The sequence below is a fragment of the Scomber japonicus genome, chromosome 14 (genome assembly GCF_027409825.1).
Source record: "Scomber japonicus isolate fScoJap1 chromosome 14, fScoJap1.pri, whole genome shotgun sequence".
Taxonomy (NCBI): domain Eukaryota; kingdom Metazoa; phylum Chordata; class Actinopteri; order Scombriformes; family Scombridae; genus Scomber; species Scomber japonicus.
The window spans coordinates 4,483,346-4,593,226 of NC_070591.1; the positions used below are offsets into that span (position 1 = coordinate 4,483,346).

Here is a 109,881-nt window from a genome sequence, read left to right on the forward strand (position 1 = left end):
ATTCCCTATCAAACGACATAATTACTCTGGATGGCATTACTCTGGCCTCCAGCTCCACTGTAAGGAACCTAGGAGTTATCTTTGATCAGGATCTGTCCTTTAATTCCCACATAAAACATATTTCAAGGACTGCCTTCTTTCATTTGCGTAATATTGCAAAAATTAGACACATCCTGTCTCAAAATGATGCTGAAAAACTAGTCCATGCATTTGTTACTTCTAGGCTGGACTACTGCAATTCATTATTATCAGGCTGTCCTAAAAAGTCTCTAAAGAATCTCCAGCTGGTCCAGAATGCAGCTGCTCGTGTTCTGACAAAAACTAGAAAGAGAGATCATATTACTCCCATCTTGGCTTCACTGCATTGGCTTCCCGTAAAATTCAGAATAGAATTCAAAATCCTCCTCCTCACCTTCAAAGCTCTTAATGGTCAGGCCCCATCATATCTTAAAGAACTGATAGTACCTTATGTACCTACTAGAAGACTGCGCTCCCAGCATGCAGGTCTACTTGTGGTTCCTAGTATCTCTAAAAGTAGAACAGGAGGTAGAGCCTTCAGCTATCAGGCTCCTCTTCTGTGGAACCATCTTCCTGATTTGGTCCGGGGGGCAGACACCCTCCCTACATTTAAGAGTAGGCTTAAAACTTTAGTTTTTGATAAAGCTTATAGTTAGGGCTCTTTGAGCTCTTAATTTATGCTGCTATAGGCTTAGACTGCCGGGGGACCCCCATGATGCACTGAGCTCCTCTCTCCTCCTCCCTCTCTCTCTCTCTATCCATCCATCTATATCCATTAACATTCATGTTCTATTAATGCATTCAATAACCTAAACTTCTTCCCCGGAGTTGTCTGTGCTTTCTGGTCTCACAGGTAATCTGGGCCTGTAGACGTCCGGATGACAGATTCTAGTCCCGGACCATCTGGCTCCATTGTTGATTTTCATTGTGCTTCTCTCCTCTATCCTTCCTTTCTCTCCTCTCAACCCCAACTGGTCGAGGCAGATGTTCTCCCACTCTGAGTCTGGTTCTGAGGTTTCTTCCTGTTAAAAGGGAGTTTTTTCTTGCCACTGTTGCTCATGTGGAAATGTTGGGTCTCTTTAAAGTTAAAACCTGAAGAGTTCGGTTTAGTACCTGCTCTATGTGTAAAGAGCCTTGAGATAACTTTGTTGTGATTTGGCGCTATACAAATAAAGATTGATTGATTGATTGATTGCAGAACGAGGACTGCTGTATTAAAGGCAAAGCTGCTCACAACAAATACTGATTTCATTTAAGTTTCTGCTCTTTATTGAACTAGTAGTATTTAAAGTTTGTATTAAAAATTGTTACACTTAATTTAATGCTCGCGTAAGCTCACTTGAGTCTGATATGCACCTTGCAGGCACTGAGGAGGGACTTGTCCTTTGTGTTAAAGTGTCTCACTGAAGCCCCATATGTGCCTATTGCTCATGCAGAGACAGAAAGCTTTGTCTCTACTGCAAAGACAACTTACTTTTCTTTTGTCTCTCTGCTAAGTGAGTGGGACAGTTGCTTGCTCTGTTTGTTTCTGTCAGTGGACAGTACATGAAACAGGTGTATCTGTGCGTTCTAGCCTATGCTTAATCCCCAGTCGACAAACCAGGCACTGATTCCCATTGCTCCTTGCAGAACGAGGGAGAGGAGTTATTTATGTTGGGATCTGTGTGCCTCACACTTAGCCTCTAACTGGAATCCAGATAGGAAGCAAGACAGACTTTTGGACGTCTGTTGTTGGTTTCTCACTCCAGAATCAAAACTAAAGGTGACTGTGCCTTTAAAATTGAGGCTCCTACATTATGGAACTGTCTCCTACTGGATTTAGTATCTGTGTAGTCAAATATCTACTTTACCTATTTAATTTATTGATCTTATAGTCTTTGTTATATATTACTATGTCTTTTATCTTGTATTGTGAAGCACTTTGTCATTTAAATGAACTCTGCTTACTTAATTACACTATGTTCATGTTTGCTTGTCTTTTTTTCACCTTTTTGTTGAATGTTATGTGCACGTAGATGAGCTTAATTAGTAAAACCAAAATGCATTTTCATAGAAAAACCACAGAAAGATATTGGTTAAGAAACCATGATGCAGAAAAGGAATGTCAAATACATGTCATCTGTCCACATACACCAAACACACAGCGGATATATTCTGCACACTGGTTTGATGCAGAGGACAGAAAACAGACATCAGCATACAGAAGTCATTCAGGTTGTGGTCCTGCAGCTTTCAAAGGTACATTTACTACATTTATCACTTTATTCTTTTTAACAGACAGTTCAGAGGTATTGGTACATGTAGAAACTTAATACAAGAAAATTAAGACAGTCATTAAGAGAAATATGCAGTTTCACACATTTTTTTGTATGTAAGCTTAATGTTTTGGGGACGCTGTTTTTGTACTCTACAGTCTAGTGTAGAACAGTGTAGAAAAACAATAATTTGAATTAATCAAATAATTTCTAGATTTTGCCCAACCCTCGTTACAGGTATATGTTTGTACATGTAACCTTTCCATGTCCTAGATTCATCCATCCATCCATCTTCTACCACTTATCCGGGGTCGGGTCGCGGGGGCAGCAGTTTAAGCAGGGAAGCCCAGACCTCCCTCTCCCAGGCCAGCTGAGAGCCTTCTTATATATGCTTCCTTTAGGAAACATTATCCGGAATCACTCAATAAATTTTCATTGTTACGCAGATGATACACAATTATATCTCTCAATAAAGCCAAATGAAACTAACCAATTATCTAAACTACAAACATGCATTAAGGACATAAAGGCCTGGATGGCCTGCAACTTCCTGTTATCAAACTCAGAAAAAACTGAAGTTATTGTGCTTGGCCCTAAACACCTCAGAAATTCATTATCTGATGATATAATTACTCTGGATGGCATTACTCTGGCCTCCAGCTCCACTGTAAGGAACCTAGGAGTTATCTTTGATCAGGATCTGTCCTTTAATTCCCACATAAAACATATTTCAAGGACTGCCTTCTTTCATCTGCGTAATATTGCAAAAATTAGACATATCCTGTCTCAAAATGATGCTGAAAAACTAGTCCATGCATTTGTTACTTCTAGGCTGGACTACTGCAATTCATTATTATCAGGCTGTCCTAACAAGTCTCTAAAGACTCTCCAGCTGGTCCAGAATGCAGCTGCTCGTGTTCTGACAAAAACTAGAAAGAGAGATCATATTACTCCCATCTTGGCTTCACTGCATTGGCTTCCCGTAAAATTCAGAATAGAATTCAAAATCCTCCTCCTCACCTTCAAAGCTCTTAATGGTCAGGCCCCATCATATCTTAAAGAACTGATAGTACCTTATGTACCTACTAGAAGACTGCGCTCCCAGCATGCAGGTCTACTTGTGGTTCCTAGTATCTCTAAAAGTAGAACAGGAGGTAGAGCCTTCAGCTATCAGGCTCCTCTTCTGTGGAACCATCTTCCTGATTTGGTCCGTGGGGCAGACACCCTCCCTACATTTAAGAGTAGGCTTAAAACTTTAGTTTTTGATAAAGCTTATAGTTAGGGCTCTTTGAGCTCTTAATTTATGCTGCTATAGGCTTAGACTGCCGGGGGACCCCCATGATGCACTGAGCTCCTCTCTCCTCCTCCCTCTCTCTCTCTCTATCCATCCATCTATATCCATTAACATTCATGTTCTATTAATGCATTCAATAACCTAAACTTCTTCCCCGGAGTTGTCTGTGCTTTCTGGTCTCACAGGTAATCTGGGCCTGTAGACGTCCGGATGACAGATTCTAGTCCCGGACCATCTGGCTCCATTGTTGATTTTCATTGTGCTTCTCTCCTCTATCCTTCCTTTCTCTCCTCTCAACCCCAACTGGTCGAGGCAGATGTTCTCCCACTCTGAGTCTGGTTCTGAGGTTTCTTCCTGTTAAAAGGGAGTTTTTTCTCGCCACTGTTGCTCATGTGGGAATGTTGGGTCTCTTTAAAGTTAAAACCTGAAGAGTTCGGTTTAGTACCTGCTCTATGTGTAAAGTGCCTTGAGATAACTTTGTTGTGATTTGGCGCTATACAAATAAAGATTGATTGATTGATTGATTGCAGAACGAGGACTGCTGTATTAAAGGCAAAGCTGCTCACAACAAATACTGATTTCATTTAAGTTTCTGCTCTTTATTGAACTAGTAGTATTTAAAGTTTGTATTAAAAATTGTTACACTTAATTTAATGCTCGCGTAAGCTCACTTGAGTCTGATATGCACCTTGCAGGCACTGAGGAGGGACTTGTCCTTTGTGTTAAAGTGTCTCACTGAAGCCCCATATGTGCCTATTGCTCATGCAGAGACAGAAAGCTTTGTGTCTACTGCAAAGACAACTTACTTTTCTTCTGTCTCTCTGCCAAGTGAGTAGGACAGTTGCTTGCTCTGTTTGTTTCTGTCAGTGGACAGTACATGAAACAGGTGTATCTGTGCGTTCTAGCCTATGCTTAATCCCCAGTCGACAAACCAGGCACTGATTCCCATTGCTCCTTGCACAACAAGGGAGAGGAGTTATTTATGTTGTGATCTGTGTGCCTCACACTTAGCCTCTAACTGGGAATCCAGATAGGAAGCAAGACAGACTTTTGGACGTCTGTTGTTTGTTCCTCACTCCAGAATCAAAACGAAAGGTGGTTGTGCCTTTAAAATTGAGGCTCCTACATTGTGGACCTGTCTCCTACTGGATTTAGGATCTGTGTAGTCAAATATCTACTTTACCTATTTAATTTATTGATCTTATAGTCTTTTTTATATATTACTATTTCTTTTATCTTGTATTGTGAAGCACTTTGTCATTTAAATGAACTCTGCTTACTTAATTACACTATGTTCATGTTTGCTTGTCTTTTTTTCACCTTTTTGTTAAATGTTATGTGCACGTAGATGAGCTTAAATAGTAAAACCAAAATGCATTTTCATAGAAAAACCACAGAAAGATATTGGTTAAGAAACCATGATGCAGAAAAGGCATGTCAAATACATGTCATCTGTCCACATACACCAAACACACAGCGGATATATTCTGCACACTGGTTTGATGCAGAAGACAGGAAACAGACATCAGCGTACGGAAGTCATTCAGGTTGTGGTCCTGCAGCTTTCAAAGGTACATTTACTACATTTATCACTTTATTGTTTTTAACAGACAGTTCAGAGGTATTGGTACATGTAGAAACTTAATACAAGAAAATTAAAACAGTCATTAAGAGAAATATGCAGTTTCACACATTTTTTTGTATGTAAGCTTAATGTTTTGGGGACGCTGTTTTTATACTCTACAGTCTAGTGTAGAACAGTGTAGAAAAACAATAATTTGAATTAATTAAATAATTTCTAGATTTTGCCCAACCCTCGTTACAGGTATATGTTTGTACATGTAACCTTTCCATGTCCTAGATTCATCCATCCATCCATCTTCTACCACTTATCCGGGGTCGGGTCGCGGGGGCAGCAGTTTAAGCAGGGAAGCCCAGACCTCCCTCTCCCAGGCCAGCTGAGAGCCTTCTTATATATGCTTCCTTTAGGAAACATTATCCGGAATCACTCAATAAATTTTCATTGTTACGCAGATGATACTCAATTATATCTCTCAATAAAGCCAAATGAAACTAACCAATTATCTAAACTACAAACATGCATTAAGGACATAAAGGCCTGGATGACCTGCAACTTCCTGTTATTAAACTCAGAAAAAACTGAAGTTATTGTGCTTGGCCCTAAACACCTTAGAAATTCCCTATCAAACGACATAATTACTCTGGATGGCATTACTCTGGCCTCCAGCTCCACTGTAAGGAACCTAGGAGTTATCTTTGATCAGGATTTGTCCTTTAATTCCCACATAAAACATATTTCAAGGACTGCCTTCTTTCATCTGCGTAATATTGCAAAAATTAGACACATCCTGTCTCAAAATGATGCTGAAAAACTAGTCCATGCATTTGTTACTTCTAGGCTGGACTACTGCAATTCATTATTATCAGGCTGTCCTAACAAGTCTCTAAAGACTCTCCAGCTGGTCCAGAATGCAGCTGCTCGTGTTCTGACAAACACTAGAAAGAGAGATCATATTACTCCCATCTTGGCTTCACTGCATTGGCTTCCCGTAAAATTCAGAATAGAATTCAAAATCCTCCTCCTCACCTTCAAAGCTCTTAATGGTCAGGCTCCATCATATCTTAAAGAACTGATAGTACCTTATGTACCTACTAGAAGACTGCACTCCCAGCATGTAGGCCTACTTGTGGTTCCTAGTATCTCTAAAAGTAGAACGGGAGGCAGAGCCTTCAGCTATCACCCTCCCTACATTTAAGAGTAGGCTTAAAACTTTCCTTTTTGATAAAGCTTATAGTTAGGGCTCTTTGAGCTCTTAACTTATGCTGCTATAGGCTTAGACTGCCGGGGGACCCCCATGATGCACTGAGCTCCTCTCTCCTCCTCCCTCTCTCTCTCTCTCTATCCATCCATCTATATCCATTAACATTCATTTTTCTATTAATGCATTCAATAACCTAAACTTCTTCCCCAGAGTTGTCTGTGCTTTCTGGTCTCACAGGTAATCTGGGCCTGTAGACGTCCGGATGACGGATTCCAGTCCCGGACCATCTGGCTCCATTGTTGATTTTCATTGTGCTTCTCTCCTCTATCCTTCCTTTCTCTCCTTTCAACCCCAACCGGTGGAGGCAGATGTCCGCCCACTTCTGAGTCTGGTTCTGAGGGTTCTTCCTGTTAAAAGGGAGTTTTTTTCTCGCCACTGTTGCTCATGTGGGAATGTTGGGTCTCTTTAAAGTTAAAACCTGAAGAGTTTGGTTTAGAACCTGCTCTATGTGTAAAGTGCCTTGAGATAACTTTGTTGTGATTTGGCGCTATACAAATAAAGATTGATTGATTGATTGATTGATTGCAGAACGAGGACTGCTGTATTAAAGGCAAAGCTGCTCACAACAAATACTTTCATTCAAGTTTCTGCCCTTTATTGAACTAGTAGTATTTAAAGTTTGTATTAAAAATTGTTACACTTAATTTAATGCTCGCGGAAGCTCACTTGAGTCTGATATGCACCTTGCAGGCACCAAGGAGGGACTTGTCCTTTGTGTTAAAGTGTCTCATTGAAGCCCCATATGTGCCTATTGCTCATGCAGAGACAGAAAGCTTTGTCTCTACTGCAAAGACAACTTACTTTTCTTCTGTCTCTCTGCCAAGTGAGTGGGACAGTTGCTTGCTCTGTTTGTTTCTGTCAGTGGACAGTACATGAAACAGGTGTATCTGTGCGTTCTAGCCTATGCTTAATCCCCAGTCGACAAACCAGGCACTGATTCCCATTGCTCCTTGCAGAACGAGGGAGAGGAGTTATTTATGTTGTGATCTGTGTGCCTCACACTTGCCTCTAACTGGAATCCAGATAGGAAGCAAGACAGACTTTTGGACGTCTGTTGTTTGTTCCTCACTCCAGAATCAAAACTAAAGGTGACTGTGCCTTTAAAATTGAGGCTCCTACATTATGGACCTGTCTCCTACTGGATTTAGTATCTGTGTAGTCAAATATCTACTTTACCTATTTAATTTATTGATCTTATAGTCTTTTTTATATATTACTATTTCTTTTATCTTGTATTGTGAAGCACTTTGTCATTTAAATGAACTCTGCTTACTTAATTACACTATGTTCATGTTTGCTTGTCTTTTTTTCACCTTTTTGTTAAATGTTATGTGCACGTAGATGAGCTTAATTAGTAAAACCAAAATGCATTTTCATAGAAAAACCACAGAAAGATATTGGTTAAGAAACCATGATGCAGAAAAGGCATGTCAAATACATGTCATCTGTCCACATACACACCAGCATACAGAAGTCATTCAGGTTGTGGTCCTGCAGCTTTCAAAGGTACATTTACTACATTTATCACTTTATTGTTGATTAACAGACCAGTTCAGAGGTATTGGTACATGTAGAAAATTAATACGAGAAAATTAAAACAGTCATTAAGAGCAATATGCAGTTTCACACATTTTTTTGTATGTAAGCTTAATGGTTTGGGGACGCTGTTTTTATACTCTACAGTCTTTGTGTGTGTGTGTGTATTCCTCTTTATAACCTCATAGGTCTCTGAAGAATGGAGCTACCGATTCACCAAAAGATTGTGTCTTGGATCGTCATCGTCATCTGTCTTCCTTTGCTCATACCGGCCATCTACTATCTGTATTCTCTGGTGCGTATTATACCGAATATTATATAGTGATGGATCTTAATAGATTTTGGAGTTAAAGGACTTGGTTGGCAATTTTCTATATTGTTCTTATTTTCAGCAAAATCAAGCCTGATATATCTTCCTCTGTGCTGTAGACCTCAGTTGTTACCAAAAACCATTAAGAACATGTAAATGAACAGCTGCACTGGAAGATATGTTCTTTTGTTCCTGGTTACTGTTACTTATTTAGGATCAAGATAAAACAGATTTGGATACATGCACACATGCTTGGTGGTTTGGCTCTGCACATGACATTTGTTGACAAAGAAGAAATAAGAAAAAATTACAAAAATGCTGGTCAAGTCCTTTAAAGGTAGGTGTATTTAATAAATAATTAAAATAACTGTTAGTTGCAAATGTAATTGTAAAGGTGCCCTTTAATAATCCCTCTTTTGAACATCTTGGTCTGATCAATATGAGGAATTCTCAACAACAGAACTCAAAGTAGATCATAGATGGGATCATTTTTTACTTTTTTGAAGTTTTTTATATAGGGATCAATCAGTAGACTCTATTCATGATCAGGGTTTTTCATGATGTTTTTATAGTATTTAGTATTATTATTATTTAGTATTATCGTTATGACTGATATGATTAGTTAACATCTGTGTTACTTTTGGACTTAAAAAACCTTTTTGTTCATTTGTAATAACTCAGTTTTACAATTTAGACATTATTGTTGACATTATTAATCAAATAATTTCAAGATGTTGCCCAATCCTAAAATTCCATTTACACAATATTCACAGACATGACAAAGTTCAGAGCAGCATGTTTACAATTGAAGTGATTTTTCTATTCATGTTCTCCTGCAGGTACGTCATGATCACGTTGCTCCAATCTACGTCATCAACCTTCTCATCTCTGACTTTATTCAGCTCTGTTGCATGGCCATATCGTTGGGAAACCCTGAGCTTTTTCCGGGCATCCTCATCTTAATTCACATCATTGGTGTAATGGCCAGTGTCGGCTTCATGGTCTGTATTTCCCTGGAAAGGTAACTATCTGTTTTCTTATTATGTGTGTATTGCTAGGGTTGTCACTATTTCAAAAATGTTTGAACAAAATTGTAAAGACCTGCAATTAATTTATTAATATGAATGTTGCTGACACCAGACTGAGTGTGCTGAATAATATGCAGTCAAATGAGGTCAGGGGCGTAGCCGTCATTTCAGAAAAGAGTGGGACAAATTGTTCAGAGGTCTATTGAGTGATTTATCATCTTCTTTAGAGGCTAAAGAACCACATAACCACAAACAGCACTCTCGTTGAGTTGACACAGAATGACTCTTGAGCATCTACAGAATAAGTAGCCAGATAATTAAGTGCCAAATGATAACACTGAACATGAAAAGTTCTGTAAAACACCATTCCTGTTTCAAATTATCAACATCAAAATTGAATGGAAGTGACAAGATAACAATAATGAGCCACATAATTTAATTTAATGGAAAGAAGCGACAAGCAGGCACGTGCACACATAGGGCCCTAGGGGTGCTTGAGCCCCTGTCCTTTTTGCCTCGTATTAAAAAGTGCCCTCTCTGTGTGTGTGTGTGTGTGTGTGTGTGTGTGTGTGTGTGTGTGTGTGTGTGTGTGCGTGCGTGTTTATTTGTTTGTTTTAAATAACATTGAAAAATTCCTGTTAGGGATGTAAAAAAAATAGAATACGAAGCTGCCAACTCTCACGCTTTCGGCGTGTGACACACGATTTTGCCTGTTTTCACACGCACTCACGCCATACATCCATTTTCTCACGCAAAACAAAAGACGATCGGCTTTCTATCGCTCATTTGCACGTCATGTCTTCTTTTTTATAATGTCACGTCAGCAGTTTCTACCTGCTGAGGAGATCTCAGTCTGAAGTATGAGATGAGGAGAGCAGCAGGTTAACTTCAGGTCTCTGGGGGGAGGGGGGGGGGTCTCAGGTCTCTCCCATAGACTGTATATAAGAAATGGACGTAACATCCGTGACGTCACCCATTGGTTTGTGGACTGCTGCTCGGAAGCCAATAGTATCGAATCTAGGCAGCGCCATCTTGAAAATTTCAGGTTCATTCTGGGAAAACTTGAACACGGATTCTACTTATATGGTCATGAGGCGGAGTCATGAACGGACGTATGGGCGGGACCAACGGCGGAGCGGGGAGGCTGCGATTGGTTGTGAGGGCTGGATCTCGAGGACATTGGTCAATCAACCTGTCAATCAGGACGTAGCCACGTAGCCCGCTTTATCATCAAATATAAAATCAGGGAGGCCAAAATTTCACAAATGAACATCATACTGCATTGAAGAAGGCTTTAAACTAGCGATTGAGACCATAAACACATTTTGAAAACGTTTACTGAGGTTAGAAATCAAGTGAGAAGTTGGTGAATTCTTTTTGAACACAAAACGATCGCCCCCTGGTGGCCTTTTGATAGAATGCAGCTCTATGTTACTTCCGCATTGGCTTCTTTTCAGAGGACAGGAACTCCCCGCCTGGTCTCTCCATAGACTGTATGGTCTCTACACTGAGAGCCTGAGATAGGAGGAGCAGATAATGTAGCGCATCTATGGAAGCCTAATGCTGCCAAAAGTAAAATGAGTCGCACTACAAAATTATAACACTATTTATATTTTGTTCTACTTGTGTATTTATGTGATACAGGATTTGTGCAATTTACTTTTATTTGTTTTTTTATTTATTTTATATTTTTTTATTTTATGTTATAATTTGTGATAATTGGATTCTTTATTTACTTTATATTTATATATTAGAATTGTTTCTACCCTTTAATGTACTTTTTAGTATTTGTGATTGTATCTAACTTTTGTATTAATGGTTGTTATTTCCATAAATACCAAAATGATCCATCTATAAAATATCTATATGGAGAAACCTCTTACAGTGCTGCATACTGCATATGATAATTATATATTTAGAAAGTAGAACTAAAGTGATTCATTACAAGATGATTGTTAAAACACTTCAAGTCTAGAAGGCCCTACAAGTCATGATCAGATTAACATGAATCAGAGTTAGTTCAGGTATTGCACATCTTTATTATACCACCCAAATACCACCCAAAAATCCACTTGAATGCAGGAAATCACATCTACTTTATCCAAAATGTCCTGGGGGTGGACCTCCAGCTATGTCTTTGCTTCAGAATGTAACCAATGTTGTCCATCTCCAGTATGCTGCCCTATCAATGGCTTTGGGCCCTACAGACCACCAGAATGCACAACATGGGTACAACGGCAAATTAATTCCAATTCCCTGATATTTGAGCCACCAATGTGTGTGGCTGCGTGCGGGACAAAATTTTGGTCACCCCTGACAAAATCTCACTCCAAGGTTTTTTGAGAAGTTGGCAGCTCTGAGAATAGTGAACCTAAAACCTGAAGAGTTCGGTTTAGAACCTGCTCTATGTGTAAAGTGCCTTGAGATAACTTTGTTGTGATTTGGCGCTATACAAATAAAGATTGATTGAATCCAGTCTGCTCGACCTCCCCCTCCTTAATTAAAAAGTGCCCTCTCTCTGTGTGTGTGTGTGTGTGTGCGTGTGTGTGTGTGCGTGTTTGTTTTAAATAACATTAATAAATTCCTGTTAGGGATGTAAAAAAAACAAACGGCGGTACAAAAACTGTACCCATTTCTTGTAATACGTGTAGTGTGTGTTGAGCCGCTGCTTCTTTATCCGTTGCGGCTCCGCTCTGTCAGAGAGAGAGAGAGAGAGAGAGAGAGAGAGAAGGGGGGGGGGGGGCTGAGGAGACGTGACAGTGGAGCAACTTGAACCTGTGAGTTATGGTCTAACTAGTCTCTGTCCACTTATCCAACGTGCTTAAAAATGGGTCATATTTCAGAAAAACGCTCTATTTTAGTCAATGTGTCAGCTTCTATTTTTGCTGGACGTCGGAGCACGGAGCATCAAATCAGCACAGAGCAGATAGTGCGGGACAGGAAATCGTGTACAAAATACAAAATAAAATACCGGGTTAATTTTCAAAATAAAATGCAGCGTGTTTACGGCGGATCATATTTCCCTCACTACAGGTCTGAAGTACAGGTCCGAGGTTTAGATATAAAGTTTATTGTGACTTTGCTACTAACGTGTGGGCTAACAAAATAATAATAATAATTAAAGCTGCAAGCAGCGATGATCGGGCCCAAGCTCCCCCACGCACCGCCCCGTACGCGCATGTCGGTGCGTGCTGCAGTTACACGGCAGACACAGCGGGCACGTAGACGTCTTGGCACCCGGGCTCGTATTGAACGTTGTGTGATGGGGCTAAGTCATATTGAATGTGTCCACTAGGTGGCGCTAGAGATCACCCACCAATTATATGTCATGTTGCACTGTGTGATGTGGAGAACACATCCTGTAAATTTCATGTAAATCAGACAATGTTTGTCATATGAGGCTGACTTCCTGTGTCCAGTAGGTGGCGCTGTGTATATGAAGCAGTATTGATGCATAGATGTGTTCACGGCGGGACCCTCTACATGCGTGATGAATTTGGTGTAGGTGGGACAATGTCTGTAGGAGTTATAACGACTAACTGCTTTATGGCGAAGCATCGAAATTGTTTGCACAGCCACGCCCAACAGGAAGAAGTCATAAAAAAGCTTTTGATAACTTGTCATCTCCAATGTCTCAAGATGATTGTGTGTTAATTTGAAGTGGATGGGATGGAATCTCTAGGACTAGTTTGTTCAAATATGAGGCCTGGAAATGACCAAAAAAGTCACCACAATTGAGCATTTTTCCCAAGATGGCCGACTTCCTGTTGGACTTAAGGTATGGGTCCAAATGGCGTTTTTGTGCGTCTGGAGATGATACATAAACTTACCGAGTTTCATTCTTCTATGTCAATCGGGAAGGCTGAGGTTCAATTTTGAAATATTCAAGGGGGCGCTGTTGAGCCTTTTAGCCACGCCCATCCCATTGAAGTATATAGGATGTTTAATGAACCCACTCCAGACGTGTGTGTTGAGTTTCGTTACCGTGGAGGCATCCTTTGCCTCTGAAAACTGTAATCGTATTTTCATGGCGTTGAATGTGTTGCCATGGCAACGGTATTTGATGATGGGTCATGAGTTGCAGAATGTAGCATCACCAAGGTCTTATGTCTCAGCTGAGTTAATTTCAGGTACAAATACTTAAGATTATGGGAGTAATCAGTGAACGACTGAAGCAAGTGACTTCCTGTTGCCAGTAGGTGGCGCTATGACTGTCACTAAATATGAAACTGTACATGTGTTCAGACCGGGACACTGAACAAGCATATTAAATTTGGAAAAGCTGAGACCATGTGGAGTCAAGTTATGAGGGTTTGAAATTTCATGGCGAAGGATCGAATGGTGAAGGAAATTGTTGGCGCCGCCACGGCCAAACCGGATCCCTAATCAGAAAGTTTTTGATAACTTTTCATCTCCAATGTCTCAAGATGTTTCTGAGTGAATTTGAAGTCGGTCGGATTAAATCTCTAGGAGGAGTTCGCTCAAATGCGATGCGTGGAAATCGCCGAAATCGCGGCAAAAACGCAGATTCGATACAAAATGGCCGACTTCCTGTAGGAGTGAGGGTATGGGTCCAAGAGACTTTTTTGTGCGTCTTTACACGATACATATGTGTACTGACTTTCGTTTGTCTACGACAATCTCAGGGGTGGGGCTCGCTTTTCTTAATTTTCTAGGGGGCGCTACAGAGCCATTTTGCCACGCCCATTTATGCAAACCATAAAATATCAAATTTTTCGCCGGGTCGGACATGATTGCACATTTTGGTGACTTTTGGGGCACGTTCAGGGGGGCAAAAAGGCGTTTACTTTATAGGAACGATAATAATAATTAAAACTGCAAGCAGTGATGAACAGGCCCTCGCGCCCCCATGCACCGTGCCGTACGCGCATGTCGGTGCATGCTGCAGTCACACGGCAGACACAGCGGGCACGTAGACGTCTTGGCACCCGGGCTTGTAATGAATGTTGTGTGATGGGGCTAAGTCACATTGCATGTGTCCACTAGGTGGCGCTAGAGATCACCCACCAATTATATGTCATGTTGCAGTGTGTGATGTGGAGAACACATCCTGTAAATTTCATGTAAATCGGATAATGTTTGTCATGTGAGGCTGACTTCCTGTGTCCAGTAGGTGGCGCTGTGTATTTGACACAGTATTGATGCATAGATGTGTTCAGGGCGGGACCCTCTACATTTGTGATCAATTTGGTGTAGACGGGACAATGTCTGTAGGAGTTATAAGGACTTCCTGCTTCATGGAGAAGCATCGAAATTGTCTGCACAGCCACGCCCAACAGGAAGAAGTCATAAAAAAGCTTTTGATAACTTGTCATCTCCAATGTCTCAAGCTGACTCTGTGTGAATTTGAAGTGGATGGGATGAAATCTCTAGGAGTAGTTCGTTCAAATATGAGGCGTGGAAATGACCAAAACACTCACCAAAATTGAGCATTTTTCCCAAGATGGCCGACTTCCTGTTGGACTTAGGGTATGGGTCCAAATGGCGTTTTTGTGCGTCTGGAGATGATACATAAACCTACCGAATTTCATTCTTCTATGTCAATCGGGAAGTCTGAGGTTCAATTTTGAAATATTCAAGGGGGCGCTATTGAGCCATTTAGTCACGGCCATCCCATTGAAGTATATAGGATGTTAAATGACCCCACTCCAGACGTGTGTGTTGAGTTTCGTTACCATGGAGGCATCCTTTGCCCCTGAAAAGTGTAATCGTATTTCATGGCGTTGAATGCGTTGTCATGGCAACAGTATTTGATGATGGGTCACGAGTTGCAGAATGTAGCATCACCAAGGTCTTATGTCTCAGCTGAGTCAATTTCAGGTGTAAATACTTAAGATTATGGGAGTAATTAGTGAAAGAATGAAGGAAGTGACTTCCTGTTGCCAGTAGGGGGCGCTATGACTGTCACTAAATATGAGACTGTACATTTGTTCAGACTGGGACACTGAACAAGCATATTAAATTTGGAAAAGCTCAGACCATGTGGAGTGAAGTTATGAGGGTTTGAATTTTCATGGCGAAGGATCGAAATTCGCCACGTCACCACGGCAACCAGGAATGACGAGGGAAAAAGCTTTTGATAACTTTCCATCTCCAATGTCTCAAGATGACTCTGTGTGAATTTGAAGTGGATGGGATGAAATCTCTAGGAGTAGTGCGTTCAAATATGATGCCACAATTTGCATTAAAATCAATATTTGATTCAAAATGGCCGACTTCCTGTTGGTGTTAGGGTATGTGTCCAAGAGACTTTTTGGTGCGTCTTGACAAGTTGAACATGTGTACCAAGTTTCGTTTCTCTATGTCAATCTGTCACGAGGGGCTCGCTTTTATTGATTTTGTAGGGGGCGCTAGAGAGCCATTTTGTCACGCCCATTTCTGCAAACCATAAAATATCAAAATTTTCGCCGGGTCTGGCTTGCGTGCAAACTTTGGTGACTTTTCGCGCACGTTCAGGGGGGCAAAAAGGGCGTTGTTTTGGGAGAAGAAGAAGAATAATTAAAACTGCAAGCAGTGATGAACGGGCCCTCGCGCCTCCACGCACCGCCTTGTACGCGCATGTCGGTGCGTGCTGCAGTCACATAGCAGACACAGCGGGCACGTAGACGTCTTGGCACCGGGGCTTGTAATGAACACTGTGTGATGGGGCTAAGTCACATTGCATGTGTCCACTAGGTGGTGCTAGAGATCACCCACCAATTACATGTCATGTTGCAGTGTATGATGTAGAGAACACATCCTGTAAATTTCATGTAAATCGGATAATGTTTGTCATATGAGGCTGACTTCCTGTGTCCAGTAGGTGGCGCTGTGTATATGAAGCAGTATTGATGCATAGATGTGTTCAGGGCGGGACCCTCTACATGCGTGAGCAATTTGGTGTAGGTGGGACAATGTCTGTAGGAGTTATAGGGACTTCCTGCTTCATGGCGAAGCATCGAAATTGTTTGCACAGCCACGCCCAACAGGAAGAAGTCATGAAAAAGCTTTTGATAATTTGTCATCTCCAATGTCTCAAGCTGACTCTGTGTTAATTTGAAGTGGATGGGATGAAATCTCTAGGACTAGTGCGTTCAAATATGAGGCCTGGAAATGACCACAAAACTCACCAAAATTGAGCATTTTTCCCAAGATGGCCAACTTCCTGTTGGACTTAGGGTATGGGTCCAAATGGCGTTTTTGTGCGTCTGGAGATGATACATAAACCTACCGAATTTCATTCTTCTATGTCAATCGGGAAGTCTGAGGTTCAATTATGAAATATTCAAGGGGGCGCTATTGAGCCATTTAGTCACGGCCATCCCATTGAAGTATATAGGATGTGAAATGACCCCACTCCAGACGTGTGTGTTGAGTTTCGATACCGTGGAGGCATCCTTTGCCTCTGAAAACTGTAATCGTATTTCATGGCGTTGAATGCGTTGTCATGGCAACAGAATTTGATGATGGGTCACGAGTTGCAGAATGTAGCATCACCAAGGTCTTATGTCTCAGCTGAGGCAATTTCAGGTGTAAATACTTAAGATTATGGGAGTAATTAGTGAAAGAATGAAGCAAGTGACTTCCTGTTGCCAGTAGGGGGCGCTATGACTGTCACTAAATATGAGACTGTACATGTGTTCAGAGCAGGACGCTGAACAAGCATATTAAATTTGGAAAAGCTCAGACCATGTGGAGTCAAGTTATGAGGGTTTGAATTTTCATTGCGAAGGATCGAAATTCGCCACGTCACCACGGCAACCAGGAATGACGAGGGAAAAAGCTTTTGATAACTTTTCATCTCCAATGTCTCAAGATGATCCTGTGTGAATTTGAAGTGGATGGGATGAAGATTATGGGAATAATTAATGAACAAATGACGCAAGTGACTTCCTGTTGCCAGTAGGTGGCGCTATGACTGTCACTAAATATGAGACTGTACATGTGTTCAGACCGGGACCCTGAACAGGCATCTGAAATTTGGAAAAGCTCAGACAATGTGGAGTCAAGTTATGAGGGTTTGAAATTTCATGGCGAAGCATCGAAATTAGCCGCATCACCACGGCAACCAGGAATGACGGGGGGCAAAACCTTTTGATAATTTTCATCTCCAATGTCTCAAGATGATTCTGTGTGAATTTGAAGTGGATGGGAAGAAAACTCTAGGAGTAGTGCATTCAAATATGATGCCACAATTTGCATTAAAATCAATATTTTGATTCAAAATGGCCGACTTCCTGTTGGTGTTAGGGTATGTGTCCAAGAGACTTTTTGGTGCGTCTTGACATGTTGAACATGTGTACCAAGTTTCGTTTCTCTATGTCAATCTGTCACGAGGGGCTCGCTTTTATTGATTTTGCAGGTGGCGCTAGAGAGCCATTTTGCCACGCCCATTTGTGCAAACCATAAAATATCAAAATTTTCGCCGGGTCTGGCTTGCGTGCAAACTTTGGTGAGATTCGGGGCACGTTCAGGGGGGCAAAAAGGCCGTCGTCGTGCAAGAAAAAGAAAAATAATAATAATAATAATCTTGACAGATACAATAGGGCTTCGCGCTGGTCAGCGCTCGGGCCCTAATAATCATGGCAAAAACAATAGGGCTTCGCGCTGGTCAGCGCTCGGGCCCTAATTAAAACTGCAAGCAGTGATGAACGGGCCCTCGCGCCCCCATGCACCGCCTTGTACGCGCATGCCGGTGCATGCTGCAGTCACATGCAGACACAGCGGGTACGTAGAAGTCTTGGCACCCGGGCTTGTAATGAATGTTGTGTGATGGGGCTAAGTCACATTGCATGTGTCCACTAGGTGGCGCTAGAGATCACCCACCAATTACATGTCATGTTGCAGTGTGTGATGTGGAGAACACATCCTGTAAATTTCATGTAAATCGGATAATGTTTGTCATGTGAGGCTGACTTCCTGTGTCCAGTAGGTGGCGCTGTGTATTTGACACAGTATTGATGCATAGATGTGTTTAGGGCGGGACCCTCTACATGTGTGATCAATTTGGTGTAGACGGGACAATGTCTGTAGGAGTTATAAGGACTTCCTGCTTCATGGCGAAGCATCGAAATTGTCTGCACAGCCACGCCCAACAGGAAGAAGTCATAAAAAAGCTTTTGATAACTTGTCATCTCCAATGTCTCAAGCTGACTCTGTGTGAATTTGAAGTGGATGGGATTAAATCTCTAGGAGTAGTTCGTTCAAATATGAGGCGTGGAAATGACCAAAACATTCACCAAAATTGAGCATTTTTCCCAAGATGGCCGACTTCCTGTTGGACTTAGGGTATAGGTCCAAATGGCGTTTTTGTGCGTCTGGAGATGATACATAAACCTACCGAATTTCATTCTTCTATGTCAATCGGGAAGGCTGAGGTTCAATTTTGAAATATTCAAGGGGGCGCTATTGAGCCGTTTAGTCACGCCCATCCCATTGAAGTATATAGGATGTTAAATGACCCCACTCCAGACGTGTGTGTTGAGTTTCGTTACCGTGGAGGCATCCTTTGCCCCTTAAAAGTGTAATCGTATTTTCATGGCGTTGAATGCGTTGTCATGGCAACAGTATTTGATGATGGGTCACGAGTTGCAGAATGTAGCATCACCAAGGTCTCATGTCTCAGCTGAGTCAATTTCAGGTGTAAATACTTAAGATTATGGGAGTAATTAATGAACAAATGAAGCAAGTCACTTCCTGTCGCCACTAGGTGGCGCTATGTCTGTCACTAAATATGAGACTGTGTTCAGACCAGGACACTGAACAAGCATATTAAATTTGGAAAAGCTCAGACCATGTGGAGTCAAGTTATGAGGGTTTGAATTTTCATGGCGAAGGATCGAAATTCGCCACGTCACCACGGCAACCAGGAATGACGAGGGAAAAACCTTTTGATAACTTTTCATCTCCAATGTCTCAAGATGATCCTGTGTGAATTTGAAGTGGATGGGATGAAGATTATGGGAGTAATTAGTGAAAGAATGAAGCAAGTGACTTCCTGTTGCCAGTAGGGGGCGCTATGACTGTCACTAAATATGAGACTGTACATATGTTCAGAGCAGGACCCTGAACAAGCAAAGTAAATTTGGAAAAGCTGAGACCATGTGGAGTCAAGTTATGAGGGTTTGAAATTTCATGGCGAAGCATCGAAATTCGCCGCGTCACCACGGCAACCAGGAATGACGGGGGAAAAACCTTTTGATAACTTTTCATCTCCAATGTCTCAAGATGATTCTGTGTGAATTTGAAGTGGATGGGAAGAAAACTCTAGGAGTAGTGCATTCAAATATGATGCCACAATTTGCATTAAAATCAATATTTTGATTCAAAATGGCCGACTTCCTGTTGGTGTTAGGGTATGTGTCCAAGAGACTTTTTGGTGCGTCTTGACATGTTGAACATGTGTACCAAGTTTCGTTTCTCTATGTCAATCTGTCACGAGGGGCTCGCTTTTATTGATTTTGCAGGTGGCGCTAGAGAGCCATTTTTTGTCGCCCATTTATGCAAACCATAAAATATCAAATTTTTCGCCGGGTCTGACTGGCATGCAAACTTTGGTGAGTTTCGGGGCACGTTTAGTGGGGGAAAAAGGCAGTTACTTTGTCAGAAGAAAAATAAAGAGAATAATAATCATGGCAAAAACAATAGGGCTTCGCGCTGGTCAGCGCTCGGGCCCTAATTAAAGCTGCAAGCAGCGATGATCGGGCCCAAGCCCCCCCACGTACCGCCCCGTACGCGCATGTCGGTGCGTGCTGCAGTTACACGGCAGACACAGTGGGCACGTAGACGTCTTGGCACCCGGGCTCGTATTGAACGTTGTGTGATGGGGCTAAGTCACATTGCATGTGTCCACTAGGTGGCGCTACAGATCACCCACCAATTATATGTGTTGTTGCAGTGTGTGATGTGGAGAACACATCCTGTAAATGTCATGTAAATCGGATAATGTTTGTCATATGAGGCTGACTTCCTGTGTCCAGTAGGTGGCGCTGTGTATGTGAAGCAGTATTGATGCATAGATGTGTTCAGGGCGGGACCCTCTACATGTGTGATCAATTTGGTGTAGGTGGGACAATGTCTGTAGGAGTTATGACGACTTCCTGCTTCATGGCGAAGCATCGAAATTGTTTGCACAGCCACGCCCAACAGGAAGAAGTCATAAAAAAGCTTTTGATAACTTGTCATCTCCAATGTCTCAAGATGACTCTGTGCGAATGTGAAGTGGATGGGATGGAATCTCTAGGACTAGTTTGTTCAAATATGATGCGTGGAAATGACCAAAAAACTCACCAAAATATAGCATTTTTCCCAAAATGGCCGACTTCCTGTTGGACTTAGGGTATGGGTCCAAATGGCGTTTTTGTGCGTCTGGAGATGATACATTACCCTACCGAGTTTCATTCTTCTATGTCAAACGGGAAGGCTGAAGTTCAATTTTGAAATATTCAAGGGGGCGCTATTGAGCCGTTTAGTCACGCCCATCCCATTGAAGTATATAGGATGTTAAATGAACCCACTCCAGACGTGTGTGTTGAGTTTCGTTACCGTGGAGGCATCCTTTGCCCCTGAAAACTGTAATCGTACTTTCATGGCGTTGAATGTGTTGTCATGGCAACGGTATTTGATGATGGGTCATGAGTTGCAGAATGTAGCATCACCAAGGTCTTATGTCTCAGCTGAGTTAATTTGAGGTATAAATACTTAAGATTATGGGAGTAATCAGTGAAAGACTGAAGCAAGTGACTTCCTGTTGCCAGTAGGTGGCGCTATGACTGTCACTAAATATGAGACTGTACATGTGTTCAGACCGGGACAGTGAACAAGCATATTAAATTTGGAAAAGCTCAGACCATGTGGAGTCAAGTTATGAGGGTTTGAAATTTCATGGCGAAGGATCGAATGGTGAAGGAAATTGTCGGCGCCGCCACGGCCAAACCGGATCCCTAATCAGAAAGTTTTTGATAACTTTTCATCTCCAATGTCTCAAGATGTTTCTGAGTGAATTTTAAGTCGGTCGGATTAAATCCCTAGGACAAGTTCGTTAAAGTACGAGGCGTGGAAATCGCCAAAATCGCACATATTTTTCAAAATGGCCGACTTCCTGTTGGAGTGACGTCATGGGCCCCCCAGACTTTTTTGTGCGTCTGGACATGATACACATATATACCAAATTTCGTTCATGTACGTCAATCTTTCACATTTTTATATTCAATAGGGGGCGCTATTGAGCCATTTTACGACAGCCATTTTGGCAGACCATAAAATATCAAATTTTTCGCCGGGTCTGATGTACGTTTAAATTTTGGTGACTTTTCGGGCACGTTTAGGGGGTCAAAAAGGCGTTTGTTTTGACAGAACGAGAATAATAATAATCGGTACAATTACAATAGGGCCTTCGCACTGTAGTGCTTGGGCCCTAATTAAAACTGCAAGCAGTGATGAACGGGCCCTCGCGCCCCCATGCACCGCCTCGTACGCGCATGCCGGAGCGTGCTGCAGTCACACGGCAGACACAACGGGCACGTAGACGTCTTGGCACCCGGGCTTGTAATGAATGTTGTGTGATGGGGCTAAGTCACATTGCATGTGTCCACTAGGTGGCGCTAGAGATGACCCACCAATTATATGTCATGTTGCAGTGTGTGATGTGGAGAACACATCCTGTAAATTTCATGTAAATCGGATGATGTTTGTCATATGAGGCTGACTTCCTGTGTCCCGTAGGTGGCGCTGTGTATTTGACGCAGTATTGATGCATAGATGTGTTCAGGGCGGGACCCTCTACATGTGTGATGAATTTGGTGTAGGTGGGACAATGTCTGTAGGAGTTATAAGGACTTCCTGCTTCATGGCGAAGTATCGAAATTGTTTGCACAGCCACGCCCAACAGGAAGAAGTCATAAAAAAGCTTTTGATAACTTATCATCTCCAATGCCTCAAGATGACTCTGTGTGAATTTGAAGAGGATAGGACGAAATCCCTAGGACTAGTTCGTTAAAATATGTGGCCTTGAAATCATCAAAAAATTGACCAAAATTGAGCATTTTTCCAAGATGGCCGACTTCCTGTTGGACTTAGGGTATGGGTCCAAATGGCGTTTTTGTGCGCCTGGAGATGATACATAAACCTACCGAGTTTTATTCTTCTATGTCAATCGGGAAGGCGGAGGTTCAATTTTGAAATATTCAAGGGGGCGCTATTGAGCCGTTTAGCCACGCCCATCCCATTGAAGTATATAGGATGTTAAATGAACACACTCCAGACATGTGTGTTGGGTTTTGTTACCGTGGAGGCATCCTTTGCCCCTGAAAACTGTAATCGTATTTTCATGGCGTTGAATGTGTTGTCATGGCAACGGTGTTTGATGATGGGTCACGAGTTGCAGAATGTAGCATCACCAAGGTCTTATGTCTCAGCTGAGTCAATTTCAGGTATAAATATTTAAGATTATGGGAGTAATTAGTGAATGAATGAAGCAAGTCACTTCCTGTCGCCACTAGGTGGCGCTATGACTGTCACTAAATATGAGACTGTACATGTGTTCAGACCCAGACGCTGAACAAGCATATGAAATGTGGTAAAGCTCAGACCATGTGGAGTCAAGTTATGAGGGTTTGAAATTTCATGGCGAAGCATCGAAATTCGCCGCATCACCACGGCAACCAGGAATGACGGACAAAAAAGCTTTTGATAACTTTTCATCTCCAATGTCTCAAGATGATCCTGTGTGAATTTGAAGTGGATGGGATGAAAACTGTAGGACTAGTTCGTTAAAGTACGAGGAGTGGAAAACGCCAAAATCGCACATATTTTTCAAAATGGCCGACTTCCTGTTGGAGTGACGTCATGGGCCCCACTGACTTTTTTGTGCGTCTGGACATGATACATATATATACCAAATTTCGTTCATGTACGTCAATCTCTCACATTTTTATATTCAATAGGGGGCGCTATTGAGCCATTTTGCCACGCCCATTTCTGCAAACCATAAAATATCAAAATTTTCGCCGGGTCTGGCTTGCGTGCAAACTTTGGTGACTTTTCGAGCACGTTCAGGGGGGCAAAAAGCCCGTTGTTTTGGGAGAAGAAAAATAATTAAAACTGCAAGCAGTGATGAACGGGCCCTCGCGCCCCCACGCACCGCGCCGTACGCGCATGCCGGTGCGTGCTGCAGTCACACGGCAGACACAGCGGGTACGTAGACGTCTTGTCACCCGGGCTCGTAATGAACGTAGTGTGATGGGGCTAAGTCACATTGCATGTGTCCACTAGGTGGCGCTAGAGATCACCCACCAATTACATGTCATGTTGCAGTGTGTGATGTGGAGAAGACATCCTGTAAATTTCATATAAATCGGATAATGTTTGTCATATGAGGCTGACTTCCTGTGTCCAGTAGGTGGCGCTGTGTATTTGACACAGTATTGATGCATAGATGTGTTCAGGGCGGGACCCTGTACATGCGTGATGAATTTGGTGTAGACAGGACAATGTCTGTAGGAGTTATAAGGACTTCCTGCCTCATGGCGAAGCATCGAAATTGTACGCACAGCCACGGCCAACAGGAAGAAGTCATAAAAAAGATTTTGATAACTGGCGCTATGTCTTAGCTGAGTCAATTTCAGGTGTAAATACTTAAGATTATGAGAGTAATTAGTGAAAGAATGAAGCAAGTGACTTCCTGTTACCAGTAGGTGGCGCTATGACTGTCACTAAATATGAGACTGTACATGTGTTCAGACGGGGACACTGTACAAGCATATTAAATTTGGAAAAGCTCAGACCATGTGGAGTCAAGTTATGAGGGTTTGAAATTTCATGGCGAAGCATCGAAATTCGCTGCTTCACCACGGCAACCAGGAATGGCGGGGGAAAAAGCTTTTGATAACTTTTCATCTCCAATGTCTCAAGATGATTCTGTGTGAATTTGAAGTGGATGGGATGAAATCCCTAGGACTAGTTCGTTCAAATATGAGGCCTTGAAATCATCAAAAAACTCAACACAATTGAGCATTTTTCCAAGATGGCCGACTTCCTGTTGGACTTATGGTATAGGTCCAAATGGGGTTTTTGTGCGTCTGGAGATGATACATAAACCTACCGAATTTCATTCTTCTATGTCAATCGGGAAGGCTGAGGTTCAATTTTGAAATATTCAAGGGGGCGCTATTGAGCCGTTTAGTCACGCCCATCCCATTGAAGTATATAGGATGTTAAATGACCCCACTCCAGACGTGTGTGTTGACTTTTGTTACCGTGGAGGCATCCTTTGCCCCTGAAAACTGTAATCGTATTTTCATGGCGTTGAATGCGTTGTCATGGCAACGGTATTTGATGATGGGTCACGAGTTACAGACTGTAGCATCACCAAGGTCTTATGTCTCAGCTGAGACAATTTCAGGTGGAAATACTTAAGATTATGGGAATAATTCATGAACAAATGACGCAAGTGACTTCCTGTTGCCAGTAGGTGGCGCTATGGCTGTCACTAAATATGAGACTGTACATGTGTTCAGAGCAGGACGCTGAACAAGCATATTAAATTTGGTAAAGCTCATACTATGTGGAGTCAAGTTATGAGGGTTTGAAATTTCATGGCGAAGCATCGAAATTCGCCGCGTCACCACGGCAACCAGGAATGACGGACGAAAAAGCTTTTGATAACTTTTCATCTCCAATGTCTCAAGATGAGTCTGTGTGAATTTGAAGTGGATGAGATGAAATCTCTAGGACTAGTTCGTTAAAGTACGAGGAGTGGAAAACGCCAAAATCGCACATATTTTTCAAAATGGCCGACTTCCTGTTGGAGTGACGTCATGGGCCCCAATGACTTTTTTGTGCGTCTGGACATGATACATATATATACCAAATTTCGTTCATGTACGTCAATCTCTCACATTTTTATATTCAATAGGGGGCGCTAGAGAGCCATTTTGGCACGCCCATTTCTGCAAACCATAAAATATCAAAATTTTCGCCGGGTCTGGCTTGCGTGCAAACTTTGGTGACTTTTAAGGCACGTTCAGGGGGGCAAAAAGGCCATTGTTGTGGGAGAAGAAGAAGAATTAAAACTGCAAGCAGTGATGAACGGGCCCTCGCGCCCCCATGCACCGCCTTGTACGCGCATGACGGTGCATGCTGCAGTCACATGGCAGACACAGCGGGCACGTAGACGTCTTGGCACCGGGGCTTGTAATGAATGTTGTGTGATGGGGCTAAGTCACATTGCATGTGTCCACTAGGTGGCGCTAGAGATCACCCACCAATTACATGTCATGTTGCAGTGTGTGATGTAGAGAACACATCCTCTAAATTTCATGTAAATCGGATAATGTTTGTCATATGAGGCTGACTTCCTGTGTCCAGTAGGTGGCGCTGTGTATTTGACACAGTATTGATGCATAGATGTGTTCAGGGCGGGACCCTGTACATGCGTGATGAATTTGGTGTAGACAGGACAATGTCTGTAGGAGTTATAAGGACTTCCTGCCTCATGGCGAAGCATCGAAATTGTACGCACAGCCACGGCCAACAGGAAGAAGTCATAAAAAAGATTTTGATAACTGGCGCTATGTCTTAGCTGAGTCAATTTCAGGTGTAAATACTTAAGATTATGAGAGTAATTAGTGAAAGAATGAAGCAAGTGACTTCCTGTTACCAGTAGGTGGCGCTATGACTGTCACTAAATATGAGACTGTACATGTGTTCAGACCAGGACACTGAACATGCATATTAAATTTGGAAAAGCTCAGAGCATGTGGAGTCAAGTTATGAGGGTTTGAAATTTCATGGCGAAGCATCGAAATTCGCTGCTTCACCACGGCAACCAGGAATGGCGGGGGAAAAAGCTTTTGATAACTTTTCATCTCCAATGTCTCAAGATGATTCTGTGTGAATTTGAAGTGGATGGGATGAAATCCCTAGGACTAGTTCGTTCAAATATGAGGCCTGGAAATCATCAAAAAACTCAACACAATTGAGCATTTTTCCAAGATGGCCGACTTCCTGTTGGACTTATGGTATAGGTCCAAATGGGGTTTTTGTGCGTCTGGAGATGATAAATAAACCTACCGAATTTCATTCTTCTATGTCAATCGGGAAGGCTGAGGTTAAATTTTGAAATATTCAAGGGGGCGCTATTGAGCCGTTTAGTCACGCCCATCCCATTGAAGTATATAGGATGTTAAATGACCCCACTCCAGACCTGTGTGTTGACTTTTGTTACCGTGGAGGCATCCTTTGCCCCTGAAAACTGTAATCGTATTTTCATGGCGTTGAATGCGTTGTCATGGCAACGGTATTTGATGATGGGTCACGAGTTACAGACTGTAGCATCACCAAGGTCTTATGTCTCAGCTGAGACAATTTCAGGTGGAAATACTTAAGATTATGGGAATAATTCATGAACAAATGACGCAAGTGACTTCCTGTTGCCAGTAGGTGGCGCTATGGCTGTCACTAAATATGAGACTGTACATGTGTTCAGAGCAGGACGCTGAACAAGCATATTAAATTTGGTAAAGCTCATACTATGTGGAGTCAAGTTATGAGGGTTTGAAATTTCATGGCGAAGCATCGAAATTCGCCGCGTCACCACGGCAACCAGGAATGACGGACGAAAAAGCTTTTGATAACTTGTCATCTCCAATGTCTCAAGATGAGTCTGTGTGAATTTGAAGTGGATGAGATGAAATCTCTAGGACTAGTTCGTTAAAGTACGAGGAGTGGAAAACGCCAAAATCGCACATATTTTTCAAAATGGCCCACTTCCTGTTGGAGTGACGTCATGGGCCCCAATGACTTTTTTGTGCGTCTGGACATGATACATATATATACCAAATTTCGTTCATGTACGTCAATCTCTCACATTTTTATATTCAATAGGGGGCGCTAGAGAGCCATTTTGGCACGCCCATTTCTGCAAACCATAAAATATCAAAATTTTCACCGGGTCTGGCTTGCGTGCAAACTTTGGTGACTTTTAAGGTACGTTCAGGGGGTCAAAAAGGGCGTTGTTGTGGGAGAAGAAGAAGAATAATCATGGCAAAAACAATAGGGCTTCGCGCTGGTCAGCGCTCGGGCCCTAATTAAAACTGCAAGCAGTGATGAACGGGCCCTCGCGCCCCCACGCACCGCCTTGTACGCGCATGTCGGTGCATGCTGCAGTCACATGGCAGACACAGCGGGCACGTAGACGTCTTGGCACCGGGGCTCGTAGTGAACACTGTGTGATGGGGCTAAGTCACATTGCATGTGTCCACTAGGTGGCGCTAGAGATCACCCACCAATTACATGTCATGTTGCAGTGTGTGATGTGGAGAACACATCCTGTAAATTTCATGTAAATCGGATAATGTTTGTCATATGAGGCTGACTTCCTGTGTCCAGTAGGTGGCGCTGTGTATGTGAAGCAGTATTGATGCATAGATGTGTTCAGGGCGGGACCCTCTACATGTGTGATCAATTTGGTGTAGGTGGGACAATGTCTGTAGGAGTTATAAGGACTTCCTGCTTCATGGCGAAGCATCGAAATTGTTTGCACAGCCACGCCCAACAGGAAGAAGTCATAAAAAAGCTTTTGATAACTTGTCATCTCCAATGTCTCAAGCTGACTCTGTGTGAATTTGAAGTGGATGGGATGAAATCTCTAGGACTAGTGCCTTCAAATATGAGGCCTGGAAATGACCACAAAACTCACCAAAATTGAGCATTTTTCCCAAGATGGCCGACTTCCTGTTGGACTTAGGGTATGGGTCCAAATGGCGTTTTTGTGCGTCTGGAGATGATACATAAACCTACCGAATTTCATTCTTCTATGTCAATCGGGAAGTCTGAGGTTCAATTATGAAATATTCAAGGGGGCGCTATTGAGCCGTTTAGTCACAGCCATCCCATTGAAGTATATAGGATGTGAAATGACCCCACTCCAGACGTGTGTGTTGAGTTTCGTTACCGTGGAGGCATCCTTTGCCTCTGAAAACTGTAATCGTATTTCATGGCGTTGAATGCGTTGTCATGGCAACAGTATTTGATGATGGGTCACGAGTTGCAGAATGTAGCATCACCAAGGTCTTATGTCTCAGCTGAGTCAATTTCAGGTGTAAATACTTAAAATTATGGGAGTAATTAGTGAAAGAATGAAGCAAGTGACTTCCTGTTGCCAGTAGGGGGCGCTATGACTGTCACTAAATATGAGACTGTACATGTGTTCAGTCCAGGACGCTGAACAAGCATATTAAATTTGGAAAAGCTCAGACCATGTGGAGTCAAGTTATGAGGGTTTGAATTTTCATGGCGAAGGATCGAAATTCGCCACGTCACCACGGCAACCAGGAATGACGAGGGAAAAAGCTTTTGATAAGTATTCATCTCCAATGTCTCAAGATGATCCTGTGTGAATTTGAAGAGGATGGGATGAAATCCCTAGGACTACTTAGTTCAAATATGAGACCTGGAAATGACCAAAAAATGCTCCAAAATTGAGCATTTTTCCCAAGATGGCCGACTTCCTGTTGGACTTATGGTATAGGTCCAAATGGCGTTTTTGTGCGTCTGGAGATGATACATTACCCTACCGAGTTTCATTCTTCTATGTCAAACGGGAAGGCTGAAGTTCAATTTTGAAATATTCAAGGGGGCGCTATTGAGCCGTTTAGTCACGCCCATCCCATTGAAGTATATAGGATGTTAAATGAACCCACTCCAGACGTGTGTGTTGAGTTTCGTTACCGTGGAGGCATCCTTTGCCCCTGAAAACTGTAATCGTACTTTCATGGCGTTGAATGTGTTGTCATGGCAACGGTATTTGATGATGGGTCATGAGTTGCAGAATGTAGCATCACCAAGGTCTTATGTCTCAGCTGAGTTAATTTGAGGTATAAATACTTAAGATTATGGGAGTAATCAGTGAAAGACTGAAGCAAGTGACTTCCTGTTGCCAGTAGGTGGCGCTATGACTGTCACTAAATATGAGACTGTACATGTGTTCAGACCGGGACAGTGAACAAGCATATTAAATTTGGAAAAGCTCAGACCATGTGGAGTCAAGTTATGAGGGTTTGAAATTTCATGGCGAAGGATCGAATGGTGAAGGAAATTGTCGGCGCCGCCACGGCCAAACCGGATCCCTAATCAGAAAGTTTTTGATAACTTTTCATCTCCAATGTCTCAAGATGTTTCTGAGTGAATTTTAAGTCGGTCGGATTAAATCCCTAGGACAAGTTCGTTAAAGTACGAGGCGTGGAAATCGCCAAAATCGCACATATTTTTCAAAATGGCCGACTTCCTGTTGGAGTGACGTCATGGGCCCCCCAGACTTTTTTGTGCGTCTGGACATGATACACATATATACCAAATTTCGTTCATGTACGTCAATCTTTCACATTTTTATATTCAATAGGGGGCGCTATTGAGCCATTTTACGACAGCCATTTTGGCAGACCATAAAATATCAAATTTTTCGCCGGGTCTGATGTACGTTTAAATTTTGGTGACTTTTCGGGCACGTTTAGGGGGTCAAAAAGGCGTTTGTTTTGACAGAACGAGAATAATAATTAAAACTGCAAGCAGTGATGAACGGGCCCTCGCGCCCCCACGTATGTCGGGCTGTGTCTCGGTCGGAGAATGTAGCATCACCAAGGTCTTATGTCTCAGCTGAGTTAATTTCAGGTATAAATACTTAAGATTATGGGAGTAATCAGTAAAAGACTGAAGGAAGTGACTTCTTGTTGCCAGTAGGTGGCGCTATGACTGTCACTGAACATGAGACTGTACATGTGTTCAGACCAGGACGCTGAACAAGCATCTGAAATTTGGAAAAGCTCAGACCATGTGGAGTCAAGTTATGAGGTTTTGAAATTTCATGGCGAAGCATCGAAATTCGCCGCTTCACCACGGCAACCAGGAATGGCGGGGGAAAAAGCTTTTGATAACTTTTCATCTCCAATGTCTCAAGATGATTCTGTGTGAATTTGAAGTTGATGGGATGAAATCCCTAGGACTAGTTCGTTCAAATATGAGGCCTGGAAATGACCAAAAAACTCAGCAAAATATAGCATTTTTCCCAAGATGGCGGACTTCCTGTTGGACTTAGGGTATGGGTCCAAATGGCGTTTTTGTGCGTCTGGAGATGATACATAAACCTACCGAGTTTCATTCTTCTATGTCAATCGGGAAGGCTGAGGTTCAATTTTGAAATATTCAAGGGGGCGCTATTGAGCCGTTTAGCCACGCCCATCCCATTGAAGTACATAGGATGTTAAATGAACCCACTCCAGACGTGTGTGTTGAGTTTCATTACCGTGGACGCATCCTTTGCCCCTGAAAACTGTAATCGTATTTTCATGGCGTTGAATGTGTTGTCATGGCAACGGTATTTGATGATGGGTCATGAGTTGCAGAATGTAGCATCACCAAGGTCTTATTTGTCAGTTGACTCAAATTCAGGTGTAAATACTTAAGATTATGGGAGTAATCAGTGAAAGACTGAAGCAAGTGACTTCCTGTTGCCAGTAGGTGGCGCTATGACTGTCACTAAATATGAGACTGTACATGTGTTCAGACCAGGATGCTGAATAAGCATATTAAATTTGGAAAAGCTGAGACCATGTGGAGTCAAGTTATGAGAGTTTGAAATTTCATGGCGAAGCATCGAAATTCGCCGCGTCACCACGGCAACCAGGAATGACGGGCAAAAAAGCTTTTGATAACTTTTCATCTCCAATGTCTCAAGATGACTCTCTGTGAATTTGAAGTGGATGGGATGAAAACTGTAGGACTAGTTCGTTAAAGTACGAGGAGTGGAAAACGCCAAAATCGCACATATTTTTCAAAATGGCCGACTTCCTGTTGGAGTGACGTCATGGGCCCCACTGACTTTTTTGTGCGTCTGGACATGATACATATATATACCAAATTTCGTTCATGTACGTCAATCTCTCACATTTTTATATTCAATAGGGGGCGCTATTGAGCCATTTTGCCACGCCCATTTCTGCAAACCATAAAATATCAAAATTTTCGCCGGGTCTGGCTTGCGTGCAAACTTTGGTGACTTTTCGAGCACGTTCAGGGGGGCAAAAAGCCCGTTGTTTTGGGAGAAGAAAAATAATAATCTTGACAGATACAATAGGGCTTCGCGCTGGTCAGCGCTCGGGCCCTAATAATCGGTACAATTACAATAGGGCCTTCGCACTGTAGTGCTTGGGCCCTAATTAAAACTGCAAGCAGTGATGAACGGGCCCTCGCGCCCCCATGCACCGCCTCGTACGCGCATGCCGGAGCGTGCTGCAGTCACACGGCAGACACAACGGGCACGTAGACGTCTTGGCACCCGGGCTTGTAATGAATGTTGTGTGATGGGGCTAAGTCACATTGCATGTGTCCACTAGGTGGCGCTAGAGATGACCCACCAATTATATGTCATGTTGCAGTGTGTGATGTGGAGAACACATCCTGTAAATTTCATGTAAATCGGATGATGTTTGTCATATGAGGCTGACTTCCTGTGTCCCGTAGGTGGCGCTGTGTATTTGACGCAGTATTGATGCATAGATGTGTTCAGGGCGGGACCCTCTACATGTGTGATGAATTTGGTGTAGGTGGGACAATGTCTGTAGGAGTTATAAGGACTTCCTGCTTCATGGCGAAGTATCGAAATTGTTTGCACAGCCACGCCCAACAGGAAGAAGTCATAAAAAAGCTTTTGATAACTTATCATCTCCAATGCCTCAAGATGACTCTGTGTGAATTTGAAGAGGATAGGACGAAATCCCTAGGACTAGTTCGTTAAAATATGTGGCCTTGAAATCATCAAAAAATTGACCAAAATTGAGCATTTTTCCAAGATGGCCGACTTCCTGTTGGACTTAGGGTATGGGTCCAAATGGCGTTTTTGTGCGCCTGGAGATGATACATAAACCTACCGAGTTTTATTCTTCTATGTCAATCGGGAAGGCGGAGGTTCAATTTTGAAATATTCAAGGGGGCGCTATTGAGCCGTTTAGCCACGCCCATCCCATTGAAGTATATAGGATGTTAAATGAACACACTCCAGACATGTGTGTTGGGTTTTGTTACCGTGGAGGCATCCTTTGCCCCTGAAAACTGTAATCGTATTTTCATGGCGTTGAATGTGTTGTCATGGCAACGGTGTTTGATGATGGGTCACGAGTTGCAGAATGTAGCATCACCAAGGTCTTATGTCTCAGCTGAGTCAATTTCAGGTATAAATATTTAAGATTATGGGAGTAATTAGTGAATGAATGAAGCAAGTCACTTCCTGTCGCCACTAGGTGGCGCTATGACTGTCACTAAATATGAGACTGTACATGTGTTCAGACCCAGACGCTGAACAAGCATATGAAATGTGGTAAAGCTCAGACCATGTGGAGTCAAGTTATGAGGGTTTGAAATTTCATGGCGAAGCATCGAAATTCGCCGCATCACCACGGCAACCAGGAATGACGGACAAAAAAGCTTTTGATAACTTTTCATCTCCAATGTCTCAAGATGATCCTGTGTGAATTTGAAGTGGATGGGATGAAAACTGTAGGACTAGTTCGTTAAAGTACGAGGAGTGGAAAACGCCAAAATCGCACATATTTTTCAAAATGGCCGACTTCCTGTTGGAGTGACGTCATGGGCCCCACTGACTTTTTTGTGCGTCTGGACATGATACATATATATACCAAATTTCGTTCATGTACGTCAATCTCTCACATTTTTATATTCAATAGGGGGCGCTATTGAGCCATTTTGCCACGCCCATTTCTGCAAACCATAAAATATCAAAATTTTCGCCGGGTCTGGCTTGCGTGCAAACTTTGGTGACTTTTCGAGCACGTTCAGGGGGGCAAAAAGCCCGTTGTTTTGGGAGAAGAAAAATAATTAAAACTGCAAGCAGTGATGAACGGGCCCTCGCGCCCCCACGCACCGCGCCGTACGCGCATGCCGGTGCGTGCTGCAGTCACACGGCAGACACAGCGGGTACGTAGACGTCTTGTCACCCGGGCTCGTAATGAACGTAGTGTGATGGGGCTAAGTCACATTGCATGTGTCCACTAGGTGGCGCTAGAGATCACCCACCAATTACATGTCATGTTGCAGTGTGTGATGTGGAGAAGACATCCTGTAAATTTCATATAAATCGGATAATGTTTGTCATATGAGGCTGACTTCCTGTGTCCAGTAGGTGGCGCTGTGTATTTGACACAGTATTGATGCATAGATGTGTTCAGGGCGGGACCCTGTACATGCGTGATGAATTTGGTGTAGACAGGACAATGTCTGTAGGAGTTATAAGGACTTCCTGCCTCATGGCGAAGCATCGAAATTGTACGCACAGCCACGGCCAACAGGAAGAAGTCATAAAAAAGATTTTGATAACTGGCGCTATGTCTTAGCTGAGTCAATTTCAGGTGTAAATACTTAAGATTATGAGAGTAATTAGTGAAAGAATGAAGCAAGTGACTTCCTGTTACCAGTAGGTGGCGCTATGACTGTCACTAAATATGAGACTGTACATGTGTTCAGACGGGGACACTGTACAAGCATATTAAATTTGGAAAAGCTCAGACCATGTGGAGTCAAGTTATGAGGGTTTGAAATTTCATGGCGAAGCATCGAAATTCGCTGCTTCACCACGGCAACCAGGAATGGCGGGGGAAAAAGCTTTTGATAACTTTTCATCTCCAATGTCTCAAGATGATTCTGTGTGAATTTGAAGTGGATGGGATGAAATCCCTAGGACTAGTTCGTTCAAATATGAGGCCTTGAAATCATCAAAAAACTCAACACAATTGAGCATTTTTCCAAGATGGCCGACTTCCTGTTGGACTTATGGTATAGGTCCAAATGGGGTTTTTGTGCGTCTGGAGATGATACATAAACCTACCGAATTTCATTCTTCTATGTCAATCGGGAAGGCTGAGGTTCAATTTTGAAATATTCAAGGGGGCGCTATTGAGCCGTTTAGTCACGCCCATCCCATTGAAGTATATAGGATGTTAAATGACCCCACTCCAGACGTGTGTGTTGACTTTTGTTACCGTGGAGGCATCCTTTGCCCCTGAAAACTGTAATCGTATTTTCATGGCGTTGAATGCGTTGTCATGGCAACGGTATTTGATGATGGGTCACGAGTTACAGACTGTAGCATCACCAAGGTCTTATGTCTCAGCTGAGACAATTTCAGGTGGAAATACTTAAGATTATGGGAATAATTCATGAACAAATGACGCAAGTGACTTCCTGTTGCCAGTAGGTGGCGCTATGGCTGTCACTAAATATGAGACTGTACATGTGTTCAGAGCAGGACGCTGAACAAGCATATTAAATTTGGTAAAGCTCATACTATGTGGAGTCAAGTTATGAGGGTTTGAAATTTCATGGCGAAGCATCGAAATTCGCCGCGTCACCACGGCAACCAGGAATGACGGACGAAAAAGCTTTTGATAACTTTTCATCTCCAATGTCTCAAGATGAGTCTGTGTGAATTTGAAGTGGATGAGATGAAATCTCTAGGACTAGTTCGTTAAAGTACGAGGAGTGGAAAACGCCAAAATCGCACATATTTTTCAAAATGGCCGACTTCCTGTTGGAGTGACGTCATGGGCCCCAATGACTTTTTTGTGCGTCTGGACATGATACATATATATACCAAATTTCGTTCATGTACGTCAATCTCTCACATTTTTATATTCAATAGGGGGCGCTAGAGAGCCATTTTGGCACGCCCATTTCTGCAAACCATAAAATATCAAAATTTTCGCCGGGTCTGGCTTGCGTGCAAACTTTGGTGACTTTTAAGGCACGTTCAGGGGGGCAAAAAGGCCATTGTTGTGGGAGAAGAAGAAGAATTAAAACTGCAAGCAGTGATGAACGGGCCCTCGCGCCCCCACGCACCGCCTTGTACGCGCATGTCGGTGCATGCTGCAGTCACATGGCAGACACAGCGGGCACGTAGACGTCTTGGCACCGGGGCTCGTAGTGAACACTGTGTGATGGGGCTAAGTCACATTGCATGTGTCCACTAGGTGGCGCTAGAGATCGCCCACCAATTATATGTCATGTTGCAGTGTATGATGTGGAGAACACATCCTGTAAATTTCATGTAAATCGGATAATGTTTGTCATATGAGGCTTACTTCCTGTGTCCAGTAGGTGGCGCTGTGTATTTGACACAGTATTGATGCATAGATGTGTTCAGGGCGGGACCCTCTCCATGCATGATGAATTTGGTGTAGACAGGACAATGTCTGTAGGAGTTATAAGGACTTCCTGCCTCATGGCGAAGCATCGAAATTGTCCGCACAGCCACGCCCAACAGGAAGAAGTCATAAAAAAGATTTTGATAACTGGCGTTATGTCTTAGCTGATTCAATTTCAGGTGTAAATACTTAAGATTATGGGAGTAATTAGTGAAAGAATGAAGCAAGTGACTTCCTGTTGCCAGTAGGTGGCGCTATGACTGTCACTAAATATGACACTGTACATGTGTTCAGAGCAGGACCCTGAACAAGCATATTAAATTTGGAAAAGCTCAGACCATGTGGAGTCAAGTTATGAGGGTTTGAAATTTCATGGCGAAGCATCGAAATTCGCCGCGTCACCATGGCAACCAGGAATGACGGAAGAAAAAGATTTTGATAACTTTTCATCTGCAATGTCTCAAGATGATTGTGTGTGAATTTGAAGAGGATGGGATGAAATCCCTAGGACTAGTTTGTTCAAATATGATGCCTGGAAATGACCAAAAAATGCACCAAAATTGAGCATTTTTCCCAAGATGGCTGACTTCCTGTTGGACTTTGGGTATGGGTCCAAATGGCGTTTTTGTGCGTCTGGAGATGATACATAAACCCACCGAGTTTCATTCTTCTATGTCAATCAGGAAGGCTGAGGTTCAATTTTGAAATATTCAAGGGGGCGCTATTGAGCGATTTTGCCTAGCCCATCCCTTTGAAGTATATAGGATGTTTAATGAACCCACTCCAGACGTGTGTGTTGAGTTTCGTTACCGTAAAGGCATCCTTTGCCTCTGAAAACTGTAATCGTATTTTCATGGCGGTGAATGCGTTGTCATGGCAACAGTATTTGATGATGGGTCATGAGTTGCAAAATGTAGCATCACCAAGGTCTTATGTCTTTGCTGACTCAATTTCAGGTGTAAATATTTAAGATTATGGGAGTAATTAATGAACGAATTACGCAAGTCACTTCCTGTCGCCACTAGGTGGCGCTATGACTGTCACTAAATATTAGACTGTACATGTGTTCAGACCAGGACGCTGAACAATCATATGAAATTTGGAAAAGCTGAGACCATGTGGAGTCAAGTTATGAGGGTTTGAAATTTCATGGCGAAGCATCGAAATTCGCCGCGTCACCACGGCAACCAGGAATGACGGACAAAAAAGCTTTTGATAACTTCTCATCTCCAATGTCTCAAGATGACTCTGTGTGAATTTGAAGTGGATGGGATGAAATCTCTAGGACTAGTTCGCTCAAATATGATGCCACAATCGGCATTAAAATCAATATTTTGATTCAAAATGGCCGACTTCCTGTTGGAGTGACGTCATGGGCACCTGGACGTTTTTTGTGCGTCTTGACATGATGAACATGTGTACCAAGTTTCGTTTCTCTATGTCAATCTGTGGCGAGGGGATGGAATTTTTTCATTTCTCAAGGGGGCGCTACAGAGCCATTTTGCCACGCCCATTTACAAAAACCATAAAATATCAAATTTTTCGCCAAGGCTGGCTTGCTTTGGTGAATTTGGAAAAGCTCAGACCATGTGGAGTCAAGTTATGAGGGTTTGAAATTTCATGGCGAGGCATCGAAATTCGCCGCGTCACCACGGCAACCAGGAATGACAGGCGAAAAAGCTTTTGATAACTTTTCATCTCCAATGTCTCAAGATGATTCTGTGTGAATTTGAAGTGGATGGGATGAAATCTCTAGGACTAGTTCGTTAAAATATGTTGCCTTGAAATCATCAAAAAACTCAACATAATTGAGCATTTTTCCAAGATGGCCGACTTCCTGTTGGACTTAGGGTATGGGTCCAAATGGCGTTTTTGTGCGCCTGGAGATGATACATAAACCTACCAAGTTTCATTCTTCTATGTCAATCGGGAAGGCGGGGGTTCAATTTTGAAATATTCAAGGGGGCGCTATTGAGCCGTTTAGCCACGCCCATCCCATTAAAGTATATCGGATGTTTAATGACCCCACTCCAGACGTGTGTGTTGAGTTTCGTTACCGTGGAGGCATCCTTTGCCCCTGAAAACTGTAATCGTATTTTCATGGCGTTGAATGTGTTGTCATGGCAACGGTGTTTGATGATGGGTCACCAGTTGCAGAATGTAGCATCACCAAGGTCTTATGTCTCAGCTGAGTCAATTTCAGGTGGAAATACTTAAGATTATGGGAATAATTCATGAACAAATTACGCAAGTGACTTCCTGTTGCCAGTAGGTGGCGCTATGACTGTCACTAAATATGACACTGTACATGTGTTCAGACCAGGACGCTGAACAAGCATATTAAATTTGGGAAAGCTCAGACCATGTGGAGTCAAGTTATGAGGGTTTGAAATTTCATGGCGAAACATCGAAATTCGCCGCGTCACCACGGCAACCAGGAATGATGGGCGAAAAAGCTTTTGATAACTTTTCATCTCCAATGTCTCAAGATGACTCTGTGTGAATTTGAAGTGGATGGGATGAAAACTCTAGGACTAGTTCGTTCAAATATGATGCCACAATCGGCATTAAAATCAATACTTTGATTCAAAATGGCCGACTTCCTGTTGGAGTGACGTCATGGGCCCCACTGACTTTTTTGTGCGTCTTGACATGATGAACATGTGTACCAAGTTTCGTTTCTCTATGTCAATCTGGGGCGAGGGGATCGATGTTCTTGATTCTGCAGGTGGCGCTAGAGAGCCATTTTGGCACGCCCATTTATGCAAACCATAAAATATCAAATTTTTCGCCAGGTCTGGCTTGCGTGCAAACTTTGGTGACTTTTCATGCACGTTCAGGGGGGCAAAAAGCCCGTTGTTGTGGGAGAAAAAGGTAGAAGAATAATCCGGACAGATACAATAGGGCTTCGCGCTGGTCAGCGCTCGGGCCCTAATAATCATGGCAAAAACAATAGGGCTTCGCGCTGGTCAGCGCTCGGGCCCTAATAATCTTGACAGATACAATAGGGCTTCGCGCTGGTCAGCGCTCGGGCCCTAATAATATTATCTGTTGTAGATTTCTTTTAGACCTAAGCAGAAACAATAATATAATCAAAGTAAAATAAGTTATATTGCAGGGCATGCAACAGGTTGACCTGGTGAAGTTTTAGAGCGCTCTCTGCTGGATCATAAAGAAAACTACTTCAATTAGTCTGACACAGACTGCAGCCTACATTCCAGCAGCTCATTACAGCTTGAGTATGAACTTTTCACCTCTAGAGTCTCAACTGTGGCAAAAAGGAGCCACACAGGTAACTGTGTGGTAACTGTGAAAATTAACAGGAAACAACAGATAGGTAGGGTTAGTCTGTAAAACCAGTCATCTTGGAAGTGGATGAGTGAGTGTGTGTGTGTGTGTGTGTGTGTGTGTGTGTGTGTGTGTGTGTGTGTGTGTGTGTGTGTGTGACAAGGTAAATGAACCAAGAAAGCAATGCAGGAGTGTGTTGGGGAGAGGAGAGCCTGGCACACCGGGTCCAGGGCCCTGTTCCAGGATTACCAAATAAACCAGGTTTATTTCAAGTTGTGTTTAGTGGATGCATGTCTAGGCGTTTCTCTTTTTCTGTTAATTGATTAAGGTCCAGTAACAACCTCAACCCATGCACTGTTTCTCTGTTAGTCAAGGCCTGTCCCTTGATTGAGGAGGTTGTACATGACAGAGCCCTAGTACTTACATGTGTTTGATCATTAAATCTCAATATATTTCTGAAGCATCTTTGAGATCCTGATTATACTGGAACTGATGATGTTCAGATGATCTATGTTTCTATCTTGTATTACAGGTATTTGCTCATCGCCTGGCCTCTGTGGTACCGCTTCAGAAGAACCATGAAGGTCTCAGTGGTGGTCTGTGTTGTGGTCTGGGTCTTAGCTGTGGTCTTTACTTTTTTTTTGCCCATTTTCATTGGACTCAAGTCCGTTGGAGTAATCCTTCTCCTCCCCTTCCCTGTGCTCATCTTCTCAGTAGTTGGGATCATTAAAGGCCTGTCTGCTGCCATCTCTGTGTCCTCTGAGGAAAAACGACGAATTGTTGGAGCTACGATTCTGGTGTTGCTTAATTACACTCTGCTGTTCCTGCCTTTCATAATTTTTACCATAGCACCATATCATACTATGACTGACCCTTATGCATTCCTCTTCTTCAATCCTCTTGGAGACTTGGTTCTGTATATTTTCATGAGAAAAGGGGCCATAGACAAGATTTTAGCCTCTGTGTGTTGTTGCAGGATGGAAACACAGCAGCAGCAGATCATTGCTGTAAATGATAATAACATGACGGCAGTCAGCTCTGTGTAGGCAGAGAGAAATTCAGGGAAATAGAAAGGAAAGGGGACAAGAGAGTCACTGATATACAATAAGACACCTGACGGTCAATTAAAAACAAATGTTTCTATAGAAGCTCTGTCTCTTTAAAATTAAGTACGGAGAGGAAGCTAACAGAGTAAAGAAAGGGAGCAATTCAGAGAAATAGGAAGGAAAAAGGACAAGATCGTGACTGATACACAAAAAGACACCTGACAGTCAGATAAAAAAAAACAAAAAACAGGTTTCTGTAGAAGCTCTGCCTCTTAAAAGTTAAGCTCATATACTACTCTTTTGCAACAGCAAATTTTGTTTTTATGGTTATATGTAGGCATGTTGTTTAAATGATAATTTCAGTTTATTTCAACATTGCATTATTTCCATAAATATGGTTTAAATTGCTCCTGCTCACTTTTTCCAGAATAATTATAAATATTCAGGGAAACAAGGACTCTCTCAAAGTTTAATTTCAATTGTTTGTTTCAGAGTCTGAATGAAAGTAAACACAGAAACTAGTTGTCTGTAGCAGCCATTACGGCTCATTTCTTAGGGATCTACATCCAGGACAGATTGCAGATCATTATTTTACATGTGTGAGGCTGTGGCTGCTTTTACATTTATTCAAGCTCATGGTAGAGATGTAGACAAGAGATCAGGCATGTTGTATAAAGATGCTTTTTATTCTTGTTTTTTTTTCTGTGTGTGCTTTACTCATTTGTATTGATTTTTATATTCATACGTGTAATATGTGCTTTATTAACTGAAACCTTTGTCTTTTCCCTGTGACTTTCATTACTTTACTGTATTTTATGGGTGTGCAGCACTTTGTAACTCCGTTTTTGAAAAGTGAGATTGAAATGAAATTGTTATTGCTTTCAAGTTTCCAAATTGCAGTATTCAAATGGCAACATACCAACTGTGCAGTTTAACCCAGCATGTTAGGTCTAATATGCATGTAAAAAATAAAAATGTAACTTCTGATGTACTATTCATACATCCATGCCTGTCTAGCTTTTTTCTCTCCTCCTCAGATAAGATGTAGATAATCACAAAGCTACTGGGTGTCATCACTCAACATATATATTGTAGTCTGTTTGCATGCAGAGAACACAACATCACACTTGGTGCTGCAGCTTTTAAAGGTAAAAGTGTATACCTGCTCCACATGTAAAATGCCTTGAGATTACTTTTTTGTGTTTTGGCTATATAAATAAAGATTGATTGATTTGTCGGTTGGTTTGTCGGTTGTAGTATTCAAAGCCTCCTCCTCGACTCTGAGAGAGTGAGAGTGAGAGAGAGAGAGAGAGAGAGACAGCTGTGGCAACAAATACTGATTTCATTCTGCTCTTTATTCAACTTTGTATCAAGTTAACTGATAAATATAAACCATTAATGACATTATTTTTGAAGGCATCCTCACTTTACTTTTAGTGTCTAAAACACACAAACACAGGCAAACAATATCTTTCAGGAAGCAGAGTCACATGTGTCACATTGCTAGGAAATTAGCAAATGTGATTGTGTAACACCCTAAACTTCAGATTAAAACGGAAGATAAAGTGTTGCAAGCATGAAACTCTGAAGACACGACTGACATAAAGACACACACACACATTTTTCATTCACTCATATACTTACATTTTGTTTCTAAATATGATTAAAAGATTCAACTGTTTTTATTACAGATTTTAATATGAACATCACCAGCTGCTTCAGTAAACAGGATCATTTAAAAAAGAGATGTATGCTCCAATCAATGAGGAAAGAAACAATATGAACTGAACGAATATGAACACTCACACTAGAGATTGAACATGAATTAACAACTTTCTGACTTTATTTGAAAACAATAGTTTATTAAAATGTGTGTAATGGATCTATAGGTAGTGCTGGTATTGGATGTTGGGGGGAAGCAGAGTATGTAGAAGGCTTCAGCAGTTATGAGCTCTGGAGCTGCAGTCACATCAGAGGAGGGAGGAGATGAGCCTGAAGTCTCTGATCATGTTCCCTCAGCAGCAGTCAGCTGATGAGCTAGATGCTCCTGGTACAGTACAAGTTGCTCCAAAATATGTTTAATGCAAAGAAAAGATTATACATTAGATCATTATTATTATTATTGTTTAAATAAAGGCTGGAAGACATTACAAAGGTACATTACATGTATCTTCCAGACATATATTGACCACACAACGAATACATTTTTATCCAAATATTCAAATGATCCAGTTATCTAAATATGTCCAAATATGATCTACAGAAATACAATTTAACATAACTAGAAAACTAGAAAACTAATGGTTAGCCTGAACCTATTTGAGGAATTTTGGACACACGAGTTTGATAGGCAGGTGAATTAAAATAATAAAATAAATAAAAATAAGTTAAGCCAGCCGTTATGAATTATAAATGAGGTTACAGTCCTATTGATGTTAGCTGTTAATGCTAAACGTTTCAGCTAAAAATAATAATATGGAAGAAAATGACTGTCAGGTCATTCAATCACATTCAATAAACATGAACAAACTTTTATACTGTGATAGTTTTCCATCTCCAGTTTTCTCTTCTTTGGCCGTTCAGTGCCTCTAAATGTTCAGAGCAGCTGCTGATAGACACACACTCTCCCTCCTGGACAGCAGAGGCTCTCCTCTCTTCTTCATTTGGATTTAAAAGTGTTTAAATATCACATTTATATTGTTGATGAAGTTAATTTCATGAGGCCTGTGAGTCTTAATAGTCCTTATAACATCCTTACCATAGCATTACCTACTGTGTATCTAGGTTACCATGGTAGTTACCATGGTTACATAGAGTTCGTTGCTGCGGGTGTAAAACAGTAAATAAATAGTTTGAACATCATATAACTCCCGCGAAACGACTCGTATCGCTATAAGCAGAATTTATCCATCTGTCCGGTAGCATCTGGACAGTCTGAAGAGCCCCACAACTGAATTATTTCTTCCGCGTTGAAGTTAGCGGATAGCTAACCGGAAGTTAGCTTCTCAATCGGCAGACATTCACCCTGCCAGTTCAGGAAAGAGGAAAGTTCCACAGACTGAAGATAATGTGAACTACAGATATTTAGATGATAGACGTAATCGGTATTGTATTAACTCGTTTGGGAAGGGCTTAAATGTAATAGTTTATAATTTATACTGTATGTAAAAATCCCGCATTGTAGTGTGAAGAGCTGGCAAAATATAAAGTCCCACTGATCGTGTGGCTCCCCCTAGTGGTCGTGGCCCTAAACAACCGCATAGACTGTTTATGCCACCGGCCGGCCCTGAGAACAGCTTGGTCAGCCAGTATCAGGTTGTCCACACACACACACACACACACACACACACATACACACATACACACACACACCCACACACACACACTCATCCACTTCCGAGATGACTGGTTTTACAGACTAATCCTACCCTAACCCTACCTATCTGTTGAGTTCATATTCAAGGTGTAATGAGCTGCTGGAATGTAGGCTGCAATCTGTGTCAGACCAATTGAAGTTTTCTTTATGATCCAGCAGAGGGCGCTCTAAAACTTCACCAGGTCCACCTGTTGCACATTAACACTTGTTAATTTGTCATACATCAGTCATACACATCTGTTGTTGTATGTCTGTTAGTTATAGTAGTAAACCATTTATAACTATTCATTGATTAACTTGTTGATTAGTGATTTGTTAATAAATTGTTTTAGCTTTAAACACAAGTGTTTTGTGATCATTGTGCATATGTTATTATGATAAGTGGCTAGGGTTAGTCATAGCTCGGATTCTTCTCCTCCACTTTTCCTATTTAATTCTTGATTGAGATTAATTTGACAGTTTGTTTATTGTTCCTGGTTTCTGGGTGGTGCCACAAATTAATAATTAGAATTGATTATTCTTTAATTTCCTATTAATAATTGTTCAGTCCTGCAGCTGATGGTTTGGCCTCCACAGAGCCCTGATCTCAACATCATGGAGTAAGCCTGGGATTACATGAAGAGACAGAAGCAGCTGAGATACTGAAATCTACAGATTTGCCAACTTCTCCAAGATGAAGGAACAACAACCGACCTGCCGAGTACCTGAAAAACTGTGTGCAGGTGTACCAAGGAGAACTGCTGCTGTATTAAAGGTAAAGCTATTATTTGTGAAGGCATCCTCACTTTACTTTCAGTGTTTAAAACACACAAACACAGGCAAACAGTATGAAATATAAGATGTAGATAATCACAAAGCTGCTGGGTGTCACTCAACATATATATTGTAGTCTGTTTGCATGCAGAGAACACAACATCACACTTGGTGCTGCAGCTTTTAAAGGTAAAAGTGTATACCTGCTCCACGTGTAAAATGCTTTGAGATGACTTTTTTGTGTTTTGGCTATATAAATAAAGATTGATTGATTGATTGATTTGTCGGTTGGTGTTTGTAGTATTCACAGTATTCAAAGCCTCCTCCTCGACTCTGAGAGAGAGAGAGAGAGAGAGAGAGAGAGAGTACAGTGGCAACAAATACTGATTTCATTTAAGTTTCTGCTCTTTATTCAACTTTGTATCAAGTTAAGTGATAAATATAAACCATTAATGACATTATTTTTGAAGGCATCCTCACTTTACTTTTAGTGTCTAAAACACACAAACACAGGCAAACAAGATCTTCCAGGAAGCAGAGTCACATGTGTCACATTGCTAGGAAATTAGCAAATATGATTGTGTAACACCCTAAACTTCAGATTAACATGGAAGATAAAGTGTTGCAAGCATGAAACTCTGAAGACATGCTTGATGTAAAGACACACACACACATTTTTCGTTCACTCATATACTTACATTTTGTTTCTAAATATGATTAACAGATTCAACTCTTTTTATTACAGATTTTAATATGAACATCACCAGCTGCTTCAGTAAACAGGATCATTTAAAAAAGAGATGTGTGCTCCGATCAATGAGGAAAGAAACAAAGTCTCAATACAGTAGTATTTAAACCTTTTATCAAAAAGCTGTCACACTTCATTTAATACTCAGAACACACTGTTCAGATGGTTTCTATGACTGTCACCAAGCATTTTAACCAGCAACGTCAACTTACTTTTCTTCTGTCTCTCTGCCAAGTGAGTAGGACAGTTGCTTGCTCTGTTTGTTTCTGTCAGTGGACAGTACATGAAACAGGTGTATCTGTGCGTTCTAGCCTATGCTTAATCCCCAGTCGACAAACCAGGCCCTTATTGCCATTGCTCCTTGCAGAACGAGGGAGAGGAGTTATTTATGTTGTGATCTGTATGCCTCACACTTAGCCTCTAACTGGGAATCCAGATAGGAAGCAAGACAGACTTTTGGACGTTTGTTAACAAAACCAGCCATCTTTCAGCAGGGACAGCGGCCGGTCTTCACCAAGCTGACCGACAGAATACATTTACTGAACCAAAACAGTTTTCATGTTGGATCCACAGTTTGTATTTATTGATTCATTCATTTCATTTCCCTGCTGTCTGTAACAAGTGAGAGGAATCTGCCTGTAGTGAAACAGGCTAGATCACAGGCAGACTGGGAGCCTTGATCATTCAATGTAAGGTGTACTATATCTTATTATATCTCTAAGATCCTCTTGTTGTTTGTTCCTCACTCCAGAATCAAAACTAAAGGTGACTGTGCCTTTAAAATTGAGGCTCCTACATTATGGAACTGTGTCCTACTGGATTTAGGATCTGTGTAGTCAAATATCTACTTTACCTATTTAATTTATTGATCTTATAGTCTTTTTTATATATTACTGTCTTTTATCTTGTATTGTGAAGAACTTTGTCATTTAAATGAACTCTGCTTACTTAATTACACTATGCTCATGCTTGCTTGACCTTTTTTTCCTTTTTGTTGAATGCTACATACACATAGATGAGCTTAATTAGTAAAACCAAAATGCATTTTCATAGAAAAACCACAGAAAGATATTGGTTAAGAAACCATGATGCAGAAATGCATGTCAAATACAGGTCATCTGTCCACATACACCAAACACACAGCGGATATATTCTGCACACTGGTTTGATGCAGAGGACAGTAAACAGACATCAGCATACAGAAGTCATTCAGGTTGTGGTCCTGCAGCTTTCAAAGGTACATTTACTACATTTATCACTTTATTGTTGATTAACAGATCAGTTCAGAGGATTGGTACATTTAGAAATTTAATACGAGAAAACTGAAACAGTCTTTAAGAGTAATATGCAGTTTTACACATTTTTTTGTATGTAATGCTTAATGTTTTGGGGTTGCTGTATTTATACTCTACAGTCTTTGTGTGTATGTGTGTGTGTGTGTGTGTGTGTGTGTGTGTATTCCTCTTTATAACCTCATAGGTTTCTGAAGAATGGAGGAACAGTACAGCAACAACACTTTCCAGAACAACAGCTATCATGATAGTGATATAATTGAGCCACCGATTCAGCTACGTATTGTGTGTTGGATCGTCATCATCATCTGTCTTCCTTTGATCATACTGGCCATCTACTATCTGTATTCTCTGGTGCGTACATTATACTGAATATTATATAGTGACGGATCTTAATAGATGTTGGAGTTAAAGGACTTGGCTGGCAATTTTCTATATTGTTCTTATTTTCAGCAAAATCAAGCCTGATATATCTTCCTCTGTGCTGTAGACCTCAGTTGTTACCAAAAACCATTAAGAACATGTAAATGAACAGCCGCACTGGAAGATATGTTCTTTTGTTCCTGGTTACTGTAACTTATTTAGGATCAAGATAAAACAGATTTGGATACATGCACACATGCTTGGTGGTTTGGCTCTGCACATGACATTTGTTGACAAAGAAGAAATAAGAAAAATGTACAAAAATTGCTGGTCAAGTCCTTTAAAGGCAGGTGTTAAAGGTAGGTGTATTTAATAAATAATTAAAATAACTGTTAGTTGCAAATGTAATTGTAAAGTTGCCCTTTAAGAAACCCTCTTTTGAACATCTTGGTCTGATCAATATGAGGAATTCTCAACAACAGAACTCAAAGTAGATCATAGATGGGATCATTTTTAATTTTTTGAAGTTTTTTTTTATAGTGATCAATCAGTAGTCTTTAATGATCAGGGGTTTAATGATCAGGTTTTTATAGTATTTATTATTATTATTATTATTTAGTAGTAACAACCTTTTTGTTCATTAGTAATAACTCAGTTTTACAATTTAGACATTATTAATCAAATGATTTCAAGATGTTGCCCAATCCTAAAATTCCATTTACATAATATTCAGAGACATGATTAAGTTCAGAGCAGCATGTTTACCATTGAAGTGCTTTTTCTATTCATGTTCTCCTGCAGGTACGTCATAATCACGTTGCTCCAATCTACGTCATCAACCTTCTCATCTCTGACTTTATTCAGCTCTGTTGCATGGCCATATTGTTGGGAAAACCCAAGCTTGTTCTGTTCTTCATCACCGTCTCAATTTACTCCATTGGTCTAATGGCCAGTGTCGGCTTCATGGTCTGTATTTCCCTGGAAAGGTAACTATCTGTTTTCTTATTATGTGTGTATTGCTAGGGTTGTCACTTTTTCAAAAATGTTTGAACAAAATTGTAAAGACCTGCAATTAATTTATTAATATGAATGTCGCTGACACCAGACTGAGTGTGCTGAATAATATGCAGTCAAATGAGGTTGTACATTTGGTGCTGCTCTGCTCTTCTATGTTGCCTCCACCTCCACTGGCTCAGTGGGTTGGTTAGCTAGCATGTTTTACAGAGTGGACTAATAGCCTGATCTTTGATCCTGACTTTGCCGTCCATGGTGTGGAACTCAAAATACTTCCACACACAGCTCTTCAGATGGTTTAGTGTTTAGTTACCTTTGTTTATTAGTAGGTCAGCAGGGCATGCAACAGGTTGACCTGGTGAAGTTTTAGAGCGCCCTCTGCTGGATCACAAAGTAAATTACTTCAAATGGTCTGATATGGACTGCTGCCTACATTCCAGCAGCTCATTACAGCTTGAATATGAACTTTTCACCTCTAGAGTCTTTACTGTGGCAATAAAAAGAGTCACACAGGTATTCATTAGTGCACAAGTACAATTAATCAAACATAATAGTGAAAATTAACAGGAAACAACAGATAGGTAGGGTTAGTCTGTAAAACCAGTCTTCTAGGATGTGGATGAGTGAGTGTGTGTGTGTGTGAGTGTGTGTGTGTGTGTGTGTGTGTGTGTGTGTTTGTGTGCGTGTGTGTGTGTGTGTGTGTGTGTGCGTGTGTGTATGTGTGTGTGTGTGTGTGTGTGCGTGTGTGTGAGTCAGGGTAAATGAACCAAGAAAGCAATGCAGGAGTGTGTTGGGGAGAGGAGAGCCTGGCACACCGGGTCCAGGGCCCTGTTCCAGGATTACCAAATAAACCAGGTTTATTTCATTAGTCTGGCTCATTTTCCAGCAGATTCGGTTTCATAAAGTAAACTCAGCATAGTTCAAGCTCAGTTACCACGGCAACTTATGCTGGCAAAGTAACCTGGTCCGGAGGCTAATTGTCAGGCTTAGCCTGAAATAAATATTTAAAAAAAAGTTAATATAAAGTCGACTTAATAATATAAATATATATACACATATATATATATATATATATAGTCAGGTTAATACTCATATATATACATTCATACATAACCCTATATAGTCGAGTACATAGTCAACTTAATTATATATATGTATATGTATTTGTGTCTGTGTCTATCTACAATATTGAACATTGAGGCCTGACAGAATAACAGCCTCATAAATATTGAACAACTGCAAAAATATTTGGATAAGAGATGTACTATTTAAATCCATGCTTTAACTGGTAGGAAGCACTGTTTTAAAGGTATTGGTTATTGATAGGTACATTTAAAATAATGTCTTAAAAGTAAACTAAGCCATGTTTAGTGGAGGCATGTCTAGGCGTTTCTCTTTTTCTGTTAATTGATTAAGGTCCAGTAACAACCTCAACCCATGCACTGTTTCTCTGTTAGTCAAGGCCTGTCCCTTGATTGAGGAGGTTGTACGTGACAGGTGTTCGACAATAAGCGCCGCTTTTCTGAGCTTGCTTTATGGAACGGACCCCAGGTGTCTGCAGACACAACACAGCAGCGACAAGAGCAGCAAAGCAGAGGAACTATCACAACCCCACATTCAAAATAATGTTCAAATTTCAAATAAGAAGTGACAGCCCTAGTACTTACATGTGTTTGATCATTAAATCTCAATATATTTCTGAAGCATCCTTGAGATCCTGATTATACTGGAACTGATGATATTAAGATGATCTATGTTTCTATCTTGTATTACAGGTATTTGCTCATCGCCTGGCCTCTGTGGTACCGCTTCAGAAGAACCGTGAAGGTCTCAGTGGTGGTCTGTGTTGTGGTCTGGGTCTTAGCTTTGGTCCTTACTTTTTTGACCATTTTCATTGGACCCAAGCCCATTGCGGTATTCTTTCTCCTCCCCTTCCCTGTGCTCATCTTCTCTGTGGTTGGGATCTTTAAAGGCCTGTCTGCTGCCATCTCTGTGTCCTCTGAGGAAAAACGACGAATTGTTGGAGCTACGATTCTGGTGTTGCTTAATTACACACTGATGTTCCTGCCTTTCCTAATTTGGAGCATAACACCACATGTTATTATGACTAACCCTTTTACATTCATCTTCTTCAATCCTCTTGGAGACTTGGTTCTGTATATTTTCATGAGAAAAGGGGCCATAGACAAGATTTTAGCCTCAGTGTGTTGTTGCAGGATGGAAACACAGCAGCCACAGATCATTGCTGTAAATGATAATAACATGACGGCAGTCAGCTCTGTGTAGGGAGAGAGAAATTCAGGGAAACAGAAAGGAAAGGGGACAAGAGAGTCACTGATATACAATAAGACACCTGACGGTCAATTAAAAACAAATGCTTCTGTAGAAGCTCTGTCTCTTTAAAATTAAGTACGGAGAGGAAGCTAACAGAGTAAAGAAAGGGAGCAATTCAGAGAAATAGGAAGGAAAAGGTACAAGATGGTCACTGATATACAAAAAGACACCTGACAGTCAGTTAAAAAAAACAAAAAAACGGTTTCTGTAGAAGGGATATACATCTAGGACAGATTGCAGATAATTATTTTACATGTGTGAGGCTGTGGCTGCTTTTACATTTATTCAAGCTCATGCTAGAGATGTAGACAAGAGATCAGGCATGTTGTACAAAGATGCTTTTTATTCTTAATTGTGATTTTTGTATTTCCGTTTTTATTTTGGTTTTTACTTATTCATATACTTTCTGTGAGTGTGTTTTACTCATTTGTATTGATTTTTATATTCATATGTGTAATATGTGCTTTGTTATCTGAAACCTTTGTCTTCTCGCTGTGACTTAAATTACTGTATTTTATGGGTGTGCAACACGTTTTTGAAAAGTGAGATTGAAATAAAATTGTTATTGCTTTCAAGTTTCCAAATTGCAGTATTCAAATGGCAACATGATTTGGCGCTATAGATAAATAATGATTGATTGATTGATTGATTGATTTGTTGATTTTGTTGAATGGTGTTTGTAGTATTTGCAGTATTCAAAGCCTCCTCCCCAACTCTGTGATTAAGAGAGACAGAGAGAGAGAGAGAGAAAGAGAGGTTGAGTGAGCTATAGTGTGAATAAAAAGAGTGAGCAACACTGAGGAGAACAAAACAAGACTGGAGAGACGAGGACAGATGTAACCTGGTCACTATGCTTCGAGTCCTGACCTCACATCCTATGAGCTGTTATTAGCTTGGGGCTACACACCTACTGCCCAAAGGTTGTAATATGAAAATAATAATTTACAGGCAGACGAAAGAGTCTCTGCGGATACATGAACTTAATAAGCTTTTGCTCTTTATTTCCAATCTATTTATTTAATGATATTATTTGTGAAGGCATCCTCACTTTACTTTTAGTGTTTAAAACACACAAACACAGGCAAACAGTATGCAATATATATTAATCTAGAAAAACTCAATATCTGATAACAAGTTTGTATGTGTCAAATATTGACCTTAACATTAAACTTACAGGAAGCAGAGTCACATGTGTCACATTGCTAGGGAAGTAGCAAATGTTATTATGCAACATCCTAAAATTAAGATTAAAACGGAAGATAAAGTGTTGCAAGCATGAAGCTCTGAAGACATGACTGACCCTAACCCTAACCCTAACCAGGCAGAGTGTTTTATTCTTATCGTCTTTTTATTTTTTATTGTGAAGCACTTTGTGATGTGTTAGTTACACTATATTCATGCTTGCTTACCCTTTTTCCTTTTTGTCGGATTCCTCATACACATAGATAAGCTCACTTAGTAAGTGTAAAAAAAAAGAGAGAGAGAAAAAAAAAGTAGAGAGGACATTGGTTATCAAGAAACCACCATGATATGTATCAAATACAGATGTAGATTATCTGTCCACATACACCAAACACACAGTGGATGATCTGCACACTGGCTGGATGCAGAGGACAGAAACAGACATCAGCATACAGAAGTCATTCAGGTTGTGGTCCTGCAGCTTTCAAAGGTACATTTACTACATTTATCACTTTATTGTTGATTAACAGACAGTTCAGAGGTATTGGTACATGTAGAAAATGTAGAGTCATTAAGATGAATATGCAGAAAGGTGATGTGTTCACTTACTACTGAAGAGCATTTACACAATGATGCTATCAATTTGCCAAGAAATATATTAGTATATACTGTATCTGACATTTGACTGAATCTTTGAAATTAGTTACTATGTTAACTGCAAATTTCTGTGTGTAATGTTTTGAGTTTGCTGTGTTTGTACTCTGCAGTCTTCGTGGTTATCACTGATAGTACATGTTATCTTGATGTTTCTTAGCATCCAGCGATGCTAATGAGAATTTATTAATTAATTCAACATCCCCCTGAATCAGTCCCTGGCACTTCTTATATAATGCCATCAGAGTTTCTCCACTGTTGGAGAGCAGCTGCTGGTACTCATCAGGACCCCAACAGCTAACTCTCCAACACCAGAGGTAGACACCACAGTGTTTCAGTCAATGGCATGCCTCTCTTCAGTATTGCCTTATATCTGTGGACAAATTAATTTGGTGTTTTAATTAGGGAGAAAATAAAACAAATTTAAAGCTGCAAGCATCATTGAATGGGGCCTTACACCCCCATGCACCCCCATCACGGGCACGTAGAAGTTTTCATACTCATACCTGGGCTCTTATCGAATATTGGGAGAATGTCTTAAAGAACATTTCCTGTGTCCCGAAATGTGGCACTTGTGAACACCCACTTAGTATGTATCATGCTGTATATAATGTAGAGAACACATGTAAATGTCATGTAAATCGGATGATGTTGAAATGAGGCTGACTTTCTGTCCAGTAGCTGGCACAACGACTATGACTCAATATATGAGGCAGTTCAGGACATTAACCGTATTATGTGTGAGAAATTTGGTACTGATTGGACAATGTATGTTGGAGTTATAAAAATGTCCTGTTTGATGGCAAAACATCAAAATTTGGGACATTGCCACGCCCACCGGGTACAATGGATGGGAAAGACTTTTATAGACTTAAGACATCAATCAGATATTTAGGGTAAGGGTTAGGTCACTCGGACATTTATTTGTCGTACTAAAACAAGATGAAGATAGAACAAACAAATGTCAAAGTCAGGTAGATCAGACGTGGTAAACAGAGTCAGAAAGATTCAAATCATATGAAAAGACAGTATGTAGCAGAGGTAATGGCAAAAAATCACAAAGACTCTGCCAGATGAGAACAGTAGTTATGAAGGTGTCAATCCTTTGTTGCAAAGTTTAGGTGTAACGGCTGGTGAGTGTGGACCCAGTTGCAGGAAGGGGAAGCAAGGCAGAGGTACAAAGTCCAGTAAGGCAAGTTATTTAATCCAAAGAGGAGGCAGGTGGTCATACACGAAAAGGCTAGCAGGAATCAGGCAAACAAAACAGGCAAGGAGCAGGCAGAAAATCTGAGGTCAAAAAACAAACCGGTCTTACACAAAGAAACAAACATGAACAACGCGAGAAAGCAAGTACACAGGGTAACAAAGACAATCTGGCCCGGAAGACATGGTGGTGTGGGGTTATATACACACACAGGGAGGCAAGACACAGGTGAAACAAATAGGTAATCAACTAAGGCGGGAAAAAGAAGAAAGAGGGGAAGTAAAACTGACAGCACAGTGGAAGACTAGACTTTCAAAATAAAACAGGAAATGTACAACACAACATAAAATACAGAGTCTGACATTAGGTTTTAGTTAAGTGTATTTTGAGGCTGCATATAAACATTTAGCTAGATACATATAGTATTAAAAGGCAGGTTATTGATGTTTGGAAATCAGTATAACAAGCCACTATTGAAATGTCGGAAAGCAAATTTGGACATCCAACTTATTGTTTACACTTATGCGTGTGTCGCTTACATCATTTCTTACATGTTGAAGGCAGACAGAGAGGTTGTTGCTAAGTAATAGTTCTAATAGTCTATTTAACCTACATGGATAAAAATGCAGTCGTATAGTCTGCCTTCATCTTGCTAGATAGTGACCCCGATTCCATGTGTGGGAAATAAGGTTATAACTCATTTACAACTGTTAATTAATGATTTATGAAGTGTTTACAAGCTAATTAATAACCCTCACCAATTTACCTTATAACCCTATAAATCCTTTATTAGGATAATCTTATTGTCAAATAGTACCTATAACTTTTATAAACTTTATTCCTCTATATAACCTGATAGGTCTCTGAAGAATGGAAGATCTGTACAGCAACAACACGTTACAGAACAACAGCTCTTATGATTCTGAGGTATTAAAGCTCTCAACTGAGCTATATATTGTGTGTTGGATCGTCATCGTCATCTGTCTTCCTTTGATCATACTGGCCATCTACTATCTGTATTCTCTGGTGTGTACATTATATCAGATATTTATGTTTTTGTCTGTCAGTGAAGGATCTTATTTTGGGGTTAAAGGACTTGGCTGACATTTTTTACATTTGTCTCATTTTCAGCAAAAAGCACCAAATCAGCAATAAATTGATCCCACTTACAATTATGGTGTGTGTATCCAAAACCGATATATCTTACTATATCTTCCTCTGTGCAGTAGACCTCTGCTGTTGTCCAAAAACTATCAAGGACATGTCAATGAGTAGTCACACTAGATGATATGTTGTTTTGTTCCTGGTTACTGTAGCTTATTCAGGATCACAATTAACGTAGATGTGGATACATGCACACATGCTTGGTGTTTTTGCTCTGCACATAAGATTTGTTAGCAATAAGAAAAATGTAATGTTGTCAAATCCTTTGATGGCAGATGTCAAATGTGGGAGTATTTCATAAATAAGTAATTAAAGTAACTGTTAGTTGTGAACCTAATTGTAAAGGCCTGTTCATCAACCCTCTATTGAACAGACATCTTGGTCTGATCAATATGAATTATCAACAACAGAACTTGGCATGATTTTGAACTTTGATTAACTTGTGGATACACACACTGCTTTATAATTTGTTTTGGGGAGAAATCACTTTAAAAAATCCATGAACACAACATTCAGAAACATGACTAAATTTAGAGCAGCATGTTTACAACTCAAGTGTTTTTCTTTGTTTTTTTACTGATCTTCACCTGCAGGTGCAACATAATCATGTTGCTCCGATCTACGTCATCAACCTCCTCATCTCTGACCTTCTTCAGCTGTGTTGCATGGCGATGTGGTTGGGAAAACCCAACAATGTTGTGGTCAGAATCACCCTCTTCATTCACGGCATTAGTCTCATGGCCAGTGTCGGCTTCATGGTCTGTACTTCCCTGGAAAGGTAAATATCTGTTTTCCCATTATGTGTGTACTTGCATGTGTCTGACCATTACTTTAATATATTTCTGAATCATCATTGAGGTCTTGATTATACTGGATGATATTCAGATGATCTATGTTTCTATCTTGTATTACAGGTATTTGCTCATCGCCTGGCCCCTATGGTACCGCTTCAGACGACCCATGAAGGTCTCAGTGGTGGTCTGTGTCGTGGCCTGGGTCTTAGCTTTGGTCATTATCTGTTTTGCCATTTTCTGTGCTGGTGAGACCATGCTCATTGAAATCATCCTTCTCATCCCCTTCCCCGTGCTCATCTTCTCTGTGGTTGGTGTCTTTAAAAGCCTGTCTGCTGCCATCTCTGTGTCCTCTGAGGAAAAACGACGAATTGTTGGAGCTACAATTCTGGTGTTGGTTAATTACACACTGATGTTCCTGCCCTACATAATTTGTGGCATAACAAAAAATTATACTTCGACTATCCCTGCTGTACTCATCTGCTTCAGTCCTCTTGGAGACGTATTTCTATATGTTTTCATGAGAAAATGGGCCATAGACAAGATTTTAGCCTCTTTGTGTTGTTCTAGGACGGACACGCAGAACAGGAATAGCAGCAGATCGTCACTGTAAATGATAATAGCATGTAGACAGTCAGCTCTGTGTAGACAGAGCTAACGGAGTAAAAGAAGAGAGAAATTCAGGGACAAGATGGTGACTGACATACAATAAGACACCTGACAGTCAATAAAAACAAAGTTTCTGGAGCAACTCTGTCTCTTAAAAAATGACCTCATATACTCATTTTCAACAGCAAATCTATTTTTTAGATTATTTATACAAGTTGTTTAAAGGATGATTCCAGTTCATTTCAATTTGGCATTGGGGTTGTGCTTGCTTTGCACTCCTCAGCTTTATTAAAGAGATTCAGGGAAACAAGAACTCACTCAAAGCTTTCCAAAATAACATGTTTTTTTACACCGTTCATTTCAATTGCTTGTTTTGGAGTCTTAATGAAAATAAACACAGAAAATAATTACCTGTTGCATCCATTGCAGCTAACTGTATATATGCTGCAGTATGGCTGCACCACAGTTTTGCTCCGTCCTCTGGCTGGTGTCCTACCCCACCAGGAGCATTACAGCAGCGAGCGGAGCAAAGCTACTGATCAGCAAATGATCAACTCTGGTGACTGACCCAGGGGAAATAAGCCTTGACATTCATGAGGCTGTGACTGTCTTTACATTCATTCAAGCTCATGCTTAAGAGATAGACAAGAGATCAGGCATGTTGTATAAAGCTGCTTTTTATTCTTAATTGTGATTTTTCTATTGCTGTTTTTTATTTTGGTTTTCACTTATTCATTAACTTTTATTCATTCTTTTTTTTTTACATGCATATCTGTTATACTTGCTTTGTTTACTGACACCTTGTCTTTTTTCCCCCAATGACTTTCATTATTTTACTGTATGTTATGTGTGTACAGCACTTTTGTAAATCTGTTTGTGAAAAGTGTTATATAAATAAAGTTATTATTGCTTTCAAGTTTCCAAATTGCCATACCAAAATTGTAAGATACCAACTGTGCAGTTTTAATGGATTACCTACATACTGTCATCCCTCACACAGCATGTTAGGTCTAATGTGCTCATACATGTAAAAAAGAGCTGGTGGGCATTTAACATTTAACATCATCACACAGCATACAGTTATTGTCAAAGTTGCTGTGGATAGATATATCTATAACAGTATGAGGTACATTTCATTTCACAACCTCTCCCCCCTTTTTTTATTACAGTAGTGCATAAAGAATTAGGTTAAAATGAAATGAGGTACAGAAATTAAGAAAATACTAAAGGTAAAATGTGTGTTCCTGCAGACAAGTGCATAAAAATAGAAATGCAAACAATCATGCAAAAAAAAAAAATGCAAACTGAATATAGCCAGCTTTGAACAAAAGATTTACAGTAGAGTGTGGTCACACCAGACGCAATTTACATTTTATTAGTTTTTCGCTCTCATCCATGAAATACAAGTGAGTCTGTTTGTTTGAGTGCAATAAGGGCATGACTCATAGTTACCATTCTAAAATATATGGTCCTGTCATTGATTCTGCACTATTACATATTATGCCTAGATAAAATTACATGAATTGTATGCTTACAGGAAGTTGTCATGCATCATCAGTATATATGTACAGTAGTCATTTTGCTTTACATCTCTACATGCAGAAATTGTAGATATATAATGTTTCTGACTTTATATTTCTGTTTGAATTCTGTTTCAAATGGAAGAAAAGCTATGTTTCCAGGAAGGTATCATCACTCCAGCAGCTGTAGTGGTCAGAAACAATGGCTGTATTTACTACAGCTGGATCAGGCTCTGCTGCTCAGACTTGCAGCTCATTTTTCCCAGTCATCACTATTACAGCAGAATTTTCCTCAAGCAGAGTAAAACTATTTATATTATATATAATAATATAAGGACATCATCTTTAGCCTGGTATTTAGCTCTTCCATGTCAAAAACCTGCAGCTGTTCAAAGACCTCTTCTCTCATGTGACAGGTCTAATCCTCCTGAAGAATGACTGAGATTTTTTAGGAACATCACTGTAGTAAAGTAAAGTAAAGTTTAATAAGTAAATACATTTCTGAATCAGTCAAATTTCTGGTTATATGGGGGTTTATTAACTAACAATGATAAACAATCACTAAAAGCAAAATGTAATTAATGAACAAAACAAAAAGAATAAACAGATGACTATATGTTATATGTTCTAATGAATGGAAAGATGATGATGAATCTTGATGAATGATATTAAAAAGGGGATTAAAGGAAATTAATACTTTAGGTTTAATTCAGTTAAGCGCTGACAGCCCGAATAAATGAGAGATGGTTTATTTAGCCTGCTTTTCAGAAGATGAACTGTCAGCTGTCCGTGGTTTGGGATTTTGGCAGAGTTCAGTGGGATGCGATCTCGGGGTCCCGAATACCGATCAGCTGACCTGGGTTGCTGCTCGTTCCTGATCAGGTCTCTGGAGGCTCTCTCTCAGATTCAGGCAGTGAGCACCCGAGATGGTTCGGTGCTTTTGGTGATGATGATTTTGGTGGTGACTGATTTAACTTAGTTCATTTGCTCAATAAAACTTCAAAAGCCGGAGCTGGCCAAGCCTCAAACTCTCAAAGTCCGTCAAACACAACGAAACTTATCAAAAATCTAAATCAAAAGTATGAAATGGTGATCTGTCCTGCCTCTTGCCAAATACCAGTAAAGGAAAAGCAGGTTTAGAAATATAATGAATTGGTTTAATATGTTCCCACACATGCCCCTAAGGTTCCACTATGATCATTTTAGAGGACTTCATTGTTGTTAGAGGTAATGTGTTATTTCATTATGTACTTCTCAATCATATACAGTCTCCTCCCAGTATCATGCAGAGGTGTAGAGTAATAAATAAGCAGCACACTCAATCTTCAGAATTCATCAGATATTTAATAGCATATAAATCTAAAACAACTTACAAAACATCCTTAAACTAGACGATGTTATAGTTGGTTGTATCAGCTGTTCTGATGTACTATTCATGTTTATGCCTGCCCATTTTTTTCTCTCCTTGTTAGATGACATAATAAGGAAGCTGCTGTGTGTCACCACTCAACATACTGTATATAGTGTGGTCTATTTAACTGCAGGAAACATAACACCACACCACACTGCATACAGAAGGTCCTGTTTCAAAGGTAATTATTTTTTTTTATGGCACATTACTTTAAAAACAAAAGTAAAGTACGAGTGTTTATTTATTGGTAACTCTGGTCAATGGATATATATATCATAACAGTTACTTTAAAACCAAAACCAGTTACATTTGATTAGGTTTTTTTGGTCTTCTGTTAATTACAATTTTAGTGTGTAACAAATAAATGAAAAATAAAAACATGTAAAAGTGACAACAAGATAAAGAAAATGAGAAAATACAATGAGTCAAATACAGCTGTGTTACATTCTGTATTACAACAATAGCATAGAGATATTGCTAATGTCACTCTACAGATTAGACAAGTGCATATAAAGAGACAAGCAAAGAAATGCAAAGTGAATGCCGCCAGCCACAGTGTGAAATGCCAGTTTTGTTTCTATTTAGTGTGTAATACAGATATCCAGAGTCGACTGTTGGCATTAATCATACTCTTCTGATATCACAGTAAAATGGGGCAGTTTTTGCTCTAAGCTAAATATTATAAGGTATATTTGAGGAACATTGCTGTCTGTCCTATTATCAGTGTTGAGTTGAATATTAATTGGAAATAAAATAAAATAATGTAACTTATATATGACAAAAATTAGTTGTCATCTATTTTGTATGCCATTGTTATGCTATTATGCATTTGACCCTCAAGGTGATGAATTGTGTGGAAAGAAGGATGGTGAGCAACCTGCTGTCTGAGGTAGGCTCACAGTTAGAAATATAACAATTTACATTCAGGCACCACAGAGGCAGTGATGATGCAATCAGTAGTATCAACCTGAAGGAACCCAGGGCCTACGCTAATGATAATAATAATCATCATCATCATCTTTATTGATAGACCACGATTAAAATCCAAGTTGCAAAGTGCTTCACAAGGCAGCAAAATACATAAATTATAAAATAATTGCTTTATAAAAGAGAACAAAAAAACCTTTCATGGGTAAAGCCCATGAAATTATCCCTCTAATTTTCATCCTGGACTCTCAAAGTGACTCCTGGCACTAAAAGCTCAGAGATATATCTGGGAGAGATGACATGAGACGCTTTAAAAGTAATTAGTAGGATCTTAAATTCAATTCTAAAACATAAAAGTGTAAAGATGCTGAAACAGACGTGATGTGATCACTTCTCTTTGGTCTGGTTCAAAGCCAGACAGCTTAGGTCTGTACAATCATTTTTGGTTGAGGCAAGTCAAACCCTTCTCTAAATGTGATGCTCAAAGCTAAAATTACTATCAAATAAGAACCTAAGATTCTTTGCAACAGGTTTGATGTGTTCAACTAGGAAACCAGCAGATGGCACAATTTGCTTTGACATATGCTGCGACCTAATGACAAAGTTGCTTGACATCCAGTCTTTGACATGCAAAGACAGTCACTTAGTGCACTGAACATACCAGGGTTTGCACACTGCACAGTGTTCTGGAGCGTTTTAACCTCTTGGCGCAGACCCTCTACTACACCCAGAAACATCTCCATTTGTTGATCAAGTTGTGGTTTTTCTACAACTCTGCACACTTTTGCGTCAGTATCAAGACGTGTTTGTTCCAGGCTCCTCATAAGCTCGAGCTCAGAAGTGAGATTAATTGGTTCTTCCAGTGAAGAGGGTTTGGCACTATGAAGGTTAACCCGCAATTCCCCACTGCCTATATGTTCAATGAAGTGGTCTCTAGCAAAGAGATCACGGGTATTTATATCTGCGTTTGAATAAGTCTTAATTATTAGCCTGCGTAACACGTTACCAAATTCTCGTGCAGTCTCATTGTGTAAGCGCCACCGTGCTACGAAATTGATCCGATTCCAGTCCCCACTATCACAAGGCTCTAGACACCTCCCCAGCGCCTCCTTCAGCCTTACATAATCCCTGCGGGACTCAGTAGGAAGCCCATTATAAATATTCCGCACCCGGCCGGACAACAACAAGGACATGAATTTTAGCCTCAAATCCTCATCCCACTTATTAACTTCAGCAGCTGTTTCAAATTGTCCTACCCAATCGGACCACTCTCGCCTGGTGCCAGTGAATGTCTCAGGCATAAACACAGGGCGCACAGTGTTGTGGTTAGACTGAGCTGATAAACTGCTCGTTGAGGTTTGTGTTGTCTCGGCCTCTGACATTTTATTTGTGTTATGTATTAACAATAACGAGGGAAAAATATTAGTCCAGTAGCTAACTCATTTTATTAGGGTTGATCCCACTTCAGTATAATAAACCTGCCCAAACGGTCTCTGTCAGAGCCCAGATATCACACACAACATAACATTTAAGGAGAAGAATGGCACTTTATTAATTCATTCAAGGAATCGTAAATTGGAGGAGATGACAGGTGGATCAACAGGATTATCACTTTGCCCTAGGAGAGACTGCTCTCAACCCTCGGAACACGCCATGTCTATGCACAGCAACATAAATATCCCCACAACACACTTAAAAGGGTGCACACCAGTTGGACGTGCGTACACACTAAGGACCACAGAGGCTACACACCAGGGCTAACACTACAAATACGGGCAGGAGAACATCCTCAACACCTGGGCGACTGGACTGCCAAATTGAACCCCCCCTATTTCCTCTAAAACCGGCTCACAAAATGTACAAAGGACAGGCAAAATATACAATTGTATAAAGTAACATACAAATTATAGATGATCTAACAGATTTAAAATACTTAACCCCCCCCCCCCCCACCCACAGGGTCTGAGCTTGGCACTGTCCGACTACTCGGGGAACAGTGATTTGTTCGGGCAGTGCAGTCAGTGTGCAGCGGTGGGCCGAGCGCTGAAGGCCAGGGCTGGAGAGCAGAGGCACACACACACACACTCCTAAACCCCGGGCCCTCACTGACTAAAGGACGCGTCCAACCTCCTCTTCCTGGCACTAGAACAGTCTTTATGCTGGCAACACTATAAGCTGTGAACACCCCACCCGCTCCCTGAGTGTACGCGCTCGCAGGACAAACACAGTTATCTCCAGCAACACCGAGCAGACTCTAATCTCTGCTTTTTAAAACCGAGTCTAATGCAGAGCTGCTCCCCCACATCTGCAGGTAATCAGCCTCATCAAACCATCCCCCTCCCACAATAGGTCCATCACAATACAAATACAAATAATACTAAAACAACTTCTCTTTAAGATATAACAGAGTTTAGCAATGTTTCAGTCATTATTCATTTAAATTTATATCAAAAGATTAGTGCCAACAAATTACTGTCAGTGTTTCCATGTTATAACCCTGATAACAAAGTTGGTCTTGCACACCAGCGTCTCACACCATGTTATCACAGACTGATCAGACCTTGCATGCAAGAGTAAGCCTCAGTCTTCCTGTTCATGAGAGTTTGCCAACAGTTACAGCAAGAGATACTGAAACATCATTCTTTGCTCTGTTTAACAACCTTTATTTATTACAGCGTACAAACAGAACTGTTTTTTGTCTATGTTTTGTTTGTAATGTGTTTTAAGATGCTATAACATGAGCCTCGTAGTAGAAAGGTATGTGGTTTAGGCAAGGCAAGGCAAGGCAGTTTTATTTATATAGCGCATTTCATACACAATGGCAATTCAATGTGCTTTACATAAAACAGAAAAACATGTCATTTGAGAAACTTAAAACATACAATTAACCCCCCCCCCCCACCCCACCCCCCCATAATAAAAACAAAGTACAGAAAAATTGAAAGACATAAATAAAATGATTGCAGCATAAAATAATAAATTAGCTTTAAAATCATTAAAAGGACATAGAGTGCAAATGAAAGTGTGCAAATGAAAGATTAAAATGTAAAGTGCTTTAAAAGAGCTCAATCGTAAGCACAGGAGAAGAGAAATGTTTTTAACCTGGATTTAAAAGTGTTCACTGTTGGGGCTGATTTCAGTTCTGCTGGTAGTTTGTTCCAGTTGTGTGCAGCATAACAGCTAAAAGCTGCTTCACCATGTTTAGTTTGAACTCTGGGCTCAACTATCTGACCTGAGTCAGTAGATCTCAGAGCTCTACTGGGTTTATATTCTACTAACATGTCATTCATGTATTCTGGACCTAAACCATTCAGTGATTTGTAGACCAGTAGCAGAACTTTAAAATCTATTCTATAGCTGACTGGGAGCCAGTGTAAAGACTTTAGAACTGGAGTAATGTGCTCTGATCTCTTTGTTCTGGTTCAAACTGGAGCTGCAGCGTTCTGAATGAGCTGCAGCTGTTTAATGCTTTTTTGTGGGAGTCCAGTCAGAAGACCGTTACAGTAGTCGAGTCTACTTGAGATGAAAGCATGAATCAACTTCTCCTGGTCTGTCTGAGACATAAAACCCTTCACTCTGGATATGTTCTTAAGCTGATAGAAGGCTGTTTTGGTGATTGATTTGATGCGACTGCTGAAAGTCAGATCTGAGTCTATCAGCACGCCAAGGTTTCGGACTTGGTCCGTAGTTTTTAGAGAGAGTGACTCCAGATGTTTACTGACAGCAATCCTCTTCTCTTTATTGCCAAAAACAATGACCTCAGTTTTGTCCTGATTTAATTGAAGGAAATTTTGGTTCATCCAATTAGTTACTTGTTCTAAACAGTGACACAATGACTGTATTGGACTGTAGTCATCTGGGGACAGTGCCAGGTATATCTGTGTGTCATCTGCATAACTGTGATAGTCTACATTAGAGTTCTGCAGAATTTGACCCAAGGGCAGCATATATAGACTGAACAGTAGGGGTCCAAGAACTGACCCCTGAGGAACTCCACATGTCATAGCCACTCGATCAGATTCATAACTTCCAACGGTCACAAAATAACTCCGCTCTTCCAAGTAGGACCTGAACCAGTCTAGGACTGTTCCGCTGAGTCCTGCCCAAGTTTCCAACCTGTTCAACAGTATACTGTGATCCACAGTGTCAAACGCAGCACTGAGATCCAACAGGACCAGAACTGACACCTTGCCTGAGTCAGTGTTCAACCTTATGTCATTTAACACTCTAATAAGAGCTGTTTCTGTACTGTGGTTAGGTCGGAAACCTGATTGAAATTTGTCAAAAAGGCCACTGGAGTTCAAGAAATTACTGAGTTGATTAAAAACCACTTTCTCAACGATCTTGGCTATAAAAGGAAGATTTGAGATAGGTCTGTAGTTGGTTAACATGGAAGCATCCAGCGTTCTCTTTTTTTAAGAGTGGCTTAATGGCAGCTACTTTTCGGAGTTTAGGAAACACACCTGATTTAAGTGAGCTATTTATTACTTGTCGCAAATCTGTTTGGACAGAGTTCACAATAGTTTTAAAGAAATCTGATGGCATTGTGTCAAGACAGCATGTTGATGGTTTTAGATGCTGCACTGTTTCCTCTATGGTTTTTTGGTCAACTGTTTTAAATTCTGACATTGCAGTTGAAGTATTCCTGGGAGGTCTGAGGGATTGCATCATTTTATTGTTTTGTTGATTTGTGTTGATTTACCTTATGGACTGGATTTTTTCACTGAAAAAGCAAATTCATTGCATTTTTCTGTGGAAAGGAGTTCTGGAGCTATCTGTTTAGGGGGGTTTGTAAGCTTATCAACTGTAGCAAACAGAGTACGAGTGTTGTTGATGTTCTTATTAATTATTTCAGAAAAGTGTTGCTGTCTAGCTTTGAGTAACTCATATTTAAAATTACAAAGACTTTGTTTGTAGAGGTCAAGGTGAATTTGAAGTTTAGTTTTTCTCCACTTACGCTCTGCCTTCCTGCATGCTGTTTTTAAAGCCTTTATCATCATAGTGTTCCATGGTGTTTTCTTTCTGCTCAAGGTTGTCTTAGTTTTAATAGGAGCAACAGCATCCATGACATTTGAGATTTTCCAGTTAAATTTATCCAGGAGTTCATCAACTGACTCTGCACTCACAGTTGGTGACATAGCTATAGCCTCCATAAACTTTGCACTGGTATTCTCATTTATGTACCTTCTCCTAACAGACACAGAGGTTAACTGAACATTTGGAATGATCTGTAAGTCAAAGAACACACAGAAATGATCTGAAAGAGCCAAGTCCTTACCATCAACAGAAGAAATATCAACACCTTTAGAGATAACCAGATCCAGAGTGTGGCCTCGAGTGTGTGTGGGCCCTTTCACATGTTGCAAGAGGCCAAAAGTGTCAAGTAGAGCAGAGAGTTCTTTGGCGTTACTGTCCATGTTATTGTCTACATGAATGTTAAAATCCCCTGTTATGATAAAAAAGTTGTAGTCAGTGCAGATAACTGACAGCAGTTCAGCAAACTCATCAATGAATTTTCCTGAGTATCTTGGAGGTCTATAAATGATTAAAAAAAGAACTTTTGGATCACCTTTTAATAAAAAACAGAGATGTTCAAAAGAGCTAAAATCACCTAATGTAATTTCCTTGCACTGAAATACAGATTTAAAGATGGCAAAGCAGAAGTTGGCCTGCAGGCAGACTTTACTGCAATACATTAATAGCAAAACTACTTCTCTTTAAGATATAACATCTATCACCCAACTACAGATTATCAAACACAAGCAGCGATAAACAACAAGAAGATAACAGAGCCAGCAAGATATTAATAGATGTGTAATTTAAACAGCTGTCTGTGCAGATTATGCTTACAGTTAGTAAAATGAAGGCATATTTTTTCTGAGAAGTCTGCCAATCAATAAAGTATTATTCTCACATTTTTATCTGCAATGGACAGGACAAAGCTCTCAGACTTCTAAAGTCCTCTTGTTAGTTTTTTATCGCTCCAGATTCAAAACTAAAGGAGACTGTGCCTTTAAAATTGAGGCTCTTAAATATTGGAACTGTCTCCCACTGGATTTCAGATCTGTGGATAACTTTAAAAAACAGCTACTACTGTAAATAGATACTTCATCTGTATTTCATGTAGATATCCTTTATCTTGTACTGTGAAGCACTTTGTTATGTCTGAATTTAAATTAACTCTGTTTACTTATTTACAATATGTTTATACTTCAGTGCCTTTTTTCTCTTTTCTTGGATGCTACGTGTGCATACATAAGTTTACTCAGTAAAACAAAAAGGTCTTTTTGTAGAAAAACCACAGGAAGACATTGGTTATCAAGAAACTATCATGTGACACAAATGCATGTCAAATACAGATGTAGATTATCTGTCCACATACACCAAACACACAGTGGATATATTCTGCACACTGGTTTGAGGCAGAGGACAGAAAACAGACATCAGCATACAGAAGTCATTCAGGTTGTGGTCCTGCAGCTTTCAAAGGTACATTTACTACATTTATCACTTTATTGTTGATTAACAGAGGTATTGGTACATGTATATGTAGAAAACTGAAACAGTCATTAAGATCAATATGCAGAAAGGTGATGTGTTCACTTACTACTGAACTGTATTTGAACAATGATGCTATCACTTTGCTAAGAAATATATTAGTATATACTGTATCTGACGTTTGACAGAATCTTTGAAATTATTTGAGCCAAATGATTTCACTGGTCACTGTTAACTGCAAGTTTCTGTTTAATGTTTAATGTTTTGTGGTTACTGTATTTATACTCTACAGTCTTTATGTGTGTGTGTGTGTGTGTGTGTGTGTGTGTGTGTGTGTGTGTGTGTGTGTGTGTGTGTATTCCTCTTTATAACCTCATAGGTCTCTGAAGAATGGAGGAACAGTACAGCAACAACACGTTCCAGAACATCAGCTATTATTATTTTTATGATTATTATTATGATTATTATTATGTGCTACCGATTGAGCTACAGATTGTGTGTTGGATCGTCATCATCATCTGTCTTCCTTTGATCATACTGGCCATCTACTATCTGTATTCTCTGGTGTGTACATTATACCGAATATTATATAGTGACGGATCTTAATAGATTTTGGAGTTAAAGGACTTGGTTGGCAATTTTCTATATTGTTCTTAGTTTCAGCAAAATCAAGCCTGATATATCTTCCTCTGTGCAGTAGACCTCAGTTGTTACCAAAAACCATTAAGAACATGTAAATGAACAGCCGCACTGGAAGATATGTTCTTTTGTTCCTGGTTACTGTAACTTATTTAGGATCAAGATAAAACTGATTTGGATACATGCACACATGCTTGGTGGTTTGGCTCTGCACATGACATTTGTTGACAAAGAAGAAATAAGAAAAATGTACAAAAATTGCTGGTCAAGTCCTTTAAAGGCAGGTCTTAAAGGTAGGTGTATTTAATAAATAATTAAAATAAATGTTATAATTGTAAAGGTGCCTTTTAGGAAACCCTCTTTTGAACATCTTGGTCTGATCAATATGAGGAATTCTCAACAACAGAACTCAAAGTTTTTTATATAGGGATCAATCAGTAGACTTTAATGATCAGGGGTTTAATGATCAGGTTTTTGTAGTATTTAGTATTATTATTATTTAGTAGTATCATTATGACTGATATGGCTAGTTACCATCTGTGTTACTTTTTGACTTAAAACAACCTTTTTGTTCATTAGTTTAACTCAGTTTTACAATTTAGACATTATTGTTGACATTATTAATCAAATAATTTCAAGATGTTGCCCAATCCTAAAATTCCATTTACACAATATTCAGAGACATGACTAAGTTCACAGCAGCACGTTTACAATTGAAGTGCTTTTTCTATTCATGTTCTCCTGCAGGTACGTCATGATCACGTTTCTCCAATCTACGTCATCAACCTTCTCATCTCTGACATTATTCAGCTCTGTTGCATGGCCGTATTGTTGGGAAAACCCAAGTATGTTCTGTACTTCATCATGTTCGTAATTCACAGCATTGGTGTAACGGCCAGTATCTGCTTCATGATCTGTATTTCCCTGGAAAGGTAACTATCTGTTTTCTTATTATGTGTGTATTGCTAGGGTTGTCACTTTTTCAAAAATTTTTGAACAAAATTGTAAAGACCTGCAATTAATTTATTAATATGAATGTTGCTGACACCAGACTGAGTGTGCTGAATAATATGCAGTCAAATGAGGTCAGGGCGGGCGTAGCCGTCATTTCAGAAATGAGGGGGACAAATTGTTCAGAGGTCTATTGAGTGATTTATCATCTTCTTTAGAGGCTAAAGAACCACATAACCACAAACAGCACTCTGGTTGAGTTGACACAGAATGACTCTTGAGCATCTACAGAAGAAGTTGCCAGATAATTAAGTGCCAAATGATGACACTGAACATGAAAAGTTCTGTAAAACACCATTCCTGTTTCAAATTATCAACATCAAAATTGAATGGAAGTGACAAGATAACAATAATAAACCACATAATTTAATTTAATGGCAAGAAGTGACAAGTGAAAGTGACTCAACAATAAACATATCAACATTAAGATGTAGCTATTTTACATTTGCTGTCATCAACTATGACAGCACAGATGTGCAAAATTAATCAAGACTAAGAAAAATGGTATAACCTGTACCTGCTGCCTTTAAACACAAATAATGCAGTAGTCAAATAATATCTGCAATTAGATGAATAAATAATAAACAAATAAACAAAAAGTATCTTTGAAATTAAATATAAACTACATCGTTAAACATCCATGTCAGTATTTCCCTTTTGAACTAAGGGAATCAAAGCTACAAGCTTTCCTGATTAACTATATTACATAATAATATTATCTGTTGTAGATTTCTTTTAGACCTAAGCAGAAACAATAATATAATCAAAATAAAATAAGTTATATTAAATAAAAAGCTTTGAGAAAACTACTCAAGCACTGAGTAACTTTTGAGTAGCCTAATGTCTGATTTATTCATCAAATAAGAATATTAATGTAATCATTCAATCAAAATAATGATCAGCAAATTCATGTATTTTCAACTTTAACTACCACAACAATAAATTAAATCTTTACAAAAATAACATAGTCAAAGGAACATTACATTTATATTCTTACATATATAATTTTCTACCCAGAAGTGGGTAAAGTTAGAGTAGCCAAAAACGTTACTCAAATAAGAGTATTGCTACTTTAGAATAAGATTGAAAAAGTAAAAGTAAAGGAGTAAATGTAACTAGTTACTACCAACTCTGCACCTAGCAAGTGATTTGACATAGGTAACAGTTAACAATTGTTAACTAGGTTAACTTGATATATTAACATCTATTAATTAGTCATCATTTAGTTAAACATTCTCTACATGCAACAGCCTTACTCAACTTACCTGGTTTGTTTTGGAAAAAACTAAAGTAAAGTATTTTGCCTCTTGGCTGGTTTGCTGAACATGGTTAAAACAGATCTGAATCGACATCTGTGTGATTCAAATTACAACACGACAGTGGTGTTTGCTGCCTGCTCATGGTGCGTTTAAAGGTGGCTCAGAAAAAAAATATTAATTGAATGGTTGTGTGCGGAGGACATGTCGCCCACTTGCCCCGCGTCCGCTACCCCCATGAATGAGGTTGTACATTTGGCGCTGCTCTTCTGTGTTGCCTCCACCTCCACTGGCTCAGTGGGTTGGTTAGCTAGCATGTTTTACAGAGTGGACTAATAGCCTGATATTTGATCCTGACTTTGCCGTCCATGGTGTGGAACCCAAAATACTTCCAAAATACTCTTCAGATGGTTTAGTGTTGTAGTTGTTCATTAAGGAAAGCTCCGCTCACTATTATCCTCCATTAAAAACAACCGCCTATTAACAGTACCTCAGTTTATTGATAGCTCAGCAGTGCATGCAACAGGTTGACCTGGTGAAGTTTTAGAGCGCCCTCTGCTGGATCATAAAGAAAACTACTTCAATTGTTCTGATACAGACTGCAGCCTACATTCCAGCAGCTCATTACAGCTTGAGTATTATTTTTTTCCTCCCTAGAATCTAAATTGTGGCAAAAAAGGAGTCACACAGGTATTCATTAGTGCAAGAGTAAATTAGTCAAAACAGAAAAGTGAAAATTAACAGGAAACAACAGATAGGTAGGGTTAGTCTGTAAACCAGTCATCTAGGAAGTGGATGAGTGAGTGTGTGTGTGTGTGTGTGTGTGTGTGTGTGTGTGTGTGTGTGTGTGTGTGACAAGGTAAATGAACCAAGAAAGCAATGCAGGAGTGTGTTGGGGAGAGGAGAACCTGGCACACCGGGTTCAGGGCCCTGTTCCAGGATTACTAAATAAACCAGGTTTATTTCATTAGTCTGGCTCATTTTCCAGCAGATTCAGTTCCATGAAGCAAACTCAGCATAGTTCAAGCTCAGTTACCACGGCAACTTATGCTGGCAAACTAACCTGGTCCGGGCCAGGCTAACATATTTTATGGCTTCATTAATGGCCATCATTTAAAAAAAAAAGCTTACATGAAGTCGACTTGATAATATAAATACATATACATATATATATATATATATATATATATATGTGTGTGTGTGTGTGTGTGTGTGTGTCTGTTTACAATATTGAACATTGAGGCCTGACAGAATAACAGCCTCATAAATATTGAACAACTGCAAAAATATTTGGATAAGAGATGTACTATTTAAATCCATGCCTTTAACTGGTAGGAAGCACTGTTTTAAAAGTATTGGTTATTGATAGGTACATTTAAAATAATGTCATAAAAGTAAACTAAGCTGTGTTTAGTGGATGCATGTCTAGGCGTTTCTCTTTTTCTGTTAATTGATTAAGGTCCAGTAACAACCTCAACCCATGCACTGTTTCTCTGTTAGTCAAGGCCTGTCCTTGATTGGGGAGGTTGTACATGACAGAGCTGCTATAGTACGCAGGGCTCTGCAACAAGAGCGCACCTTCAGAGACAGATCAGACCTATTCAATCGATCAGCAATTTCCTGCCAGCCTTTTCTCCTGGATTTTATTTATTGTTTGTTGTGATCATGAGTTTAAATCCTTCATATGTCTTCAGAAGTGTGTGCTAGAGACTGCTGCTGCTCTGTGGCTCTTTTGTGGTAGATTTTATCATTATGAATCCGTTTGATCTGTGTTCGACGTCGTGGGCTGCTCATGAATGGCGTGAACACGCAATTAGTCTGAATACTTGAGCCTGTCTTGAATTAGTTTGATCGTGTGAATGTGGATCGGCCTTTATGGAACTGCTTTAGCCTGATCTCATTTGTTAGGCTCATTCAAGTCAGGTGTTTGACAATAAGCGCCTCTTTTCTGAGCTTGCTTTATGGAACGGACCCCAGGTGTCTGCAGACACAACACAGCAGCGACAAGAGCAGCAAAGCAGAGGAACTGTCACAACCCCACATTCAAAATAATGTTCAAATTTCAAATAAGAAGTGACAGCCCTAGTACTTACATGTGTTTGATCATTAAATCTCAATATATTTCTGAAGCATCCTTGAGATCCTGATTATACTGGAACTGATGATGTTCAGATGATCTATGTTTCTATCTTGTATTATAGGTATTTGGTCATCGCCTGGCCTCTGTGGTACCGCTTCAGAAGAACCGTGAAGGTCTCAGTGGTGGTCTGTATTGTGGTCTGGGTCTTAGCTTTGGCAATTACTTGTTCTGCCATGTTCATTGTCTTTGGACACCTGATCATTGGAGTATTCCTTCTCCTCCCCTTCCCTGTGCTCATCTTCTCTGTGGTTGGGATCTTTAAAGGCCTGTCTGCTGCCATCTCTGTGTCCTCTGAGGAAAAACGACGAATTGTTGGAGCTACAATTCTGGTGTTGCTTAATTACACACTGCTGTTCCTGCCTTCCATAATTTGGACCATAAAACCACATGTTCATATAACTTATGCTTTTGCATTCCTCTACTTCAATCCTCTTGGAGACTTGGTTCTGTATATTTTCATGAGAAAAGGGGCCATAGACAAGATTTTAGCCTCTGTGTGTTGTTGCAGGATGGAAACACAGCAGCAGCAGATCATTGCTGTAAATGATAATAACATGACGGCAGTCAGCTCTGTGTAAGCAGAGAGAAATTCAGGGAAATAGAAAGGAAGGGGGACAAGAGAGTCACTGATATACAATAAGACACCTGACGGTCAATTAAAAAAAAAAAAAAAATGTTTGTATAGAAGCTCTGCCTCTTAAAAGTTAAGCTCACATACTGCATCAGCAAATTAGTTTTTATGGATATATTTAGGCATGTTAGTTAAAGGGACACCCTAAGCCTAATTTCAACATTGTATATTTCAAATAAATGTGGCTTTATGGGTCATGCTCACTTTTTACTCCCCAGCCTTTTTATATAGATTCAGGAAAATGAGGACTGGATCAAAGTTTCATTTCAATCGTTTGTTTCAGAGTCTGAATGAAAGTAAACACATAAACTAGTTGTCTGTAGCAGCCATTACGGCTCATTTCTTAGGAATCTACATCCAGGACAGATTGCAGATCATTATTTTACATGTGTGAGGCTGTGGCTGCTTTTACATTTATTCAAGCTCATGCTAGAGATGTAGACAAGAGATCAGGCATGTTGTACAAAGATGCTTTTTATTCGTAATTATGATTTTTGTATTTCTGTTTTTATTTTGGTTTTTACTTATTCATATACTTTCTGTGTGTGTGTTTTACTCATTTGTATTGATTTTTATATTCATATGTGTAATATGTGCTTTGTTATCTGAAACCTTTGTCTTCTCGCTGTGACTTAAATTACTGTATTTTATGGGTGTGCAACACGTTTTTGAAAAGTGAGATTGAAATAAAATTGTTATTGCTTTCAAGTTTCCAAATTGCAGTATTCAAATGGCAACATGGTTTGGCGCTATAGATAAATAATGATTGATTGATTGATTGATTGATTGATTTGTTGATTTTGTTGAATGGTGTTTGTAGTATTTGCAGTATTCAAAGCCTCCTCCCCAACTCTGTGATTAAGAGAGACAGAGAGAGAGAGAGAGAGAGAAAGAGAGGTTGAGTGAGCTATAGTGTGAATAAAAAGAGTGAGCAACACTGAGGAGAACAAAACAAGACTGGAGAGACGAGGACAGATGTAACCTGGTCACTATGCTTCGAGTCCTGACCTCACATCCTATAAGCTGTTATTAGCTTGGGGCTACACACCTACTGCCCAAAGGTTGTAATATGAAAATAATAATTTACAGGCAGACGAAAGAGTCTCTGCGGATACATGAACTTAATAAGCTTTTGCTCTTTATTTCCAATCTATTTATTTAATGATATTATTTGTGAAGGCATCCTCACTTTACTTTTAGTGTTTAAAACACACAAACATAGGCAAACAGTATGCAATATATATTAATCTAGAAAAACTCAATATCTGATAACAAATTTGTATGTGTCAAATATTGACCTTAACATTAAACTTACAGGAAGCAGAGTCACATGTGTCTCATTGCTAGGGAATTAGCAAATGTTATTATGCAACATCCTAAAATTAAGATTAAAACGGAAGATAAAGTGTCGCAAGCATGAAGCTCTGAAGACATGACTGACCCTAACCCTAACCCTAACCAGGCAGAGTGTTTTATTCTTATCGTCTTTTTATTTTTTATTGTGAAGCACTTTGTGATGTGTTAGTTACACTATATTCATGCTTGCTTACCCTTTTTCCTTTTTGTCGGATTCCTCATACACATAGATAAGCTTACTTAGTAAGTGTAAAAAAAAAAGAGAGATAGAAAAAAAAAGTAGAGAGGACATTGGTTATCAAGTAACCACCATGATATGTATCAAATACAGATGTAGATTATCTGTCCACATACACCAAACACACAGCGGATATATTGTGCACACTTGCTGGATGCAGAGGACAGAAACAGACATCAGCATACAGAAGTCATTCAGTCCTGCAGCTTTCAAAGGTAAATTTGCTACATTTATCTCTTTATTGTTTTTAACAGACAGTTCAGAGGTATTGGTGCACGCACATGTAGAGTCAGAAAGGTGATGTGTTCACTTACTACTGAAGAGCATTTACACAATGATGCTATCACTTTGCTAAGAAATATATATGTATATACTGTATCTGACATTTGACTGAATCTTTGAAATTAGTTACTATGTTAACTGCAAATTTCTGTGTGTAATGTTGTGTAATGTTTTGAGTTTGCTGTATTTGTACTCTGCAGTCTTCGTGGTTATCACTGATAGTACATGTTAGCTTGATGTTTCTTAGCATCCAGCGATGCTAATGAGAATTTATTAATTAATTCAACATCCCCCTGATCAGTCCCTGGCACTTCTTATATAACGCCATCAGAGTTTCTCCACTGTTTCAGAGCAGCTGCCGGTACTCATCAGGACCCCAACAGCTAACTCTCCAACACCAGAGGTAGACACCACAGTGTTTCAGTCAATGGCATGCCACTCTTCAGTATCTTATATCTGTGGACAAATTCATTTGGTGTTTTAATTAGGGAGAAAATAAAACAAAATTAAAGCTGCAAGCATCATTGAATGGGGCCTTACACCCCCATGCACCCCCATCACGGGCACATAGAAGTTTTCATACTCATATCTGGGCTCTTATCGAATATTGGGAGAATGTCTTAAAGAACATTTCCTGTGTCCAGAAATGTGGCACTTGTGAACACCCACTTAGTATGTATCATGCTGTATATAATGTAGAGAACACATGTAAATGTCATGTAAATCGGATGATGTTTACATGAGGCTGACTTTCTGTCCAGTAGCTGGCACAACGACTATGACTCAATATATGACTCAGTTCAGGACAGGACCCTCATCATGTGTGAGCAATTTGGTACTTATTGGACAATGTATGCTGGAGTTATAAAAACGTCCTGTTTGATGGCAAAACATCAAAATTTGGGACATTGCCACGCCCACCGGGTACAATGGATAGGAAAGATTTTTATGGACTTAAGACATCAATCAGATATTTAGGGTAAGGGTTAGGTCACTCAGACATTTATTTGTTGTACTAAAACAAGATGAAGATAGAAAAAACAAATGTCAAAGTCAGGTAGATCAGACTTGGTAAACAGAGTCAGAAAGATTCAAATCATATGAAAAGACAGTATGTAGCAGAGGTAATGGCAAAAAATCACAAAGACTCTGCCAGATGAGAACAGTAGTTATGAAGGTGTCAATCCTTTGTTCCAAAGTTTAGGTGTAACGGCTGGTGAGTGTGGACCCAGTTGCAGGAAGGGGAAGCGAGGCAGAGGTACAAAGTCCAGTAAGGCAAGTTCTTTAATCCAAAGAGGAGGCAGGTGGTCATACACGAAAAGGCTAGCAGGAATCAGGCAAACAAAACAGGCAAGGAGCAGGCAGAAAATCTGAGGTCAAAAAACAAACCGGTCTTACACAAAGAAACAAACATGAACAACGCAAGAAAGCAAGTACACAGGGTAACAAAGACAATCTGGCCCGGAAGACATGGTGGGCCGGGGTTATATACACACACAGGGAGGCAAGACACAGGTGAAACAAATAGGTAATCAATTAAGGTGGGAAGAAGAACAAAGAGGGGAAGTAAAACTGACAGCACAGTGGAAGACTAGACTTTCAAAATAAAACAGGAAATGTACAACACAACATAAAATACAGAGTCTGACATTAGGTTTTAGTTAAGTGTATTTTGAGGCTGCATATAAACATTTAGCTATATGCATATAGTATTAAAAGGCAGGTTATTGCTGTTTGGAAATCAGTATAACAAGCCACTATTGAAATGTCGGAAAGCAAATTTGGACTTCCAACTTATTGTTTACACTTATGCGTGTGTCGCTTACATCATTTCTTACATGTTGAAGGCAGACAGAGAGGTTGTTGCTAAGTAATAGTTCTAATAGTCTATTTAACCTACATGGATAAAAATGCAGGCGTATAGTCTGCCTTCATCTTGCCAGATAGTGACCCCGATTCCATGTGTGGAACATAAGGTTATAACTCATTTACAACTGTTAATTAATGGTTTATGAAGAGTTTACAAGCTAATTAATAACGCTCACCAATTTACCTTATAACCTTATAAATCCTTTATTAGGATAATCTTATTGTAAAATAGTATCTATAACTTTTATAAACTTTATTCCTCTATATAACCTGATAGGTCTCTGAAGAATGGAAGATCTGTACAGCAACAACACGTTACAGAACAACAGCTCTTATGATTCTGAGGTATTAAAGCTCTCAACTGAGCTATATATTGTGTGTTGGATCGTCATCGTCATCTGTCTTCCTTTGATCATACTGGCCATCTACTATCTGTATTCTCTGGTGCGTACATTATATCAGATATTTATTTTTTGTCTGTCAGTGAAGGATCATATTTTGGGGTTAAAGGATTGGCTGGCATTTTTTACATTTTTCTTATTTTCAGCAAATGCGCCAAATCAGCAATAAATTGATCCCACTTACGAATATGTTGTGTGTATCCAAAACCGATATATCTTACTATATTTTCCTCAGTGCAGTAGACCTCTGCTGTTGTCCAAAAGCTATCAAGGACATGTCAATGAGTAGTCACACTAGATGATATGTTGTTTTGTTCCTGGTTACTGTAGCTTATTCAGGATCACAATTAACGTAGATGTGGATACATGCACACATGCTTGGTGTTTTTGCTCTGCACATAAGATTTGTTAGCAATAAGAAAAATGTAATGTTGTCAAATCCTTTGATGGCAGATGTGAAATGTGGGAGTATTTCATAAATAAGTAATTCAAGTAACTGTTAGTTGTGAACCTAATTGTAAAGGCCTGTTCGTCAACCCTCTATTGAACAGACATCTTGGTCTGATCAATATGAATTATCAACAACAGAACTTGGCATGATTTTGAACTTTGATTAACTTGTGGATACACACACTGCTTTATAATTTGTTTTGGGGAGAAATTGCTTTAAAAAGTCCATGAACACAACATTCAGAAACATGACTAAATTTAGAGCAGCATGTTTACAACTCAAGTGTTTTTCTTTGTTTTTTTACTGATCTTCACCTGCAGGTGCAACATAATCATGTTGCTCCGATCTACGTCATCAACCTCCTCATCTCTGACCCTTCTTCAGCTGTGTTGCATGGCGATGTGGTTGGGAAAACCCAACAATGTTGTGGTCAGAATCACCCTCTTCATTCACTGCATTAGTCTTATGGCCAGTGTCGGCTTCATGGTCTGTACTTCCCTGGAAAGGTAAATATCTGTTTTCCCATTATGTGTGTACTTGCATGTGTCTGATCATTACTTTAATATATTAATATATTTCTGAATCATCATTGAGGTCTTGATTATACTGGATGATATTAAGATTAAGATCTTGTATTACAGGTATTTGCTCATCGCCTGGCCTCTATGGTACCGCTTCAGACGACCCATGAAGGTCTCAGTGGTGGTCTGTGTCGTGGTCTGGGTCTTAGCTTTGGTCATTATCTGTTTTGCCATTTTCTGCGCTGGTGAGACCATGCTCATTGAAATCATCCTTCTCCTCCCCTTCCCCGTGCTCATCTTCTCTGTGGTTGGTGTCTTTAAAAGCCTGTCTGCTGCCATCTCTGTGTCCTCTGAGGAAAAACGACGAATTGTTGGAGCTACAATTCTGGTGTTGGTTAATTACACACTGATGTTCCTGCCTTACATAATTTGTGGCATAACAAAAAATTATACTTCGACTATCCCTGCTGTACTCATCTGCTTCAGTCCTCTTGGAGACGTATTTCTATATGTTTTCATGAGAAAATGGGCCATAGACAAGATTTTAGCCTCTCTGTGTTGTTCTAGGACGGACACGCAGAACAGGAATAGCAGCAGATCGTCACTGTAAATGATAATAGCATGTAGACAGTCAGCTCTGTGTAGACAGAGCTAACGGAGTAAAAGAAGAGAGAAATTCAGGGACAAGATGGTGACTGACATACAATAAGACACCTGACAGTCAATAAAAACAAAGTTTCTGGAGCAACTCTGTCTCTTAAAAAATGACCTCATATACCCCTCACTTTCAACAGCAAATGCATTTTTTATATTGTATTATTTATACAAGTTGGTTAAAGGATGATTCCAGTTCATTTCAATTTGGCATTGGGGTTGTGCTTGCTTTGCACTCCTCAGCTTTATTATAGAGATTCAAGGAAACAAGAACTCACTCAAAGCTTTCCAAAAAAACATGTTTTTTTACACCGTTCATTTCTTGTCTTCATGAAAATAAACACAGAAAATAATTACATGTTGCATCCATTACAGCTAACTGTATATATGCTGCAGTATGGCTGCACCACAGTTTTGCTCCGTCCACTGGCTGGTGTCCTACCCCACCAGGAGCATTACAGCAGCGAGCGGAGCAAAGCTACTGATCAGCAAATGATCAACTCTGGTGACTGACCCAGGGGAAATTAGCCTTGACATTCATGAGGCTGTGACTGTCTTTACATTTATTCAAGCTCATGCTTAAGAGATAGACAAGAGATCAGGCATGTAGTATAAAGCTGCTTTTTATTCTTAATTGTGATTTTTCTATTGCTGTTTTTATTTTGGTTTTCATTTATTCATTTACTTTTATTCATTCGGTTTTTTTTTACATGCATATCTGTTATACTTGCTTTGTTTACTGACACCTTGTCTTTTTTCCCCCAATGACTTTCATTATTTTACTGTATGTTATTTGTGCACTTTTGTAAATCTGTTTGTGAAAAGTGTTATATAAATAAAGTTATTATTGCTTTCAAGTTTCCAAATTGCCATACCAAAATTGTAAGATGCCAACTGTGCAGTTTTAATGGATTACCTACATACTGTCATCCCTCACACAGCATGTTAGGTCTAATGTGCTCATACATGGAAAAAAGAGCTGGTGGGCATTTAACATTTAACATCATCACACAGCATACAGTTATCGTCAAAGTTGCTGTGGATAGATATATATATATATATAACAGTATGAAGTACATTTCACCCCCCCCCCTCCCTTTTTGTATTACAGTAGTGCATAAAGAATTAGGTTAAAATGAGGTACAGAAATTAAGAAAATACTAAAGGTAAAATGTGTGTTCCTGCAGACAAGTGCATAAAAATAGAAATGCAAACAATCATGCAAAAAAAATATGCAAACTGAATATAGCCAGCTTTGAACAAAAGATTTACAGTAGAGTGTGGTCAAACCAGACGCAATTTACATTTTATTGTTCTATTCTATTCTATTATATCTATTCTATTACATGAATTGTATGCATACAGGAAGTTGTATATCATGCATCATCAGTATGTACAGTAGGCATTTTGCTTTACATCTCTACATGCAGAAATTGTAGATACATAATGTTTCTGATTTTATATTATTGTTTGAATTCTGTTTCAAATGGAAGAAAAGCTATGTTTCCAGGAAGGTATCATCACTCCAGCAGCTGTAGTGGTCAGAAACAATGGCTGTATTTACTACAGCTGGATCAGGCTCTGCTGTTCAGAATTTTCCTCAAGCAGAGTAAAACTATTTATATTATATATAATAATATAAGGACATCATCTTTAGCCTGGTATTCAGCTCCTCCATGTCAGAAACCTCAATACATTTCTGAATCAGTCAAATTTCTGAAGTTATTAATTCTCCATCCTGATATTCACTTCAAATCAATACACACACACACACACACACACACACACACACACACACACACACACACAAGGACCAAGTATGATCATATGGGGTTTATTAACTAACAATGATAAACAATCAATAAAAGATAAATGTAATTCATGAACAAAACGAAAAGAATAAACAGATGACTGTATACATACAGTATTATAACATATAACATGTTATATGTTCTAATGAATGGAAAGATGATGATGAATCTTGATGAATGATATTAAAAAGGGGGTTAAAGGAAATGAATACTTGAACACACCAGCCCGATTAAATGAAAGATGTTTTAGTCAGCCTGATTTTCAGAAGACGAACCGTCAGATGTGGTTTTGGGATTTTGGTAGAATTCAGCCATGTTAGGATGCCATGATGCGGTCTCGTCGGGCTTCGGGGGTCCCGAATACCGATCAGCTTGCCTGGGTGGCTGCTCGTTCCTGATCAGGTCTCTGGAGGCTGTCTCTCGGATTCAAGCGGTGAGCACCCGAGATGGTTCGGTGCTTTTGGTGATGATGAGTGCAACTGATTTAACTTAGTTCATTTGCTCAATTAAACTTCAAAAGCCGGAGCTGGCCAAGCCTCAAACTCTCAAAGTCCGTCAAACAGAACGAAACTTATCAAAAAACTAAATCAAAAAGTATGAAATGGTGATCTGTCCTGCCTCTTGCCAAATACCAGCAAAGGAAAAGCAGGTTTAGAAATATAATGGATCGGTTTCATATGTTCCCACACATGCCCCTAAGGTTCCACTATGATCATTTTAGAGGACGTCATTGTTGTTAGAGGTAATGTGTTATTTCATTATGTACTTCTCAATCATATACAGTCTCCTCCCAGTATCATGCAGAGGTGTAGAGTAATAAATAAGCAGCACACTCAATCTTCAGAATTCATCAGACATTTAATAGCATATAAATCTAAAACAACTTACAAAACATCCTTAAACTAGACGATGTTATAGTTGCTTATATCAGCTGTTCTGATGTACTATTCATGTTTATGCCTGCCCATTTTTTTCTCCCCTTGTTAGATGACATAATAAGGAAGTTGCTGTGTGTCACCACTCAACATACTGTATATATTGTGGTCTATTTAACTGCAGGAAACATAACACCACACCACACTGCATACAGAAGGTCCTGCAGCTTTCAAAGGTAAATTTTTTTTATGGCACATTACTTTAAAAACAAAAGTAAAGTACGAGGGTATATTTATTGGTAACTCTGGTCAATGGATATATAACAGTTACTGTAAAACCAAAACCAGTTACATTTGATTAGGTTTTTTTGGTCTTCTGTTAATTACAATTTTAGTGTGTAAAAAATAAATGAAAATAAAAACATGTAAAAGTGACAACAAGATAAAGAAAATGAGAAAATACAATGAGTCAAATACAGCTGTGTTACATTCTGTATTACAACAATAGCATAGAGATATTGCTAATGTCACTCTACAGATTAGACAAGTGCATATAAAGAGACAAGCAGACAAATGCAAAGTGAATGCCGCCAGCTTTGAATAATAGATTTATAGTACAGTGTGGTTAAACCAGACGCTATTTACTTTTCATTTGTCTTTGTGTCTCTCATCCATGAAACACAGTTTTGATGAGGAGAGGATTCGTTGTATGTCATTTATTTTGTTGTAATGCACTTTGAACGGCATTTCTTGCATGAATGGATTAATCATTATTTCCATTCTAAAACATATGAAGCTGTTATTGATTCTGCATTATTATATAGTGTGCACATATACTAATTTGTATTTTATGTGTAATTATATGCATTATTTGAATACAGTATTTTGTAAGTCATTTATTGTCAATATGTATGGACAGTAGACACTTAGCTCTACATGTCAGTGCAGAAACTGTAGATACGTCATTTTCTGACTTGATACAACTGCTTGATTTCTGGTCTTAAAGGGAAAAAAGCAACCTGCTCTCAGGTCTGATCCTGCTGAAGAATGGACGATTTTTTGTGCAACATCACCTCACCTAACAGCACTAATAATGACGGCAGGATGCTGATAGACACAGAGCTTTTATTTTATGTCTCATTGGTCGTCATCATCATCAGCCTTCCTTTGACCATACTGGCCATCTATGCTCTGTATTCCCAGGTGAGTATAATAACTGAGATTAATGCATTTGTAACTGGTATGTCTGTCTGTATGCAATCTCAGACACCAGTGGGGTTAAATTTTGGGAAGTATGCATCTCACCAAAACGTCAATACATGTCCATATTTGTTGAAAACACCAGAAAGTAGTTCCAGAGGAGGAGTTTAACCCTTATATAATCATTGAATTTTGGGGCTTTTAATTCAACAAAATCAAACCTTTTTTTGTTAAAATACTCAGTAGATCTTTACTTCATCCACATTGCAAGTAATATAAACAACACATATGTTAAATTTGTTCCATTTACCTTTTGTTGAATCACATTTATGAATAGAAACATCACTCCTTTTTTGTTTATTTTTTTAATTAAAATGCAACAAAATAAGAAAATGCATCATAAAGCAGGCATAACTAGAAAATAATCAACAAATGTACAAATGATCCTTTATTTGTACATTTATACTAGTCTTTGTACTAGTACAAATGGACAAATGAAGGATCATTTGTACATTTGTTGATTTTTCCAAAACTAGTGTTTTATTTGAATTTTATTAGAAATTTAACCTAACATCTGTCTGAACAACACATTAGCCCCATTTAACACAGCCATTTTCATACCAGACTTTACCATACAAAAGGTGCAGAGGCTGGTCCTGAGGCTTTTTTATGCTTCTGAGCTGGCTGATGCTCATCCTCCTCTTCCAACTCAGTGTCAGACTTTTTCAGAGTTGTGATCGTCACACTCTGAAACTTCATCCTCTGTGTCGCCATCTAAACCTTCTCTCTCTTCCAAAATCAATTGTAAGGTAGTCTGAACAGAGAATCTATATTTATAGTGGAATATTTATATTGTCAGGTCCAAGATTGGTTCCTGCAAGACAGAGGGTGAAATGTGTGGGAATGTGGGTGCAGATAGTGTTGGGTACTCCAATTTTACAACAATGTTGCAACTTTGTGCGGGGAGCAGGTGCACCCACAGTGTGCACCTGCTCCCCTGCACTCTCCTTCTCTCCCTCTCTCTCTCTCACACACACAGACACACAGACACACACACATACCAGTTTTTACTACCTCGTGGGGACTCCTGACTGGGTGATGTGCAGTGGGTTCCACCCTTTCTAAAGCAGTCGGTCCTCAAGGGAAAAATCGGTCCCCACAGGTTAGTATGTCAGGTTGCGGTCCCCACCAGGATAGAAAAACAAAAACACACAAACACACACACACACACACACACACAGAGAGAGAGGAGGAAGGGAAAATGAGGGTACACTGGATCTTGTACACACTTTCACTAGACCTGGGTCCAGTGAACCCGACGTAATATAAATGTGAAGGGTGGGGGGTGGGGGGGGGGGGGGGGGGGGGGTGTCATCGAAAATGTTTTCCAATGAATGTTAGTTTGAAAAAAATATTATTTGTCTCATTTTTCTTAAGCTAAAAACTGAAAATGGGTCCCACAGACCGAATACCTTATAGGGGTTAAAACATGTTTATATTTACCAATGTTCATATGTTGCAGGTGCATAATAATAATATAACTCCCATCTTCGTCATCAACGTTTTCATCGCCGACCTCATCCAGATATGCAGCATGATCATTTTTGTGGCCAACGTCAATGCCTTCTTCATCAAACTCTTGGTGCATTCTTATGGTCTGATTGCCAGTGTTGGCTTCATGATGTGTGTCGCCATGGAAAGGTAGTTATCTGTCTTTCCAGCATTATTTGGACATATTCTCACAGTCTCACAGAATACACTGAATCTGATTATATCCATATTAAGTCTTTGTCTGTATTATATTACAGGTATTTGATCATCGTCTGGCCACTTTGGTACCACTGCAATCGGAGCATCAAGGCGTCTGTGTTGGTCTGTGTTGTGATCTGGATTATTTCTATCACTGGCTTCCCTATTTTCTTCTCCGTATTTCCTTTTGTCATCAGAGCCATCTCATTCTTCATCTTTCTCTTCCTCCCCTTCCCCCTGCTCATCTTCTTCCTGGCTGAGACCCTCAAATCGCTGTCTGCTGCCATGTCGGTCTCCCCTGAGGAAAAACGAAGGATTGTGGGAACTATGGTTCTGGTGCTGCTTAATTATATAATGTTGTTCGTCCACACAGTCATTCTGGTCCTGAGAGTAGAAAGTGTTGCCCTTTACGTCAGCATTGGCGTTTCAATTCACATAAGCCCTCTTGTGGAAATGGTCTTGTATGTTTTCAGCAGTAAAGGAGCCACAGACAGTCTGCTGGCCTGCCGGTGTTGTTGCACGATGGGCAAAAGGTGTATGAGCGTCTTGGCAGAGCAAAAGGGGGAGAATAAAAATGTAAAAAGTGAAGGAGCAAAAGCAAGAAATGAAAACTAAGGAGGTAAATGAGACTCTTTTGATAGTACTAGCAATTGCACATTGGACAGTAAGGTATCATGTTTTGTCTTATGATGTTATCAGTTTATTGATTATAGCTGCAGAAGGTGTTTGTGTGTGTGTGTTGCTATGATAAGGACTGCATTGGAACTGCACAATAATAATAATTTATATTGTAAAATATACTTGTATTCAGTGTGTTATATGAATAACTGTGCATAATATGTTATTATTACATTAATTAGTGTTTTCACTGCATTATTACTAATCTAGTTTTATATGTATTACTGATGTTCAACAGCAGTAGATTAACAACAAGCCATCTCATTATGTTTGTTTTCTTCAGTTAGCAATAAAGATCACCTGATTAAGTGGTGGATTAACTGACGCCCTGGATTGTGTGAGTACAAAGATTCCTTACCTGATTCAGAGATATTTTTTAATAACTATCTGATTTATAGTTTCTAAACATCTGACACATAAAAGATCCAAAAAGGATACAAGCAAAGACGGTTTCTCTTTGACAGCCATAATCCTAGTAAAGGCCACAGTGTGAAATGCCAGTTTTATTCCTATTTAGTGTGTAATACAGATATCCAGAGTCGACTGTTGGCATTAATCATACTCTTCTGATATCACAGTAAAATGGGGCAGTTTTTGCTCTAAGCTAAATATTATAAGGTATATTTGAGGAATATTGCTGTCTGTCCTATTATCAGTGTTGAATTGAATATTAATTGGAAATAAAATAAAATAATGTAACTTAGATATGACAAGAATTAGTTGTCATCTATTTTGTATGCCATTGTTATGCTATTATGCATTTGACCCTCAAGGTGATGAATTGTGTGGAAAGAAGGATGGTGAGCAAACTGCTGTCTGAGGTAGGCTCACAGTTAGAAATATAACAATTTACATTCAGGCACCACAGAGGCAGTGATGATGCAATCAGTAGTATCAACCTGAAGGAACCCAGGGCCTACGCTAATGATAATAATAATAATCATCATCATCTTTATTGATAGATGACGTTTAAAATCCAAGTTAAAAAGTGCTTCACAAAGCAGCAAAATACATAAATTATAAAATAATTGCATTATGAAAGACAACAAAAAAAACCTTTCATGGGTAAAGCCCATGAAATTATCCCTCTAATTTTCATCCTGGACTCTCAAAGTAACTCCTGGCACTAAAAGCTCAGAGATATATCTGGGAGAGATGACATGAGACGCTTTAAAAGTAATTAGTAGGATCTTAAATTCAATTCTAAAACATAAAAGTGTAAAGATGCTGAAACAGATGTGATGTGATCACTTCTCTTTGGTCTGGTTCAAAGCCAGACAGCTTAGGTCTGTACAATCATTTTTGGTTGAGGCAAGTCAAACCCTTCTCTAAATGTGATGCTCAAAGCTAAAATTACTATCAAATAAGAACCTAAGATTCTTTGCAACAGGTTTGATGTGTTCAACTAGGAAACCAGCAGATGGCAGAATTTGCTTTGACATATGCTGCAACCGAATGACAAAGTTGCTTGACATCCAGTCTTTGACATGCAAAGACGGTCACTTAGTGCACTCAACATACCAGGGTTTGCACACTGCACACTGTCCTGGAGAGTTTTAACCTCTTGACGCAGACCCTCTACTACGCCCAGAAACATCTCCATTTGTTTATCATGTTGTGTTTTCAATCAATAAAGTTTTATTCTCACATTTTTATCTGCAATGGACAGGACTTTATCGCTCCAGACTCAAAACTAAAGGAGACTGTGCCTTTAAAATTGAGGCTCCTAAACTTTGGAACTGTCTCCCACTGGATTTCAGATCTGTGGATAACTTTAAAAAAACAGCTACTACTGTAAATAGCTACTTCATCTGTATTTCATGTAGATATCCTTTATCTTGTATTGTGAAGCACTTTGTGATGTCTAATTTTAAATTAACTCTGTTTACTTATTTACAATATGTTTATACTTCAGTGCCTTTTTTTCTCTTTTCTTGGATGCTACATGTGCATACATAAGTTTACTCAGCATAACAAAAAGGTCTTTTTGTAGTAAAACCACAGGAAGACATTGGTTATCAAGAAACCATGATGTGACACAAATGCACGTCAAATACAGATGTAGATTATCTGTCCACATACACCAAACACACAGTAGATATATAGGACAGAAAACAGACATCAGCATACAGAAGTCATTCAGGTTGTGGTCCTGCAGCTTTCAAAGGTACATTTCCTACATTTATCACTTTATTGTTGATTAACAGACCAGTTCAGAGGTATTGGTACATGTAGAAATTTAGCACAAGAAAACTGAAACAGTCATTAAGATGAATATGCAGAAAGGTGATGTGTTCACTTACTACTGAAGTGCATTTGAACAATGATGCTATCACTTTGCTAAGAAATATATTAGTATATACTGTATCTGACATTTGACTGAATCTTTGAAATTAGTTGAGCTAAATGATTTTAGTTGTCACTATGTTAAATGCACATTTCTGTGTCTAATGTTGAATGTTTCGGGTTCACTGTATTTATGTATATATATGTATGTTTGTGTAGTGTATGTATGTATGTATGTATATATTTATTTATTTTTTAATATGTCTTCCTCTTCACAACCCAATAGATCTCTGAAGAATGGAGGAACTGCACACAACAACATGTTACTGAACTACAGCTATGATTATGATCATGATAATGATATGGGCAAATTAATACTCTCATTTGAGATATATATTGTGTGTTGGATCGCCGTCGTCATCTGTCTTCCTTTGATCATACTGGCCATCTACTATCTATATTCTCTGGTGTGTACATTTTACCAGATATTATATATATATATCTATATAGATATATAGATATATATTTCAACAGGGACAGTGGATGGTCTTCACCAGGCTGACAGCCAGAATACATTTAATGAACCAAAACAGTTTTCATGTTGGATCCACAGTTTGTATTTATTGATTCAATGATTTTATTTCCCTGCTGTCTGTAACAAGTGAGAGGAATCTGCCTGTAGTGAAACAGGCTAGATCACAGGCAGACTGGGAGCCTTAATCATTCAATGTAAGGTGTACTCTATCTTATTATATCTCTAAGATCCTTTTGTTGGTAGATCTTCACTCCAGACTCAAAACTAAAGGAGACTGTGCCTTTAAAATTGAGGCTCCACTCTGAAACTGTCATTGGATTTAGGATCTGTGGACATCTTTAAAACACAGCTACCAACTAGCTACTTAATCTGTTTTATTTGTTATTCTTAGTGTCTTTTTATATATTACTATGTCTTTTATCATGTATTGTGAGCTGCAATGTCTGATCTAAAAAGGTGCTTCTTTTTTGTTGGATGCTTCATACAGAGAGATAAGCTTACATAGTGAAACTAAAGTGCATTTTCGTAGAAAAACCACAGGAGGAAACCACCATGACACGTACTGATGTAGACTATCTGTCCACAGACACCAAACACACAGTGGGTGTTTTCATTCACTATGAGATAGACAGATAGCATGTGTCATTTGTGTGTTTCAGTTTACAGGACTGTTGTGGCTGGACATTTTACGTAGTGTAGAAAAACAATAATTTGAATTAATCAAATCATTTCTAGATGTTTGCCCAACCCTCGTTACAGGTATATGTTTGTACATGTGACCTTTCCATGTCCTAGATCCATCCATCCATCTTCTACCACTTATCCGGGGTCGGGCCGCGGGGGCAGCAGTCTAAGCAGGGAAGCCCAGACTTCCCTCTCACAGGCCAGCCGAGAGCCTTCTTGCAGAACGAGGACTGCTGTATTAAAGGCAAAGCTGCTCACAACAAATACTGATTTCATTTAAGTTTCTGCTCTTTATTTAACTAGTAGTATTTAAAGTTTGTATTAAAAATTGTTACACTTAATTTAATGCTTGCGTAAGCTCACTTGAGTCTGATATGCACCTTGCAGGCACCGAGGATGGACTTGTCCTTTGTGTTAAAGTGTCTCACTGAAGCCCCATATGTGCCTATTGCTCATGCAGAGACAGAAAGCTTTGTCTCTACTGCAAAGACAACTTACTTTTCTTCTGTCTCTCTACCAAGTGAGTGGGACAGTTGCTTGCTCTGTTTGTTTCTGTCAGTGGACAGTACATGAAACAGGTGTATCTGTGCGTTCTAGCCTATGCTTAATCCCCAGTCGACAAACCAGTCACTGATTGCCATTGCTCCTTGCAGAACGAGGGAGAGGAGTTATTTATGTTGTGATCTGTGTGCCTCACACTTAGCCTCTAACTGGGAATCCAGATAGGAAGCAAGACAGACTTTTGGACGTCTCTGTTAACAAAACCAGCCATCTTTCAGCAGGGACAGCGGCCGGTCTTCACCAGGCTGACCAACAGAACACATTTAATGAACCAAAACAGTTTTCATGTTGGATCCATAGTTTGTATTTATTGAGTCATTCATTTCATTTCCCTGCTGTCTGTAACAAGTGAGAGGAATCTGCCTGTAGTGAAACAGGCTAGATCATTCAATGTAAGGTGTACTATATCTTATTATATCTCTAAGATCCTCTTGTTGGTTGTTCCTCACTCCAGAATCAAAACTAAAGGTGACTGTGCCTTTAAAATTGAGGCTCCTACATTATGGAACTGTCTCCTACTGCATTTAGGATCTTTGTAGTCAAATATCTACTTTACCTATTTAATTTATTGATCTTATAGTCTTTTTTATATATTACTATGTCTTTTATCTTGCATTGTGAAGAACATTTTTTCCTTTTTGTTGAATGCTACATACACATAGATACGCTTAATTAGTAAAACCAAAATGCATTTTCATAGAAAAACCACAGGAAGATATTGGTTAAGAAACCATGATGCAGAAATGCATGTCAAATACAGGTCATCTGTCCACATACACCAAACACACAGCGGATATATTCTGCACACTGGTTTGATGCAGAGGACAGTAAACAGACACCAGCATACAGAAGTCATTCAGGTTATGGTCCTGCAGCTTTCAAAGGTACATTTACTACATTTATCACTTTATTGTTGATTAACAGATCAGTTCAGAGGTATTGGTACATGTAGAAACTTACTCTACAGTCTTTGTGTGTATGTGTGTGTGTGTGTGTGTGTATGTGTGTGTTTGTGTGTGTGTATTCCTCTTTATAACCTCAACCTCATAGGTCTCTGAAGAATGGAGGAACAGTACAGCAACAACACGTTCCAAAACATCAGCTATTATTATTATTATTACGATGATGACAACACGTTCCAGAACAACAGCTATTATTATGTAATTGAGCCACCGATTGAGCTACAAATTGTGTGTTGGATCGTCATCATCATCTGTCTTCCTTTGATCATACTGGCCATCTACTATCTGTATTCTCTGGTGCGTACATTATACTGAATATTATATAGTGATGGATCTTAATAGATTTTGGAGTTAAAGGACTTGGTTGGCAATTTTCTATATTGTTCTTATTTTCAGCAAAATCAAGCCTGATATATCTTCCTCTGTGCTGTAGACCTCAGTTGTTACCAGAAACCATTAAGAACATGTCAATGAACAGCCGCACTGGAAGATATGTTCTTCTGTTCCTGGTTACTGTAACTTATTTAGGATCAAGATAAAACAGATTTGGATACATGCAAACATGCTTGGTGGTTTGGCTCTGCACATGACATTTGTTGAAAAAGAAGAAATAAGAAAAATGTACAAAAATTGCTGGTCAAGTCCTTTAAAGGCAGGTGTCAAAAGTAGGTGTATTTAATAAATAATTAAACTCTTTCAAACATCTTGGTCTGATCAATATGAGGAATTCTCAACAACAGAACTCAAAGTAGATCATAGATGGGATCATTTTAAACTTTTTTGAAGTTTTTTTTATAGGGATCAGTCAGTAGACTTTAATGATCAGGGGTTTAATGATCAGGTTTTTATAGTATTTAGTATTATTATTATTTAGTAGTATCATTATGACTGATATGGCTAGTTACCATCTGTGTTACTTTTTGACTTAAAACAACCTTTTTGTTCATTTGTAATAACTCAGTTTTACAATTTAGACATTATTGTTGACATTATTAATCAAATGATTTCACGATGTTGCCCAATCCTAAAATTCCATTTACACAATATTCAGAGACATGACTAAGTTCAGAGCAGCATGTTTACAATTGAAGTGCTTTTTCTATTCATGTTCTCCTGCAGGTACGTGATGATCACATTGCTCCAATCTACGTCATCAACCTTCTCATCTCTGACTTTATTCAGCTCTGTTGCATGGCCATATTGTTGGGAAACCCTGAGGTTGTTTGGGTCATCCTCTTAATTCACCTCATTGGTCTAATGGCCAGTGTCGGCTTCATGGTCTGTATTTCCCTGGAAAGGTAACTATCTGTTTTCTTATTATGTGTGTATTGCTAGGGTTGTCACTTTTTCAAAAATGTTTGAACAAAATTGTAAAGACCTGCAATTAATTTATTAATATGAATGTGGCTGACACCAGATTGAGTGTGCTGAACAATATGCAGTCAAATGAGGTTGTACATTTGGCGCTGCTCTGCTCTTCTGTGTTGCCTCCACCTCCACTGGCTCAGTGGGTTGGTTAGCTAGCATGTTTTACAGAGTGGACTAATAGCCTGATCTTTGATCCTGACTTTTCTGTCCATGGTGTGGAACCCAAAATACTTCCACACACAGCTCTTCAGATGGTTTTGTGTTGTAGTTGTTCATTAAGGAAAGCTCTGCTCACTATTTTCCTCCATTAAAAAACAACCGCATATTAACAGTACCTCAGTTTATTAGTAGGTCAACAGGGCATGCAACAGGTTGACCTGGTGAAGTTTTAGAGCGCCCTCTGCTGGATCATAAAGAAAACTACTTAAAATGGTCTGACACAGACTGGCACACCGGGTCCAGGGCCCTGTACCATGATTACCAAATAAACCAGCCCTAGTACTTACATGTGTTTGATCATTAAATCTCAATATATTTCTGAATCATCCTTGAGATCCTGATTATACTGGAACTGATGATGTTCAGATGATCTGTGTTTCTATCTTGTATTACAGGTATTTGCTCATCGCCTGGCCTCTGCGGTACCGCTTCAGAAGAACCGTGAAGGTCTCAGTGGTGGTCTGTGTTGTGGTCTGGGTCTTCACTTTGGTCATTATCTGTTCTGCCGTATTCAGTGGCAATAGTTCCAAGGCCATTTCAGTAATCTTTCTCCTCCAACCACAGAGTAACCTTTCTCTGTGGTTGGGATCTTTAAAGGCCTGTCTGCTGCCATCTCTGTGTCCTCTGAGGAAAAACGACGAATTGTTGGAGCTACGATTCTGGTGTTGCTTAATTACACACTGCTGTTCCTGCCTTACATAATTTGGAACATAACACAAATTTATATTAAGACTAACACTTTTGCATTCATCTTATTCAATCCTCTTGGAGACTTGGTTCTGTATATTTTCATGAGAAAAGGGGCCATAGACAAGATTTTAGCCTCTGTGTGTTGTTGCAGGATGGAAACACAGCAGCAGCAGATCATTGCTGTAAATGATAATAACATGACAACAGTCAGCTCTGTGTAGGCAGAGAGAAATTCAGGGAAATAGAAAGGAGACAAGATGGTGACTGATATACAAAAAAAAAAAACAGGTTTCTGTAGAAGTTAAAAGTTAAGCTTATATACTACTCTTTTGCAACAGCAAATTTTGTTTTTATGGTTACATGTAGGCATGTTGGTTAAATTATAATTTCAGTTTATTTCAACATTGCATTGTTTCCATAAATATGGTTTAAATGGGTCCTGCTCGCTTTGTCCAGAATTATTATAAATATTCAGGGAAACAAGGACTCTCTCAAAAGTTTAATTTCAATCGTTTGTTTCAGAGTCTGAATGAAAGTAAACACATAAACTAGTTGCCTGTAGCAGCCATTACGGCTCATTTCTTAGGGATCTTCATCCAGGACAGATTGCAGATCATTATTTTACATGTGTGAGGCTGTGGCTGCTTTTACATTTATTCAAGCTCATGCTAGAGATGTAGACAAGAGATCAGGCATGTTGTATAAAGATGCATTTTATTCTTAATTGTGATATTTGTATTTCTGTTTTTATTTTGGTTTTTACTTATTCATATACTTTCTGTGTGTGTGTTTTACTCATTTGTATTGATTTTTATATTCATATCTGTAATATGTGCTTCGTTAACTGAAACCTTTGTCTTTTCCCTGTGACTTTCATTACTTTACTGTATGTTATGGGTGTGCAGCACTTTGTAACTCAAAATAGTTATTGCTTTCAAGTTTCCAAATGGCAACATACCAACTGTGCAGTATAACCCAGCATGTTAGGTCTAATGTGCATGTAAAAAATAAAAATGTAACTTCTGATGTACTATTCATACATCCATGCCTGTCTAGCTTTTTTCTCTCCTCCTCAGATAAGATGTAGATAATCACAAAGCTACTGGGTGTCATCACTCAACATATATATTGTAGTCTGTTTGCATGCAGAGAACACAACATCACACTTGGTGCTGCAGCTTTCAAACGTAAAGACATTTAGAAAATACTAAAGGTAAAATGTGTGCTCCTCCTGACAAGTGCATAAAAACAGAAATGCAAATAATCATGCAAAAAAAAAAGAAAGAAAGAAAAGCAAACTGAATAAAGCCAGCTTTGAATCAAAGATCAGACTAACTATCTATGCATCTATCTATTTGCATTTTATTTGTTTTCTTCCCTTTTGGTGTGAGAAGGTACGTGAAAACTAGAGAGGTGACACAGAGACAGAGATGACATCAGGACCTCACCTTCCCCAGACCACGGCAAAATCTGATGCACATTTATTTCTAAAACCAAAAAATGTGAGTTACAGATTCCTTAGGTCTGTTTGTTAGATCTCTAATAGTTTATGAATGTTATGCTATTACATCATGCTAGATAATTCTTCTGCACATTTTATTTGATATTTCCTGTTGCTTATACAAATGTACAGTGCAAACTTGTTCTATGACTGTTCTAGTGACAGTAATTCATGTGTTGTGCTGTTTGAGAATTTATTCAGTGTTCAGTAATTGCTATATTTTCCACCATTCTCACTAGCTTTCAGCTCTGTGTGTTATGTGTATAAATCCATGCTAGATTCTTAATTAATAATCAGTCTGTATTATTGTGCTTTATTGTTACAGAACCACACACTGGTTTGATGCAGAGGACAGAAAACAGACATCAGCATACAGAAGTCATTCAGGTTGTGGTCCTGCAGCTTTCAAAGGTACATTTACTACATTTAACACTTTATTGTTGATTAACAGACCAGTTCAGAGGTATTGGTACATGTAGAAACTTAATACAAGAAAACTGAAACAGTCATAAAGAGCAATATGCAGTTTTACACATTTTTTTGGATGTAAGCTTAATGTTTTGGGGACGCTGTATTTATACTCTACAGTCTTTGTGTGTGTGTGTGTGTGTGTGTGTGTGTGTGTGTGTGTGTGTGTGTGTGTGTGTGTGTGTGTGTGTGTGTGTGTGTGTGTATTCCTCTTTATAACCTCATAGGTAGGTCTCTGAAGAATGGAGGAACACTACAGCAACAACAAGTTACAGAACAACAGCTATGATTATGATTATAACATCAGCTATCATGATGTAATTGAGCTACCGATTCTGCTAGACGTTGAGCTAGAGATTGTGTGGTGGATCGTCATCGTCATCTGTCTTCCTTTGATCATACTGGCCATCTACTATCTGTATTCTCTGGTGCGTACATTATACTGAATATTATATAGTGATGGATCTTAATAGATTTTGGAGTTAAAGGACTTGGTTGGCAATTTTCTATATTGTTCTTATTTTCAGCAAAATCAAACCTGATATATCTTCCTCTGTGCTGTAGACCTCAGTTGTTACCAAAAACCATTAAGAACATGTAAATGAACAGCCGCACTGGAAGACATGTTCTTTTGTTCCTGGTTACTGTAACTTATTTAGGATCAAGATAAAACAGATTTGGATACATGCACACATGCTTGGTGGTTTGACTCTGCACATGACATTTGTTGACAAAGAAGAAATAAGAAAAATGTACAAAAAAATGCTGGTCAAGTCCTTTAAAGGCAGGTGTTAAAGGTAGGTGTATTTAATAAATAATTAAAATACATTGTAAAGGTGCCTTTTAAGAAACCCTCTTTTGAACATCTTGGTCTGATCAATATGAGAAATTCTCAACAAGAGAACTCAAAGTTTTATTCATAGGGATCAATCAGTAGACTTTAATGATCAGGGGTTTAATTATCAGGTTTTTATAGTATTTAGTATTATTATTATTTAGTAGTATAATTATGACTAATATGGCTAGTTACCATCTGTGTGACTTTTTGACTTAAAACAACCTTTTTGTTCATTTCTAATAACTCAGTTTTACAATTTAGACATTATTGTTGACATTATTAATCAAATCATTTCAAGATGTTGCCCAATCCTAAAATTCCATTTAGACAATATTCAGAGACATGACTAAGTTCAGAGCAGCATGTTCACAATTGAAGTGCTTTTTCTATTCATGTTCTCCTGCAGGTACGTCATGATCACGTTGCTCCAATCTACGTCATCAACCTTCTCATCTCTGACCTTATTCAGCTCTGTTGCATGGCCACATTGTTGGGAAACCTCAAGGGTGTTCTGTTCTTCATCATCCTCTCAATTCACCTCTTTGGTGTAACGGCCAGTGTCGGCTTCATGGTCTGTATTTCCCTGGAAAGGTAACTATCTGTTTTCTTATTATGTGTGTATTGCTAGGGTTGTCACTTTTTCAAAAATGTTTGAACAAAATTGTAAAGACCTGCAATTAATTTATTAATATGAATGTCGCTGACACCAGACTGAGTGTGCTGAATAATATGCAGTCAAATGAGGTCAGGGGCGTAGCCATTTCAGAAATGAGGGAGACAAATTGTTCAGAGGTCTATTGAGTGATTTATCATCTTCTTTAGTGGCTAAAGAACCACATAACCACAAACAGCACTCTGGTTGAGTTGACACAGAATGACTCTTGAGCATCTACAGAGTAAGTAGCCAGATAATTAAGTGCCAAATGATGACACTGAACATGAAAAGTTCTATAAAACACCATTCCTGTTTCAAATTATCAACATCAAAATTGAATGGAAGTGACAAGATAACAATAATAAGCCATATAATTAAATTTAATGGCAAGAAGTGACAAGCAGGCACGTGCACACATAGGGCCCTAGGGGTGCTTGAGTCCCTGCCCTTTTTGCCTCGTATTAAAGTGCCCTCTGTGTGTGTGTGTGTGTGTGTGTGTGTGTGTGTGTGTGTGTGTGTGTGTGTGTGTGTGTGTGTGTGTGTGTGTGTGTGTGTGTGCGCGCGTGTTTATTTGTTTGTTTTAAATAACATTAAAAAATTCCTGTTAGGGATGTAAAAAAACAAAAACGGCGGTACAAAAACTGTACCCATTTCTTGTAATACGGGGTTGTTGTGTGTGTTGAGCCGCTGCTTCTCTGTCCGTTGCGGCTCCGCTCGGACTGAGGAGACGTGACAGTGGAGCAACTTGAACCTGTGAGTTATGGTCTAAAAAAACGCTCTAGTCAATTATTCAATAATTCTATTTTTGCCTGACGTCAGAGCACGGCGCATCATTCACACAGAGCAGATCGTGCAGGACAGGAAATCGTGTACAAAATACAAAATGAAACACCGGGTTAATTTTCAAAATAAAATGCAGCGTGTTTACGGCGGATCATATTTCCCTCACTACAGGTCTGAAGTACAGGTCCGAGGTTTAGATATAAAGTTTATTGTGACTTTGATAATGTGAATGAACTCATGTTGACAATAATTTGTTGACACAAAATAAATGGCAATTTCATATCACTTTCACCTACAGGACAAACCCGAAATACTCTTCAGATGGTTTAGTGTTGTAGTTGTTCATTAAGGAAAGCTCCGCTCACTATTTTCCTCCATTAAAAAACAACCGCCTATTAACAGTACCTCAGTTTATTGATGGGTCAGCAGGGCATGCAACAGGTGGACCTGGTGAAGTTTTAGAGCGCCCTCTGCTGGATCACAAAGAAAACTACTTCAATTGGTCTGACAGACTGCAGCCTACATTCCAGCAGCTCATTACAGCTTGAATATGAACTTTTCACCCCTAGAGTCTCAACTGTGGCAAAATGAGTCACACAGGTATTCATTAATGCAAGAGTAAATTAGTCAAAACATAATAGTGAAAATTAACAGGAAACAACAGATAGGTAGGGTTAGTCTGTAAAACCAGTCATCTAGGAAGTGGATGAGTGTGTGTGTGCGCGTGTGTGCGTGTGTGTGTGGGTGTGTGTGTGTGAGAGAGAGACAAGGTAAATGAACCAAGAAAGCAATGCAGGAGTGTGTTGGGGAGAGGAGAGCCTGGCACACCGGATCCAGGGCCCTGTTCCAGGATTACCAAATAAACCAGGTTTATTTCATTAGTCTGGCTCATTTTCCAGCAGATTCGGTTCCATAAAGCAAACTCAGCATAGTTCAAGCTCAGTTACCATGGCAACTAATACAGGCAAACTAACCTGGTCTGGACCAGGCTAATTGTCTGGACCAGGCTAACATATTATATGGCTTCATTAATGGCCATCATTTAAAAAAAACAAAGGTCGACTTAATAATATAAATATATATACACTTATATAGTCGAGTACATAGTCAACTTAATTATATATATGTATATGTATTTGTGTCTGTGTGTGTTTATAATATTGAACATTGAGGCCTGACAGAATAACAGCCTCATAAATATTGAACAACTGCAAAAATATTAAATATTTAATTTAAATCCATGCCTTTAACTGGTAGGAAGCGCTGTTTCAAAGGTATTGGTTATTGATAGGTACATTTAAAATAATGTCTTAAAAGTAAACTAAGCTGTGTTTAGTGGATGCATGTCTAGGCGTTTCTCTTTTTCTGTTAATTGATTAAGGTCCAGTAACAACCTCAACCCATGCACTGTTTCTCTGTTAGTCAAGGCCTGTCCCTTGATTGAGGAGGTTGTACATGACAGAGCTGCTATAGTACGCAGGGCTCTGCAACAAGAGCACACCTTCAGAGACAGATCAGACCTATTCAATCGATCAGCAATTTCCTGCCAGCCTTTTCTCCTGGATTTTATTTATTGTTTGTTGTGATCATAAGTTTAAATCCTTCATATGTCTTCAGAAGTGTGTGCTCGAGACTGCTGCTGCTCTGTTGCTCTTTTGTGGTAAATTTTGTCGTTGTGAATCCGTTTGATCTGTGTTCGACGTCGTGGGCTGCTCATGAATGGCGCGCACATGCAATTAGTCTGAATACTCGAGCCTCTCTTGAATTGTGTGAATGTGGATCGGCCTTTAGGCAAGGCAAGGCAAGGCAGTTTTATTTATATAGCGCATTTCATACACAATGGCAATTCAATGTGCTTTACATAAAACAGAAAAACATGCAATTTGAGAAACTTAAAACATACAATTAACCCCCCCCCCCCCCCCATAATAAAAACAAAGTACAGAAAAATAGAAAGACATAAATAAAATGATTGCAGCATAAAATAATAAATTAGCTTTAAAATCATTAAAAGGACAAAGAGTGCAAATGAAAGATTAAAATGTAAAGTGCTTTAAAAGAGCTCAATCGTAAGCACAGGAGAAGAGAAATGTTTTTAACCTGGATTTAAAAGTGTTCACTGTTGGGGCTGATTTCAATTCTGCTGGTAGTTTGTTCCAGTTGTGTGCAGCATAACAGCTAAAAGCTGCTTCACCATGTTTAGTTTGAACTCTGGGCTCAACTATCTGACCAGAGTCAGTAGATCTCAGAGCTCTACTGGGTTTATATTCTACTAACATGTCATTCATGTATTCTGGACCTAAACCATTCAGTGATTTGTAGACCAGTAGCAGAACTTTAAAATCTATTCTATAGCTGACTGGGAGCCAGTGTAAAGACTTTAGAGCTGGAGTAATGTGCTCTGATCTCTTTGTTCTGGTCAAAACTCGAGCTGCAGCGTTCTGAATGAGCTGCAGCTGTTTAATACTTTTTTGTGGGAGTCCAGTCAGAAGACCGTTACAGTAGTCGAGTCTACTTGAGATGAAAGCATGAATCAACTTCTCTTGGTCTGTTTGGGACATAAAACCCTTCACTCTGGATATGCTCTTAAGCTGATAGAAGGCTGTTTTGGTGACTGATTTGATGTGACTGCTGAAAGTCAGATCTGAGTCAATCAGCACGCCAAGGTTTCGGACTTGGTCCCTAGTTTTTAGAGAGAGTGACTCGAGATGTTTACTGACAGCAATCCTCTTCTCTTTATTGCCAAAAACAATGACCTCAGTTTTGTCCTGATTTAATTGAAGGAAATTTTGGTTCATCCAATTAGTTACTTGCTCTAAACAGTGACACAATGACTGTATTGGACTGTAGTCATCTGGGGACAGTGCTAGGTATATCTGTGTGTCATCTGCATAACTGTGATAGTCTATATTAGAGTTCTGCAGAATTTGACCCAAGGGCAGCATATATAGACTGAACAGTAGGGGTCCAAGAACTGACCCCTGAGGAACTCCACATGTCATAGCCACTCGATCAGATTCATAACTTCCAATGGTCACAAAATAACTCCGCTCTTCCAAGTAGGACCTGAACCAGTCTAGGACTGTTCCGCTGAGTCCTGCCCAAGTTTCCAACCTGTTCAACAGTATACTGTGGTCCACAGTGTCAAACGCAGCACTGAGATCCAACAGGACCAGAACTGACACCTTGCCTGAGTCAGTGTTCAACCTTATGTCATTTAACACTCTAATAAGAGCTGTTTCTGTACTGTGGTTAGGTCGGAAACCTGATTGAAATTTGTCAAAAAGGCCACTGGAGTTCAAGAAATGACTGAGTTGATTAAAAACCACTTTCTCAACGATCTTGGCTATAAAAGGAAGATTTGAGATAGGTCTGTAGTTGGTTAACATGGAAGCATCCAGCGTTCTCTTTTTTAAGAGTGGCTTAATGGCAGCTACTTTTAGGAGTTTAGGAAACACACCTGATTTAAGTGAGCTATTTATTACTTGTCGCAAATCTGTTTGGACAGAGTTCACAATAGTTTTAAAGAAATCTGATGGCATTGTGTCAAGACAGCATGTTGATGGTTTTAGATGCTGCACTGTTTCCTCAATGGTTTTTTGGTCAACTGTTTTAAATTGTAGCGGATTTGTATAATTAAACACTCGTTAAAAGGGGCACCACCGGACGCAAGATCCGGAAGTTATGATTATTCAATTAGGATTAATTAAATAACCATAACTCAATTAAATAGATTTGATTAAGGCAAATTTAATGAATCAGTCAAATATCTTTAGGCTCGTGAATTCTAGGCGTCAGGGAACTTCTTAGTGTATTTAAACCAGAAATAATGCACACACACACACAATTTGTCTATGATACTAACAGGCTATTTATTTAAACACATGGATTAAGTAACAATAGATATAGCGTCATGAAACATATGCACACATATAACATCAAAGAGGTAGGTTAATTATGCTCAGTGAAGGTTAATAGCACTCAAACTCATGATGCAGCAGTGATGACTGAACAGTCTACTCCTAAATACTATGTAAAGCTATTCTGTCGATATTAATAACTATAGGGCAGTGGAGTTGAAAAGGTCAGCTACAATCTTTCACCAGCCTGTGTAGAATATGGAACCATAACCCTACTTGTGCAGAAGACGTCGATCGTCAGCCCTGGAGTGGTTTTGGTCGCGAACCCAGTGGGAGGTTGCTCTCTCTCTCTCTCTGGCTTTAGCAATGCGGGACTGGTTGACTGGCTTCGGCGGGTGGTGACTGGCTTCGGCGGGTGGTTCGGCTGAGTGGTTCTGCTGGCCTCGGGAGCTGCAGATGCCACTGGCGCTTCGTGGTGGATCACAGGCGGTGAGGAGACGATGTTCTGTGGCTGACTCAGTTATTCTTAATACCTCAGTTCAGGCTGGCCAGCAAAGCCGAGGTATCTTAGTCCATAAAAAGGTTCAGAGTGGTTCTCTTGAATTCAGCTTGAATTACTGAGAGAGAAAAGTCTTTTAGGCCGTGCTGAGCCTTGGAGATGCAGAGTCAGATGTGGTTTTCTGTCTGAGTCCGAAACGGACAAAGGTTGAAGCACGTGGGCTTTTAGAAAAGGATAAAAAGGTAAATAAACTACACTGGGATAATCAAAAAGGCAGCGACGTTAACTGGAATACGACTGATTGGCTTGTAATAAAAATCAAAGATAACTGTGCAAAAAGGAAGAATGCTCTAAGCTGCGAAAATACTAAACAAAGGATTACTTACTAGAAAAGTTTTAAGAGGTTATAAACGAGCAGCAAGGAGCAAAACAAGTAAGCACAGGAAAAAAGAAAACAAGAGGGTGAAATTTCAAAATCTGGCGCTTATGTATCACGGGGGATGGATCACACGGGGGATGGCTAAAGACCACGCCCACCATCCGGAGTGAGGGCTTCTCTCTCCTCCTTCGAGATAGCAGGGAGGAGGGGTCGTCTCACTATTTTAATCGGAATACTAGGATTTAATTATTTAATATCTCATCACTGCTGCCTCATCAGCACGAGGGGAATAAAATAATCATTCACCCTAATACAGGCATACAGATACAAAGTGGCATAACATTCGTAGATATTCTTGGACTCCAGTCCCACAATCAATTGAAACATGCATGTTCTTCCTAAATAAGATTATGCTGATTTTATGTTAGCAGAGGTAGCAAACTTTACTCATATCATATCTCCTACATTCCTGTTGGATCTTAAACCTGTTTGTAGTTGCCAACAATGATAGTCATGCATGTCACACTCATATGGGATTTGTCGGGTAACATAGGCATCAAAGAATTATAAAACAGAAATATAATGTTACAGAGATCACATTGTTCATTAAAAAGGGTTAACATGTCATTTTAAAGTCATTTATCTTGATTGTCTGTTGCATTGAAGGAAGGAATAGAGTTCATTTAGAGGTTAGTGTAACAAGAGGATGATTCTCCTTAGAGTCACACATGGGTTCTGTGTTACCTCACAGAACCCAGGGGATTTCACGCGTAGGTCAAAAGGTCTCTGAAAAGGCCCCCTGGAGGGATGGAATGGGGGTGAAAAGTTTGCTGGGATCGTAAAAGCTCCCCTCCTTTTGCCCAACTCCTACCTCGTGACAGGAAAAGGGGTGAAGGAAAACAAACCAGCTCCTTCATATATTTGAATTATCATTTTACTGCCCCTTTTTCAGGGCATCAAAGCATTCCATTGTCGGAGGGCTTGCTATGGATCAGTCCTCATGCTACAAAATTCTGACATTGCAGTTGAGTTATTCCTGGGAGGTCTGAGGGATTGCATCATTTTATTGTTGTGTTGATTTGTGTTGATATTTAACCTTATGGACTGGATTTTTTCACTGAAAAAGCAAGCATTCATTTTTCTGTGGAAAGGAGTTCTGGAGCTATCTGTTGAGGGGGGGTTGTAAGCTTATCAACTGTAGCAAACAAAGTACGAGTGTTGTTGATGTTCTTATTAATTATTTCAGAAAAATGTTGCTGTCTAGCTTTGAGTAACTCATATTTAAAATTACAAAGACTTTGTTTGTAGAGGTCAAGGTGAATTTGAAGTTTAGTTTTTCTCCACTTACGCTCTGCCTTCCTGCATGCTGTTTTTAAAGCCTTTATCATCATAGTGTTCCTCCATGGTGTTTTCTTTCTGCTCAAGGTTGTCTTAGTTTTAATAGGTGCAACAGCATCCATGACATTTGAGATTTTCCAGTTAAATTTATCCAGGAGTTCATCAACTGACTCTGCACTCACAGTTGGTGACATAGCTATAGCCTCCATAAACTTTGCACTGGTATTCTCATTTATGTACCTTCTCCTAACAGACACAGAGGTTAACTGAACATTTGGAATGATCTGTAAGTCAAAGAACACACAGAAATGATCAGAAAGAGCCAAGTCCTTAACATCAACAGAAGAAATATCAACACCTTTAGAGATAACCAGATCCAGAGTGTGGCCTCGAGTGTGTGTGGGTCCTTTCACATGTTGCAAGAGGCCAAAAGTGTCAAGTAGAGCAGAGAGTTCTTTGGCGTTACTGTCCATGTTATTGTCTACATGAATGTTAAAATCCCCTGTTATGATAAAAAAGTTGTAGTCAGTCCAGATAACTGACAGCAGTTCAGCAAACTCATCAATGAATTTTCCTGAGTATCTTGGAGGTCTATAAATGATTAAAAAAAGAACTTTTGGATCACTTTTTAATAAAAAACAGAGATGTTCAAAAGAGCTAAAATCACCTAATGTAATTTCCTTGCACTGAAATACAGATTTAAAGATGGCAGCAACTCCTCCGCCTTTCTTACCAGTTCGACACTTGTTCATAAAACTAAAATTTGTTGGTGCTGCCTCATTGAGAATAGCACAACAGCTACATTCAGTCAGCCATGTTTCACTAAGAAGTAAAAAATCAAGATCATAGGTCATAATGACGTCATTAACTAGCAGTGATTTGTTTGCTAGCGATCTGATATTGAGTAGAGCTAACCTTGTGGAGATAACAGGAGACACTGGTATATTTTGAGGTTGACATGCTATACTTAGTAAATTAGCAGATTTAATTGAACTCTTGTTATTTCTCACCAGTTTAACCATTCTTCTGTTACCTGTCATCACAGGGATTGAGAAAACTACCTGAACTCCATAGGGCCCTGACTTTTCCTGGGGGAGAACATAATTGGTATCAGTATTGCAGCCTGGACCCGGCACATATCAGTCAGACTCACAGATGATCTGAGTCAAAGGAGGTGGGGGGGCTCTGTGACTCTTGGATGATGGTTGTTTCCAGCGTGGTGGAATGGGAGGGGCTTGACGATGGGGGAAGTTGAGGGGAGAAAAAATGGGATTTGTGCGTGGTGTGAGTTGGATTCCAACATTAACAAGGTCATTCATCCTGTCGGTGAAATCCAGAAGTGGGGAGTCCTGACTGAGTGGAGAGAATGAAAGGCTGGTGGGTGAAAGTTGGGAGTCTCCAGGTGGGGCTAGGGGAGACTCCACTTGTCGGGTTGTTGGGGCTGGGGGAGACTCCACTTGTCGGGTTGTTGGGGCTGGGGGAGACTCCACTTGTCGGGTTGTCGGGGCTGGGGGAGACTCCTTCTGTTGGGTTGTTGGGGCTGGGGGAGACTCCTCCTGTTGGGTTGTTGGGGCTGGGGGAGACTCCTCCTGTTGGGCTGTTGGGGCTGGGGGAGACTCCTCCTGTCGGGTTGTTGGGGCTGGGGGAGACTCCTCCTGTCGGGTTGTTGGGGCTGGGGGAGACTCCTCCTGTTGGGCTGTTGGGGCTGGGGGAGACTCCTCCTGTTGGGTTGTTGGGGCTGGGGGAGACTCCTCCTGTTGGGCTGTTGGGGCTGGGGGAGACTCCTTGTGTTGGGGCAAGGATGACATTAAATCCTCTCTCTGGGTGTGTTGACTTTCATGGTCAGTCCTTATCTCAGGCAGTAACAATTCTTCTCCAGAACGCTGTCTTATCTGTTGTTTTGGATTGTCTCGCCTCTTGTCCTTGGCAGGGACTGCTGGTGACTGACGCACAAAATCAAAAATGTTGTAGCTTAACAGCTGTACTCCTGACTTGTTAAGGCAAAATCCATCTGCCTTAAAGAGGTGTCTGCGTTCCCAAAAAATGTTGAAATTGTCAATAAAATTCACTGATTGAGCAGCACACGTATCTTTGAGCCATCTGTTGAGCATCATCAGCCTGCTGAATCTCTCGTCTCCTCGCCGAACTGTCGGTAGAGGTCCACTGATAAACACCTCAGTATTCAGACCTCGAACTTTGTTCAGCAGATCATTAAAATCCCGTTTCAATACCTCTGATTGTTGCTTGATAACATCAAGCGCTCCTGTGTGTATGACGAGAGATTTCACTGTCGGATGCTCAGCAGTGATTTCCAGAATTTTCTCTGAGATATCGGACACCATGTCGTTGGTAAAACAGAGTACTTTGGTGTTTTTGTTGAAAAAGTGTTTTATCATATTCACAGCTCTGTCACCCACTATCAGTGTCTGAGGCCCAGTGGTTAGCTCTTTCTGCGGCCTTTTAGTTTTTGATTTAGCCACATACCTTTCTCTGGTGCTGGAAGATGACCTTTCTTTTGGAGAGTCAGGGTCTTGTAAAAGTGGAGCAAATCTGTTCTCTAGTAGAATCCCTGTGTCTTGGGTCGGTTTGCTCTTACTTTTTGTTTTTGCCACAGTCCACGGCTGTTTTCTCCTTGGTACTGGGGTTGAAGAGACCCTCCTTTGCGATAGCAGTGCAGGCCACTCAGTTTCATCACGAGCCTCCGGGTGCTGGGTTCTGCCTGTTAACCGTCTTCCCATATCTAAGGGAAGCGATGATTTATTCTTTGGCCTTGCACCAAGAGAGTTCCAGGGAGGACTACTGGTTGATTTACTGCCGTAACCACCAGCCTCCTGCTTCTTGGTGGTGCTAATTAGCTGTCTGTTAGCCTGCTCCTGTCCACTGATTTGGGTCATCTGTAGAGTGGTTTCATTCCCATATTGTCCATTTACCTCCACGTTGACTTCAAGTCGCTGAATTTTCGTCTCCAGTACCGCTATCTTCTGGAGAAGTTTGTGGTAATCATCCGTGGAAAAGGGAGGCATCTTGCTGCTAATTAGCTTAGCTTAGCTGAGCTCCTCAATCCCAGTCACTATAGTGCAGGCTTGTGCTGCTGATAGGCCACACTCACGAAGTAAAAGAGTTTAAATAATAATGGTAGCCTTGAGATACTTTCATAAATTAAGTTCCCAGTGATATAGAAGTATCCAGGACCCGCTTTCCATAAATTTAGTAGCAAAAGGACAGGATTTCAATGGAAAAAAGAAAAGTAAAGCGGAGAGCAAAGAGCGAAGCGTCTGCACTCAAGCAAAGCAGGAAGTAGCCAGCCAACCCCCCTTTATGGAACTGCTTTAGCCTGATCTCATTTGTTAGGCTCATTCAAGTCAGGTGTCAGGTCTGCTTTTCTGAGCTTGCTTTATGGAACGGACCCCAGGTGTCTGCAGACACAACACAGCAGCGACAAGAGCAGCAAAGCAGAGGAACTGTCACAACCCCACATTCAAAATAATGTTCAAATTTCAAATAAGAAGTGACAGCCCTAGTACTTACATGTGTTTGATCATTAAATCTCAATATATTTCTGAAGCATCCTTGAGATCCTGATTATACTGGAACTGATAATATTAAGATGATCTATGTTTCTATCTTGTATTACAGGTATTTGCTCATCGCCTGGCCTCTGTGGTACCGCTTCAGAAGAACCGTGAAGGTCTCAGTGATGGTCTGTGTTGTGGTCTGGGTCTTAGCTTTGGCCCTTTCTGTTTTGAATGTATTCATTCCCATGTTCAGTAGCGGTAGTCTCGAGCCCATTCCAGTATTCCTTCTCCTCCCCTTCCCCGTGCTCATCTTCTCTGTGGTTGGGATCTTTAAAGGCCTGTCTGCTGCCATCTCTGTGTCCTCTGAGGAAAAACGACGAATTGTTGGAGCTACGATTCTGGTGTTGCTTAATTACACACTGCTGTTCTTGCCTTACATAATTTGGACCATAATACCACATCTTTATATGACTTACTATTCAACATTCATCTTCTTCAATCCTCTTGGAGACTTGGTTCTGTATGTTTTCATGAGAAAAGGGGCCATAGACAAGATTTTAGCCTCTGTGTGTTGTTGCAGGATGGAAACACAGCAGCAGCAGATTATTGCTGTAAATGATAATAACATGACGGCAGTCAGCTCTGTGTAGGCAGAGAGAAATTCAGGGAAATAGAAAGGAAGGGGGACAAGAGAGTCACTGATATACAATAAGACACCTGACGGTCAATTAAAAACAAACAAAAACAAATGTTTCTGTAGAAGCTCTGTCTCTTTAAAATTAAGCTCACATACTGCATCAGCAAATTAGTTTTTTATGGATATATTTAGGCATGTTGGTTAAAGGGACACACTAACCCTAATTTCAACATTGTATATTTCAAATAAATGTGGCTTTATGGGTCATGCTCACTTTTTACTCCCCAGCCTTTTTATATAGATTCAGGAAAATGAGGACTGAATCAAAGTTTCATTTCAATCGTTTGTTTCAGAGTCTGAATGAAAGTAAACACAGAAACTAGTTGTCTGTAGCAGCCATTACGGCTCATTTCTTAGGGATCTACATCCAGGACAGATTGCAGATCATTATTTTACATGTGTGAGGCTGTGGCTGCTTTTACATTTATTCAAGCTCATGCTAGAGATGTAGACAAGAGATCAGGCATGTTGTATAAAGATGCTTTTTATTCTTAATTGTTATATTCGTATTTCTGTTTTTATTTTGGTTTTTACTTATTCATATACTTTCTGTTTGTGTGTTTTACTCATTTGTATTGATTTTTATATTCATATGTGTAATATGTGCTTTGTTAACTGAAACCTTTGTCTTTTCCTGTGACTTTCATTACTTTACTGTATTTTATGGGTGTGCAGCACTTTGTAACTCTGTTTGTGTGAGATTGAAATAAAACAGTTATTGTTTTCAAGTTTCCAAATTGCAGTATTCAAATGGCAACATACCAACTGTGCAGTTTAACCCAGCATGTTAGGTCTAATGTGCATGTAATAAAAATGTAACTTCTGATGTACTATTCATACATCCATACCTGTCTAGCTTTTTTCTCTCCTCCTCAGATAAGATGTAGATAATCACAAAGCTACTGGGTGTCATCACTCAACCTCTTGCACATTTTTTTTTAAACTTTTTTTTTGTATTGACATTGATAGAGGTTGTTCACACACTAGTTTCAGGTGTATACAAAATTATTCAATTGTGATGAAACTCACCATAAGTTTGGTAGTGATGGTGTTAAATAACTGAAAAGGTTAAAACTCTAGTTTAAATTTCTAAATAAATCAATTTGGATTGTTTGTCTTTGAGTTTTTGTCACTGATTCATAGTGGGCAATCTATTACACCAAGAGAGTAAATAAGTATACTTAAGGAACATTTCTCAGGGCAGAGGTTTATATCGGGATGTCTCTAACATTAGGTCAGCATATCTAATGTGTTGACTGATTATGGGAGGAGTCTCTTGCTTTCAGATGTTTTTCCAGGTAGTGTACAAGTGAAGGGATAGATGAAAAAGGCTTTTAGAGAAAGTTTGTTTAAAAAACTGCCTTGGGGAAAGAAGTATTTGGTAGCATTTTGAAAATACAAAAATACAGTATTTTATTTTGATACATTTTTTGGCTGCTGTATTTTGTAGCTTATTTTGATACATTTTTAAGGTTGGTATTTGGTATTTTATTTGGAAATACATTTTGATGTATTTGTCCCCATCCCTGAGCGTACAGAAGTCATTCAGGTTGTGGTCCTGCAGCTTTCAAAGGTACATTTACTACATTTAACACTTTCTTATTGATTAACAGACCAATTCAGAGGTATTGGTACATGTATATGTAGAAAACTGAAACAGTCATTAAGATGAATATGCAGAAAGGTGATGTGTTCACTTACTACTGAAGTGCATTTGAACAATGATTCTATCACTTTGCTGAGAAATATATTAATATATACTGTATCTGACATTTGACTGAATCTTTGCAATTAGTTGAGCTAAATGATTCTACTTGTCACTATGTTAAATGCACATTTCTGTGTCTAATGTTTAATGTTTCGGGTTCACTGTGTTTATGTATATATATGTATGTGTGTATAGTGTATGTATGTATGTGTATATACGTATAAACATATATATATATTTATTTTTTAATATCTCTTCCTCTTCACAACCCAATAGATCTCTGAAGAATGGAGGAACTGCACACAACAACACGTTACTGAACTACAGCTATGATTATGTTTATGATAATGATATGGGCAAATTAATACTCTCATTTGAGATATATATTGTGTGTTGGATCGCCGTCGTCATCTGTCTTCCTTTGATCATACTGGCCATCTACTATCTGTATTCTCTGGTGTGTACATTATACCAGATATTATATATCTTTCAACAGGATCTGCAAAAAGCAGTGACCCAATCCTGAGGTCACCAAACTGGACCCCCTCAACGCCCTGGCTGCGCCTAGAAATCCTGCCCATAAAGATTATGAACAGGATCGGTGACAAAGGGCAGTACAAAGGGCCCGTATCAGGGGGTACTCCCGGAGAACCCCCGACAGGACTCCCCGAGGGACACGGTCGAATGCCTTCTCCAAGTCCACAAAACACATGTCGACTGGTTGGGTAAACTCCTATGCACTCCTCAGCGACTTCAGCCCCAGAGATAGGAGAGACCACACCTGGGTCCCCCTTCCTTACCGGAAGGCATGTCGGTGGGATTGAGGAGGTCTTCAAAATATTCCTTCCACCAATCCACAACATGCCGAGTCGAGGTCTTGCTATGCACAGTGGTCTGTGAGTTTCTGAGGGCCCGCTCTACTTTTACTGTAATAGCTGGATAAACAAAATTTAACAAATCCTCAATATTTCACCAGTTACATGCCTACTAGTGACCTCTGATGTTGACAGTCAGCTCCGTGTTAGCAGAGAAGCTAACAGAGTAAAGGAAGGGAGAAATTCAAGTTAATAGAGGGAAAGAGATACAAGCTGGCCCGGATCTACCATCTGTGATGGGAGAAAAAGTACTCACATAAATAGATAATTATTGTTGTTTTCATGTGAAGCAAATAAAGTCTCATGATTGACTGCGTAATTTCTTATTTTGATGGCTGGGAAGGTGATAATTGGTCAGCATGTCACAATGCACTGTGGTTAGATTGTATCATCTGGTGTGTGTGGAAAATGATCACTTAGCTAGAAATTGACAGTGGTAGCTGCAACCAAAAGCCCAGTGGGAAAGTCAAAAAAGAGAAGTAAGAGAAAGAATACTTTTTTTTTTTTTCTTTTAAAGGCCGACTTGCAGTAAGGAGGCTTTCTGCATTCTCTTTGATGTCTTGAGTCTGATTCTGTGAAGGAGCTGGACTTTTACATGTGTGAGGCTGTGGCTGCCTTTACATTTATTCAAGCTCATGCTAGAGAGGTAGACAAGAGATCAGGCAAGTTTTATAAAGCTGTTTTTTATTCTTCTTCTTTTCACATTCTAGGTAATTTGCAAATGTGATTATGTAACACCCTAAACTAAAGATTAAAACGGAAGCAACCCCAACCGGTCGAGGCAGATGTCCGCCCACTTCTGAGTCTGGTTCTGAGGTTCCCTCCTGTTAAAAGGGAGTTTTTTCTCTCCACTGTTGCTCATGTGGGAATATTGGGTCTCTTTAAAGTTAAAACCTGAAGAGTTTGGTTTAGAACCTGCTCTATGTGTAAAGAGCCTTGAGATGACTTTGTTGTGATTTGGCGCTATACAAATAAAGATTGATTGATTGATTGATTGAAGATAAAGTGTTGCAAGCATGAAACTCTGAAGACATGACTGATGACAACATCCCGAGTCGAGGTCTTGCTATGCACAGTGGTCTGTGAGTTTCTGAGGGTCCGCTCCACTTTTACTGTAATAGCTGGATAAACAAAATTTAACAATCCTCAATATTTCATCGGTTACATGCCTACTAGTGACCTCTGATGTTGACAGTCAGCTCCGTGTTTGCAGAGAAGCTAACAGAGTAAAGGAAGGGAGAAATTCAAGTTAATAGAGGGAAAGAGATACAAGCTGGCCCGGATCTATCATCTGAGATAGGAGAAAAAAATACTCACAGAAATGGATAATTATTGTTGTTTTCATGTGAAGCAAATAAAGTCTCATGATTGACTACGTAATTTCTTATTTTGATGGCTGGGAAGGTGACAATTGGTCAGCATGTCACAATGCACTGTGGTTAGATTGTATCATGTGGTGTGTGGAAAGTGATTACTCAGCTAGAAATTGACAGTGGTAGCTGAAACCAAAAGCCCAGTGGGAAAGTCAAAAAAGAGAAGTAAGAGAAAGAATACTTTTTCTTTTTTTTAAAGGTCGATTTGCAGTAAGGAGGCTTTCTGCACTCTCTTTGATGTCTCGAGTCTGAGTCTGTGAAGGAGCTGGACGTTTACATGTGTGAGGCTGTGGCTGCCTTTACATTTATTCAAGCTCATGCTAGAGAGGTAGACAAGAGATCAGGCATGTTTTATAAAGCTGCTTTTTATTCTTCTTTTCAAATCAACGCGTGCTAAGGTGCCCTCTTGAGAGCCAGAACGCATGCTAAGGTGTTTCTAAATATGATTAACAGATTCAACACTTTTTATTACAGATTTTAATATGAACATCACCAGCTGTTTCAGTAAACTGGATCATTTAAAAAAGAGACGTGTGCTCCGATCAATGAGGAAAGAAACAAAGTCTCAATACAGTAGTATTTAACGTTTTTATCATAAAGCTGTTCAGATGCACAAACATGGTTTCTATGACTGTCACTAAGCATTTTTAACCAGCAAAG

The 109,881-nt window shown here is 39.7% G+C and overlaps 4 protein-coding genes and 1 pseudogene across 4 annotated transcripts; all 5 read left to right on the forward strand.

Moving 5' to 3' along the window:
* Window positions 1-8,145: 8,145 nt before the first annotated feature.
* Window positions 8,146-39,825, forward strand: LOC128373287 (G-protein coupled receptor 4-like). Its single transcript, XM_053333578.1, has 3 exons — window positions 8,146-8,241; window positions 9,096-9,277; window positions 39,312-39,825. Exons 1-3 carry the CDS (start codon window positions 8,146-8,148, stop codon window positions 39,823-39,825), a joined length of 792 nt encoding a protein of 263 aa, XP_053189553.1.
* A 6,367-nt stretch (window positions 39,826-46,192) lies between these two features.
* On the forward strand, window positions 46,193-49,657 carry LOC128373288 (G-protein coupled receptor 4-like). The gene is made up of 3 exons (XM_053333579.1): window positions 46,193-46,348; window positions 47,159-47,343; window positions 49,147-49,657. Exons 1-3 carry the CDS (start codon window positions 46,193-46,195, stop codon window positions 49,655-49,657), a joined length of 852 nt encoding a protein of 283 aa, XP_053189554.1.
* Window positions 49,658-53,615: 3,958 nt separating this feature from the next.
* On the forward strand, window positions 53,616-55,313 carry LOC128373290 (mas-related G-protein coupled receptor member B2-like). The gene is made up of 3 exons (XM_053333580.1): window positions 53,616-53,771; window positions 54,503-54,687; window positions 54,824-55,313. Exons 1-3 carry the CDS (start codon window positions 53,616-53,618, stop codon window positions 55,311-55,313), a joined length of 831 nt encoding a protein of 276 aa, XP_053189555.1.
* Window positions 55,314-88,554: 33,241 nt separating this feature from the next.
* Window positions 88,555-90,953, forward strand: LOC128373291 (G-protein coupled receptor 4-like; annotated as a pseudogene).
* A 1,990-nt stretch (window positions 90,954-92,943) lies between these two features.
* On the forward strand, window positions 92,944-105,218 carry LOC128373292 (G-protein coupled receptor 4-like). The gene is made up of 3 exons (XM_053333581.1): window positions 92,944-93,129; window positions 93,946-94,130; window positions 104,690-105,218. The coding sequence occupies exons 1-3, from the start codon at window positions 92,944-92,946 to the stop codon at window positions 105,216-105,218; spliced, it is 900 nt and encodes a 299-aa protein (XP_053189556.1).
* The last annotated feature ends 4,663 nt before the right edge of the window (window positions 105,219-109,881 follow it).

What these genes read in the sequence shown, in the direction of transcription:
- LOC128373287 (XM_053333578.1), top strand. Translation starts at nt 8,146, where the DNA reads ATGGAGCTACCGATTCACCAAAAGATTGTGTCTTGGATCGTCATCGTC. An exon ending in TCTACTATCTGTATTCTCTG is followed by an intron (nt 8,242 to 9,095) that starts GTGCGTATTATA and finishes GTTCTCCTGCAG; the next exon opens with GTACGTCATGATCACGTTGC. An exon ending in GTCTGTATTTCCCTGGAAAG is followed by an intron (nt 9,278 to 39,311) that starts GTAACTATCTGT and finishes CTTGTATTACAG; the next exon opens with GTATTTGCTCATCGCCTGGC.
- LOC128373288 (XM_053333579.1), top strand. Translation starts at nt 46,193, where the DNA reads ATGGAGGAACAGTACAGCAACAACACTTTCCAGAACAACAGCTATCAT. An exon ending in TCTACTATCTGTATTCTCTG is followed by an intron (nt 46,349 to 47,158) that starts GTGCGTACATTA and finishes GTTCTCCTGCAG; the next exon opens with GTACGTCATAATCACGTTGC. An exon ending in GTCTGTATTTCCCTGGAAAG is followed by an intron (nt 47,344 to 49,146) that starts GTAACTATCTGT and finishes CTTGTATTACAG; the next exon opens with GTATTTGCTCATCGCCTGGC.
- LOC128373290 (XM_053333580.1), top strand. Translation starts at nt 53,616, where the DNA reads ATGGAAGATCTGTACAGCAACAACACGTTACAGAACAACAGCTCTTAT. An exon ending in TCTACTATCTGTATTCTCTG is followed by an intron (nt 53,772 to 54,502) that starts GTGTGTACATTA and finishes CTTCACCTGCAG; the next exon opens with GTGCAACATAATCATGTTGC. An exon ending in GTCTGTACTTCCCTGGAAAG is followed by an intron (nt 54,688 to 54,823) that starts GTAAATATCTGT and finishes CTTGTATTACAG; the next exon opens with GTATTTGCTCATCGCCTGGC.
- LOC128373292 (XM_053333581.1), top strand. Translation starts at nt 92,944, where the DNA reads ATGGAGGAACACTACAGCAACAACAAGTTACAGAACAACAGCTATGAT. An exon ending in TCTACTATCTGTATTCTCTG is followed by an intron (nt 93,130 to 93,945) that starts GTGCGTACATTA and finishes GTTCTCCTGCAG; the next exon opens with GTACGTCATGATCACGTTGC. An exon ending in GTCTGTATTTCCCTGGAAAG is followed by an intron (nt 94,131 to 104,689) that starts GTAACTATCTGT and finishes CTTGTATTACAG; the next exon opens with GTATTTGCTCATCGCCTGGC.